General features: G+C 49.8%; 5 protein-coding genes, 1 long non-coding RNA gene and 1 pseudogene across 17 annotated transcripts; 2 read left to right on the forward strand and 5 right to left on the reverse strand.

Moving 5' to 3' along the window:
* Window positions 1–24,289: 24,289 nt before the first annotated feature.
* On the reverse strand, window positions 24,290–43,604 carry LOC143660554 (interleukin-1 receptor antagonist protein-like). 3 transcript variants are annotated; one of them, XM_077133685.1, is made up of 5 exons: window positions 43,575–43,604; window positions 27,576–27,633; window positions 26,105–26,193; window positions 25,632–25,744; window positions 24,290–25,041 (listed from the first exon to the last, which is right to left on the reverse strand). In XM_077133685.1, exons 2-5 carry the CDS (start codon window positions 27,593–27,595, stop codon window positions 24,826–24,828), a joined length of 438 nt encoding a protein of 145 aa, XP_076989800.1. In that variant the 5' UTR covers window positions 27,596–27,633; window positions 43,575–43,604; the 3' UTR covers window positions 24,290–24,825. The 3 variants fall into 3 exon arrangements, with proteins under 3 accessions (XP_076989800.1, XP_076989799.1, XP_076989798.1); XM_077133684.1 differs by lacking the exon at window positions 43,575–43,604 and adding an exon at window positions 32,590–32,745; XM_077133683.1 differs by lacking the exon at window positions 43,575–43,604 and adding an exon at window positions 27,774–28,448.
* On the reverse strand, window positions 37,838–42,897 carry LOC143661452 (phosphatidylinositol 4,5-bisphosphate 3-kinase catalytic subunit beta isoform pseudogene; annotated as a pseudogene).
* A 6,021-nt stretch (window positions 43,605–49,625) lies between the features above and the next one.
* On the reverse strand, window positions 49,626–52,041 carry IL1F10 (interleukin 1 family member 10). The gene is given in 6 exon segments (XM_077135062.1): window positions 49,626–50,280; window positions 50,283–50,304; window positions 50,393–50,454; window positions 50,457–50,519; window positions 50,714–50,799; window positions 51,939–52,041. Coding segments are annotated over 6 exon segments (453 nt in total). The 5' UTR covers window positions 51,971–52,041; the 3' UTR covers window positions 49,626–50,092.
* A 4,229-nt stretch (window positions 52,042–56,270) lies between these two features.
* On the reverse strand, window positions 56,271–67,778 carry LOC143660555 (interleukin-36 receptor antagonist protein-like). Of its 5 annotated transcripts, XR_013164123.1 has the most exons (5): window positions 67,211–67,521; window positions 66,529–66,614; window positions 66,151–66,278; window positions 65,754–66,048; window positions 56,271–56,420 (listed from the first exon to the last, which is right to left on the reverse strand). XR_013164123.1 is itself a non-coding variant. In XM_077133688.1 (4 exons), exons 2-4 carry the CDS (start codon window positions 66,611–66,613, stop codon window positions 65,824–65,826), a joined length of 438 nt encoding a protein of 145 aa, XP_076989803.1. In that variant the 5' UTR covers window position 66,614; window positions 67,542–67,778; the 3' UTR covers window positions 64,173–65,823. The 5 variants fall into 5 exon arrangements, 4 of the variants coding, with proteins under 4 accessions (XP_076989803.1, XP_076989802.1, XP_076989801.1 ...); XM_077133688.1 differs by lacking the exons at window positions 56,271–56,420; window positions 67,211–67,521 and adding an exon at window positions 67,542–67,778 and having other exon boundaries at window positions 64,173–66,048; XM_077133687.1 differs by lacking the exons at window positions 56,271–56,420; window positions 67,211–67,521 and adding an exon at window positions 67,532–67,775 and having other exon boundaries at window positions 64,173–66,048.
* Window positions 67,779–69,401: 1,623 nt separating this feature from the next.
* On the forward strand, window positions 69,402–79,414 carry LOC143661454 (interleukin-36 beta-like). Of its 6 annotated transcripts, XM_077135064.1 has the most exons (6): window positions 69,402–69,535; window positions 75,857–75,992; window positions 76,495–76,576; window positions 77,024–77,131; window positions 77,923–78,062; window positions 78,802–79,414. In XM_077135064.1, the coding sequence occupies exons 3-6, from the start codon at window positions 76,561–76,563 to the stop codon at window positions 79,012–79,014; spliced, it is 477 nt and encodes a 158-aa protein (XP_076991179.1). In that variant the 5' UTR covers window positions 69,402–69,535; window positions 75,857–75,992; window positions 76,495–76,560; the 3' UTR covers window positions 79,015–79,414. The 6 variants fall into 6 exon arrangements, with proteins under 6 accessions (XP_076991179.1, XP_076991181.1, XP_076991183.1 ...); XM_077135066.1 differs by lacking the exon at window positions 75,857–75,992 and having other exon boundaries at window positions 76,492–76,576; XM_077135065.1 differs by lacking the exon at window positions 69,402–69,535 and having other exon boundaries at window positions 75,789–75,992; window positions 76,492–76,576.
* Window positions 79,415–82,804: 3,390 nt separating this feature from the next.
* On the reverse strand, window positions 82,805–85,729 carry LOC143660556 (interleukin-36 gamma-like). The gene is made up of 4 exons (XM_077133690.1): window positions 85,440–85,729; window positions 84,995–85,102; window positions 84,437–84,576; window positions 82,805–83,435 (listed from the first exon to the last, which is right to left on the reverse strand). Exons 1-4 carry the CDS (start codon window positions 85,477–85,479, stop codon window positions 83,226–83,228), a joined length of 498 nt encoding a protein of 165 aa, XP_076989805.1. The 5' UTR covers window positions 85,480–85,729; the 3' UTR covers window positions 82,805–83,225.
* Window positions 85,730–115,038: 29,309 nt separating this feature from the next.
* On the forward strand, window positions 115,039–126,610 carry LOC143661456 (uncharacterized). Its single transcript, XR_013164609.1, has 4 exons — window positions 115,039–115,133; window positions 115,708–115,822; window positions 125,853–126,058; window positions 126,508–126,610. It is a non-coding gene; the product is annotated as an uncharacterized LOC143661456 (long non-coding RNA).
* Window positions 126,611–141,381: the final 14,771 nt, after the last annotated feature.

Below are 141,381 nucleotides of genomic sequence, written 5' to 3' on the forward strand. Positions count from 1 at the left end.
TGGGACAAGGCGGCTCCCGGCAGGGACAGGCTGGGGAGGAGAGCCACCCTTCTTCTTCCCTGCTTCGGCCGCTCTTCCTCCAGGGCTGCGTCCCAGGCCAGGCCACTGGGCCTCCAGGAAAGCAGGGCTGCTCCTTGACCACCCCTCCTCCCTGCTGCCCCATCCCATGCCCAGGGGATGGCTTCTGAGACGGCCCGGCCAAGAAGTGCCCAGCAAAGCGCAGTGCTCGAGAGCACCATGTCGGCTGGCTGGCCTCTCTCCGTCCGTCCAGGCCACCTGGGGGCTGCCTGGGACCCGCACCCACTCCCCCACTGCTGGAGGCTTGCAGCCCCTCTCTTGCCCTGAGTTTGTTGGGGTGTGTCCATTTGCCAGGGGTGCTTTCCCGCCACACCCGCCCTCGGCAGCCCTGAATGTGGCTCCTCCACCTCCCACAGAAATCCGCTCCCACCTCCCTCCTCATCCTCCTCCCTGAGCCACCCCTGCCCCTGAAAATACTTATAGCCCCCAACCCCCACCCCACGCCCCCTTCCCCAACTGCCAAATGCTGGCATTCGAGCCACCCTAGGCTGCTGTGTGAGGAGCCCGCCACGCTCCAGCTGAGCTCCAACAGCTCTGCAGCCCTTCCCCAGGTGTGCTGGGCGCAGCTCGGGCTCCCTCCCCACTGCCCTCCCCACTGCCAGACCCTCCTTGTCTCCTCCTCCACCCAACCCAACAAGAGTCCAGGAGCCAAGTATGCATGGCAGCTGAACAGAACATGGCACCTTAGGACATGGCATCAGGTTTAAAAGTAAGAAAATCAGAATATATAGCACAATAAAGTCATCAAGTCTAAAATACATGCACACATAAATTTGTCTATTTCTCTAAAATATGTACAGACCCAAGAATGCTAAAAACATGCCAATGTGTGTAGTGGGGGGGAGGGAGATGGCAGACGTGAAGGGTGGACAGTAGGCCCAGAGACGGGGGCCAGGAGAAATAAGGAGAACCTAGTAATTCAACAGAAAACAGGACCAAAATCAAATATATAGAGTTTCAGGAGGAGGGCGGAGCGGAGAGGTTGAGTTCAGCCCGCTCCGAGGAACAGCCAGAGAAGGGCAGAAGGGCGACTCCAGGGTGGGGGTGACCCGGCAGGGCCTTCCACACCTCATGGGGCCGCCCTGGTGGCAGGAGCTGAAGAGCTGAGATGCAGAGACCCGGAGACCGCGCGGCTGCAGCACTGCGCCCGCCCGTTTCCCGAAGAAGGCACGCAGCTCTCAGGGATGCACGGACGGGGGCGGGGCCGGGAAGTCAGCCAAGCCGCAACCCTTGAGCATGCTACCCTCCTGTGCGGCCTCCACCCACAGCTCCTCCCACCCCCAGCAAACTTGCCGAGTGCTGCCGCCCCCCAGCGCGCCCCCACCCACAGCCCCGGCTCCACACACACGCAGACTGGCCCAGCCGACCCACCTCTCCCGCATAAGCGCAATGTTGCCCCGCCCCTCCCGAGACCCCCCACCGGTACCCAGGCCCTGGACCCCTACCTTCCCTTCCCTGCCCCCTGCAGGCGGTCACCTGCGCATCCAGGCTGCAGCCTCTCACAATCATCACTGGGCCCTGTCCATCTCCAAACACAAAGCTCTAGTCTACTGAAGGAAAGCAATTTTCAAAGTAACCCTCTCAAGATATTTACATGCCGCAAAGATAATAGGAGATCGCAAGCATATCACACTGCAGAAGAGGCATAGCCCAGCCTAAGAGCCAAAGTAAAACACTTGAGGAGACACAGAGTCTGGAACAACTAAGCAAATTGTTCTTACAACTCTATTAAACAGAATAAGTGGGATGGCTAATTACATGAAGGACATCAAGAACACACCAGAAGAGCATAAAAATGAATTTGAAAAAATAAACAGAAAAACAGCAGATATCACAGAGATTAAAGATGCTTTAGACCAAATCAAAAATATACTTGAGACACACAACAGCAGATTTGAAGAGGCAGGAGAAAAGAATAAGCACACTCGAGACCAGGACAACTGAACTTGAACACACAAAAGACCAAATGGCAAAAATTTGGAAAAACGTGAATTGGATTTCAGGGCAATGATGGACAAAAAAAGCAAACAAATATAAGAATCATCGATGTCCCAAAAGGAGAAGAGAAGAGTAAAGAGTTAGGAAGAGTGGTTGAGGATATAATGGGGAAAACTTCCCAACCCTTATAAAAGATATAAATGTGCAAATCAAAGAAGCCCAACCAACTCTATAGGCCTTCCCCAAGACACATGCTAATCAGTCTGTCAGATGTTGAAGAGAAGCAGAAAATGTGAAAATGACAAAAGTAAAACTGTCTTTTACGAACATGGGAAATCACATAAGACTTAGGTCGGACTACTCAACTTGCATCATGAAGGCAAGAAGGCAATGATATAATATATTTAAAATCCTAAAAGAGAAAGACTTCCAGCCAAAAATTCTGTACCCAGCCAAATTTTCCTTCAAAACTGAGGGATAGTGTGGCCCATGGTGGCTCAGCAGGCAGAGTTCTCACTGGCCATGTTGGGTTCGATTCCTGGTGCCTGCCCATGTGAAAAAAAGATTAAAAAACTGAGGGAGAGATTAAAATTTTCATAGACAAACAAAAGCTGAAAGAATCTGTCAATCAGCCCTATAAGAAATATTAAAGGGAGCTCTACTGGTCAAAAAAAAAAAAAAGACAGGAGAAGAGGTCTAGAGAAAAGCACAGAATTGAAGAGTACCACTAAGGATAACTCAAAGGATAAAAAGGGAAAGAAGAAAGAATATATACATAAAATAAAATCCAAAGGATAAGATGGTGGATTCAAGGTGGATTCAAGGAATGCTTTTACAGTAATAACTTTGAATGTTGACAAACTAAACTTACCACTTAAAACATATGGATTGGCAGAATGGATTAAGAAATATAATCCAGCTATATGCTGCTTATATGAGACTCATCTTAGAAACAAGAATACAAATAGATTGAAAGTGAAAAGATGGAAAAAGATGTTCCATCCAAGCTGTAACCAAAAGAAAGCAAGAGTAGCTACGCTAATATCAGGCAAAATAGATCTTAAATACAAAGGCATTATAATACACAAAAAGAACATGATATATTGCTAAAAAGGACAATTAAGCAAGAATAAATAACAATCATAAATGTTTGTGCTCCCAATCAAGGAGCTCCAAAGTACATGAGACAAACATTGGCAAAACTGAAGGGAGCAACAGATGTTTCAACAATAATCATAGGAGACTTCAATACACCACTCTCCTCTATACGTAGAACAACCAGATAGAGGATCAGCAAAGAAATAGAGAACTTAAACAATTTGATAAATGAATTAGACCTAACAGACATTTATAGATCATTATACCCCAAAATACCAAGATATATATTCTTCTCTAGTGCTCATGGAACATTCTCCAAGATAAATCACATGCTGGGGCACAAAACAGACTTCTATATATTTTAAAACCCTGAAATTATTCAAAGCACTTTCTTTGATCACAATGCAATGAAGCCGGAAATCAATAACCACCAAAGAACTATATTAAATATATGGAAGCTAGATAACACATTCTTAAACAACCAGTGGGTGAAAAACGAAATTGCTAGAGAAATCTGTAGCTATCTGGAGACAAATGAAAATGAGAATACAACATATCAGAACTTAGGGGATGTGGCAAAGGCTGTGTTGAGAGGGAAATTTATGGTCCTAAATACCCACATTAAAAAAGAAGGAAGAGCAAAAATTCAGGACCTAACTGTTCACCTGAAGGAACTAGAGAAAGAACAGCAAACTAATCCCAAAGCAAAGGGGGGAAAAAAATAAAGATTAAAGAAAAGTTAAATACATGAGAGAACAAAAGAACAATAGAAAGAATCAGTAAAACTGAAAGTTGGTTCTTTGAGAAAATAAATGGACCACTAGCAAGGCTAACAAAGAAAGAAAGAGAGGATGCAAATAAACAAAATTAGAAATGAGAATGGGGTCATTACCACAGAACCTGAAGAAGTAAAAAAATTCATAACAGGATACGATGAACCACTATATGCCAACAAACTAGACAACTTATATGAAATGGACAAATTTCTGGAAACACACAAACACACTACACTGACTCAGGAAGAAATAGAAGATCTCAACAAACCAAACACAAGTAAAGAGATTCCATCAGTCATCAAAAATCTTCCTACAAAGAAAAGCCCAGGGCCAGATGGCTTCACAAGGGAATTTTATCAAACATTCCAAAAAGAACTAACACCAATCCTTGCTCAAGCTTTTCAAAAATTGAGGAAAAATGAGAGTTACCTAACTCATTTTATGAAACTAACATCACTTTCATACCAAAACTGGGTAAAGATGCTACAAGAAAGGAAAACTACAAGCCAATCTCCCTAATGAACACTGAGGCCAAAACTCTCAACGAAATACTAGCAAATCAAATCCAAAACACATTAAAAGAATTATACACCATGACCAAGTGGGGTGTATACCAGGAATGCAAGGATGGTTCAACACAAGAAAATCAATTAATGTAATACAGCACATTAACAAAACAAAAGGGAAAAATCACATGGTCATCTTGATCGATGATGAAAAAGCATCTGACAAAATTCAACATCCGTTTCTGATAAAAAAATTTCAAAGGTAGGAATCAAAGGTAACTTCCTCAACATGATAAAAGGCATATATGAAAAACCCATAGCCAGCATCTTACTCAATGGGAAGAAATGAAAGCTTTCCCCCTACGATTGGGAATAAGACAAGGATGCCCTGTGTCACCACTATTATTCAACATTTACAAGAAGTTCTAGCTAGAGCAATCAGGCAGAAAAAAGAAATAAAAGGCATCCAAATTGAAAAGGAAGAAGTAAAACTTCTTGTCACTTGTCATTTGCAGATGACATGATACTGTACTTGGAAAATCCTGAGAAATCTACAATAAAGTTACTTGAGCTAATAAACAAATTCAGCAAGGTGGCAGAATATAAAATTAATGTACAAAAATCAGTAATATTTCTATACACAAGCAAAGACCTAACTGAGGAGTCAATTAAAGAAAAAATTCCATTCAAAATAACAATTAAAAGAATCTAGTATAACTAGGGATGTAAAGGACTTGTACACACAAAACTACATAACATTGTGAAAAGAAATCAAAGATCTAAATAGGTGGAAAGATATTTTCTTCTCATGATTAAGAAAAGTAAATATAGTTAAAATGTCAATTCTACCCAAATTGACCTACCGATTCAAGTCAGCGCCAGTCAAAATTCCAACAACCTGCTTTGAAAACTTGGAAAAGCTAGTTAACAAATTCATCTGGAAGAGAAAGAAACCCTGAATATCTAAAAGAATCCAAAAAGAGAAGAACCAAGTGGGAGGATTAACACTTCCTGATTTGAAAACTTATTATAAAGCCACAGTGGTCAAAACAGCATGGTACTGGCACAAAGATAGAAGCATTGACCAATGGAGTCAAATTGAGAGTGCAGAAATAGACCACCAAATCTATGGTCAACTGATCTTCTACAAGGCCCCCGAATCCACTGAACTGGGACAAGAGTCTTTTCAATAAGCAGACATGGGAGAACTGGATATTAATGACCAAATGAATGAAAGAGGACCCTTAACTTACACCCTACACAAAAATTACCTCAAAATGGATCAAACAGCTAAACATAAGAACTAGCACCATAAAGTTTCTAGAAGAAAATGTAGGGAAACATCCTCAAGACCTAGTAATTGGAAGTAGCTTCCTAAACTTTATACCCAAAGCACAAGCAACTAAAGAAAAAATAGATAAATGGGAACGCCTCAAAATACTGTCAAAAAAGGTGAAGAGGCAGCCAACTCAATGGGAGAAAATATTTGGAAATCACATCAGATAAAGGTTTGATATCCTGTGTATATAAAGAAACCATATAACTCAACAACAAAAGAACACGCAACCCAATTTTAAAGTGCACTAAAGATATGAATAGACATTTTTCTGAAGAGCAAATACAGATGGCTAAAAAGCACATGAAGAAATGCTCATTTTCACTGGCAATAAGTAAAATACAGATCAAGATTACAATGAGATACCACCTCACACCTTTAAGAATGTTGCTATTAAACAAACAGGAAACTACAAATATTGGAGAGGATGTGGAAAAACTGGGACACATGCACTGCTCATGGGAATGTATAATGGTGCAACTACTATGGAAGGCACATTGGTGATTCCTCAGAAAACTAAATATCGAATTGCCCTCTGATCTAGCAATACCACTACTCAGCATATACCCAGAAGAGCTGAAAGCAGTGATACAAACAGAGATTTGCACACCAATGTTCACAGTGGCACTATTTATAATTGTCAATATATGAAAACATCCAAGCGCAATAAGAAAATGTGGTTTAAACATAAGATGGAATATTATGCTGCTGTAAGACAAAATGACGTCCTGAAGCACATGACAAGATGGATGAGCCTTGAGGACGTAATGCTGAGTGAAATAAGCTAGACACAAAAGGATATATACTGCATGATTCCACTTTTACCATAGTAAAGGTAAAATTGGGGACTTATACTACAGAATATAAGGGACTTGGGGGTACTTAGAAGCTAGAGCTGGGTGAACGGTTAGCTAATGAGGTTGAACTCCAATGTAAGGGGAGTGAAGGTGGTTCTCTAGTGGGGCTAGAAGTAATATAACCAAATTGAAGACGAGCAAGATTGAAAGCGGTTTTATAGACCTATGTGTCCCATGAGTAACACCACAAATAAAAATAAGTTCTCGTATGAACTACTGCAAAGGTGTGAGTCTTGTACAAAGAGTGTATAATTTCGGGTAAAGCGGGGGGAATGCTATGTCATGCCATGGGCTCTGGGTAACAGGAAAACATCAGCACTGCCACAGCACACCAGGGGGACATATGAGGGGATGGAAGAGTTCAAGGGAAGCTTGGGTTTTCTATTTGGAGAGGGTGTGTATAGCTACCTTTCTCTTGGGAACAATGAAATTATCTAAAATTGATGAACTGCTGACTCTGGACGTTATACGTAAGGCCCAGCAGACAGATGGAGGAAGGATGCACCAACTGAGAAGTAGGTTGGTGAACGATGGTGTATACATGTGATGGAACATTGTACGGCTACAAAACGGAACGAAGTTATGAGGCATGCAATGATGTGGAAGAACCTGTGGGACATTTGGTGAGGCAAAAATAGGCCAGAAACAAAAGAGCAAATACTGTACTCATTTAGCAAATACTTATAAGTAAAATAAGGGTCTAGATTGCAAGCTCTTAAAGCAGTCATATCTAGTTTGGAGTGGTAATTGTTATTTCTGGATTTTAAGAAGCAGTTTTATATATGTATAAACTGGTATTTACAGATGAGAACAAAGCCAATCAGGTCGAGATTAAGGTAATTCAGAACACAAGGATAAGGAAGACATTGCCTGTATTTTAGAATTTCACTACTATCTGAGACCAAAGGAAGAAAGGTTTATTTTGTCCAGAACCTAAATTTTCTGTAGCACATAATCTAACTCAACCTGTCTGGATAGCTCATTTTAACAATCCAAACACAGGGAGCCCAGAATAAGAATGAGGGCCTTTAATCCTGTAAAGTTTAATGTAATGCCTGGATACATCCTAGAGTATATTAAGCAGATAATCAAAAGCATTGGCAAAGTCCCTTCACGGATGGGAGAAAATATATGGAACTATTAAACTTTACCACTGGGGAATCCCGTGATTCTGTGCCAAACATGAGGGACACCCAAATCAATAGGCCAAGCCCTTGTTCTTGAGGCTTGTTCTTGTGAAGCTTATGTAGGTAGCAGAAAAGCTTAGCCTACCTATAGGTGTGCCAAAGAGTTACTTCTGGAGGACCTCAGAAGTCTGAGATCACATGCCCAGATGTGGCACATCTATGCCACAACACTGCAAGTGAAATCACTGCCCTCTCCCCTATGTGGGACATGGCATCCAGGGATGAAAGTCTTCCTGGCAATGTGGGAGAGAAAGCCCAGGGATGAGTTTGGCCCTGGCACCATGGGATCAATAATACCATTCTGGCCAAAAAAGGGAAAAGAAGTAAAAATAATGAAGTATCAGTGGCTGAGAGAGTTCAAATGGAGTCGAGAGGCTACTCTGGAGGTTGCTCTTATACAAGCTTCAGGTAGACCTTACTACCTATCATAACCTGCCAGCCCCCAACCAGGACCATTCCAGTCAATCCTAAAGAACACCTAGGGCAATATGTAAGATTCCACAAGGGTTCCATGCACTAGAGTAACTTTCCAGAAACCTACACCCTCCAGATGGGTCCCTGGACTAGGTAAGTCCTGAAGTGCAGAGGGGCCAGCCCTTCCAGAACATCAAGTAGTTCCATCTCCCTAGCCCTTTATCAACAGCCCCTTCCAATATGAAAAAATTAGAATGGGCATAGCCCAAATACCCTTAAAGAGAGGGAGAAAGATCAAAGGTGATTGTGGAGTGATATAGAGAAGGTCGGGTTTAACAAACGAATACGATTGTGAAACCATTATATTGATATTTCTTTTAGTCTCCAGTACCTTAGAGCAGCTAGAAACAAAAACCTAAAATTTTGGAATTGTAACCCATATCAAACTCAAATATGTTCTACAACTAATTATTGCAGTGTACTTTGAAATTTATTGCTTCTTTGCACATATATTATTTTTCACAATAAAAAATAAAGGTTTAAAAAATCAAATGTAAAGCCAAGATCAAGGACACGAAGAAAGAAGAAAGACAAGCAGTTAAGAGAAGACTTATGACATCATTCATTATAAAGAAATACCCCTTAAACTGCACCATGATGACATTTTTTATCTGTCAATCTGACAAGAATGAAAAGTGACTTGTCCACACTGCCCAGGTGGCTGTGGGGAAATGAGCACACCCCTAAGTATAAAGCCATGTTGTATCTTTGGAAAGTAGGCTGGCAACCTCAATAAAATCTAAAATACACATAACTTTTGAACCAGCAAGTCTACACCCGTGAACTTCTCCTGCTGAGAACGTCACAGAAGTGCACGAACGCACGCAGGCAGAGTTGTGCTCGAGCAGAATTCTGTCATCACAAACAAAATCTCCACGTGCGAGAAGGCAAGGGCACAATCGATAGGAGCCCCTCCAAGGGGCAGCCAGGAGGCAGACCTATCCTGAGGCAGAACCACTGCTAAATTCCCTTAATCAACCAACAACAAAAACCAAGGTACAGAGCTGAGTGTTATTGCTGCATTTGCCTAAGAAAAGAGGAAAGGAAAGGTGTGCACACCCTTGTGTGTGGCCAAGGAGGACAGTCTGCGGAAGTCTTCGCGGGACACAGCATGGGGGGCGTGCGGGAGTGGGGTTTCCCCGCGCCCCTGAGGCCTTGTAACGTTTTTGGTTTTTGTTTGCTTCCATGGGCAGCCTCTGGGGATTGAACCCGGTCTCCTGAGCCACCGTTGCACCACCCCTTGTAATGGTTTTTATCCGACAAGGATCCACTTTCAAAGCCTGTTTTACTGGGGAAGGGAGAGGGAGAAGCGGGGGTGTTTGTTTATCTTAAAACGTTTTAAAACAATTTTGACATGGGCACGCATGAGCTTGGAAACACTCTTTAGAAGGAAAGAAGTGGGCGGCGCCGGGCCCCTGTTGTCTCTGCCCGCATGACGGCTGCTGGCGGTCCCCGCGGCCCTGCACACGCCCCCGCCGCCGAGCGTTTAGCAGCTCTGCGTTTCCCCCGGCGCTGCCATCCTCGCCGTCAGCCCCCTGCATGCTGTGACAGGCCGCGGGACAGGGCGGAAGGCCAGCGAGCTGCATTTCCAGGTGCTGCTCCAGCGCGGGCTGCAGTGTCCAGACGGGAAGGGTGGCTCCGGGGCAGGGGCAGCGTCGGGCTGAGCGCGCAGCAGCCCCTGCGAGCCCGGCCTGGGATCCACTGGGCAGAACTGACCCCTGACCCGGCACCCCCTCCTCCGTCTCCATCTGCCGGGACCAGCTCTTGCAGGCATGGGCTGCGGGACTGCGGCTGATTTACCAAAGGGCCCACTGCCAGGACCAGCCGTGCTCGGAGGGGGCAGCCACAGAACCCAGGCTGGAAGTGAGAGGCGCTCTGACGCTGCTGCGGGAACCTGAGCCCGAGCCCTTCCCTAGGAGTGCGGGAAACCTGGGTGACCCCACACATCAGCCTCGGCCTGGCAGGCGCTCACCGGCCATGGAGCCCAGAGGTGCCCAGAGGTGCCCAGAGGTGCCCGGAGGTGCCCAGGGACAACGGCCACCGTGCCCCTCTGTCCCAGGCCTGCTAATGCTCCCCCCCCCCCACTACTTCAAGGAGGAGGAATATTTTTGGAGTTTCCTAAGCGGGTGTGCGGGTTTGAAAGGATGATGCACCCGGGAAAAGCCACGTCTTAATCCTGACCCGTCCTGTGAAGGCTGCGCTTCTTTTAACCCTGATTCCGTGTTGCAGGTTGGAAACTTGGTGAGATTATCTCCACCCAGATGTGGCTCCGCCCATTCCAGGTGGGTCTTGATCAGGTTACTGGAATCTTTTAAAAGAGGAAACATTTTGGAGAGGGTCTCTTTTTAGAGCTGCGGGAGAGCTTCGAGAACCAGAGTCCACCAGCCAGAAATACCCCCGGGGAGCTTCATGAAACGAAAGGCCTGGAGAGGAAGCGGGCAGACGTCCCCATGCTCGCCCTGTGCCTTTCCGGTTAAGACAGAAACTCTGAGCGTCATCGGCCTTTCTTGAGGAAAGGCAGCCTCGGGTGGGTGCCTTAATTTGGATGTTTATCTAGACTTGCTACCATTTAGACATTTTCACAGCTTTTGGAACTGGAATTTATCAAGACTTGCAACTTGGTAAATTCCCCTTTTAAAGCCGTTCGGCTTCCAGTATATCACATTCTGTCACCTAGCAAGCGGGGACAACGGCAACAGTTTTCCTTCCCCGCTGCCGGTTTCTGGGGCCTCTGCTGACCTGAAGGTCTCAGGGTCTGGTCGGCACATTGTTTCTGCGTGTGGCCCACGCATCTGTGGTGACTCTCCGGCGACGATGAGCTCCCTCTCCGGGCTCCCCTCACCTGGCTCACCTCCCCTACCAGCCCTGCTGAGCCAGCCCCTATGAGGGTTCCGCCTGCCTCCTTGCTGGCCCCAGCACAGCCACGCCCCTGCCCCGGGGCCTCTGTTCTCAGGAATGCCTGTCCTCTCCCCAGCAGGGCCTGTCCCCACCACCTTCTCGCTCTCAGATCACCTACGAACCTCACTGCTTTCTCGTCCTCAGGATTATCACCACCTGACATGGCGTTAGAGTTGCTGCATCCACTGCCCATCCCTTCCCACCTGCCTCGCTGATGCGTGCAGCCTCTGATCCCACAACTGTGCCTGAACAAGAAGACTTCGGTCAGCACGTGTGGATACAGGAGGGCGTGGGCCAGTGGGGGACACAGCAGATCTTCCAGGACGTAAGACCCCCAGGAAGAAGCCCCTCTCAGGACACCCCAAGCCCAAGGAAGGTCTCAGTACCAGAGGGAGCCTGGCTTGTGCCCCTACCTCACTGAGAAGGCTTGCCTGCAGAGGCCCCGCGGCTCTCACCGTGTCCAGTCACAGCCCCGGCCTCCGGTATTTTTTGTCTTATCGCACTTATCACTCTCTGACATGACCATCTGCTTACTTGATCATTTTCTCCCCCGACAACTTATATGTAAGCAAAGCAGTTGACCCCAATGTCTGCATGCCCAATTCCTAGTAAGCACTCAGTACGTTTGTCGAATGAATGAATGGCTCATTCTCGTACCCTCCTCATGGAGGGAACACTGTATCTGGAATAAAAGAAGGAATCGCTCAGCATCATGGACTGTCTCCACTCTCCTGAGGGCCTCTGTGACCTGCTTCTTATATAGATAAATATATAAGATACAGGTTTACACAGATACATAGAGAGGGGCACAGATGGTCACCTCTCTCCACACCATCAGCTCTGGGGCTGGGGCAATGGGCAGGGGCTGGGGCTGCCAGGCTGTGGCTTTGATACTTCCTGATCCAAACAGGGGTCATGGATGCTGGCATCCCCGGTTCCTTTGTCCCAGCAAAAGGACACATCAACTCAGCTCTCCGGCAGGAGGGACCCCAGACTCTCCCAAGCATTTCTGGGTACAGGCCAGAGACACCAAGAGAAGCCAAGGATTGGGGCAGACATCCGGGGGTGGGGGAAGAGCAGGGTCATCCCGGGCCCAAGGACCGCTGGGGCTGCTCCAGCCAGCAGGGTCCACAGGGCCCACAGAGCCCGGGAAACGTACGGGGGCCATGCCCTCAGTGCCCACGGCCCAACGGCTGCCACCCGGCGGGCTCAGACTCCAGATCTGCCCAGCCCTCCGCGCGCCCCAGGCCCAGGCAGCCTCTCCCAAGGTGGGCGCCGGGCGGGCCCTCGTGGCTTCCCGGGGCTCCCGCTGGTCTGCACCTCCCGAGGCCTCTTTCCAGCCTCCAGACCTCCTTCCCCGCAGCTTCCCGGGCCGGCCGGCCGCAGGTGCTCACCGGCTCAGCGCGGCTCACGCTCGAGGTCGAGGGAGGCGGCGCCCCCAGCGCAGCGCACCCCACAAGCCCTCCCGCATTTCCCGCCGCCCGGGCGCCCCATGGCCCTGCGCTCAGGTGCGGCGCGGGCAGCGAGGGCTGCGGACGGCGGCTGCGGGGCCGGGCGGTCCAACTCCGGGCGCGCGGGAGGGACCGGGGCTCCGAGGGCGGCGGCGGGGCCTGCGCAGCGCCGGGCGGGCGCGCGAAGCCGTCCGACAGGTCTGACCGCGGAGCGCTGGGCAGGGCGGCGGGGCAGGTCCCGGCGCCATGGGCACGCCCCTGCCTCGGGGCGGCCCGTGCGCTCTAGTCCCTCTGCTTTAGTTTTCCAGCCCCGAAACCGGAAGCTGCGCAGATATGTGGCAATAATTTGGAGTCCCTGCAAACCTACTCTTTATTTACTAGTGATTTCATGGGACAAGAAGAAATTGCATTATCCAGAATTTCAGCTGCTCTGTTGACTTACGGTGAACTTTAGCTAGCTGGTTTGAGTATTGTTGGCATAGAGGCAAATAATTGCATCTAGAAATGTCATTAGGTTCTAGCAAAAATATCTTCAAACAGGTCGTGTCGGCAAGAAGTGATGTATATCTTGTTCTAGTTTCCCACTTGATGGCACTATCCAGCTTCTATTTCAGTAAGTATGTAAGGTACCATGTGTAAAACTTTGTGGTAAGTGACTCCACATTTTCCAACATACCAGTGAGATCTTAGCCCTCTACAGAGCAGCGACCTGGGGAAGTCCAGCTTCTGCCCTGGAGCTGCCTAGAGCTGAGCTGACCAGGCCAGCTGCAAACAGCAACAGCACCCAGACGCATCACACAGCAATGAATGCGAGCGCTGTGCCAGGCAATTCTCTCCTTGTCTTAGCACACTTAGTTCTCACAACCACCCTTGCAAGTAGAAAGCCTTGTTCTCCCCTTTACATTTATGAGGAAACTAAAGCACAGAGAGGTTAAGTAACCTGACTGAAGAAGCACAGGTGGTTGGAACCCAGAAACCATGTTCCAAATGTTGCTTTGTCTTTCATAGGCTAGGCCAACAATCCTGCAATGAATTGATTAATCTGCTCACTCTACATGCATTTGTCGAGCACCTACTACATCCATGCTGGGCCCTGTGGGCCAGAAGAGTGAACCAAACACACCAAGACCTTACAGCTTAACAGAGGAGATAAGCAGTAATAGGAGCAGAACTGTAGGAAGAAACCCTGAGGGGGACCCGGGAAGGACAGAGCCCAATATCTGTGTAAACCCTCCTCACGTCCTCGTCCTCGGCTGAGTCCTGAGTGAACATCCAGAGGGCAAGATCCAAGCAATCCAAAGCAGCAGGGGCAATGGCCAGAGCCTCGGGGCCCCAGAGTTCTCAAGAGACTCCGGCCTCTTCCGTTGCAGCCTTGCATCCGCTGCAGGCGTAGCAGCCTCCACAGCATCCCTGCAGGCTGGCCAGTCTCCACTTTCCCACCACCACCAGGGATGGAGCTCCCTGCTTCTTCGTGCAACTCCTTCTTTGGTAGGAAATGTTGATTGTAGGGAAGTTGTTTAATTTGTTGGAATGTGGATCTGTCACTGTCCCAGCTTCCATGCAGGTGTCTCCTCCCTCCTGTGAGAACCTCTGGATATCTGCAGACAAGGAGCTGTCACCCACCCGCTCGTTCCTTTTGTTCTTCTCTAAAACAGGCATCTCAAATTGCCTCTCCATTCTGGCCACACATTTCCACACGTGCTTCAGTGGACGAAGTTGGCTGCTATCAGTGCCAGTTTATCCAGAAGCACTGAGGAACTGCCAGGTGGAGCACCAAGATTTTCATCTATGGTCACGTGGAACATTTTTTCTTTTAGTTTCATGGGGAGAGACTCTGAAGATGTTGCTTAGGCTTCAGTTTGGGGTCCATTCCCAACAAGCAGTCTTACAGCTGGCATCTGATATGATGTGTCCGGGGGTGGGGGGGCAGTATCTAATGACATTTTCTCATTGGCTCATTGGTTATGAGGTCATTTACAGTGAATCTTCATTACTTCCTTCCATGGCCACAGGAAATGGACCTACACTTTTCCAGAAAATTTTGCTTGCAAACCGTCTTACAACTCAGATTTTGATAAGGAAAATGAGTTGCTCCCACAGGACACCTTTTAGGGTCTTCCAGGGCCATATGCAGAGGCCTCGGCTCTACGGCAGGGCATTTGTCTCCTGCTCCAGGACAGTATCATGGCCCAATTTACTGCCTCTCTTGGGAAGGCATTGGTTCCTCCATGTGAAACTTCCAGGGCCACCGTTTCTCCATCCAGCCATGTTCTACCAGCATCTCATTCCCTCCAAACTTCTTAAGGGATCCTTCTCTTTCAATGTCAAAGTTACCACCATCCTACTTCATCTTGGGATAACTTATTATCCTTTTGGTTTTTGATAAAAAACAAATGAACAACAGCAAACATAGCTCCAGTGAAAAAGCTGAGCCGATACCTGAGCAGTTGGCCACAGCTAGGGAATCTGGACTGAAAGCCTGGCCATGGAGAGGGGTTTGGCACACAGCATGGCTTTCCACTGAAAACCGGAATGGCCATGCCTAAGGAGTAGTGACCACATCTTCAGATGAGTGGCATATCCTAGGTTTAGCAGGGAAACAGAGGTCCAGCCAAGTGAAGCCTAAAACCAAGCCACCACCAAACTAAGCTGATCCGCCAGTAATTTAACTTCCTGCTAGAACAAAACTTCACATTTTTCAAAGGAAGATAACAGAATTCAGAACATCTGCAATGTATCATCCACAATGCCTTCCATACAATAAAAATTATTAGACTTGAAAAGAAACAGAAAATTTGATCCATATGTGAGAGAAAATAATCTGTCAGTAAAATTAGACCCACAGACCACTCAGAAGCTAGAATCAAGGAAACAGGATTTAAACACAAAAACTATGATAAATATGTCAAAGAACCTAGTGCAAAAATATATATATATTTATATATATATGGGTATAATGGGTGAAGAGACTATTAATTTCAGCAGAAATATGATAACCATTAAAAAAAATAAAGAACCAAATATAAATAAATCATGCTCCACTGGGGGCACAGCTCTATCTTCATCACCATGAAAAGAGATGCATTAGGTCTTTCCCGACAGATGGGAAGATGGGAAGGTTTGCCAATAGCCCCTACATAATATCTGGGCCTTCTAATAAGGGGATTCCTTATTAGAATCTTATTAGATTCTGTAGGGCACCCCACTGTGTGTGCAGGCAGCAGCAGGTCTCGTCACATCACTCCAGGGACCCAGTGGCAGCATTACACACTCGATAAGTTGATTAGCTGCCTCCTACCTTCTGTGGGGTCCGTGAAACTGTGACAGCCTGTTCAGCTTGCAAGCAGAACCAATCGTGGTCCTTTTTATAGTAACTAGCTTAACAAAGATACAGAGAAAAATCTTAAAAGCAATCAGAGAAAAAATATATACATTGCATACAGCAAGGATGGCTCATTTCACATTGGAAACATTGTGGCTAGAAGACAATGGATCGCCATCTTTAAAGTGACAAAAGAAAGAAAGAAAATCAATCAAAGTTTAGATAGAAAGGCAAAATAAAGACATTTTCAAATAAACAAAATCTGAGAGCATTTATCCTCAGCACCCTACACCACAGGAAAAGTAAAGAAATTCTTTAGGATGAAGGGAACGGAACCACATAAAAATCAGAATCTACAGGAAGGAGTGCAGAGTTCCAGAAATGATATTATATGGGTAAATATTAAAGGCTTATTTAGGGTTTTTTTGTATTAAATTATTTAAATGTCAATTGACTAGGTAAAGCAAAAATAATGACATATTGGGGGCTATATAACATGCAGAAGCAAAGTTTATGGCAAGAAAAGCACATAGCGTGGGAAGAGAATATAAATGGAAATATATTGTTGTAAGGTTCCTACATCATATGTGAAGTTTCATAATAATAATTCACAGTAAAATCCAGTGAAGATAGAATATTAATTACTAAAAAATAATTCACCCAAAAGAGGTCAGGAAAGTAAGGAAAAAACTAAAGAGCAGAAGGTATACGTATATATAAAACAACATGGTAGAAAACTTACCAATAATTACACTGAACACTCCAATTAAAAGTCAAAGCTTGTCAAACTGGCTGTCTTCAGTTTAAAGATAAAACACAGTGAGGTTGAAAGTAAAAGGATGAGAAACAATTGACTATGTAATGTTAATTTGATACAAAATAGGTTTCAATAAAAAGTATCATTTAATAATGATAAAAGGATAAGTTTCTCAAGAAGACATAACAATCCTAAATATGTATGAACCAAACAGCAGAACTTCCAAATACACAAGCAAAGATTGACAGAACCAAAGTGAGAAACAGAAATACCACAACCATAGAACTGTACCACACAAAGTCGAATTATAATGTAAATCACAGACTGTAGTTAATGGTGTGATCATAATAATATTGTTTCATCAAAAGTAACAAAGATATGACACTAATCGCAAAATGTTACTTATAGAGCAAACTGTGGGGGGAGGGCATATGGGCTGTACTTTCTATACGATTTTTCTGTAAACCTACAACTTCCGTATTTACAAAAAAATGAGAAAGACATGGGCAAAGCATCTGAATAGCCATTTATCCAAGAAAGATTTACAAATGGCCAAGAAGCACATGAAAGGGTGCTCAGCATCATTAGCCATCAGAGAAATGCAAATCGAAACCACAGAGTGAAAGTACTTCCCACCTGCCAGGTTGGCTACAGTCAGCAAGACAGACAGTCATGAGTGTCGGGTCCGCGGGGGCCAGGAATCCTCACACACTGCAGGTGGGCATGTAAAATGGTGCAGCCACTTTGGAAAACAGTTCAGCAGCTCCTCAAAAGATTAAACAGAGCTTCCATAAAACACAACCAGCAATTCCTCTCCTTTCTATACACCCAAGAGAACTTAAAATATATGTCCACAAAAGAGCTTGTGTTTACGGCAGGTTTTTTCATAATAGTGCAAAAGTGGAAGCAACCCAAGTGTCCACCAACGGATGAGCAGATAAACTAAGTGTGGAATATCTGTACAGTGGAATATTACTCAGCTGTAAAAGCAAATGAGATACTGATACATGAATGAAGCTTATCCAACTTCCCCAAGTTGAATTCTTGATATTCTCACAAGCAATATGGACAACCAAAGCTATAGGCTGAGCCCCCAGTCTTGGGGTTTGTTCATATGAAACTTAACCCCACAAAGGATAGGTCAAGTCTACTTAAAATTTAGGCCTAAGAGTCACCCCCAAGAGAGCCTCTTTTGTTGCTCAGATGTGGTGGCCTCTCTCTCCAGCCAACACGACGAGCAGTCTCACCACCCTCCCCCTCTCTGCGTGGGACATGACTCCCAGGGGTGTGGACCTTCCTGGCAACGTGGGACAGAGATCCTGGAATGAGCTGAGACTCAGCATCAAGGGACTGAGAAAAACCCTAGAATGAGCTGAGAATTAACATCAAGGGATTGAGAGAACCTTCTCGACCAAAGGGGGAAGAGTGAAATGAGACTAAGTGTCAATGGCTGAGAGATTCCAAACAGAGTTGAGAGGTTATCCTGGAAGTTATTCTTACGCATTAAGTAGATATCACCTTGTTGTTCAAGATGTAATGGAGAGGCTGGAGGGAACTGCCTGAAAATGTAGAGCTGTGTTCCAGTAGCCATGTTTCTTGATGATGATTGAACAATGATACAGCTTTCACAATGAGACTCTGTGAATGTGAAAACCTTGTGTCTGATGCTCCTTTTATCTACTATATCAGCAGAAGAGTAGAACATGCGGAATAAAAATAAATAATAGGGGGAACAAATGTTAAAATAAATTTAGTTTGAAATGCTAGTGGTAAATGAAAGGGAGGGGTAAAGGGTATGGTATGTATAATCTTTTTTTTTCTCTGTTATTTCTTTTTCTGTTGTCTTTTTATTTCTTTTTCTAAATCGATGCAAATGTTCTAAAAATGATGAATATGCAACTATGTGATGATATTAAGAATTACCGATTGTATATGTAGAATGGAATGATATCTTAATGTTTTGTTTGTTGTTAATTTTTTTTAATTAATAAAAAAATGGTAAAAAAAAAAAAAAAACGTAATGCTGAGTCAAAAGTGACAGCAGGCTGGATGATTCCATTTATATAAAGTGCCCAGAGTAGGCAAATCATGAACAGAAAGTAGGTTCAGGGTCACCAGGTGCTGTGGAAGTAGGGATGGCTTTTCTAGAACACAGGGCTTCTTTCCAGGGTGGTGAAATATCCTCAGGTGTTTGTGATAACGGCTGCAAGGCACAGATTTCATACTTTAATGGCATATTGTGTGGTATATGCACGATTCTTCATTAAAGCTGCTACTCAACTAGTGAGGCTTGACCCTTATTTCACACCATGCATAAAAATTAACTAAAAATGAACCATCAACCAAAATATAAAAACCAAAAGCATAAAACACGAAGAAATCAGGAGAAAATCATTGCAATTTTGTGGGAGGTAAAGATTGCTTAGAGCACAAAAAGAATTGATCATTTGGACTTGATCAAAATTTTAAAATTCTGCTAATCAAAATACTCTGTTAAGAAAAAGAATAGTTAAACCATAATTTGAAACAAAATATTTGTAAAACATATATGTGCCAAATGAATCATACCTAGATATATAAAACTTTTACAAATCAATAATAAAACGGCAAACCACTCAATTAAATAAGCAAATGGCCAATTAGCACATAAAAATATGCTTAATATCCTTAGCACAAATCAAACCACAGTGAGATATTACTTTGCCCCCACAAGAATGGTTAAAATTGAAACGCGCTGATAATACCAGGTATTGGTGAGAAGTGGAGCTGCGCTGCCTCGTACTTGACTAGGGTATGAACAGGTTCTGCCCCTTGTGTGAAAGTGATGGTGCACTGACCTCTACCCAGATGCCCGGCTGGTCCTGGGTATTACTCAAGAGAACTGAAAACAGAAAGATTTGTACACAGCTGCTTTATTCATCATAGACAGAAACTGATACAGCCCCAAGGTCCATGGAGAATCAGGTGTGATTTACTCATCAACTGGAATATTAATCAGCAATAGAAAGAAACCAACCGCCTATTTCTCATAACATTCTGTACGAATCTCTAAAACATTATGTTGGGGAAAAAGTAAACAAGAAAAAAGACACGTACTGTCTAATTCCATTTACACGAAGCCCAGAACAGTGTATACAGCCTGTGGGGTAGAAATCCGAACAGTGGCCCCTTCTTCGAGGGGGAAATGATTAGAAAGCATTGCACAAAGTCATTTTCAGGGGTTATGAAGTTCTCTGCATCTGGGTGTGGTGGCTGAGGACTGCAGACATTTGTCAAACCTCCTAAGCGTAAACATTTAAAACTCTGTGTGCTGTCGTGTGTAAATCACACTGGAATAGCATGCCGTACACATCCTCCCACTCTGTAGCTTAGAATCTTTACAGGCTCCTGCCTGCTCAGAGCCCACCAGCTCCCACAGAGGCGAGGGGAGGTGGCGTCAGGGGGAGACCGGGGGGGGGAGGGGAGGGGGGGGGCGGTGGCAGGGGGCCTCTGACGCCTGTGTTGGGCCCAGCTGACATTGGGGGTGCAGGGTGGCGGCGACACTGCCCTGCCAACCTGTCTCACAGCACTGAAGTTCAGACCTGAGCATGGCGAAAACAGGGAATTTTAGGTTGTATATATATTACTGCAATAAAAATTTTTAAAAATCCATGGGAATGCACAGCAAAATACTGAGCCCTACTGTGCCCACAGACGAAGTGAATAGCAGCATTATAACATTGTTCCATCAATTGTAACAGACATGCCCCACGAGTGCTGCTGTTAATAAAAGTGTGGAGTAGGTGGGAACTCTGTTTCCTGCATGATTTCTCTGTGAAACTACAAACTTCTCTAAAACAACAACAAAATTTAAGGGCGTGTCATCCAATTGGAAAAACTAAAATCAAGCAGCAGACCCCGAGGGCTCCTAACCCTAACCCTAACTCGAGCTGACTGAGGTTCTTCCAGGCACCTTGGATGGCCCCTGGGGCAGGAGGGGGAGTGGGGGCAACAGGAGGGGCGAGAGGTGGGAGGGGCAGGAGGCCTGGGCCCTGTGTCCTGGAAGGCAGAAAAGGCAACCATCTGCTCCAGGCCAGGCCTCCCTCTTTCCTACCACAGCCACTACTGTCTGAAATTCCTTAGTTTACTTAGATTCAGTCCCTGAAATTCAAAACTTTGGAAATTCTTTGGGACTATGTGTTATCCCCTTTAAGTATTAACACCCTGGGAAGACTTTAGGATCACTGGTAGTGTTCTCTGCTCACTTTCCACTGAATGCTGGAATCAGTCCAGACTCAAGGGGGCTTTGGTAGTGAGAAGTGAGGTTCTGGGGCCCAGGAGACACCCCAGACCAAGGGCGGAAGGGGAAAAGGGGGGTGGTGCCGGAAAGCCCCAGCGTCCTGCCTCTCTGAAACGTCTCATTTTTGGAAGTCCCCCTCCATCAGCTTTGCTGGTGAAACTGAGACCAGCCTGTGTCCCCACCCTACCTGAGAAGCCACACATCTCCCTGACAAGGGTGCCAGGCCCCGTGTGGAGTTCAGGCATGGCTCTCTCAGGGGGCTGAAGCGGGTGCAGCTGCCTGGCCATGTGCTGGGCACTGTCAATCACCCAGATTAGGGCCAACCACGACAGTTGTTGAATGAGCGGTGGGAGAATGAGTGCACGCTTTCCTGGGAGGACGGAAGGAGCGTTCTGCTGGGGCGTCTTTAACAGGGCTTCACCAGGCTGAGAACCTGACCTGAGTGAGGGGGCTGGTTGTTTGCTCAGGCTCTCCCTGAGCCCCACAGAGATGACAGGCAGGCATTTAAGGGTCATCTCCCATAAGCACTGGCCCTGATGGACGCTTCTTGAATGACTTCTGCTGCTCACACTGGGTGCAGCTCCTTCGGAAAGCTGACTGTCCGTCCAGCTCAGCCTTCTTGGGTTTGAGGGCAAGAGCTCCAGGACACATTTCACCAAGAGAGAGCTGGGTTTAGAGGCAAGCATGTTGAGATTTGCCTAGCAGTGGGGGGATTTCACGGTAATATGAAGAGAAAATGTGAAATTATTTGGTTTCCCCAAGATTTGCAATGATTCTATCTCCATTTAACATCGACTACTATTTAGCATCTACAATTTATGCCAAGAAAAGTGAAACTGGAAACATTTCTTAACCAGTCTTATGATTGAGAAAGTAGGGAACCTTCAGCCTTAAACCCAAATTAACAGAGCACACCCCTCTCAGCAGCGGCAGTAGCCTCTCTCCGAGCTGGAGACCTCATCCTGCGCATCCAGGGCCGTCCACAGGTGCAGCGGGAGACGCAGTCAGGGCCCCAGCAGGACGGCCCGGCCTCCCTCAGGTCGGAGGCCCTGGCACTCAGCCACAGGACAGTCTGGTGACACTGCACCTCTAGTCCAGCGCCCTCCTTTCAAGTGGGACACCTGGGTCTGGAGAGGGTGAGGTGTGACCAAGACCCCCTGGACTGTGCAGCCTGGGGGTGCAGGAAGGGGGGAGTGACTAGCCCCCTGTCTGTGCAGCCTGGAGTGGTGAGGGGAGCCCTAGAAATCCCTTCCGAGTTCCTGATTCATCGCTTTACCAGTCTGCGGTGGCAGAGTGTGTGTGGTCGAGTGCGGGGGTCACAGGAAGTGTCTTCAGGGCTGCCGGCTCCCCTGTGCCCTTTCCTCTCCCCGACCAACCCCCACTCACTAACCTGCTGCCCCTGCCTGGCTTTCCCCGCCTGCGCCCCAAGACTGGGTTTCCCCCACTTTCTATGCTTCCTTCAACATTTTCCTGTCCCACCACCCGGCCGTGTGAATTCGCTGGCCGACCTAATAAACTAAACCCTGTTAATGGCTATGGACCCCCAGTTCATTTACCCCCAGGGCTCAGCCTCACCTGGCCGTTGGAAGTACTGGGAACACGTGACAGACAGGAACCCCCGTGGGGGGCCGTCGGGGAACAGCTGCGCGTCCCTGAGGACTTTACAGGACACCAGACCCAAGCGAAGAAGTGCCCCGGAGTCCCCGCAGCCGTCGCGGGGAGGGCGCCGCAGGTGGTCTCAGCGCCGAGTCCGGGGCTCCCACCCCGAGCCTGAGAGGACATGCGCCCGTGGAGAGGGCTTTGCTGAGGCGCCACGCGTCACGCGTGCCACCCGCGTCAGTGTGGGGCAGAAAGCTGCGGGCACCTGGAGGCAAGGAAGCCCGGGCTGGCAGCGTGCAGGAGAGGAGCCCGAGGAGGGCGGGGGTGACCCTGGGGCCGCTGCGGCCCCTGCCCGGAAGCCCCGGAGGTCCGTGCACGACGCTGCTCCCGTCACGCAGGACCGCGGACCCTCCCCCACCGCCTCCCGCGGGCCGGGGCCGCGACCTCATGGCCACGCGGGACCGAACCACGGACAAGCCTGAGGGGTCTTCTGCAACCTTTGCCTTCCGACCTGCGCATTTAGTTTATGCAACAGGACTTCGGCTCCTGCGGCCGAGCAGGGTTTGGGGACTGCGCCCCCCCAGTTCCCCTTTCGTGGGCCTTCTGTCGGGACACCTGTGGAATGGGACCGGAAATTGGGGTTCAGTTCCACCTCAGCCTCTGGCGGGATTGGCGGGTCCCAAAGGCGCCTGCGGGACCGACTCCGGCCGCTCGGCCTTGGCGCCAGGACTGGTGCCCGTTGGGCCCAGTGCGACCTCCAGCTCCCCGCCAGCCACAGTTTCACGCAGACAAGCTCCCCACAGCCCCTCCGCTGCTGCAGCCCTGAGCTGCGCGTCTTCCTGCCCGGCCTGGGAGTCGGCCACAGCCGGGGTCGCCTGTCTGGCATCGGGTGAGGAGCTCTGTGTCCCCAGGACCAAGGAACCCTTCTCTGACCCATGGGCTGAGCGAGAGGGGTTGATGCCAAACTGCAGTCCGAATCTACCCTCTCCTGGAGCAGATGACCCAGCTCGCGGCCACTTCCAGCTGGGGCCTGACTCCAGGCAGGAGAAAGGACAGACGGCCGTCCCGACGCGTAACTCTACAAGCTGCTGTCATGTGCCAGGCCCTCGTTCTGAGGCCTCTGCACATGCTTTCCCCCCGCCCCCGAAGGTCCCTTCACCCCGGGAAAGCCTCTTGCATTGACTCTGGCCCTGGAAGCGGGGGCCCCAGTGCCCGAACCACCCACGGGGCTCTGCTGTGCAGGTGCTGAGGCCGCGTGGGGACCTGAGACGCACCGCCCACAAGGCACCACCCTTCCATCCCCTGCTGGCTCCTCCTCTGGGGCTGTCCGGTTGCGTGAGGTCTTTGCTGGGGGCCACAGAGGCCAGAAGCAGGGGGCCGGTAGTGGGGACGCACAGGACGTGGCCTCGCCCGGACAGAGCAGCCCGGGGCCGCGTTCTCACGGCCCACTGCGCCCACCCACAGCCGCAATCAGCCGAGCGCGCCACGCGAGCCCTGCAGGGGCACGGGCAGAGGCTAAATGGGCCGAGAGCCCCTCGCCCTTCCCGGGGGGCCGGAGGGACCTGGGCAGCCAGGCTGGGCCTTGGTGTTGGGGAACGCCAAGAAGGGTGGGCCGGAGGACCGAGAGGCCATGCTGGGCCTGGGCAACGGGCCTGAGACCTACAGGAACTTGTCAGAAAGGAAAAGTGGTTCACTCCCTTAATATTTACCCATCACAAGTATAAGAGAGAAAAAAGGAAAACCGCTACACATTTTCACCATCATTTCACAAACACGAGAACATTTTAATTCCCCACACAGAGGACTTAATCTCCCCACAAAGAACTCTTCTTCCAACTGAGAAGCACTTAAGTTAAAATCACCACCACGTCCTTGCTGTCCATTTGCCACAGTCCCTGAGAAACGTCCTCTTGCACCAGCAGTGCCTTGTCACAAGGCGTGGGGGCCCCTGGTCAGGTGGAGGGTCAGGGAGGGGAGGTGTGTGGGCTGAAGCCCAGGGTCCGGGAGGGAGGGGAGGAGCAGTAGGGGGCTGCCAGGCAGGGCAGGTGGGGACAGTGGGGGGGCAGGTGGGGGCAGGTGGGTGGCAGAGAGTCGAACCCGCCTTGTGTGTCAGGACCACAGTGGGGTGGCATGGAGGCAGGGGGCTAAGGCAGCTGGAGACAGAGCCCCGTTTCTGGGCAGTTGTGCCCCCGCCGAGGGGGGCCACCCCAAGGAGCTGCCCCTCCACCCGACAGCCCGAGGCCCGCACAGGGCAGGGGCGAAGCGGGCGCTAGCGGTCCTGCTGGAAGTAGAACTTGATGATGGCAACAGGCTCTCCGGGCACGTTGGTGAGGCCGACGGGCTGGTCAGCCTCGGGCGCGGTGCACAGGAACCAGCCGGGGCAGGCGGCCGACTCGAAGCTGGTGGTGGAGCCGCTGTCAGAGCGGATGAAGGTGAAGCGCTGAGCCTGCTCTTTGTTCTTGGCCAGCTCAGCCATGTTGACCTCCTGGAAGCCGAGAGACTGATGAGAGCGGGGGCCGGCCACCAGCAGGAGACCAGACGTTCCAGGCTCCGGGGCTGTCCACCGGCTTTGGGAAACGTGGCCGCGGGCCTGGGCCCAGGGACCTCAGCAGCAGAGGCCCAGCCCAAGGCGGCAGGTGTCCCGACCAGCCGGAGCCTCGGGGGAGGGGGTGGGGAAGGTGGGCAGAGCCCCGGGCAGCCCTCCAGGGGTGGGCAGGCATCTCAGACAAGGGCGCCTGTCCGCTGCGGGGAAGGACACTCGCACCCGTATCCGCGTCCGCACCTGGCCAAGCAGCCCCCAGGCCAGGCAGCCTGTCCACATCGCGTGGGCCGCCATCAGCGGGCGCGTGGGGAGCAGGTTGCAGGCTGGCCGGCCGGAGCGCTCATGCCACGTAGGGTCCGGGACGAGCATCCCGTGGGCAGAGGCTGCTCGCGGCAGGACACAGGCAGGGGCCCCGGCTGACAGGGTGGGGGGGACCTCGCGGGGAGACCCCACCTGGACGCCCACCCCGGCCTCTGCTGAGCGCGGCTGCAGGAGGGACCCCGAGCCGGACTGAGGCGCCGACGCGGCCTTACCTCCAGCCGGAGCCTGGCCTGGCCCCCAGAGCGGACACAGGCCAGGCCCAGCCTGCCCCCGTGGATCCCCAGCAGCAGTGTGTGCGGTTCAGCCGGCACCACCGTGATCCTCTCTGGAAGGGCAGAGGCTGCTCAGGCGCACAGTGGCCACCGGCCCGCAAAGCGGGGGTGACCGAACCCCGCCGCCCCTCGGCACACTCCCATGGCAGCCTCCGCCCCCCGCTACGGCGCCCGTGGGGACAGTTACGAAGGGGTGCCCGGTGGGAGGCCCCACAGCCACACCCGGGCTCGGGCGGGAAGCCCCTCAGGCCTGCACGTAGCAGGAGTACCACGGGAAAGCTGACCCCTGGCCCCGGGCTCACCCCTGGGCCTGGTCTCGTGCCTGGGGGTAGGAGCCCCCTGAGCTTTCCAGCGGCCTGTCTGGGGTACAAGACCCAAGTAGGGTGGGGTTTGCAGGTGGGCACCCCACTCACCTTCCAGTTTAGCGTTGGCGCCCTGCAGGTACCCGGCCACCAGCTGGTTGTCCCTCATGTAGAAGGTCTTCTGGTTTACGTCCCAGATTCTGACAAGCAGAGGGACCCAGCCCGGTGTGGGGGCAGCCTCTGCCAGCCACTCCCCCCACTCCCACACACACAGAGCCCCCGGTCCTCGCCCAGACCCAACGGCATGGGACTTGAGGCAAGACCCACTCGGGCCAGCCTGTAAGGGGGGCTCAGTCCACCCTCCTGCCTCAGTTCTGTCCACACCCTAGCCCCCAGACCCCAGACCCCCGGCCCCCAGACCCCAGACCCCAGACCCTAGACCCCAGCCCCCAGCCCCCTGGCCCTGAGCCTCCCAACCCCCAGCCCCCAGCCCCACGACCCCAGAGCCAGTAGAACCTTCCCTCACAACTGTAATGCTCTGTCTGGGTCGTCCATTTAGAGCTGCTCACCCCGTGTCCCTGTTGAACACAGTGGGCTGCGTGTGGCTGAGGACCTGAGTGCTCTAACTTACTCTGGTTTCATTCATTTACACCAGGTTCTCGCAGCATTCGCTCTAGAGGCTTGGAAGGTGCTGGAGCGAGGGCACCTGTGCTGAGGACCCCGAGCTCCTGGCCTTAGGTAGTGACTACCGGCGGGGGGCAGGCCCGTCACGGACCCTCCCCACTGCTCCCGCCGGGCCTGGGGGATAAGCGCTGCACCCTCTGCAGTGGAGTATCTTCTCCCAAGAGCCGCTGTCTCCCAGCACAGAAGCAGGGGGAAAGGGGAAAGGACTTGGGCTGGGAAGCACACACATTTGCACACTCACTGAGGCCACTGTGCTTGGAAACGTGCATACACTCATGCTTACAGGAGTCTGACTGTCAGGGACACACACGCACACCTACAGACTCGCAGGGGGCTGCACACACTAACAGCGGCCCAGCTGTGCAGAGCACATACTCATGTTCACAGGGACCCGGCTGTCCTGGGAAGCACGTGCACACGCATACACTCTCTGAGGCCACTTGAGATGCGACTTAGCTCCCAGGTGCTGCAGGGCCAACGGCACCGGGCAGAGCAGGCGACCCAGGCAGCTCCCCCTGTTTTCACTGGTCATTTTTAAAATAGGGACGTGGCATCTGACCCACTTAAAGGTCACAACAGAGTCTCAAGCATGTCACAGTTCACAGAGGGTTGGTGCGGGACCCACTGTACATCGAACCTTCATGGCAGCCAGTAAGGCAGGAGGGCGGTCCGGCTGACCCACCGCCCGGGTGGGGAGGCCGAGGCTGGTGGAGGGCTCAGGGCTGCGGCCCTGCCTGCCTCACTTGTCGCGTCTCTGTCCACTACTCTGTTGGAGCACGCCCCCGGCATTTTTGTCCCTGCCTGAGTTCCCAGAGCCTCTGGGAAAGGAGGTCCGGTCTGTGGTTGAGCCGTCCGCATGGGGTCAGCTGCCCAGCCCCAGCTGGGGCCCCAGCCTCACCTGAACACTTGCACTTGCATCCTGCACGGCCTTTTCCCGGAGGGGCGGCAGACAGCCTCTGAGTGGAGCAGGAGAAGGAGGACAGAGATTAGATGGCCACGGCGGCACCTGCACATGTCCATCCTGCGGCCAGGCCAGGACAGGGGACACTGCCATTTCGGGCCCAAGTCGCTGCTTATAAAGAAAGTAGCCGCTCACCCTGTGTGCTCCTGCTGCTCAGAGAAACGGAAGTGCCCGCGCATTTCCAAACCCAGACACCCTCTGTTGTCATTGCCCAGCCCACTGACTGTCGCAACGGGGTGTTGTAATGGGCTCCCTCCCCTGCCCCCTGTGCAATTTCCCCAAAGTGAGATTTCTGTTTCCCCTCAGCAGGTTCCTGGGAGCGTGCGGAGACACAGCCGGACCCTGCTCATTTTCAAGGATCGATTTGCGTATAAATGACACCCTTTGGTGATGAGGTCTGGTGGAGAGAGTCCCCAGCCCACGTGACAGGCTCACGTCACTTTGTAGTCTTTGTGGGCCGGGCAGACTCCCCATAAGGGCCGGGCAGCGGCGGCGGCGACCGCTCAGCCCGAGGCAGGACACACCGTGAACACAGCCACATGCCAATAAAACTTTACTGACAAGCACAGGCGGTGGGCACAGCACACCCACCCGCTGTGCAGCCAAGGGCTCTCCCCGAGAGCGCTCTCAAAGCCCACGGAATCCCCGCCGTCCTGTGTCTTTAAACTCATGGTCCTGGAAAAATGGGGTGAACGTGGGTTCAAGCTCGGCCTCTGCCACGGCCATCGGCCGCCTGCACGGCCTTGAGTCAGTCACTCGCTTGTTAGGTCTCTGCTTCTCGCTTACAGAATGTTGGCGGCAACTCGCCTTCCGATGAAAGGGAGAGAGAGGAAGAGGGAGGAAGGAGGGAAGGGGAGAGACAGAGGGAAGGGGAGAGACAGAGGGAAGGACTGCCGAGGAGGGACAGAAGGAAAGACAGGGAGAATCTACTCCCTTTCCTCCAACATCTTGGGCAGCCACTGCATGGACAGGAAGTGTTGCAGATGGTTTCTGCCTGTGGGAATGGCCGTGAGAAGTGGAGGGTGTCTGTCGGTTTGGGGGGCTGCAGGGGGCCGCAGCAGTGGCCCCTGACCCGGCAAGTCCCTCCTTCCCCTCAGCCCCTCAGAGCTCCCCAAAGCACCCAACCTGGAGAGGAGGACGCAGCCCCATGGCCTCCAGCTGTGTGTCCGCCTGCAAAGCCCGAAGCCCGCATCTCCTGGAGAGGGGTGCCCTGGGCGCCACCTTCCCCAGGCCCATCTGGGTGCAGGGCGGGCACGTGGCGTGGGAGAGGGTGCAGGGCAGAGTGCGTAAGGTGACCCCTGTGGCTCCCACGTGGCCAGTCTCCTCCCTGGCGAGCCCCTTCGGCAGCAGAAGCGCATCAGGACCTGCCCGTGAGGACCTGTGCCCCCAGGCCCCCAGCCAGGTCAGCCCCAGTGCATGGGGCTCCCTCTCCTCAGCCAAAGGAGACCGAGGCCCAGGGTGCCCTGAGGAGCACTGGCTGCCCTCAGCCCCACACATGGGCACCCGTGGTGCCTTCCTGTGCGGTTTCTAGCATTTTCCACCGAGTCTTCTAAACCATTGAACAAACGAGCCACAGTCCTTTCAAGGCGCACCTGGTCAGCCCACCTGCCCAGGGCCTCCTGCGCGGCCTGCCCTTCCCGAGTCAGGCATGTCCCGGCTGTGGCCCTGCCACCCTGCGCTGCCCTCATATCCATGGGGCCGAGGAGCCCGGGGCTGGCCTTCACTCGCCCACAGGCTGCTCCCATCCACTCCTGGCTCATTCTGGCCCCGCCGGGTCTCAGCCCTCCACGCAGGCGGTGAGGGGCCCATTGGGTCCCCGCAGTGGGCAACGCGCTGGCCCCCAGCTCCTCACAGTCTGGGCCACTCTCTGCTGCCTTCACAACTTCAGAAATTCCCGTGTGCAGCTTTTCAGCTCTTCTCAGCAGGACCTAAGGTTGGCTGGACTGGTCTTATCACTGAGGATGATGGGCTGTGGGCTGAGAGCTGGAGCAGGAGCAGGGGGGCTCTGGCACGCCTTAGGCACTGGGACACCGGCGTGGGTCCTCAGGGATCCTGGTGGGATGGAGGACGTTGGTGAGACCCCCTGTGGGCGTTTCTCGAGGAAGGGGAAGCTTCCCTCTGCGGCACGCCCCGTCTCTGCTGGGCTTGCTCTCACCACGGGTGGCAAGTGGAGCCGGGGAGAAGCTGGGCGCTGCCTTACCCTCCACCTTCATCCCCAGCTCCCGTGCCCTCCTCCACGCCCAGCGGCCCTCCTAGAGCCTCCGTGTCCCATGCAGAGATCATCCTGCTCATCATCCACTCGCCAGGAAAAGCAGGGGGCTCGGTGCTCCCGCTGCCCCCGGACACGCAGGGTCCAGCCTGCACAGCTGGGCGGGCGGCACCTCAGGCGGGACGCGGGTCTCGGCTTTCACTTCTCCGGCCTCCGTGGAACACGTGATGCTGCCGCGTGCCACACTCTGCAGGGGGCGTTTCGTTACTTCCAAGGTAACGGAACAAAGATCTCTGACCACTCTTTTGGGAGATGGGTAACTACGTAAGTGCAACGAGGGAAAGGAGTTGCGTGACATGCAAAGGGCCACAGGAGCATCTGATTTCTTTTTCATTTCCCCCTCCCAAGCCCTGCCAACGGGCTGTGTTCATTGTAACGGATCCAGTGGGGAAGCTTCCTACCGCGGCAGGGGCTCGCCCAGACCCCCACATGCTGGCCCGAAGCCGGCCACCAGAGCGACCCCAGCCGTCTCCCAGCCAGGAAGAGGGGTCCCAAGACCACACACAAAGCCCACCGGGGCCAGTGACTGCTGTTTCCTGGGCTTCACAGTCTCTCGAGGTGGTTTTGGCTCTAGCGGCTTCAGGTTTGATCTGGAGCCTGTCCTCAGGCAGGTGTCTCCTCTCACCTCTGGCCAGGCAGATGGGGAGGGGGTTGGCGAGGTGCAGAGCTCAAGGCTGGTGTTCCCCTTGTAGGGGTCGCGATGTGCTCGTAACCACTGTCTTCAAGGTGGGGATGTTCTGATACCCGCTTTGGGGAGGAAGAAATCGAGGTGCAGAGTGATTAAATCACGCCCCAAGTCCCCTGCTGGTCAGTCTTGGGGCCAGCACTGGTCTCCTCTCCGGAGAGCCCCTTTGTGTGGCGCGGCTGGCGCCCCCTCCCCACCGCCCCACTTCCTCTGGGCTTCACCACATCAGACAGAGCAGCTATAAGTCCACAATATCTTGAAAATTTTCGGGTTTTGGTAGGAACAAAAGGGTGATTCTGAAAGTTTATGTAGGTGAAAGAGAAAGCTCTGCCTGCTTACGGGCTTTTGGAGGTCATTGTCTTGGTTTTTCTGGGGCTTTCTTGGTGATAACCCCCCATCCTGAGAAACCCCAGCCCCTGAAAAGCTGGGATGACTGGTCACCCCCTCTCATGGAGCCCTGGAAGTACCACCGCCGTCTGGTGGCTGATGCTGCAAACTGCAGGCACAGTTGAAAAGCAGCTCTTCAACCCCTGTCCCCTGCCCGTTGGGCCTGTTCTGAGGAGCGGAAACATGGCCCGTTGTTAGACAGATGGGGAGACTGATGGACAAGGCGCATGAGAGTCCTGAAACCTCACGACAATGGCAGATACAATAACCATCACTCTTCTGACCAAATTAAAGTTTAATTAAGCTGTTCATCTTTCATTTCTTCCAATTTGTCATGATGATACTGTCTACACTGAGCTGCTCAGGAATGGTTTCCGCACTTGGAAACGTCATGCTCTTCACCTCCTCCTTCATCCACGTCTTCACACACGTTTGCTGTAAGGGGGAGGCCGAGAGGAGGCCCAGCCTGGATCAGTCCCCACTCAGCCCCCACTGGGCACTGCCCGAGCCCCTCTCTGCTGGGCACTGCCAATGCCAGCTCCACCCTGTCCCAGGACAACGTGGTCTTCACCTCACTGACACGCACCTGTCTGCTGAATTCAACCCAATTCAGGTTCACATGCATTTATTTAGCACTGATGGTATACCAGTTTAAAATATTTTGGAAGGAGCCATTTCTCAGCACAATGCTTTCTTCTGGTGGTATCAGTGCCTAGTTGTGGGAGTGGCACCAACAAACCCTTCTTTACACACTTGCAAACTGAAGATGCTGGCTGACGCGCGAGCGCAGCCACCAGCGCACTGCCGGCCCCTCGGATGGCTGCCGTGGCTCCCACAGTCCCCTCGGCTCCCACGCAGTCTCCCGGCCCAGAGCCTGGAGCCCAGGGGCAGGCGTCGGCGTCAACCCCGTCGGGCCGTGGCGAGTTATTTATCAGCCTTACCCCAGTTTCCTCTTTTGAAAATGTGAATAATCGCAGCCCTTCCTCACGTGGCCTGGCCACGGCCGTGTCCTCCCGCCATGGCAGGCATGGTGCCTTGGGACCCCCTGTCCCTGGGCCGGAGGCAGCTCTGAGCCTCAGCCGGGCTCATCGGCTGAACAATCCTGCATCTGCTAACCCAACTTTAAACACTGTCCACGCTACCCCTAAACGGCAGAGTGTCCGGCTCCAGAAACAGCGGCCAGGCCCTGCATGCTGTGGGCCGCCGGCCCTGGCCGTGCATTCTCCCCCACCACCTATGGGCCTGTCCAGGGGCAAGAAACCATCTGTACCTCCCTTGAGTTGTTCTCTTCCTTGTCTTAGAGAACGATTCTCTAATTTCCCGTGTCTATCAACAGTGTAAAATGGCCAATAGAGGCCAAGCATGCCATGATTTTTGTCTTCGCAGCACGCTCCCTCCATCCTATGCCCCCTGGTCCAGAGGCCCCCGAGCCCCCCTGGAGGTCCCCAGTCCCTGAGCTGCCCCAACTCCCCAGCCCTGTGGCCGCTGTCGCCACGGCGTGGCCGGACCTGGGCTTTCCCCACACCTGCACTTCTGGTCTGACTTTCCGTGAACACAAGGACAGGCATTTTCCTCTTCCCCTTGCAGGGGAAGGTCCGCGGGGGGCTCACCTCGCGCCATGGGGGCCCGGGCCGGGGTGAGGACCCAGCACGCAGACGAGGTGCGCAGCCACCCTGCTCCGCTCACGGCTCTGGGGCTGCAGCAGGAGGCCCCGGCAGGGCAGGGCGGGGCAGGGCAGGGCAGGGCAGGGCGGCTTCCAGGGCGCTGAGTCAGGCCTGTGCAGGCCGGGGGAGGTGGAGGCCCCTCACCCCTCCGGTCCTTCGGCCCCGCCCCCGGTCAATCCCGGGGTGGGGAGGGGGGAGGAGACAGCCGGGGCGGGGACCGCTTCGCAGGCCAGGCGCTGGGAGGCACTAAAGCGTGGGGCGCTGCGAGGGGCTGAGGGCCGCTCCAGGGAAGGTGATGCCAAGTCCTTCGTGGTCAGGGGTACACGGGGGTACACGGGGAGACCCCACGCCCACGTTCACCTCACCCCAGCCCACCCCAGCCCTGGGTCCCCTCCCGCTTCAGGAACTTCCGATCCTCAGGGCTACCAGCTGGGGCGACAAAGTGCTCTGGGAATTGGGCCTCTGGGCAGGCCTTGCTCTGGCTGCCCTGGGAGGGGGTGGGGTGGGGGCCAGGGGCACCCCTGGGGCAGGAAGAGCTGCGGTGAGGGCTTCCCGATGGACACATTTCCTGCAGCCGCCGCCACTTCACCGTGAGGCCTCTGGCCGTGGCTGGGAATTTCTGAAGCAGGTTTTATAGAGAAATACCTATTTCCGGAAGTATCAGTGACTAGATTTCGTAAACCTGGGAACTTGGGCATGGGGCAGCCTGGGAACCCGGCTGCAGGCCACTGGTCAACTCAGTGGCACCTGCCATGCCAGCAAGACGCAGCATGCGGCAACTCAGGTGGGGGCCACTGAGGGCAGCCCAGGGCTTGGGAACCAGCAGCCACTGGGGTGGGGGCAGCCGCATCCCGCGGACAGGGCTGAGGAGCCCCAAGGGCCTGTGCCCGCGCCAGGAAGCCCCTATGCAGGCACACAGACAGACAGACAGAGGACGCCGCTCCACCAGAGAGACAGGGGTCAGGAGGGGCATGCGGTGGGAAGGGACGGACGGACAGCTATGGCAGGGCTGCCCCCTCCAGCCCTCCAGCTCGTCTGGGCCCATGGGCCCTGGCACACGGTATCGCAGGCCTCACCTGACCCAGCCGCTGCCGCGTGGACTCGCATGTGTGGCTTCTCGCTCAGGGCTCAAGGGACGGGACAGTCGCTCCTCGGATGCGCGGAGCTCCGGCCGGCCCCCAGCCTTCGGCTCCTGCCCTCTCCTTTCTCTTCCCTGCTCGGTGGACTCTGGCTGTGCCCCCAAGGCCTCCAGGCCAGGGGTCAGCCCTGCTGCAGCTGCCAGCGCTGAAGTCAAACGCATCTTTAAGGGACGCTCTTCGGGGGCGCGAGTCAGCCCACCGCAGGCTGTGGAGGGGTCCCTGGCTCCACACTCAGCATTACCCATCTCGGCGCTGGGCAGGGGTGCAGCTGGGGGCTCCAGACTTCCAGCAGCAGCGTGGCGGGTGGCCAGGGGCTTGCACGTCCCCCCAACATTGTCACAGCTCTGGCTGCTGCGTTTAGCAGAGGGGCTGGGCCCTGGGAACCCCCACCTGTGGGTCCCCTGAGAACAGACATGGGTGCTGGGTGACTGCCTGGGGAGACGAGCTGCAAGCCACTTTGCGCTCAGGGCCAAGATCATGCGATCGGCCTGTGGTCCACTCCAGGGGCCGTCACTGGGGTCGGAGGGTGGGGGCTGAGCTCAGGGCACTGTGCTGAGGGCCGGCCGGGCTTGCTGCAGCCTCTGCTGTGCTGGGACCCTGCCGTGAGCTGCTGGCTCTGCACAGACTTGCCCCCCCTTTGCCGGGTATCTGAGTACCTCGCAGCTCAGTCTCCCCAGGAAGCACCCAGCACCCTGTGTTTTCACGTGCCGGCACAAAGGGGGACACACGGCACACTTCTGGGGAGTTGCTTCCGGCAAGGAGACGGCTGAGCAGAGAGGGCGGCTGGTCTGGGGGTCCAGGCCTCGTCCCCTGTGGTTGGACGTGGGGGCAGACTTCCTGCCCAGGAAGGGCCTCGGGAAACAACCACAGCAGCCTCAACAGTGCAGCCACTGTGACTGCACTTTACAGCGGAGGCCCGAGGCCCGACTGGCTCTGAGCCCACTGACCGGAGCTGTCCTGCCTCACCGTGAGTAAGACGCGGGCTGTGGAGTCAGGAAGCCTTGTTTGGAAAGCTGCCCTCCCTGCTTACCTCCTGCGTGTCCCTGAGCCCTTAGTTTCCTGCGAGATTCCACTTTCCCAGCTGGGGACAAAGCTGCTGACAAGTCTCCGACTCCCCCACAGAACTGTAGCTACGATCGATTAAAAACAAGACCACACACGTGCTCTCTGTGACTTAAGCCCCTTGGACACGCCTCAGCCGAGAAAGCCAAGGTTCGAGGAGGAGGGACAGAGCCTTGGCTCAACACAGCTGTCCATCTCCTCACAGGCAAGACCCGGCATTGGTGGGGTGAGACGTCACAGGCTGGCCAGCATCTGGACCGTTTCCACCAGGGGTTCAAAGTGGGTTAGAGGGCGAAAGCCTCGTCCCTCATGGCAGCAGCTGCTCTTCGCCTTGGCCTTGGTTCTGAGGCCCTCTCTGGTTCTGAAATGTTGGAGTTCAAAGGGCCATGTGGTGAAGCCAGGACTCCAGTGCCCGGCACAGAGAGGCCTCTGGTGAGAAGGGGCCACTGAGGGAGGCGTTCCCAAAAGCCCCATGAGAGTGCATCCTCAAAGACTCCAGAGCCGGGCCTGGGGTCTGAGTGTTAGCACCACCCCACCAGTAGCAGATGACGTGAGTGTGCATACACATGTGTGAGTGTACATGTGTGTGCCTGCATGCGTGCTTGCATGTGTGTGCACATGTGTACACATGTATGCATGCACGTGTGCACCCATGTGTGTGTGTGTGTGTGTGCATTCCTGTGTGTGTACATGTGTGTGGGCATTTGGGGGTGCGTGTATCTGTGCGTGCATGTCTGTATGTGTGCTTCTTGTGTGTGTGCGCACACTTGTATGCATATGTGTGTGTGTGCGGGCAGGGTGCGTGTGCATGTGTGTGCGCATGCATGTCTGCATGTGTGCTTCTTGTGTGTGTGACACGTGTGCATGTGTGTGTATGTGGGGGGTGCACGTGCATACAGTTGTGTGCATGTGTGTGTGTGCATGTGCACAGGATGCATGACGTGGGGTCAAGCTTTATTCCCCTGCAGGAGGAGAAGCCCTAATGCCTTTGAAGGTCCGTGGTCCTTTGTTGAAGGGAAGTTCCATGGAGGCTGCCGGGACCGGTGAGGAGGAAGCCCGGCGAGGAGAGGCAGAGCACAGCCCTTCCACCTGCAGCCGGGGACACCAATGGCACCTCGGTAACACGGGCAAAGCTTTCGGCAGCGTGAGAAGGGTATGGCGAGCATGTGTTAGCGTGGAGCCACTGGCCGCTCTGGGAAGCGGTTCCTAGGAAGTTCCCTCCACATCTTCCACGTCCTGGGAACTCCCCACCGTCGAGTGTCTTTTCTTATTTGCAGGGCGCCCCAGTCCCCACCTGACAGTCCAGCCCTGGGAGCCGCCAGGGCACCAAGCACACCACGGACAACTGGACACCCAGAGCTCGAGGGTGCTCCGGCTGCAAGCACGCATGGCATGGTGGGGGCTGGCCCTGGGAGGCTCGGGCCCCGCCAGCCCCAGCCCATACCCCTGCTCTCGACTCCTTCCAGTTTGTATTCCTTTTGGCTAAAATGAAACTATACCCATAAGGATGGCACTGTCCTTAGTTCTGAGTTGTTCCAGCAGATCACTGACCTGAGCTGGGGGGGAGCCCCAAACGCATGGCTCTGGGACTTGCAGGCGGTGCCTCTACCTGTGGGCGTCCCTCTGAGCAGGACTGATGTGGCCTGGCAGTTGGCCGGAGAGGTGACCGGTGTCCCCGCCTGCCGCAACGCCTCAGAGACACCGTGTCTGCTGAGGGTTCGGGGTGCCTCAGGTTCTCTCCCCACAGCAGTCACTGCACTGACCCAGCTTCTGTCGTTAGTGCTGGATGGGACGCGGTCACCTTTTAGTTGTTGAGTGCCGTATGGCAGGGTCACATTTCATTATTTTTCCATGTGAGTGTCCCATTCTTGCGGCACCATTTGTTGAATTTTTGCTTGTTTGTGTTTTGGGGAAGTGCATGGGCCAGAAATCGAACCAGGGTCTTCCCTATGGCAGATGAGAATTCTACCACTGAGCCACCCTCGCACCCCCTCTTTCATCTTTTTACTTTCAATTTTTCTGTGTTTAATATTTTAAGCATGTCTCTTGTAAATAGCTTGTAGCATGGTTTTCTTTTGTTCTTTTTTTCTTGATCCTTGAGCTATATTTGGACTTGCTTCATTGTCTTAAATTTTAATGTCTTTTTTTTTTTTTTTAGCCCTTTTACAATGCCTTCTCTTTTTTTCCATCCTTCATGCTCTTTTTGGGGAGTGAAGGTGGAGAGAAGGTTGTTTTCTTATTTTGGCCCCCTGTCCCATGTTGGTTTAGAAGTGACTCACCCTGTTCGTTCTTTTAGAACAGAAAATTTGTTTTACTCTTGAAATTGTACCATGAATATTTGACTTATCAGGGTCTAAAGTTAAAAACTCTCAATCTCTTGCCACAAAGTGCATGGATCCTTGAACACTTTTCACTTCAATCCCCTCCCTCGCAACCGACATGTTTTGCTCAATAGTGTTTAGATCTGCCCTTTTTATAACATTTAGACTTTGTCGGTAGTTTCTATTGTTCAGAAAAGACAAGGTGTGTTTAGATTCCCCCATGCGTGCTCAGCTCTCGGTTTGCTCTTCCCCTAGACCTGCACGGCACGACAGTAGCTGCAGAGTGTCCACACCTAATAGTTGGACCTGTGGGATGCCACAGCAGCAAAGGAGAGTGACGGCCACAGGGGACGTTGGTGCTGCCAAGCTGCCGCCTCCCCATAGGAAGGGGATCTGTGGGTGGGACCACATCGTTCCGAGAGCCCTATAGAGTGAAGAGGCAGGAGCGGCAGCCAGGTGACGTGGAAGGGACAGCTAGGTGACGTGCAGGGACAGCCAGGTGATGTGGAGCAGCAGCCAGGTGAGTGGAGTGGCAACCAGGTGAGTGGAGGGGCAGCCAAGTGAGTGGAGGGACAGCCAAGTGAGTGAAGGGGCAGCCAGGTGAGTGGAGGGGCAGCCAGGTGACGTGAAGGGGCAACCAGGAGACATGGAATGGCAGACAGGTGAGCGGAATGGCAGCCAGGTGAGTGGAGGGGCAGCCAGGTGATGTGGAACAGCCCTGGTCCCTGCAGCTCTGCAGTGGAGGGAGGCGCCGAGCCCTGGAGGAGGAGGATAAGGGCTTCCCCAGCAGCCAAGGGCCCTCATCAAGCTTTGACCAGCAGAACCGCGAGGCAGCAAATCATGGTGCTTTGGGACACTAAAAACTAGAAAATAACTAACTTTCTTCCTGACCATTTCCTCCTGGGGACACCCTTTTGGTGATCCTTAATCAAGGTGTGCCCGTTGGAAGCTGTGGTGGACCCCATAAAAGCTGTGTCCTTTAATCCTCATCAGTATTACTGGGAGGGAGTTTTTTAATTACCTGTGGAGATGCGACCCACCTGATTGTGGGTGGTAACTTTTGATTATGTGATTTCCATGGAGACGCGTCTCCACCCATTCAAGGTGGGGTTGCTCACTGGAACCCTTTAAGAAGGAACCATTTTGGAAAGAGTTACGGAGCCTGCTCGGCCAGAGACCTTTGGAGATGAAGAAGAAAAACGCCCCCAGGGAGTTTCATAAAACAATGATGATTTCTCCTGGAGAAGAAGCTGGCAGACGTCACCATGTTCGCCATGTGCCTTTTCAGCTGAGAGAAACTCTGAAAGTCCTCAGCCTTCTGACCAAGGTATCTTTCCCTGGATGCCTTAGATTGGACATTCTATAGTCTTGCTTTAGCCTGGACATTTTCACAGCCTGAGAGTTATAAAGTTGCAATTTAATAAAGTCCCCTTTTTAAAAGCCGTTCCATTTCTGGTATATCACTTTCCGGCAACTGGCAAACTAGAGCAGTCTTCATTGTGCCCTCCTTGAGGAATAGTTAGCGCTTGTTTTCCCTCAGCCCTCACAGCCTCCTGTCAGTCTACTTGCAAAATAATCTCTTTAACTTTGGTATTTTACAGATTCACCACAATGTCCTTCTTCAGGTAACTGTGTTTCCTGGATCTGTGGATTCATGTATTTTATCAGTTCTGGAACATTCTTGGACGCTGTATTTGCAAATACCACTTTCTCTCCTTCTCTATTTCCACGTCCAGTCCTCACAGTGTTGTAACACAGCTGTCATTCGTTGAGTTGCCCTATTACATTTTTCTGCATTCTGTGTAATTTTTTGCACTTATCTTCCAATTCAATCATTTTTCCTTCAATTATATTCATGATGCTATCTAAACCCATCCACTGAGCTTTTTTTCCAAATTATATCATAATTTTTAATTTACACAATTTTAAAAGAGAAAAAACTTTCTTTTAAGCCTTGTTTGGAAAGTAAGAATAATCACCAGCCTCAAGACATGGATAAATTGGCTGTGATAACACTTGGTCACAGTACTGAAAAAAGTATTTACACCTTTCTGTAAAAGTACCAAATACATTAAAAAAAAGAAAAAGAAAACGTCTCTAGTAGCTCCTTGGCATGTGCAGTCTGTGGGAAATGACCATCCGCAAGGTTGAGTTCTGGTCAGGCATTCCCAAAGCAAAGGTTAGAGTCAGTAGAATGCCTGGTTCTTATTTTAATTCTGAGTTCCAGGATTTCATTCCCTTTATGACATCTCTGGGAGAATCGTCTTCAGTTTCGTGCAAGTGCAGAAGGAAAACACAACGAAACCAACGGACACATTCAGAGCAAAGGCTGCTCGTCAAGCTCTGTGTCCTCCCCAACCGTGTGGCCGTCCAGCTCTCCTGAGCGGTCCAGCTTCCCCTGGGCACACGACTGCTTGAATTGAGTGCTTCGTCTCCACTCTCCCCTACGGTGAGCGAGGCCTGGGGATATGGTATGTCCTTGACTGGCATAAGTTCAAGAAGCCCTGCAGGCAGCATCAGTACACACCGCATGGAGGAGATTCCCGCTGCCTCCCCATCAGATATGCAACCTTGCCACACCGCGGAAACCGCCAGACTTCTCGGTTCCTGTCTTTCTTTGTTGAATGACGTGAATGAAATCACAGGTAAGAAATCACTTGCTCCCTTTAAATGCCAAACTTAGACCTGAAGTTTCCCAGATAATGTCCAAAGTCAGGTGTGGAAGAGCTGGTCAGTCTTCTTGACCATGATGCTGCCACTATGTTTGTCCCCAATCCCAAGGACAGAAGAAGCTGCCCAGGACAGAGGCAGCATCTCAGTGGCTCGGTCATCCCCAGAATCACGCCCTGTCGGCCAGTTCTGAAAGGCGCCGTTATGGAAAGTGCTGCAGGCACCACGTGGCTACTGCCCAATTGACGACGGCCACTCGTGCCAGCGGGGCCCACAACGCTGAGAGGCCAGAGCCATCTCCTGCTGCGAACGCCGAAGGTGGCAGCCCGAGGTCCAGACCAGCTCTTCCCAGAGTAAATCCACCTAGTGCGGCATTTGGGTGCCAGTGTACCCTGTCATAAGTCACCTCCATTTTTAAAAATCACTCCAACTGAATCTTCACCAAACGTCTTATTGCTATAGACCAGCCACAAGGGCTTCATTTGGGAATCCGTGTATTTGCACTTTTCAACATACAGTTCGAGAAGATGACACAGCGGTTTAGAGGTGGCTGCGGGACAGGGAGGGCTTTCCGGGACAACGTCCGTTTCAAGCAGGTGTGCACGGCCCCCTTGGCTCTGGTCAGCTCCACTGCATTCAGTCTGATGAAACTATAGAAGGTTTTTAACTCATGGAGCACCTCAGCCTGCTTGGAAAGTATCCCATGTGGCTTCCACTCCCCAGCAGGCGCCTCAGGGGTGACGCCCGATTGTGCCGAGACAGCAGGGGTGGGCACTCCTGACCCAAGCTGCCGAAAAAGAAACTGCCCTGGCCTCTGATTAGCAGGGATTGAGAAAGGGCACAATCGAGAAACAGCTCACATTTCAAACCTCGCACCAGTTGTGAAAGATACCGAGAGAGTTCTTCAGCACTCATCTGCACAGGCAGCACCCAGCAGGCCCCTGAGAGCTGCAGTCCAGAACCTCCAGGGCTTCCGGCGGGGGGCAGGGGTGCTGTTCAGACCACAACTGACGACGCGCCTGAAGTTTCCACATCCTCAAGTTATTCCACTTGACAGATGTGGCAGTGACTGTGGAAACTTCTCTCTGCAAGTAAGACTCGTTTCATTCTCACACAGTTGAGCTAAGGGATCCCTGCCCAAGATTTCTTTCAGTACAACAAGAAACTTTCTTCCACCTCGCATAATCCGTTAGCACTGTCACTGCTTGCAATCTCAGCTGCCTTTTCAATCATCTTATTGAAGGGAGGGTAATAGTAAGGCTGTTTTTCAGTCTCTGGGAATTTAATATGCAAAGCTGTTGCATTTTCAGTATGTGATATGTCTGACACTTCCTGTTGGAATCAACATTTCTTCAAGTCTGTCAGGAAATGAAACCAGCTGTGCAATACTGTATCTCCAGCTCTCAGCTGTCCTTTAAAGTCAGAAATCACCGCATTTGCCCATGCTACAGGATAATGCACTTTTCCAGCCTTCCTGATGGTCTGATATTTACAAGGGTTAATAGTTTTACTGGACATTTTTGTTTTCACTTTATCCCAAACTGCATAAACTGCAATACATAATTGAGCCAGCCTTGGGAGGTCACAACTAGTAACATCCAATTCCAGCAGCTCAGGCCAGACGTGGTCACTGTTTCCTGACAGATGGGCTCTGACAACACTCTTACAAGGGAGCTCAGGGCTGTGAAGGAGGCCGGCCCTGACTTGAACTTTTAGTTTCATCTGTGTTAAGTTTCTTTCCCTTAACCAAGACAATTTGGAAGGGATGATTATTTTCCCCTTGAAAATAATTCGTGCTTTCTTTAGTGGTAAAGGAAGAGGAAGCTTAAATGAATTGAGGCTTGCTCTCCTGAAGCTAAGCCTACTTGTTATTGTACCTGAGTTACTTCCAACAAGTTCCCTTGTTGCCCAGATGTGCCCCCCACCCTCTCTCGGCCCAACTCTGCACGTGAAATCACTGCCCTCCCCTCTCTGTGGGGCATGACATCCAGGGGGAAAGTCTCCCTGGAGGTGTGGGAGAGGACTCCCAGGGATGAGCCTGGCCCTGGCACCATGGAATCAGCAATTCCATCCTGACCAAAAGCGGGGAAAGGAGTGTAACAGATAAGGTGTCAGTGGCCGAGAGAGTTCAATAGGGTCGAAAGGCTATTCCAGAGGCTACTCTTACGCAAGCTTCAGCTAGATATCGCTCATTACCACAGTTTGCCAACCCCCAACCAAAGCCATTCCTGTTAACCCTAAAAAACACCGAGGGTTCTAGTTGAGATGCTGCAAAAGTCTGCTTTCTAGAGACCTACATCCTCCAGGCCCTTCCTAGGCCAGACAAGCCCTGAACCCAGAGAGGCAGCCTCTCCAGAACACCGACTTGTTCCAATCCCAATCCCACATTGTCGAGAGCCCTTTCCAACATGAAGAGGTTAGAAAGGGCACAGCCTAAATACCGGGAAAAGGATCAAAGGAGAAGGTGGAGTTATACAGAGAAGATAGCGTTTGACGAATGAGTATGACTGCTTCATTGTAGTGATTTTTCTTTTAGGCTCCAGTGTCTTGGAGCAGCTAGTAGGAAAAACATGAAATTGTGGAAATGTAATCTATACCAAACTCTGAAATCTGTTCTATAAGTACTTGTTACAACATACTTTGAAGTTTATTGCTTTTTTGTATATATGTTTTAATTTGAAATTTTTAAAAAAATGGTTTTAAAAACCTGCATGCCTTAACCCAACAGAGGCTTACCTCTCTCTCCTGCGAAGTCCAGGGACAGGGGCGGCTCTCCAGCACGCTCTGCCCCCCACGTGGGACTCAGGGACAAAGCTGCTTCTTGCAATCCCACACACAGACCCTTCCTTCCCCGCTCTCCCGGCCCTCGTGTTCTCTCCACCCTTCAGTGGAGGCACAGAGCCCGGGTCACCTGTGGGAGTGCTTGGACTTGCGTGAGTCCTGCTGTCCCTTCTCCCCAAAAGGAGGGCCTGGTCTGCAGTCTCCAGGGCCATCCCTAGAAGTGTCACAGACCCAAGACCCACCCTGGGGGCTGTGATTCAAACTGGCCTGGGAGGGGACCCGTCACTGGAGTGGGTGGGTTGCACTGAGACATGGGGGGACTTGGCCACACTCAGGGGCCGTGGGGCGGGGGCTGTGGAGGGAGCCTGCCCAGGGGTCACTTCCTGCTGCCCCTTCAGTGGGAGGCCTGAGTTCAATCACCGGGTGGGAATCACACCCCCAGGCCAGCAGCCCTGGGCCCACCGTGCCCTGCACCCACACCGCCCCCCGCGCTGGCCCTGGGCCCACCATGCCCCTCACCCACACGGCCCCCCCGCAATGGCCCTGGGCCCACTGTGCCCCTCACCCACACGGCCCCCCACGCTGGCCCTGGGCCCACTGTGCCCCTCACCCACACGGCCCCCCGCAATGGCCCTGGGCCCACCGTGCCCCTCACCCACACAGCCCCCCCCCCGCAATGGCCCTGGGCCCACCGTGCCCTGCACCCACACCGCCCCCCACGCTGGCCCTGGGCCCACCGTGCCCTGCACCCACACGTCCCCCCGCGCTGGCCCTGGGCCCTCCTTCCCCCCCAGGTCTTCCCGCATGCTCAGAACCAAGCCTCGCTGCGCCCCCGGCTCCTCACCCACTCTGCCCTGCGAGGGTATGTGGGGAAGTGACGCCTCACGAAGCGCTGCTCCCCACGAGGACGATTTTCCATGACCTTCTATGACTAACAAACCTGAGAGAGGACACGTACAGCCACAGCTGCGGCCAGGCTCTGCAGGGGCGAGCTCTGATCTGATTCTCTACTTCCTGTTTTAGTTATTCCCCCTTTTGTCATGGAAATACACAGAGCATTATGTCACTTGTTGGGATCCAACTTCTCTGAGATGACTCACAAATTATTACAGGACATTCCACTTTCAACCACGGGGCACCTCTGAGAGCTGGAGGCGGAGAGGGAAGGGGGAAGCTCAGCCGTACGCGAGGCCCTCGGCCACCCGAGGTCGCCCAGCTCTGAGGCTCAACCCCCCCGGTTTTATCAGCCAGTGTGGGGTGGAGCCCGGGGGTCTTCATTTTAAACAAACATCTCAGTTGTGTCTGATGAGGGTGGGCACGAGAACTCGGGAGCCCACAGCCTAGCTGCTGTGGCACCAAGGGCATGTGCCGGGGAGCGGTGGCCCAGGGCACCGCCAGCGTGTTGGTGACGTCTGCGTGGCTCCTCTCAGGGGGTCTGGGGTCCAGCCACTCAACCCGACGCAGCGTGGGGCTGGAGGCGGGAAGGGATGAGAAGGCAGAGGCCAGGCAGCGGGCGTCACACAGCGACCTAGCGTGGAGGCGCGAGGGCCCCTCTGTGACCGCGCCATGGGGGTCTCCTCTTCAGACCCGGCGTGGGCCACCCTTCCTGCGCCTCCTTCATGCTCAGGGGACTGCCAGCGCCCCCCACAGCCTCCTGGGGGTGCTGCACGCACTTCCCCTGGGCATCCTCCTGGCATCCCGGGGAGCCCCAAACCACTGCGCAGATGCAACGCTTGACCCGGGGGCTCGCCCGTCCTAGGAGCCCTGGGAGCACAGAGGTGATCATGCAACGGGTGAGCCAAGGGCTCACGGGGGAGCATCTCACCGCCTGGCCGCCGGGTCCCTGTGGCAGGGCAGGGGTGAGGGGCGGGGGGCGCAGCAGGGCGGGGGTGCATGCCAGCGGGGGTGGTAGCAGCAGGGCAGGGGGTTCCCCTTCTTTTTGCTGGCAGGACCCTCCCCTCTAGAGGTGGGATCTCCTGCTCCACCCTGGCACCGCAGACCCGGGGCCGAACCTCAGGGGGACCTGCAGCTCTGCCCACGCCCGTCTGAATGGCCGTCGGGCAGCAGCGCAGGGCGGCCGCCCCACCTGCTAGTGAGTGCAGGGCAGCTGGGGAGAAGCCAGCCCCGGGGAGACAGGTGAGGCCCTGGGCAGCCTCTGGCCCCACTGACCCCCAGATTCACAGAGCAAGCCGGTCCAAGCAGCAGCCAACCCGCAGACAGAAGGGAGAGCATGGCTGCTGTCAGGGGCACTGGGTTGGGGCTGGTTCGTAGGTAACCGAGACCTCGTGAAAGTGCTTCCCACATGGCCTGGGAGCCCCAAGCGCCACTCCCAGCGGCCCCATCCTCTTTGGGACTAGACCCTTTCTCTGCCATTCCCACTTCTCCCACTGCCTGACAAACATGGGTGCATGTCCTGGTGCCATTCTCCACACCTGGTCATTTTGGAGTTCCGCGTCAGCTCCCTGGGTCTGGTGCCCTCAGCGCGGGATTATCCAGGTGCTGTGACTGATTCTTTATTCATTTGCAAATGTTACTGAAAGCGTGCCACATGCACGAACAGTCTGGTTTACTAGTGATATGTAAACAAAACACAAAAACTTTCGCTTTGAAGAATTTGGAGTCTAGTGGAGGGAAAAGAAAATAGCGCAATAAATAAGACTAGTAACACATCATGTTGGAATGGGATGGCATTAAAGGTTAGGGTTAGGGTTAGGGTTAGGGTTGGGATTAGGGCACTGAGGGGTGACGGGAGTGCTCAGGTGCCATGTCGGGGAGGATTCGTGCTGCAGTTTACATGGGACGTCCAGGTTCTCGCTGAACACAGGCTTACGAAAGGGAGGAAGTGAGCCGTGTTGATGGTTGGGAAAAGGGCCTTTTAGACATAGGGCTCATGCAAAGGCCCTGGGGTGGCCCAGCCCCTGCAGGTTTGTGTTTGGAGAACAATGAGGAGGCCAGAGTGAGAGTGAATGGGGGGTGGGGGATCAGTTTGTAAAAGAGGTCAGAGGTAACCCTTCCCATCCTCCTTGAGCGCTCAGTGGACAGGTGTGCTGGGCCCTGCTGCAACGTGTACACCTGGCCGATAGCTTGACCGTTCCCTCTGCAGGGACAGGCCCACGGGACAGCGCCGCCTTTCCCGTCCTGGGCCCCGGGTTCAGGTGGGACACTCAGTGTCCCCCCCACCATGGCCAGAGTGCCACAGAAGGCCCGAGGGGCCTGGAGGAGTCGTGCGGGCAGGAGGGCTTCTGCGGCTTCTCTGGCACCAGGAACTCTGGTCTTACCTGGAGCACAGGGACGAAGCTCTTTGGCCTCTTCACCCACACACAAAGCGTGGAATGTGCATCGGCACCTCGGTTTCCTGGGGGGTTGGGGGCTGGAAGCAACCAGAGGGCCCCTTCAGTGCATGGGCAGGCCGGCTCGAGCCCACGTCACCCCTACCACACCTTCCCGACCCGGGCTTGTGGGCGCAGCGCTCCAACCTCTCCTTCACACGCTGCTGACAAGGCCCCCGGCCATCACCGCCTGACCCGTCCAAACCCTGTTTCCAAGTAGGGTCACAAAGGTTAGCGCACCTTTGGGGGGCCTGACCTACTCCCCAGGGTGGGCTGAGTCCTAGAGCAGGGCTGCGTTCCCTTGTCAACAGGAGCAAGGAAACTAGTCAGAGGAAGGAGAGGCAGAGTTCACAGAGCTGGAGAAGTGGGCCCGGCTCGGGCGGAGGGGCGGAGGGGTACATACCTGTGTGGGGAGAGGTCGGGTGCGGGGAGAGGCGGGGGTGGGGAGAGGTCGGGTGCGGGGAGAGGTCGGGGCGTGGGGAGAGGTCGGGGCGTGGGGGTACATACCTGTGTGGGGAGAGGTCGGGTGCGGGGAGAGGTCGGGGCGTGGGGAGAGGTCGGGGCGTGGGGGTACATACCTGTGTGGGGAGAGGTCGGGTGCGGGGAGAGGTCGGGGCGTGGGGAGAGGCGGGGGTGGGGAGAGGTCAGGGTGTGGGGGTACATACCTGTGTGGGGAGAGGTCGGGTGCGGGGAGAGGTCGGGGCGTGGGGAGAGGTCGGGGCGTGGGGAGAGGTCGGGGCGTGGGGGTACATACCTGTGTGGGGAGAGGTCGGGTGCGGGGAGAGGTCGGGGCGTGGGGAGAGGTCGGGGCGGGGGGGTACATACCTGTGTGGGGAGAGGTCGGGTGCGGGGAGAGGTCGGGGCGTGGGGAGAGGTCGGGGCGTGGGGGTACATACCTGTGTGGGGAGAGGTCGGGTGCGGGGAGAGGTCGGGGCGTGGGGAGAGGTCGGGGCGTGGGGGTACATACCTGTGTGGGGAGAGGTCGGGTGCGGGGAGAGGTCGGGGCGTGGGGAGAGGTCGGGGCGTGGGGAGAGGCGGGGGTGGGGAGAGGTCAGGGTGTGGGGAGAGGTCAGGCCGTGGGGAGAGGCGGGGGGTGGGGACAGGCGGAGCTGGGGAGAGGTCCACGCATGGGGACAGGTGGCGCGTGGAGCAGGCTCCGGGACTGTCCGGGCAGGACAGCCTGAGCCGATCTGGCTCTCTGGCGCCACCTGCAGCGGGGCGGGCGCGCCGCAGCCTCTCGGCCTCAAGAGGGCCAGGCGACCCCGCCCTGTTGACCTGGAGTTAGCGCACTTTGTGCACTTTATGGAATTTGCTTTGGCGTTGGACATACTTTCGGGGTAGACTCACTAGCAGGCCCTTTTCAGTTACACAAATGCATAACCCCATGGGAAAAGTCAAGTGATAAACACATTGTAAGAATTTAGAGTTTACTCTAAATTACAAACTGCTCTAAAGGAGAGTTTGTAAAGCGCGAAGGTGCCATGCCAAGCAAGTGGCTCTGTTTCTCCCCAAGGGACAGCATATGCACAAGAAAGTGGTCACACAAGAAAAATGTGATTGTTTAAGCAAAGACAATAAGGAACGAAGCCTTTAAATAGGTGCTTTGCTAATTGACAAAATGTATTTACTCCCCACAAAAGTCATGAGCCCTGTTTTCAGGGAAATCAAGACTCAGGTTCAAAGAATGTCTGAACGTCCTAGCAGCTGTGCAGACCCGAGAGTCTTGTTATCGCAGATCACTCATCTCCCAGACCGCGGGGGCATCGTGGGCTCAAGTGCGCCTGGCTCTGCCTCACGCCTCAGCAGGCCCCCTGCCCCAGGCCTGGCCAGCTCACGGGATGGAAGCGCGTCACATGATCTGAAGGCCAGTTCTTTGGGCCAAGATGGTAACTTTTCTATTTTCATTACATCCACTTTGTTACGTTCATTTATGAAATGGCTATTTATGTTAGCAGAATGATGGCCAAGAAATTCTGGTTTCCATTACATTTATCTTTGTCTTTACCTTTTCCTTTGTAAGTCTGGGTTTAATGCTCCCACACCTGCTATGCCCCCTGGAGTCTGGGATCCGGGTTTGAAGCAGTCTTTCCTGGGTCTGGGCAGCTGGACGGATGCAAGATGATAATTTGGGCAAAACGGGAAGGGTCAGCATGTTCTGAGTCCTAGCTGGAGAGACTTAGACCCTGTTGGGATAAGGCAAAGCCCCACATAAACCCACCTGCCTGTGTCTGGAGCTTCTTGTGGGCACACAGAGCACACGTGTGTGCACATCTGGGCACTGGGAAGCTCACATGCACTCAGTACACAGTCCACCACACTCAGAGCTTCCCACAGGCCTGGGTGCTGGCCCCTCTGCCTGCCCACCCCCCTCCACCTGACCCCCGAGGCTTCTGACCCTTTCCTGCTCCTCCCAGATCTCTTTACCACACTGAGCTTCTCCTGCCCATTTACTGGTGTGCCTCGGGCGTGGACAGGACCTGAGGTCCCCTTCCTGGGTATTCACACGATCACAGCTGTGGGGCTGGCTGGGTGTGGAGTGAGGCTTGTGTGGTTACTGAGAAGAGGCCGGTACAAACCTTGGGGTACTCCTCATAGCCCTGAGACCTGGACAGCCCAGAATTACTTCTATCGGAGTCTCCTTTAAGTCTAAGGCCCCTGTGTAGCCAAGCATCTTCCGGCCATTCCTGGGAGTTGGTCAAGCACGGCAAATACTTCTGGGTGTGCAGGCCCGTGCCCTGAGCTGTCCAGGGGAAGGGCTCTGTCGTCACACTGCTGCGTCCTCTTGGCTTCCTGTGCACTAGCAGAGCTGGCATAGAGTAGAAGCTCAAGGTGTGTTCACTTTAACAGACAGCCCACAGGGGTAGGCCCGCCACACCTGGGTGGCGTGTGGACGCGGCACACGGGAGCAGAGCAGGGCCGGGCCGGAGCTCTGCTGCCCACAGCAGGGCTGCAAGACCCAGTGCCCCCTGGGCTGAAGTCAGACTCAGGCCTAAAGTCCATCCGAGTCCTTCTTGGAATACTCGGGGACTCATCTGGGCCTCCTGGATTCACAACCAGGCCCCACCCAAGTTCCACCTTAATTTTCGCAACTCCTCAGCCACAAGCCAGGGTGCTGACTCACCCAGTCACCCAGTCAAGCAGCAGCGTCCTCCTGGCGCCTTCCCAAGGGTCCCTCACCCCACAGAGCACGTCCCACCTGCTCTGCTGGAAAGCCCTTACTTTTCTTTGAGCCTGAGCAGCCGAGGGGTGGGCCGCGCGGGGCAGTCCTCTCCACCCTTGTGTTGCGAGGCCCTGCCCTGCGCCTCGGGCACGCGATTCCGCTGCCTGCCCAGCGCCACGGGCGCGCGACCCCGCTGCCTGCCCAGCGCCACGGGCGACTAATCCCGCTGCCTGACCTGAGCCTCAGGTGCGCGATCCCGCTGCCTGCCCATAGCCCATGCGCGACCCGGCTGCCTGCCTTGCGCCTCGGGTGCGCGACCCCGCTGCCTGCCCTGCGCCTCGGGCGCGCGGATCCGCTCTGCCCTGTGCGCAGCCAGGACGTGCCCTCCAGAAGCGCCTCACAGCCTCGGGTCCCGCTCGTGGAGGCCCCCGCAGGCGGCTGTCCCTGCGCCGCCGCTCCGTGCTCCCCCCACGTCAGACTGGCAAACAGCGAACGTCCAGACCGTCAATTACGTGGCTGAGTCACCGGGAAGTGCCTGATAGGTCACCAGACTTGACCTAGAACCGAAATCGCGGGCAGTGCCAGGCGTTGCCGGTGGATGGGCCGCGTCCTGGATGTCTCGAGAGCCGGGGCTGACCTTCAGGACAGCGTCCCCTGCAAAGGCCCTCCCTGCTGGAAGCACAGCACACATAGCGGCTTTGACAAGGCCAATTTATTCTCCTGCCTCTCGCAGGCCAGCGCCGGCCACCGTTACCTGGTCGGCCTGGGCAGGCCGCTGCACTCCTGAGCTGCGTGTCGGGGCACATGCAGTTCCCGGCCCCTCTCCCTGCCACAGCTGCAGCCTCGCGCCGCCCAGTCTGTCCTCCACCCCTCACCTCCCCCCGCGCTGCCCATCCCAGGGGAGGAGCCAGGATAGCTGGGGACCCGGTGGCCACGTGCGCCTGGAGCGGAAGGCCTTGGCCAGGCAGAGCTGCACCACAGCCTGGCCTACCGCGTCTGCTCCAAGTGGAACTCGGTGAGCGCCGCGGGGCTGGCCTCCTTGGCGAGCCGCACTGGCCTGTGGGGTGAGGCCGGACTGCAGAAGAACCAGCTGGGCCGGGCGGCTGCCTCCAGCCGGAAGGCGGAGCCAGAGCTGGCCTGAAGAAAGGTGAAGCATGTGGCCTACTGGCCATCCCGTACAGGTCCTCAATGCTCACATCCTGCGGGGGAGGCAGTCAGCAGTGGCCAGGGAGGGAGCTGCCCTCTGCAGGCGGACGCCCAGGATGCCCGGGGTGCGGGGAGCCTCACCTCTAGCTGCAGGGCGGGCCCCTGCTCCATGTCCACGCATGCCAGGCAGCGGCATCCCCCTGGACCCCGAGGAGGACGGGAAACTTGGCATGGTCCAGGGCTCTGCTGGGGAGCACGCAGACCTTCTCTGCAGAGGCACAGGAGGGGCCAGCAGCTGGGGCCGATCAGAGCTCCAGGTGAGCAGGGACCCGCAAGGGCTCCTGTCAGGCCCAGGCTCCCGAAGGGGCTGTGGGGTGGGCCGTGGCCCCCTGTCCTCACCTGGAGAGGCCCTTGGCTGCCCCCCTCCCCATGCACATCCAGCCGCCCAGGGCCGGGGCTCACCTGCGCAGCCGGGGTTGGCGCTGGGCTCCCCCGCCAGCAGCTGGCCATCCCTCACATACAGCGCCTTCTGTTCGGCATCCTTGACTCTGGAATGAGGGTGGTGCTAAGCCCTCAGGCCTGAAGCCCCCACCCTGCCCCAAGTCGCCGGACTGAGCCCTAGGGAGGCCTCCCTCCTCCAGACGAGAAGTGGGGTGCTGCCCCTCCCCCAGGCAGGGCAGAGGGCCCTGGGGCGTGGGGCAGCTGACGCCTTCTGTCTGGGGGTCTCCCAGCCCTCCGAGCCTCTCCACCCTCTCTGAGCAACTTCCCCAGGTCTCTGGGAGTCTCGACCAGGCTCTCTGGGCCTGCCTCAATTTTTCATGGCTACTTATACTCATCAGTAAGGGAATTTATTGAATGTATAGTGGAATCTGGCTTGCTTTTCAGGTACCATAACGACCTTTTATAGGAAAAATGCACACAGGAAAACACTGCTGTATTCCGTGCCAGTGCAGCACCCAGGTGCAGGGGGCGGGGCAGGGCTAAGCCCCGGAGCCAGGCGGGAGGCCCCGGGAGGAGACTCAAGTCACGCGGACACACTTCCCCAGCAGGGTGCAGGCCTGGCAGTGTGTCACCTGCCCGCACGGGACGCCCCCCAGGAAGTGCTCCCCCTCACGAACCGATTCCAGCACTTTTGGCTGGAGACCATGTGTCCACCTGCACAGAAAAATGCAAGGCCGACGGGCCTACCCCGTCAAAGCTGACCACCAGGTGGCCGGGGAAAGCCGGCAGCTCTCCTTCTGGAGACCAGACCCCCCCAACGCCGACATCTGCTCTGTCCCGTGCGCCCCAGGCACACGCAGCTTGCCTCCCAGCCAAGCTGTAACCTCCCGGAGACCCCGGAGCCCGTCTTGTCTCATTTTCACTTTTCACCAAATCACAACTTTGTAGAATGCAGTGAGAAGACAGGGCTCAAAAGTGGGAGGCACAAGCCAGAGCAGCCGGGGGGGGCACAGAGGCAGCCCCACCCTACCCCTTCTCCCAGACTCTGCCCTGGTGCACTCCGAAGCGAGCCTCCAGGCCTGGCAGGGGACTTGGAAAGGCTGTCTCCACAGACTTTCCAGCAGGGGAGACGGGGCAAGGCCTGGCTGCAGGTGCTCAGGAAGGAAAGCCATCCTCCCGTGGGGATGATTTAACTTATCTGCGGGCTCCAGACTTCACGCAGGCCCTGACACGCGGCGGGACTTACATGTAGTATCTTGCCATGGGGAGCGAACACATCCTGCAGGCAGGGGTGACTGGTCCTTGCCGAGGGGCAGCGGGGCTGGCTGCAGGAGAGGGAGGGCGGGTGAGCTCTCGGGCCCCCCGTCCCAGTCGCAGGGCGGGAGGTCCACCGGGCCACGTGGGGCAAGGCGCAGGCGGCAGCCAGCAGGCCCCCAGGCCACCAGCCCCAGGCCGCTCTGCCTCTCCCTCACTGGGGGCCGGTGGGGAGCGCGTCCAGTGGGCAGCTGTGTGCCCAGGTGCCAGCTCTGGGAACACCGAGAACAGGTTCCCCCAAACAGCGTGGCCAGGGCGCACCCCAGCCTGCCCAGCTCCTCCAACCCAGGCAAGGGTGACAGGAAGGCAGCCCAATGCCAAGGGTACTCCCGCTTCCCGCTGAGGGCAGCTGCCGAGGAGAGGCCATCCAACTCCCCGACCCCGTTCCGTCCAGATGGGCAGCAGGACTGGCTTGAGGCCTAAGGACTTGGGTTTTTGAGGTTGAAGCATCAAAACTGAAGACAGTGTCGCCACATAACCATACAGCATCCCTCAGCCCCTTCTTGTCACATCGCCCATCCCTGAGCCTGAGGCTGAAGTCCCCACACTTCAGAAAGGCCGGTCTTGCGCCCAGAGCAGACAGAGGGAGTTAGAGGACAGCCCAGACAAGGACATGCCAGGGTGGCGAGGGGTGAGGTTGGCCACGTAGATGTACTTCTCATGGAGCACTGGAGAGAAAAGGAAAAAACACTGAGGAGGAAAAGGAAGGAGGGAACGAGGCACTTCTCAGAGGGGAGGACAGTGGCCCTGAGGGACGTCTGGAAGCCAGGCAGGAGGGGCAGGCGGCCCCTGGCCTGCGGGCAGGACTTCCGGCCCTGCCGCCCTAGTAGAGCCAGGCCTGGGAGCGCTGCACTGCGCCTGCGCCTCGGCCGGTGACCCCGTCCGCCAGCCTGGAGGCGCGAGGGTAAAGGGGAGGACGACGGGCACTGGCGAGCGTGCGGGTCGGTGTGCGTCTGGTGGGCGTGAGTGACGCACCCTGAAAGCCTGAAGCACTGGGTAAACCCTGATCCTGCGATTTTATGTGTTGTCCTTATTCTGAGGAACACCCACCAGCTGCCCAAATGTTTAGTTAGCTATAAAGCTCTTCACTGCATCATGTTTACAAGAGGGCAGTTAGAAATCATCTAAATGTTCCATGATAGGAAATTGGTTAAAATTATGAAAATTCAGTAAATAAATGATATTGCAGAACATTTTATGAACTAAATCTTTCCAAGTAGATTAAGTGAGAGAAGCAGGCAATAAGTTCTGTATTCATCCTTATTCCATTTAACCCCATCCATACGCTGATGGAACAAAGAAACAGAAATAACATGTGCAGCCTTTGAAAAACATTGTCACAGCAGCTGTTTGTAGCCGGCGGGGTTACAAGTGACCTTATTTCATTTTAACATCTGTGAAAAATTTCTTATGATGACCATGTTCTTTGTAAGGTAAAGGAAGTTTTAATTCCTTAAAGTGTCAGTTTCACTGCCTGCGCGGGGGCAGCTGGGCAAGCCGGAGCCGCTCTCACAGTGCAGCCAGGACTTCCCGCTGCTCCCCTGGGGCTGATGGGCCGCTGTCCCGGCCAGGGCAGAGCCCCAGGCTGTCCTAAAGCATTCCGGGCCCTGGCGCGGTCCATGGGGAGCCCGGGGTCCTGGTGTGGGACCCCCTCCCCTGTTGGGACCCTCCCTCGGCCGCCTCCCCTGCGCACCACCCCCCCCCCCCCCCAGGCCTCGGGGACCAGCTCCGACACCCTGGCCCCGGTTCTGGGGCTCACGCCTCTGCTCACACCCTTGGGAGCCGCTGCGCTGTCCCCGGCTGCTGTGAGCATCGCGGTCCCTGTCGCCACTGCCCAGCCCTGAGTTACCTGTACAACCTTAGCTGGCACTAAACCATGTCCCGCCCACATGCCTCCTCTCTTGGCTTGTCCCTGGCTTATCACACTTGTCCTGCCTCAAAAGCCACCCAGATCGTTGGCACTGAGGCCCCTGGACACGGCATCATATCCAGTTCCAGCAAATTAATTATCTTAAGGTAACATCTCAGGGACATGGTGTTTTGTCCCAACCTCCATCCTCAGTTCCAGCACCTTTAAAGTCATGGGATTAGATTTCATAGCTATTAAGTTTCTTTATAGTCAAAATGTCTTTGCCTCCATGACTCAGAGTTCAATGAAGCTTCCCCTTATTCTGCAGCCCTACTTTATAACATTTTGCTGCGGTGTTTATCGCTCTACATAAAGACGTTTGCTTCCTTGTAGGAGCTGCGGAGAATTTGTGCAGCGGCTGGCAGCTGGCGGGCATCCCCCCACGGACACGCACCGAGACTAACCAGGTGAGAGACAGACAGGAGGCTCGGGTGACAAACCGCGTCTCGTCCCTGTGCGTCCCATCACCGGCTGGGATCCACGGAATGAGAGGTGCACGAGACCAACACTTTTCAGAACTTCTTAGTTTCACAATGAGATTTCACAGACACGAAACACCACACGGGAAAGGAGACCTGCTTCAGCTGAAGCCAAGGATGGCAGTGCCCGGAAGCTGCCCACCTGTATTTTCCTTGTCCACTGAAGCAGGCATAACTAAGGCGCCCCAAGCTCCACCAAGAAACCCAGCTGCAAGGGAGATTGACCTTAGATCTCCTCTGGCACTGGGCAAACACCATTTGCCCTGGACTGGTAAGCACAAGCACCTAGAGTTAGCAGAACACCCAGACTGCTAATCAGCATTACTCAACTCAGACCCTCCAACCCTCCCTCCATCCTCCATCCATCCTCTATCCATCCATCCTCCTGACATCTTCCATCCATCCACTGGGCGACCACTGGCCTAGATGACTTCTCCTGGAACTAATTTCTAAAAATGGTGTTTATAAATGTTTTTACATCTTTATTTGACTAAACTTACACCTTTTCTTCAAATCCCTTCATTGACCCCTAGATTATTTACTGTGCCACCATGTTCCACAGAGGAGGTACCTGACTTTCTAGAGAGCTTGCTGGGAGGACAGAAAAGGAGTTATCATTTCAGAAACATTGACAGAGGGAGAAGAGTGAGAATGACAGAGCGAGCACCCCCTGCCTTCACTAACCTGCAGCGCCCGGTGCCTGGAGCCTCCGACTGGCCTCGCCGGGCGCCCGCCTGTGTTTATAGCACAGGTCAGGATGAGGCCGGCCTGCGGCAGCCTCTGTCATTGGCTCCAGGATGGGGAAGAAGAGCCCAGGAGTTCACAATGTCTTCAGCGTGGTCCGGATGATGAAGAGGTGGGAACATTAATGGGTATTTGCTGAAGGACAGGTAGCTATCCATAAAGCCAGGCAGGGGCCAGGGCTGGTTCGCTGTCCTGTGGCTACTGTAATTGACACTCTTATTGGTGTTTTGAGCAGCCACATAAACAGTGAGGGGGCCAGGTGTCTCCAGGTCACCTCTCTGGTCTGCCAAGAAACTTTCAGGCATTTCCTAGGTTTGCAGAAATGGAGGAGACAAGTGTGTGTCTCAGGAGCCTGAAGTTAGAATAGCTTCTGACCCCTGGAGCCAAGTTGCAGCCAGAGAGGAGGGGTGAGAGTGGGGCTGGAGAGCCTGGTGAGTGTGGTCCTGTTTGCAAAGATGAGCAGGGTGTCTCTGCTTTTGAGGCAGAACTTCTAAAGAAACCCAGCTGCAAGGGAGATTGACCTTAGATCTCCTCTGGCACTGGGCAAGCACCATTTGCCCTGGACTGGTAAGCACAAGCACCTAGACCTAGTTAGCAGAACACCCAGACTGCTAATCGGCATTACTCAACTCAGACCCTCCAACCCTCCCTCCATCCTCCATCCATCCTCTATCCATCCATCCTCCTTACATCTTCCGTCCATCCAACCAACCCTCTACCCCTCCCTCCATTCACCATCATCCATCCCTCCATCCTTCAACCCCCCACCCTTTCATCCATTCCAGCCAGCCAGCCATTCATCCCTCCATCCTCCATCCATTCTTCCATCCCCCATCCATCCCTCCATCCTCCATCCACCATCCATCCCTCCACCCATCCCTCCTTCCTCCATCCACCCCTCCATCCATTCCTCCTTCCTCCATCCATCCCTCCATCCATCCCTCCTTCCTCCATCCATTCCTCCATCTCTCCATCCTCCCTCCATCCCTCCATCCTTCATCCAGCCCTCCATCCTCCATCCATCTCTCCATCCTTCCTCCATCCTCCCTCCAGCTCTCCATCCTCCCTCCATCCCTCTATCCTTCATCCATTCCTCCATCCTCCATCCATCCCTCCATCCTCCATCCATTCACCCATCCATCCATTCATAAGAGGCAGAAAAGTTGAGGGTAGCATTCTCCAGGGCTGACTGCTTGTTGTAATTTCCCCTCTCAAGGCATGTGCAAAGCCCTCTGAAGGGCTCCATGAGCAGGTAGGAGGGACCAGTCCAAGATGCAGATACCTGCAGAGTGAGAGATAAGAAAAGATGGTACCAGAGATCAGAGCCAATTTCTGCTTTTTAAGGTCGTTGATCATTTTTCATCTCTCACCCAGCTGTGGGAAGGGCCAAAGCCTGGGGTGTTATACCAGACACTTAGGGTTTACTGAGCATTTGCATTGCTGTGGCAGACAGACAACACCTGGTCCTCCTATAAATAGTTTTATAGTCCAGCTGGGGAACGAGTCATAAACACATGAAAAGATAATTAAGAAGATCAGACTATCTGAGCCTTGGGACAAGGACATATTAGAGAAAATAAATGGTACAGAAGCTCCTTGGGTAAAAAATTCTAGGATTCAAAGGGGCCTTAGACAGCACGATCATTTCCCCCGACCTGCGGAAGCCTGTGTGTGGTGTCCCCGAGCAAAGGCCCATCAGGCTCTGCTTCCACACCGCTGGATCCAGGGGCTTCATGACCTCCCTAGGTCGCAGGGCTTACGGTCTTGTGGTTAAGTATTGGTTGCACAGGAAAAGCATATCTTTGTAATCTCTACCCGCGGGTCCTAGTTGTGCTTCTAGAGTCCCGGAGCATGTAAATTCTCGGCAGACCTTCAGGGGCTCCGAGGGGGCTTCCAGTGTGTAGCTTCTTCGGGATAAAGGCCCTCCGCATCTCAGCCTCCTCTCCTGTGAGCTTGGCTCGGCAGCCTCTCTGCTACTCAGGACACACCACTGACCCTCTGTTGTGTCTACAGCTGCACAACACCTGTGTGTCACGGGCACTGCCCCTTGGCAAACCGAGGCCCAGCCTGGCTCTACTGTCAGTGCAGAAATCTAAAACCACTGGGTCTTTTTCACACGAACAGTTATGTTGCCAAGGTCCCCTCCTACCGCATTCTCCATCCCTCCTCTTTCTACTGACTGTCATCAGCTCATCCCTGATGAAGCCTTTTGAATCCCACCACCCCATGGATGGGAAGGAAACCAGAGAAAGCTTCAATCATGAGGTGGAATCGGAGCTCCTCCCTGAAGGGTGGGCCCGTTCAGATGGGTGGAGGAGAAAGAGAGAATATTCTGGGTGAAGAAATTGTTTCCACATTCTTTTCTCACTGGGTTCCAGTTATTGACTATACCTGGTGCTTGGAAACAAAATGCTGCCACCAGGGACTGCAGACTCTAAGTCAACTTACTCTGACACGAGAGTGGACAGAGCAGATGACCACGCAGCTCAACTCAGCAAACACTCCCCCTCGGAGGTGGCACCCTGACGGGGTCTCCCAAGATGAGCAATTTCTCCAGACAGAGAGGCTGGGCAAAGGGCCAAAGCAGAGGGAACAGCCTGAGACCAAGTCCAGGCTTCAGACAGACAATGGCCGGGTCTGCGGAAGCACAGCCTGGGGCCCGAGCCTGTGCAGTGGACTTGAGAGACCCCGACCTGAGCTGCGCTGCCCGCTGCCCAGGTACCGCCAAGGCAAGATCTAAACCCCACGGGAGGGAGGACCCTCAACAAACTTCACATGACTGGCTCTGAAGGAGAATATTTGGAAGTAAGAGGGCAGTTGACCACTCTCAGAAGGAAAACAAACGTTGGAGAAAAATGTAATAAAAATAGATGACTTTTTCACCCTTTCCCTGCATTGAGTACCTATTACTGCAACACCTGAAAAGGTAGCAGCTCCTGGCCTCCTGTGGCTTCTGAGTTTGGGGCTCTGGGGTGTGGGCTTGGGGTCCTCCGTGCTGCTGAGGAGTCAGGGCGTGTGGACGTCTGGGCCCAGCTCCCAGGGCTGCCGTGGCTCCTCGGTCCCCGGAAAAGCCTTGCGCCACGCAGCCCCTGCGTCCCTCTCCCGCGTGAGAGGGCCCCACGCGGCTGCTCTCCACTCAGGGCAGCCTCACGCCCACGCTGCTTGCTTTTACTACTGCGTGAGAAATCCATCCTCACTGTAGAAAAGTTAGAAAACACAGATCCATGAAAAGGAAAATCACTTCTAATACCTTCTAACACACCACCTGACGCTGCCAATGGTGGAATGCACACTTCCGGGAGTTCTTTTATGCAGGAGACATGGATAGGTGGTTTTGATTTTTAAATTTTTTTTATTGTAATATATATATATTTAAATATATAAAGCAAAGAAAGAAAAAAGCAATAACTTTCAAAGCACACTTCAAAAGTAGTCAGAAAACAGGTCCCAGAGTTTGTCATGGGCAACCCCTCCACCATTTCTAGTTTTTCCTTCTAGCTGCTCCCAAATACCAGACCGGAAAGAATATTTTAAAAGTGATTCAGCAGCCACACTCATTTGTTAAATCTCAATTTCTCTGCTATACCTCCTCCTTTAATTTTTCTCCCAGTCTGTAGGTATCTTTGGGCAATGCCTGTTCTGACTTTTTCATGTTGAGAAGGGTTGTCCCCACTAAAGGAGAGGGGGATGTGATTGATAGTCCTGGAGAGGCTGGTCCCTCTGGGTTTCAGGATTTATCTGACCTAAGAACCCTCCAGGAATTATAGGTTCCAGGAAGGCAAACCTGGTGCCTGAAACCTTTATAGAGTCTTAGAGCCCCAGGTGTTCTGAAAAGTCACCAGGAGTGATGCTGGTTGGGGTTTAGCAAACCCTGGCAATTAGCACTGTGTAACTGAAGCTGGCATAAGAGCAGCCTCAGAACAGCCTTTCGACGCTATTTGTTCTCTCTTGGCCACCGATACCTTATTTTATTACAGTTTTTTCCCCCCTTTTGGTCAGGCAGGCATTGTCGATCCCAGGGTGCCAAGACTAGACTCATCCCTGGGAACCATGCCCCACATTGCCAAGGAGACTGTCACCCCTGGGTGTCATGTCCCACGTAGGGAAGGGCAGCGACTGTCCTTGCAGAGTTGAGCTTAGAGAGAGGCCACATCTGAGCAACAAAGAGGCTTCCTGGAAGCAACCCTTACTCCTCATTGTGGATAGACTCAGCTTCTCCGCTATAGAAACAAGTTTCATAAGGGCAAGCTTCAAAATCCAGGGCTTGGCCTATTTTCTTGAGCGCCCAAGTGGTTGAGAAGGTCCTGGGATTTCCCAGATGGGAGCATTCCATACATATATTTGTTTTCCCTTCAGACCCTCAAGGGACTCTACCAGTACTTTTTTTTTAATTGTTAACTTTTTATTGTATAGTATAACATATACACAAAGCAAAGAAATAGAAAAGCGATAGTTTTCAAAGCACTCTTCAACAAGTGGTTACTGTCTGGGCTACAATACGCTCCTCTCAGATTTTTTCTTCTAGCTGCTCCAGAATATAGGTTAGAGGGCTTAAAGTTTTTTTTATCATCACAATCAACTTTTTTTCCTTCTTTTCTTGTGAAAAATATATATACAAAAAAGCTATAAATTTCAAAGCACACCAGCACAATTAGCGTAGAATATATTTCAGACATTGACATGGGTTACAATTCATAATCTTAGGTTTTTACTTCTAGCTCCTCTAAAATACTGGAGACTAAAAGGGGTATCAGTGTAATGATTCACCATTCATAATCATTCGTTAAATTCTGTCTTCTCTAACTCCACCATCACCTCTGATCTTTCCATACCTCTCTTTAGGGGTGTTTGGGCTATGGCAATTCTAAACGTTTCATATTGGAAGGGTCTGTCACTAATGTGGGGTAGGTAGATGGAACTATCTGATGTTCTGGAGAGGCTGGGCTAGGTTTCAGGACCTATCTGGACCAGGGACTCATCTGGAGGGTGTAGGTTTCTGGAAAATTACTCTAGTGCCTGGAACCCTTGTGGAATCTTATATATTGCCCTAGGTGTTCTTTAGGATTGACTGGAATGGTCCTGGTTGGGGGTTGGCAGGTTATGGTAGGTAGCAAGGTCTACCTGAAGCTTGTGTAAGAGCAACCTCCACAGTAGCCTCTCGACTCTATCTGAACTCTCTCTGCCACTGATACTTTATTAATTACAGTTCTTTTTCCCCTTTTGGTCAGGATGGAATTGTTGATCCCACGGTGCCAGGTCTGGATTCATCCCTGGAAGTCATCTCCCACATCGCCAGGGAGACTTTCACCCCTGGATGTCATGTACCATATAGCAGGGAGGGCAAGGATTTCACTTGCGGAGTTGGGCTTAGAGAGACTGAGGCCACATCTGAGCAATAACAGAGGTCCTCCAGAAAGAACTCTTAGGCATGCCCATAGGTAGTCTAAGCTTCTCTGCTACCTACATAAGCTTCATGAGAGTAAGCCTCATGATAGAGGGCTTGGCCTATTGATTTGGGTGTCCCTAAGGTTTGACACAGTATCAGGGGTTTCCCTGGTGGTAAAGTTTAATAGTTCCATACTTTTTCTCCTGTCCCTCAGGGGACTTTGCCAATACTTTTTGATTATCTGCTTAATATAATCTAGGATGTTTCCAGGCATTACAATAACCTATGCAGAATTAAAGGACCTCTTTCTTATTCTGGGCTCCCTTTGTTTCAGTTGTTCAAATGAGCTAAACAGATAGGTTGAATTAGATTACGCACTACAGAAAATTTCAGTTTCAGACCAAATAAACCTTTCTTCCATTGGTCTCTAAGAATATGTGTGGTTCTAAAATATGGACACTGTCTTCCTTACCCCTATGTACTGAATTACTTTAACCCCAACCTGATCAGCTTCATTCTTATCTCTAAATATCAGGTTATAGATATAAAACAGCTTCTCCAAATCCAGAAATAATAATCACCACCCCAGACTTAATGTGTCTGCTTTAAAAGCTTATAATCTAGGCCCCTGTTTTCTTATAAGCATTTTCTAAAGGTGACCATACCATTCTTGTTTTGTTTCTGGCTTATTTTGTCTCACCAAATGTCCCACATGTTCATTCACATCGTTGCATGCCTCACGACTTTGTTCCTTTTTGTAGCAGCACAACCTTCGTTCATAAGTATACACCATCGTTTGCCAATCTACTTCTCCATCAGTGCATCCTTCAGCCACCTGCATTCATCAGGCATCATGTAGAAGGCCCAAAGACCACAGTCCATCAACATTCTCAATTTTAGATAATTTCATTGTCCCCAAGAGAAAGAGAACCAATAAACACACCCTTGACAAATAGGAAATCCAAACCTTCTCTTAACTCTTGTCCTGCCCTCCGTTATTTACCTCTGTCGCTGTGGTAAGGCTGATGTCTACCAGTACTTTTTAATTATCAGCCCCCCATAGGCTGGGATGGATCTGGTATTACATTAAGTTGTACAGAATTACAAGGCCTTGTCCTGTGGACTCCAGGAGTTTGGGCTGTTTAAATGAGCTATCCAGACAGGTTGATTTCGACTTTGTGTTACAGGAGATTTAGGGTCTAGACATAATAAACTGCTCTGCTTTGACCTCATACAGCAGCTGAAGCTCTAAGTACCAGCACTGCACCTTTCACCCAGCATTCTCACCTCCAGTAGAGCCAGCCAGATTACCTTTGTGCTGCCCTCATCGAGGCCTGATCTCTTTCTTAGTTTCTTTAACTGTTATTGCATTAGCCATGCAAGCTTTCAGGGCTGCAGGACTCTTTTGCTGGGTCTCAGATGTTACAGTTATTCTAGGTTCCAGGGAAACACCGGCTGACACATATTTAGCTCAGTGTATCAGCATCCAGAAATACATCCACAGCTTCACACCAAATGTGGTTGCTGCAAGTGGCTCCCATTTTCTCCTAGGTATTTTCTGAGAGAGACCTTAGCATGTTTGTTCTTTTATTTCTGGCTTATTTTGCACAACACATTGTCCCCAAGGTTTATGCAATTTGTTCTGTGCCTCTTGACATCCCTCCTTCTTGTAGCTGCACACTGGTCCATCACATAAATGTAGCAGTGTTCACCAGTCTGCTTCTCGGTCACTGTACCCTTCGGCTCCCTCCAGGGGCTGGGCATCACGGATAATGTCCAACTAAACTGACCATGTCTCATGGTGTCCTCGCTTGGTTGCACCATCAGCAGCACTCTCAATTTTAGACAGTTTTTATTGGTCCATAATGACAAGGAACTGGCAGACACAGCGTCACCAACTATCAAATCAAAACGACCCCATATCATCTCTCCCTCCCTGCTTCCCCGAGTTAGTGCCCCTGTGCTATGGCACTGTTGGTGTCTTCCTGTCAACGCTTGGCCATAGCATGCATTTTTAGATTTCCCCCCATGCCCTCTACTATTGACTCTTGTCCACTATCAAACCATTGAAATAGTTCATGACAGAACTTATTTATGCTCGCATTTAATCACTGGGATGCATGGCACTATACATTCCCGTTTCAATCATATTCACCTTCCATATGGCAGTGCTACTTACAACCTCACTAATTAGCTCCGATCACTTCTATCCATTCCTTTGCATTTAGGTTCAACCTCATTGGGCAGTCCTTCCCCCATCTCTAGCTTCTGTGTACCTCTAGGTCTGCTGCATTTACAGTGTAAACTCTGAGATTATCTTTACCAGTCATAATAGAGAAATCATGCAGTACTTGTCCTTTTGTGACTGACTTATTTCACTCGGCGTTATGTCCTCATGTTTATCTATGCTGTTACGTTTCAGGATGTCATCTCATCTAACTGCTGCATAATATTCCATCATATGTATATACCACATTTTGCTAATCCATTCATCTGTTGATGGACACTTGGACTGTTTCTCGCTTTTGGCAATTGTGAACCATGAACATTGGTGTGCAAATATCTGTTTCATCACTGTTTTCAACTCTTCTGGGTATACACCAAACAGTGCTATTGCTGGGTCATAGGGCAGCTCGATATTTAGTTTCCTACAGAACCACAAACATTCTTCCCTAGTGGTTGCACCATTGTACATTCCCACCAGCAGTGCATAAGTGTCCCAGTTTTTCTGCATCTTCCCCAACAATTATAGCTCCCTGATTGCTTAATAGCAGCCATTCTTATAGGTGTGAGGTGGCATCTCATTGTAGTCTTGATCTGCATTTCCCTTATAGCCAGTGAAAATGAGCATCTCTTCATGTGCTTTTTTTTTTTTTTTTTTTTTAACATGGGCAGGCTCCTGGAATCGAACCCAGGTCCTCTGGCGTGGCAGGCAAGCATTCTTGCCTGATGAGCCACTGTGGCCCACCCTCTTCATGTGCTTTTGAGCCATCTGTATTTGCTCTTCAGAAAAATGCTTATTCATATTTTTAGCCCATTTCATAATTGGGTTGTTTGTTCTTTCGTTGTTGAGTTACATGATTTCTTTATATACATAGGATATGAAATATTTTTCTGATACATGATTTCCAAATACTTTCGCCTATTGGGTTGGCTACCTCTTCACCTTTTTGGCAAAGTCCTTTGAGGCCCAGAGGCTCTTGATCTTAAGGAGTTCCCATTTATTTTTCTTTTCACTACTTGTCCTTTGGGTGCAAAGTTTAAGAAGTTACTTCCTATTACTAGGTCTTGAATATGTTTCTGTGCATTTTGTTTTATTTTATGGTACTGGCTCTTTATTTTAGGTCCTTAACCCATTTTGAATTAGTTTTTGTATAGGGTGTAAGATAGGGGTCCTCTTTCATTCCTCTAGCTACTGAAATCCAGTTCTCCCTGCCCAGTCATTAAAAAGACTGTTTTGCCCCAGTTCAGTGGATGTGGGGGCCTTATTGAAGACCAATTAACCACAGATTTGGTGGTCTCTCTCTGCCATCTTGATTTGATACCACTGATCAATACTTCTATATTAGTGCCAGTGCCATGCTGTTCTGAACACTGTGGCTTTATAATAAGCTTTAAAGTCAGGAAGTGATGGACCTTCCATGTCACTTTTCTTTTTTTAGGATGTCTTTATTTAGGGTAGATGTTTTGGTTTTTCTTTTAACTAAAACGGAATTAAAAGATACATTCCTTTATAACCTGCTCTTCACATTTAATGTGCCATAAGCATCCTTCAATGTGAATAAAACCCAAGACCTTAGGTTTTAACTGTATTTCAGGTTTCAGAAAAGTATGACATGCCCTGCTTATTTTCAGTCTCCTGAGATTGAACAGTTCCCTCTGACATCCCTGCACCCCAGGGTCCCCTCTAACACCCCCCACCTCAGGGTTGCCTCTAATACTCCTCTGCCCCAGGGTCGCTCTGACACCCCCACCTCACGGTCCCCTCTGACACCCCCCACCCCAGAGTCCCTTACACCCCCCTCCCCAAGGTCCCCTCTGACACCCACCCACCCCAGGGTCCATCTGACAACCCCACCTCAGGGTCCCTCTGATACTCCACCACCCTAGGGTCCCTCTGACCCCTAAGGTCCATCTGCCACCCCCACCCAGGTCCCCTCTGACACCCCCCCACCTCAGGGTCCCCCTGATAGCCCAACACCCTAGGGTCCCTCTGACCCCCAGGGTCCCTCTGCCTCCCCCACCCACATCCCCTCTGACACCGCCCCCACCCAACCCAGAGCTAGAGGACAAAGACTGGCATCCCCTCTGCAGAAATGAAAGAGCATGAGATGGAGCAGAACTAGGAGGAAGGAATGGATTCTGTGCTGCAGGTGAAAGGATGGAATGGAGCACACCAAGGCAAGATGGCTTAGAGGAGCAGCCAGCTGGGCGGGTGGAGGAGCTGGCAGTGCCCTGAAGTGCCCCAAGTCCACCAGGTACAGAAAGTGCATTCAGAAGCAGGTCCAGGGGACGTGGGGGCAATAGGACCGCGCTCGCCTGCTGGGGGCTGCCATGGCCTGATGCACAAGGGAGGGAGGCCGGGAGGTGGCCTGGGGGAAGGTGGACACTCTAGTCCCCAAGGAGCTGAGGGCGGGGAAAGCGACCGCCAACCCGAAGGGGTCTCCAGGGCGGCTGCTCACAGGCCAGGGGCTTTATCCCTCCATCTCCTCTCCGCCAAAACCAGTAGGGAAGAGAAGAGAAAGGGGGCCAGGGATGAGGGGTCAGGAGCAGCCTGCTTCCCCTCATCCAAGCCCCAGAGCAACAAGTTTGTTCAGACGGGAGGGGGTGAAAGTATATTGTTTTAAATGAAATACAAAGCTATAGTGTTAAAATGTGCACTACTGAGCCTTAGAGAACTGAAGTGGGACAATGCAATGAGAGGAAGTGACTTGATACGACTGGGAGCGGGTGGGGGGGGCACTACTACTGCAGCTGTGGCAAAAAACAAAGCTATGCATAGACCCTCGGAGGGAAAAAGGAAAGAGGAAGGGGTGGGGGCTGTGCCAAGGCCCGAGCTCTTCCTGCTCAGAGGGGGGCCTCTGCGGTCAGGCTTGTGGGGTCCGCGGCCACTGCCCTCATCGACCCCCAGAAATCCTTTGGTAAACCCCAGTTTATCGCATGTGCTTTCCCAAGAGGCCGTCCAGCAAGGGAAAGCAGGGCCTGACCCCAAATCTCAGAGGAATTTACCCAGACTGGGCACCAGGAGGGGCAGGAGGGGGTCTCCAGGGCACCCCCACCCCACCCCCCGCGTCGCCCACTAGTCACACTGCTCCAAGTAGAAGTCGGTGATGGGGGCGTCCCAGCCACCGTGCTCGGGCGACCGGGACAGTCTGACGGGCTGGTCGGCCTCGGGCGCCGTGGACAGGAACCAGCCGGGGCAGGCGGCCGACTCGAAGCTGGACGTAAAGCCCGAGGCCCTGCGGTAGAAGGTGAAGCGCGCGGGCTCCCGGGCGCCGTGGTACAGCTCCATGATGTGCACGGGCTGCGGGAGAGGGCGCCAGGGCTGCCGTCACCACTCGCCGGGAGCCCGAGGTCCGCTCCGCCCGCCGCCCGCCTCCCGCCTCCCGCCTCCCGCCGGACTCACCTCCAGGCTCAGGGCGGGCTCCTGGCCCGGCCCGCAGGACAGGCACCGACTGCCGCCCTGGACGCCCAGAATGACTGGGGAGAGCTGGGCGTCCAGCGAGCGATTCGGCACCACGCTGATCTCCTCGCCTGGGGACAGGGGCCTGGCTGAGACCCCGCCGGAAGAAGGGGCGCCTCCCGCGTTCCTGCGTGTCCCCCCGCCGCACGCCCCGGGGCCGCCGCCTTCCCCGCGCCTTCCGTCGAGGAACCTGGGTTTGCGGTCCCTTCTACCCGCGGGGGCTCTCGGTGGGCGGAGCAGGGGAGAGGGCCCGCCCCATCCTCGCGCCCAGCCTTCGCGCCGTCCTCGCCCCCGCCCGCGCTGCACCCCCGCGGCACCCACCTTTGATGACCTTGCCTGTGAGCGGGCCCCCGGCTAGAAGCTGGTTGTCACGCACGTAGAGCACCTTGAGGGCCGCGTCCTTCATTCTGAAACCGGGGTGCGGGTCACACCCGTGGCGGGCAACCCCCACCCGGCCTCCCTGCGACGCGCGGGGCTGGGCGTCAGGGCCGGGTCCCCGCGGGCTCCGCCACCACCACCCCCAGTCTGGGCCGGCCGCGGCTGAGCCGCCAGCGCTGCGCCCGGGAAAATCAGAATCTTCAGTTACTACTGAAACCTCAAGACGTGGACTCGCTCCCAAGTGAGAAATTTCCTCCAATTTAGAATCCCTTCGTTTTACTTCTCGCGTTCCCCACCCATGACCCAACTGGTTTCCCTTCGTCCCGGGAGGGGCGGGGGCCTGCCTGGGGCTACGCGGGAGCCCCGCGGCCCAAGTGTGATTAAACGAGTGCCCCCTTCACAAAGGCCCCGCTCACCAGGGCGCCCTGTGGGTCTTGCACGGGACTTCCCACGGCACGGGACCAGGGTGCCGGCTCCTGGGGCCCCTTGGAGGGCGGGGGCGGGGCCCGGGGCTCGGGGACCAGCGGGGGTCCAGGCTCGCGGGCGGGGTCCGGGGCTGCGCGGGGATAGGCGGGGACAGTCCCCGGGCGGGCTGCGGGCGGCGCGGCCCGGGCTCGGCACTCACCGGAAGCACAGGGCCCCGCTCAGCACCATCGCGAGCGCCCCGCGGACCCCTCGACGCCGGGAACCTCGGGCGTCGGACGCTGGGTCTGCGGAGCCCCCGGGATAGGGCGCCGCGGCCCTTTAAACTGTGCCCCGGGAGGGGCCCCCACGTGCCCAGGGCCTCCCGGGAACACCCCCAGGTCCGGGAGGGGAGGAGGAGGAGGAGGAGGGGCGCTCCTGAGCCAGCGCCCCGCAGCCACGTGCTCCCCCGCACCCCCGGGGCTTCCGGAACGGCCCCCGCCCTCCGTCCTCCTTCCCGCCCGGGATGGCGAGCCTTAATTACACAGAGAAACCTGAAGATCCGGGTTAGCTAAGGGGGAAGCCCGGGAGGGAGCCGACAACCGCGCGCCCTCCTTGCGCGCTTCCTGCGGCTACTTCCCACGCGCTCGCGCCGCAGCAGCTGCTTTTCCGTCTGCGCCTTCCCTGCAGAGCCACAGCGAGAGGTTTCCATGGCAACGCGAATAGTGACGTCGGACTCTGAATCTCGAAACGCTCTGAGAGTACAGGTGCGCTCGGTTCACCTCCACCAGTCAGCCGTCACCTGTCCTGTATGGTCTTTTCTGCTGTTGGAAACCGTATTGTGACAAACACCTTTGTACACGTGTCTGATTATTTCCTTAGGAAATAAAATCTAGCCCAGGTTATCTATGACCGACCTTTTTCTCAAACACTGAATTGATGAAATAACACTTTATTGTGAAACAATTTATGCAATTTTAATATCTGCATGCACTTTGTTTAATAGATCCTAAGTAATTATAAGGGTCAGTATGTAACAGAGCATTTAATTATGTCTTGAATACCATGGAAAGCTATTTATGGTTAAATAGAAATTTTAAAGAAATTGTATTCAGACATAAGAGCTAAAACATTCTTAAAGTGTTCAAAAATAAATAAAATAAAAGATTTATTTATTCAAAGGATCTAAAATAATCCATCACTCACATGATGCCACAAATGTGATAAACACCTTTCATCAAAATAAAATCAATGTTGATGCTGCCTTACACAAAACTGTTAAATTGTCTAAAAACTGACCAAATAGAAATGACAATGAAACAGTTGCCAAAAAAACCAAGAGCAAAACCAAAACCACTCAAAAAAAAGTTGCCTTATAGGCAAAGTAGGTTTTTGTAAAGCAGTTTATTGAGATATATTCACATACCATGCCACCCATCCGAAGTGTGCAGTCAATGCTTTTAGTTTGATCACAGAGTCGTGCAGTCACCTCTCGGTCCCTCTGCCCTTCCCCAGCCCCACACGCCCATTAATTCATTTCCGTCTCTGTATGGAATCATACAATGTGTAGTACCATATTCTGGTTTGTTTCACTTAGAATAAGGTTTGTTGTTTTATTTTTAATTTGGGAAGTTATAGATTTACAGAAAAGTCATGTAAAACGTACAACATCCCCAAATACCTTCCTGTTTAGACATTTATTGTAGTGCCTTTGCTAGAATTGATGAAAGAATATTAAAATATTACTGTGTCTCAGTGGCTGAGAGATTTCAAACAGAGTCAAGAGGTTACCCTGGAGGTTATTCTTATGCATTGTGTAGATAGCCCTTTTTTTTTTTAGTTTATGATGTAATGGAGTGGCTGGAGGGAAGCACCTGAAACTGCTGAGCTGTGTTCCAGTAACCTTGAGTCTTGAAGATGATTGTATAACGACACAGCTTTTACAATTTGACCATGTGATTGTGGAAAAAAATTACTGTTAACTATCATAGTTTACATTTGGTGTATTTTCCCATAGACCACCCTACTATTGACACCTTGTAATAATGTCATACATCTATTATACTTCACAAAAGAACATACTTGTATTTGTGCTATTAACCACAGTTCACCATCAAAACAGGTTTCACTGTCGTACAGTCCCGTGTTTGATCTTCTAACTTTCCTTCTAGTGACATACAGGACCCAAAACCTTCCCTTTCAACCTCATTCACAAATATAATTCAGCGCTGCTGATTACACTCACAGTAATGTGCAGCCATCACCACCACCCATTTCCAAACACTCACAGACAACCTAAACAGAAATTTTGCACAAATTAAACATAAGCTCCCCATTCTCTGCCTCCATTCTATCCCCCAGGTAACCTGTATTCTAGATTCTAACTCTACAAGTTTGCTTAGTATAATCAGTTCATTATCAGTGAGATCATGCACTATCTGCCCTATTGTCCGGCTTATTTCACTCAACATAATGTCCTCAAGGTCCATCCACGTCCCGTGCTTCAGGACTTGGCTCTTGCTTACTGCTGAGTAATATTCTATCCTACGTATGTACCACATTTTGTTTATCCATTCATCTGTGGATGTACACTTGGTTGTTTCCATCTTTCGGCAGTTGTGAGTAGTGCCCCTATGAAGTTCGGTGTGCAAATTTATTCCTTGATTTCAGTTCCTCTGGGATTGCCAGGTCACATGGCAGTTTTGTGCCCAGCTTCCAGAACTGCCAAACTCTCCTCTACAGCAGCTGCACCATTTTACACTCCCACTCGCAATGAATGAGTGTTCCTATTTATTTACCCATATCCTCTCCAACACCTGTAGTTTTCTGGGATTGTTAAAATAGTGGCCATTCTAGTAGGTATGCAATTATAACTCATTGTGGTTTCGATTTGCATTTCTCTAATAGCTAGTGATATTGAGCAACTTTTCATGTGCTTTTTAGCCATTTGTATTTCTTCTTTGAAAAAATGTTTATATAAGTATTTTGCCCATTTTTATTGGGCTATTTATCTTTTGTATTTCTTCATATATTCTAGATATTAAACCCTTATAGGATATGTGGTTTCCAAATATTTTCTCCCATTCAGTACTTTGCATTTTCACTTCCTTAACAAAGTCCTGTGAAGCACAAATGTTTTAAACTTTGAGGAGCTCCCATTTATTTATTTGTTCCTTTGTTACTTGTGCTTTGGGTGCATAGTCTCAGAAACCATTGTCTGTCACGAGATCTTAAAGATGCTTCCCTACATTTTCTTATAGGAGTTTTGTGGTCCTGGTTCTTATATTTAGGTCTTTGACCCATATTGAAATCATTTTTTTTTTTTGTATAAGGTGTGAGATAGGAGTCCTTTTTCATTCTTTTGGAAATGAATATATATAATGGTTCTCCTAGCACCAGTAGTTAAAGAGACTGTTCTATACCAATTGAGTGGATTTTGCAGTCTTATCAAATATCAGTTGGTCATAGATGTGAGGGTCTATTTCTGAATTCTCAATTTGATCCCACTGGTTAATATATCTATCCTTATGCCACTGCCATGCTGTTTTGACCATCATAGCTTTGTAATATGTTTCAAAGACAGGAAGTGTGAATCCTCCAACTTTGTTCTTCTTTTTCAAGATGTTTTAGGCTAGTCATGGCCCCTTGCCCTTCCAAATAAATTTGATAATAATTTTTTCCATTTCTGAAAAGTAGGCTTTTGGAATTGGGATTGGGATTGCATTAAATCTGTCAACCATCTTCAATAGAATTGACATCTTAATGCTCTTCAGTCTTCCAATCCATCAACACAGGCTGTCCTTCCATTTATTTCACTCTTCTTTGATTTTAGCAATGTTTTGTGGCTTTCTGAATGAATACAGGTCCTTTACATCCTTTTGTTAGATTTATTCCTAGATATTTGATTCTTTTAATTGCTATTGTAAATGGAATTTTTTCTTGATTTCCTCCTCAGATGTCTCATTATTAGTGCATAGAAACACTATTGATTTTTGCACATTGATCTTGTACGCTGCCTCTGATGAACTCACTTATTAGCACTAGTACCTTTTTTTTTTAATTACATGTACAGTGCAAAGCATAAACCTGATTTACAGAGAATTAGCACTAGTACCTTTATTGTCGATTTTTGGGACTTTGGGATCATGTCACCTACTATTAGTGAAAGTTTTGCTTCTTCCTTCCTGATTTGGGTGGGCCTTTTATTTCTTTTTCTTGCCTGATTGCTCTAGCTAGCACTTCTGGCACAATGTTGAATAACAGTGACAATGGGCATCTTTGTTTTGTCCCCAGTTTCAGAGGGAAAGCTTTCAGTCTCTCGCTATGGGGTATGATGTTGGCTGTGGGATTTTTGTTTGTTTTTTGCATGGGCAGGCACCAGGAAATGAATGCAGTCTCCGGCATGGCAGGTGAGAACTCTGCCTGCGGAGCCACCGGGGCCCAGCTGCGGGTTTTTAATATATGCCGTTTATCAAGTTGAGGAAGTTTCCTTCTATTTCTGCTTTCTAAGTGCTTTTGTCAAGAAGGGTGCTGGATTTTGTCAAATGTCTTTTCTGTGTCCATTGAGATGATTATATAGTTTCTTCCCATTGATTTGTTAATGTGGTATATCACATCAATGGATTTTCTCATGTTGAACCATCCTTGCATACTTGGAATAAAACCGACTTTTCCATGACGTGTAATTCTTTTAATATTTGGATTTGATTTGCAAGTATTAAGATTTTTGCAGTGATAGTCATTAGAGAAATTAGTCTGTAATTTTCTTTTCTTGTAGTATCCGTATCTGGCTTTTGGATTAAGGTGATGTTGGCGTCATAGAATGAGTTTGGTAGTGTTCCTTCCTCTTCCAGTTTTAGGAAGCATTTGAGCAGGAATGGTGTTCGTTCTTCTTGGAATGCTTAGTCATAGGAAAATGCAAATTAAATCACAGTGTGCTCTCTCTGCCCGCCAAATAGGACGGGCCATGCTTTAAAACCAGCTGTACCAAGCCTTGGTTCCTGGCCGGGGGCATGTGAAATGGAAACACCAGCCACGTGGCCCAGCCATTCCCCTCGTGAGTATTTACTCAAGAGAAAGGAAAGCAGCTGTTCATACAAAGGTTCACTCGCAAATACTTTCAGCAGCTTCATTTGTAATAGCCTAAAACTGGAAACCAGCCGTAGTCTGCAGCAGGTGAAGGGTTCACACACCATGCTGCAGCCACAGAACCGGAGCCCCCACAGCGTGCCACCGACGGGACCCTAACCTAACCCTAACCCAACGGGATGGCTGCCCGCCCCACGGCCACGTGTCCCACCTCCAGGACCAGAGAAAACAGACTTACACGGTGCAATGTCCCATTGTAGAGAACTGTAAAAAATCAAAACTAGCCTTTAATAAAGAAGGAAAAAAAGTCAATTGTGATGATAAAAAAAAAATTTAAGTCCTCTAGCTTCCTATTTTCCAGAGCAGCTAGAAAAAAAATATGAAAGGATCATATGGTAGCCCATGACAAACTCTGGGATCTGTCCTGTAATGACCTGTTGAAGAGTGCTTTGAAAACTATTGCTTTTTTATTTCTTTGCTTTGTATATATTTTATACAATACAATAAAAAAAAGCTTCAAAAAAATTAGCCTTTAATGACACAGAGCAGATCGGTAGTTCCCTGGTGAAAGGCTGTAGAAGGGACTGGGGACCTTTGGGGTATCGGATCTGGCTGTTGTCTTGACGTTGGGCGCGCCTGGTCTCATCCCACTGCACTTTCCTCGTGGACGGTCTGTGGTATGTCGGTTACTCCTCAGTAAAGTGGATTTTAAAAGCCTTGAAAGTAGGATTGGGGGGCATTCAGGCCTTTTATTTGTGTCTGAGTGTTAGGAAGCCCTGGACCTGTGGGGGATGCCCGCCTGGGTAGAGGACACAGCAGCCCAGGGCCAACGAGCAAAACTTCGCACAGCCCCCAAGACACTCTAGTGCCGATTGTGTCTGCATCAGATAAGCTTTCCTGTGTCTTTAGGATAAAGCCTGCCCTCCTTCCCCCACCCCACCCCCCGTGTTGCCCTGCCATCAGTCTCGCCACCCAGCCCTGGGCCTCTCCCGGCCGGTCCGATGAGCCAACCCACTCCCTTTACAGGGTTGGGTGACTTCTCACCGCTGAGCTGGCGGGTTCTCAGCACATCCTGCTTGCCAGTCCTGCGGTGGAGACATGGCAGTACCAGCTGCACGCTTCTTAATGGTGTCATTCGATGAGCAGAAGGTTTATTTTGAGAAACGTGCACCTATCGTTTATTTTCTCTTATGGATATTGCCTTCCGGGACCTGTCTAAGAAAACTTTGCCAGTTTTTCTTGAAAAAAAATTATGGCCTTCGTTGTACACTCACGACCCATCTGGAATTAATTTTTGTGTATTGTGTGCAGTAGGGTTTGCAATTCATTTCTCCACGTAGGTATCCAATTGTTTTGTCCCCATGTGTTCTGGGATCATACCCTACCGAAGAGACCAACCGCACGAGGTTAGCCTTGCCATCTTCACACTCCTTCTCTGCCCCTCATCAGCCTGGAAGGAGACTCAGCGGTGCCCCCAGCACTGTGCAACCTGTGGGAAACACAAAGTGGCGCAAGCAGAGGGCACGGCTGGGGTTGGGGTGTGCCGCGAGAAGCTACCTTCCTGAAGGGAACGGAACCTTCTAGAGAAAGTCACGGCTCAGAGGTCTGCTGAAAGGGGGGATGCCCAGAACCATCCCAGATGTCCTAGTACGAAGCCCCTCCGACGTTCAGTGACAGGGAAGTGCCACCGGGACGGAGGCTGCCCAGAGGACACTGGTCAGTTGGGCAGAGCCCCGAGTGCAGGTGATGGGCAGCTCTGTGGGGCGGGGGCCTGGGGTACAGTCAGGGGCTCTGTTCTCTGAGGGCCTCCATCCAGCTCCATCCAGAAGCAAGAAGACCTCAACTGGTCGGAAGGGTCCAGGCATCTCCTGGTACAAAGTGTTGACATCGTCTCTCCTTTGGGGATGACTCAGCCTAATTTCAGGCTTTGTAAAGTTCAAGGAGCGATTTCTGAAGACGCCCCTTTACTTGGGGAGGGCCAGTGTCCGTCTGAGACCCCACAACCCTGCTGCCCCCAGTTCTCTGGGCGGGAAGCACTCAGCGGATCTCCCATGGCTGCCTGGACTGCTGCGGCTGGGACCAGAGCCAACTGGGGGAGAAACGCACAGTTCCCCACAGAAATTTAACTGAACCGACTGTCCACTCTTTTAGTTGATATGACTTGTATCAAAGAGGCGCATAACACTTAGTACAAGTTTTTTTATAAGGATTTGCTTCAAAAACATAATATTCGATGCTGCTTAAGGCCAAATGTGTAAAAGGCACGTCCCATGTTCGAATATATATAAATATAGAGACAGCCGTGGGCTCTAGAAGAGCCCCCCCCCCCATTCCGGTCAATGATCTGGAGAAGCTGCGGACACAGAGAAGCGGGGCCAGCAGGGTCTTCTGACGGGGACGGGGCCACACCCTGAGTGAAGGTCAGGGAGACGCTGAGGCAGCAGGGGCTGGACATGTGGCCGTGCAGCGGCCACAGCAGGACAGGGACACAGCTCCCCGCGGGTCCGCGGGATGGGCCGGTGGAGGCAGAGGCCAGCAGCCGTTTCTGTGGCCGTGACTCTGGCTTGGTGGCACTCCCCTTGCTGACAAAACGTAGGACGTGCCAAGTTCCCGCAACCAGGTGGGGTGGCTCTTCCTGCGGCTGAGTCACAGGGGCGCCTCGGGTCCGCAGCTCCAGGAACCCAGGGTGAGGCTCCCGGGAAGGCCCAGAGCTTCCCCATCCGGGGCACAAAGGCCTCCGGAAGTGCCTCTCCTGGGTCTGGGCTCGAGCACCCCAGGAACGCCTCCTCCCGGGGACGCCCCTGTGCAGCACGTCCCGTCACCCCACCAGGGTGGGGGCGGAGGTCCCACTGGCCATGAGGCCTGGGTGAGGGCCGCTGCGCTCAGCTGCATGCACAGGGGTTGGTTTTCTCCCAGAACGGGAACAGGCAAAGTGCCCCGGTTCCTACTTTTTGAATCGACTGTTTTGGGTTCCTTGATACCTTCCGTGCACCCTTCAGCAGCGGCCACTCCTCTGCACTCCAGGCTGGAGAGCAGCCGCTGCCCTTGTCCTTCAGGAATGTGCCACAGCCCTCTAAGCCCTGGCGGGGGGGAGTCCCCTGTGCTGTTCAGGCCTCCCCAGAGCTGCCCCCACTGCGTCCACCATCCAGCAGGCAGTGCTGGGCCGGCACCTGGCGTGTGGGCAGGGCGGCTGCTGAGAAGCCGAGGGTCTCCCATGGTGGAGACCTAAGGTTGAGGAAGAAATGAGCGCGGGGCTTGCGCAGACAGGGCGGCCAGGAAGCCCCACGGGAGCAAGCGGACAGGCGAGGGCCCACCCGAGGGGGCGCACCCGAGGGGGCCAGGCTGGCCGGGGCAGTGCGCTGGCCAGACACAGAACCGGCAGGTGGGGCGGGGACCCAGGCAGGCCACGGGGCTACCCCAGGGAACTGGCGGGCGTGGGAAGCGGATTTGGCACAGAATTAAGAGCATTTCCCAACATTCAGGGCTGACCAACAACGCTGGTGTCAAAGCTCGGGGCCGAGTCACCTACTGGAAGTTGGGAAGCCCTGAGGAGCCCACAGCGCGCTCTGTCGGCCCTGGGGGCGGTGAGGGGTGGGGACCACGAAGGGCGGTGGCCGCTCTGCAGTCAGTCTCTACAGCCACAGAGGAGTCCTGGACGCGCCTGCGGGAGCCGGAGCGCGGGGCGGGGCGAGGGGCGGGCCGAGCGTCAGCCCTGCCTGGAGCCGGGTCACGGCTATCCCCTGCGGTGCCGGCGCATTGCGGGAACCACTTTCCTCCTCAGTGGGCACACCCCGCCTCGGAGCCTCGCCTCCTTCCTCGTTCATAAATGGCCCAGAAGCCCTGGCCGGTCCGGAGCCTCCTCCTGGCCCAGGGACAGAGCCCATCGGGATTCAGGTGACCGGGTGCTGCTGTCGCAGGTGCGTCTCTCCGTGGTTGCCATCCAGGCGCCAGAGGTGCTGGGGTGGCTGCCCCCGCCGGGCCCTTGCGGAGCTGGCCAGGACGCTGCCATCTGTGCGCTGAGCAGAGGCACAGAGGCCGCGGTCCCTGAGGGATCAGCTGACCGATGTGCCTGGGGGGGCCTTGAGGACGCCCTGGGGGGTCTGTGGGAATGCGGGGGTCGGAGGGGCATGGGGGCTGCAGGCATTTGGAGACCAGTTGAAGATGGGGTCTGTGGCAACTGGCCGCTGCGTGCTGGGTGAGTGGGGAAAGGTGCACGCCTGGCCGGGGCAGAGCCGGCACCCCGAGAGCGGCCACTCGGCACTTCCTGGCTGCCGAGCTCTTCCCGACCAGAGTCCCAAACACGTTTCCAAGCCCAGGCCTCAGGGCAACAGTCACAAAATACTTTTATAGTAAACTTCTGGTGGGCGAGGGGAGAAATGGCTAATCTGCTTTCCTTCTCTCCTCCCCTCACGTTAGCAGCTGCTGACAACACCCTCCCAGCACCTCACCTTCCTTGCCCTCTTCCTGCAAAGGCGTGGAGGCAGCATGCCGACCATTCAGTGTACGTGCTCAGCTACCACCCCACGCCCTCATCAGAAGCCACAGAATCCAAAGGCCCTACTGTTTGCACAGCTGTAAACGTATTTGCTCTTACTAAAAAACTGAGATCGTTGAGCTGTTTTCTTATTACCCCTATTTGAATTGCCTTCTTATTTCATAAACAGACTGAAGAAGAATTAATGTAACTCTCCAGTAAGGCTATTTAATCAGCAAAAAGAAGTCCCTGATGCCCCTAGAAAAAACAGCTCTAAAGAACCGGTCAGGCCGTGAGCGCCTTTCAGTCTGTTCAGTCTTCAGCCTACAGACCAGCCCCGGTCTTGTTCATCCCCCTTTGTCCTTGCAGCCACCCGTTCAGCCCAGTCTGCCCTTCCCAGACCCACAACCTGCACCTAGAATCCTGCGGTTGAAATACCCTCACATGTGCCCTGCCCGTTCTTGTCACCTGCAGCGCAGCAGTTCCCCAGAGTCTTCGGTATCCGCGACCCTCTGCAGATGGCGTGGGTCTTGAAGGGGTCCTCCTTAGTCACAGCCCCTCTCAGCGCCAACGTCCAGCCCGGTGAGTGGCACCCACCCTGCTATGGCCCAGGGCAGGGGCAGGTCTCTCCAACTCACGGGACCATCCCAGCGTGCGCCCACGGGGGCCCAAGATGGCTCCCCCAAAAGTGAAAACCCGGACCCAGAAACTACGCTGCCCTGAGTGGACACCCAGTAAATGGTTGTGGGAAGGCTGAACTCCCTGCCTCTCGGCCCCGAAGCAGAAATAGAACCCCAGCATCCTGGCACTCGTCCGCTAAATTAGTTGGGAATTGACTCAGCTGATAGTGACAAAAACCTACAAAACTGGGAACTAAATAAGACAAAACTTTCTTTCTCACATAAGAGAATCCCAAGTAGGGACCCTCAGCTTGTACTATGTCTTCACGACGTCCCAGAGGCCCAGGCCCCTAGTATTTTGCCTCCTGAACCTCGAGTTCACCCTGCATGCCACCTAAGTGTTTGAAGTGGGCTATCAGATGAGACGGGGTACAAGAAAAAGGCTTTCCCATCAAGTCAGCTACTTTAAGGTACCTTAGAATTCTCAAAACACACCCATGTTTAACTGCACAGACCATTGGGATATTCAGTGTTTATTCTGGGGAGGAATGTGCCCAGGTAGCTATTGGAGTTCTGATTTTAAAGGAGAATGAGGACATGGGTTTAAGGTGGTGAGAAAAGTTCTCTGCCACGTGGTGGATGGGTGCAGATGAGCGGGGATCAGGCGCGCTCCCTTCCCCATGGCTGGCGGGGGAGCTCGCCTTCCTGCTTTTAGAGTGTGACACCTGTTTCCCTTTTCCCTTGTGCTTCCAGTCAGTCTTGGCATAGTATCATGCAGACACACAGAATTACAAGATAAAGGAAAAGGTAATCTGGTTTACCTGGGAATACAGGGCACACGTCTTTCTCTGTGCTGTGCAGAAATACAAGGCAAGCCTGCTTTGCAGATTAAGGTGAGTGGTTGTGCAACTAACAAGAAAGGTGCCATGCAATGGACTTATTACTTCATTTAGTATATTGTTGAATAAATAATACTTTTGTATTCTTGGATTGAAACCAGACCTGGCTGATGCCCAAATCCATATATACCGTCTTTGAAATGGAAATGATGCTTGTTTTAATTTCAGTGTTCTCTGAAAGCCAGAGAACACACCCATGGGCATGTGTCAGAAAAGACAGGAACAGTCGCTTTTCCGTTCTCAGCCTAGAGTAACTGTCTTCTGGAAATCCTGTGCAATGATATAATTCTTCCACTTAAACAAAATCTGCTCAGGGCAGCAGAGACCTGTGGATTGGGAGATGAGTAACCTGGACTTTTCAGGTTCCATGCTTATGGTCCGTGTTCACATGCAGGATTGGTATTTATGATGCTATAGCCCATGTGCTTGTGATGGCACCTACTGGATACAGTGGTTCTAAGGAGGCGGTCCTGAATCTGCAGCAGATTACACACCAAGCGTGCCCACGAGAGGGAGCACTGGACTCCCGTTGGCCCTTAGGGAAGACCGTGGAGTCTGCAGGAATAGAAGCCTCTGGGCCTTGGGACCCTGGGGTGGGGCCAGGCCATTGGGAAGCTATCCACTGGTCTCCTGTGTTCACCTTGGCCTCTGCCCCTCTCCTTGGGGAGCAGGAGGCACCCATGGCTGAGCTTTCCCAGCCTTCCTCTGTAGTAAGTCTCTTTCCTGTGCCTAGGAGAACGAGATCATGGACCTCTACAACCAGAACACAGCACAGAAGCCCTTCCTCTTCTTCCACCACGAGGAGGGCCCCAGCTCCTCCTTCGAGTCCGTCTCCTACCCTGGCTGGTTCATAGCCACCGCCTCCAAAGAAGGCCATCCCATCGTCCTCACACAAGAGAGGGGCAAGGCTGACAACACGGACTTCTACTTACACCCTGAAGATTAAATCACCCGGAAGGGTGACTGCTTCCAGGACAGACATGATGTGGTCACAGAAACTTGTCTGGGACTCAGTGGTCTTCTTGACCCATGACGCAAGGATGAGCTCTTGGGCAGCTCAGCCATCCACAGCCACCCCCAACTTAGTCCCCTAGACACCCACTCTGCACTGACCCATTTGCACGTCATCCCGGGGGAAGCCCGAGAGGCAGTTCTTATTCTAACTTGATGGTGTCCACTCAACTCTTCAGTTCAATTCATCCAGCCCCAAATGCTTCAGGGACACAACCATCAATTCCTGTTCCTTCTGCCAACACATGGCCTAGAGACGTGGACTCCAAACCTTTTTGTCTAAACAACCTACCAATAAAAAAAATTGAGTGCGTTTTCTCAATTTATGAATATTATTTAATTGTATGCATGTCTATTGTAAACATTATGATATATACCCCAAAAGATAAAAGATGAGATAATGCTGAAATAATCATGATGGTTTCCTAATATTTTTAATATTTTTAAAATATTTCATAATACTTTAATATTGTGTCTTGAGACACAACATACTTTGATTGTTAACCATATTTCAAAGAATCTTTAAAAATTTGAATTTTTTTTCACCAACTTCTCAAAACTGAATATGGTATCCTTGTTTTTGTTGTAATAAGTAGAGTGAAAGTGAAAGTGTCAGTTGTACCATTTTCCTGTTTTTTGAAGTTTCTCTGGTGTTTCATAATGTGCTAAATGTACAGTTTCTTTATGGGGTTGACTTTAAGCCAGTGGTCCATTTTGCAAGGGTTAGTTTAGCTGAGCTCACCCCGTAACCTGCAAACCAACTTGACCCATCCCTTGGCGATGACGTGCTGCCATGCTCAGAGACCAGCCACGACCCAGGAGCCTTGCCCTCCACACAAGGCAAGCACCGTAGCACAGTGCTTCCACGGCCACCTGCGCTAAGGAAGCTCAAGTCTCTCAAGCAGCCAAGATCTGTCCCAACACTGATCACTGAGAAGTACCTGCCATGGCTTCCCCACACTGATGGGCTCTGAAAGGGACACGCCATACCCCACACCCCACACCTCGCTGGCCATCTTCAATCCAGCTGCAGCATGGAGACCTGGCCATGGACCTGCCGTGGGCCTGCCGTGGGCCCACTGTGGACCTACTGTGGACCTGGGAGAAGGTGCTAAAGTGTCGAGATTTGGTAGTTAAATAAACAGGGTGGGAGCTGCTGAGTGGTCATCATCCATGCTTCATGGAAGTTGGGTGGCAGAAAAGTAGCTAAAAGATAGAAGTAGTTGTCTTGTGGAAATAAGACTGCGACGGGACAATGTTGGATTTTATTGTTTGTTTTTCTTTATTAGAGAAGTTGTGGGTTTACAGAACAATCACGTGTGAATACAATGCCCACACACCACTTTGATGGTTTAAAACTGTAGATGCAGAAAAAATCACTTTCTTTTAATCCATTCCTGTGGGTGTAGACCCGTTGTGGGCGGGGAACTTTGATTGAGTTGTTTCTGTTGAGATGTGACCCACCTCATTTAAGGTGGGTCTTAATCTCATACTGGAGCCCTTTACGAGGATGAAACACATAGAGACACTCAAGGAAAAGGCCCCAAAGAAGCAGAGAGAGCAAGAGTTGCTGAGAGAGAGGCGGCCAGGCACAGAAGGCTATGACACCCAGGGACAGGCGCCAGCAGAGCTGACCACGGGCCTGGCTGTGTGACATAGCAGTCCAGGTTCGCTGGAAGCTGGTTCCCAGAGGCAGGTATCATCCTGCTGACCCTTAATTCAGGCATTTTTCAGGCCTCGGAATTGTAAAGTAGTAAGTTAATTAATCCCCATTGTAAAAGCCAACCCATTTCTGGTATCTCGCATTTCATCACCTTTAGCAAACTGAAACCACCACCCTACGATTAATGTCTTGCACTGGGTGGAACATTTGTGACGACTGACGGAAGCACATGTAAATAATTGCACTATTAATTATCTTAGGCGTCGCTGTGTTGGGCAGTTCCATGAAAATTTAAAAAATATTTATTCTAGTAACAACCTAAAGTTTCCCCCTTTTAACCACTTTCAAACATATAATTCAGTCTGTTAATTAGGTCCGCATGCTGCCACCATCTCCTCCATCCATTGCCTAAACATTTCTGTCATCCCAAATGGGCACCCTGCACATTTTAACTCCCTATTCTCTACCCCGACCCAGTCCGCCTGGTAACTTATACTCTAAATTCTGACGCTATGAAGTTTATTATGCAAATTATTTCATATCAGTGAGAGCGTACAATATGTGTCCTTTTGCATCTGGCTTATTTCATTCACCATGATGTTTCCAGGTTCACCCATGTTGCCACCCGTATCAGAAATCATTCCGTTTTACAGCTGAGTGATATCCCATTATACGTGTGTACCATATTTTATTTATCCATCCATTGGTCGATGGGCGCTTGGGCTGTTTCCATCTTTTGGCACAATGAATAACGCGCAAATAACAAATATCTGTTTGAGTCCCTGCTTCCAATTATTTTGGCAATATACCTAGTAGCAGAATTGCCAGGTCAGGTAGTAATTCTATACTTAACTTCCTGAGGAGCCGCAAAGCTTGTCTTCTACAGCAGCTGCCCCATTTTACATTCCCACCAGTAATGAGTGGGTGTTCCTATTTCTCCACATCCTCTCCAGTGCTTGCTATTTTCGTTTTTATGGCAGCCATTCTGATGGGTGTGAAATGGTTTCTCATTGTGGCTTTGATTTGCATTGCCCTGATGACTAATTAGACAACTTGTTTCTACCCTAAGTATATATTATTTTGATAATAATCTTTAAAAAATTTTGGCCGAATGGCCAGTCCACCCCCAAAACTAGCCCTGTGGCCTCAGAGCTCGAATGTGGCGGCTGAGTGGAGATGGAGGGGACTGCTGCACACATACCCGGAGTGTGGGGGGGCAAAGAGGCTGCCAGCTCCCACCACCGACCCACCGCCTGCCACCGCTTCTTAGCAGTGCGTATCCAGCAGCTTGATTGGCTTAGATTCCCTCCTTTATAGTTATTTTAATTAAAATGCAGCGCTAAGGGCCATGGTAGCTCAGCAGGCAGAGTTCTCGCCTGCCATGCCAAAGGCCTGGGTTCGATTCCCGGTATCTGCCCGTGCAAAAAAAAATGCAGTGCTAAATTTATATTCAATTGAAAAAGGAAACCTAAAAGAATCAAAGACTGTGCATTAAATCGGTATTTGTGGGTGCTCTTAGTAGAGTATATGATCTGATTGTCCTAAAGTAGAAAGTAAATTTTAAGTTGCTAGTGCTGTTTTATAGAACACACTTAAGCAAACAGGCATTTATTGCATCGAAGTCAAAACAGAAAAATCTAATATATGCAAAACCAGATCTGAGCTACATCTTTCTACAGTTACACCCAAACCAGTTCCTTCAGCTCATCAGAATACATCATGTGAGCACAGAAGGGTAAGCAAGCCTCTCTGCCCCCAAAAATGCAACTCAGAGTGGTTCCTGAAGGGAAACTGTGAGTGGTGGGAGTGTGTAAAAGGAAGAGACCAGAGGAAGCAGACAGAAAGCAGTGCTGCGAGACTATAAAGAGCTTGCAGGGCAGTGCCCATTCCCATACCCCTGCCCGGGGCCACCATCAGCTACCCTCATTCAATTACTGCTGCTAACTTCAGTTTACTGTTTCCTTTTGTTCCATTTCACATTTGCTTTCACTTTCGTATTGCATAAACATATGAAGGTTATATGTGACTTTAGGTGTATACGTGAAAAAGGAGACAAACATAATTTAACACAAGAATTATTTTCCTTTAAAAGTTCTTGATAAATTACACACGTTGGGGCACAGAGCAGAAATAAAGACGATGGGACGTAGGAGACAAGACAGGGCAAGAACAAAACTCAGCTCACGCCCGTCCCACGCGCTCGGGGGAGCCCTGAGGAGCTGGAGAAGGCCCTGAAGTCACCATTCAGAGGCATGAAGGGCTGGGCAGCTAGCGGGAGAGGAGAGCCGAGCACCACCGCATCCGTCTTGTTTCTGTTTCTCGGTTAACATGGAGGCATCGCGCCTTCTTCATCCATAACATGAGAAGATGTCGGTGGCTCCGCTCACCTCTCGGCACTGATGTGAAAACAACGCTGAGGCAATACAGATGACAGCACACTGGAACAAGAAAATTTAGGACCAAGTCCTTCAGCCACACTGAGTTCAGGACTCTATCTCAAACTCGAAGGCGGTGTTGTTCGGGCCCCCCTGCTGTGCGGTGAGCCGGAGGGGCTGGCCTCTCCCCGAGGACGCGATGAACCAGCCAGGAAAGGCCACGGACTCGAAGGTGGAGGCCTGGCCGGGCCGCAGGTGGTAGAAGAGGAAGGGCTTCACGGGCTCTGTGCGGTTGTACAGATCCAGGATTTTCTGCTCCTGAGAGGGAGTGTGAGAACCGGGAAGAGAAGCAGACCCTGAGTTGTTCGAGGTCACTCGCATGCTCGTATACGCACAGCCCTCACATGCTCCGGCAGTCAGGACCTAAAGCCACGTTTCGCTCTGGAGGTGGCAGGCTCCAGCTAGAGGCTGCCAAGTGCTGTGCCAGACCCAACCCACAGCATCCCTGCCAACCTGACGGACACCCAGGGTTCTATCTGACACCCACAAGGGCTTCTGGATTACTTTTCAGAAACCTACAACCTTCCGATGGCTCTTAGGCCAGGTGAGCCCCGAAACCCAGAGGGGCCAGCCTCTCCAGAACAACCAGTCCTCCATCCCATGCTGTCAACCCCTTTCAACATGGAAAAGTTAGAGTGGGCAATAACAGGAGGAGTTATAACAGAGAAGTTAGGATTTAACAAGTGAGTATGACTGCTGAACGTTATATTAATATTTCTTTGTAATCTCCAGTGCATTGCAGCAGCTAGAAGAAAAACAGCCTGAAAGAACCCACACTAAACCTTGAAATATGTTCTATAACTAGTTGTTAAAATGTACTTTGAAATTCATTGCTTTTTGTATAGCAAAAGAGAAGTGATTTAGCAGACAGGACGAGCTGGAAATGCGACCACGAGCGGGGGCAGGGGTGGGAGGCAATGCCAAAGAATCGCTAAGGGCGGAAAGTAGGAACAAAGCTGAAACTGCAACGAGATGAGTGGGAATTACAAAAAAGAGACATAAGGGGGAGTGAAAGAGAATATATTTGAGGAAACAACGGTTGAGAAATCCCCTAGAGAATAGAAAGAGGAGCCCTGGACTGGGGAAGGCGGACAGAGGAGAGCAGAGCCTGCTGGTGCCCAGAGCACAAGGGGAGCTCGGGGTGATGCGCGGAGGCACGTGAGCGGATCCCTTTTCTAATTCTAATGTAAGATTTTCTACCAAATAAGCTTCTTGTAAAATAAACTGGCATTTGTCACATTGTTTTTCTTGGGCCTCACCTTCAGCTGCAGTGTGCGCTGCCCTCCAGTGTCCTCACAGGCCAGGCACATCTCGGGGTTCTCTATTCCCAAATAAATGGGAACCCCTCTGCCTTGCTCCAGAGCCTCTGGATACCTGCAGGGGAGAACCACGACCCTCGCTGCCCAGCGAGGACAGGGGAATCAGCGTCCCCAGAAGCAGGAGACCCTCTGATTTACCAGGAAAGTCGCCTCCAGCTGAGGCTGAGCGAGAGTTTCAGACTGGGGCCCCCTGCCCTGGCCCCGCTGGGCGACCAGCCATGGTTTCTGTCTACTCATTTGAGTGGCGCCAGTCGCCGTCCAGCGCGTGGGGTAAACATGAAGCACTCAGTGGCCGCACGGCCCAGGCGGCCCCTCGCCTCTGGACAGCTCAGCCCGTCCTCGGTCCTGCCTCCCAGGAGCCACCACTGCCTGGCCGGCCACCCTTTCACACCCGGAAATCACCGTCAGGACAGTGTCCAGCTCAGCCAACAGCTGTCCACACCCCCACCCCGGGAGTCCCCAGGCCCCGCACCGAGGGCAGCAGCGGGCCACACTCACCGGGGGCCGTGTTGTCGCTCCTCGGGACGGCCACAAGGGTCAGGCCCTGGACGGTCCACACCTGCTGACTCCGGTCCGAGACCCTCCCGGTGTCGGGTCTCACCACCACTGTTGGTGGAAAGGTGAAGAGAAGGTCCAGGACACCCAGCTGCTTCCCGAGGCCCCGCCCAGAGCCCGGAGGGCTGCCCATGAGAGGATGCACCTCTGGAGAAGGGCCCCCACCTTCCCAAAGCTCAGAGTCCACAAGGGCAGTGCCCAGGGAGAGGCTGGACAGGGGACCCAGCCCATGGGGGAGACTGGATGGGGGACCCAGCCCGTGGGGAGGTTGCACGGGGGATCAACCCATGGGGGACGCTGGACGGGGGACCCACCCCATGGGGAGGTTGGATGGGGAACCCAGCTTGTGGGGAGGCAGCACCCAGGCCCCAGGGCCCCCCAGTGTCACCTTCTTGGTGGTGCCTTTGGGGAACAGGGGCCCCCTTCATGGTGGGGCCTCAGCACCTGCGGGCCAGGGATGGAGAGCTAGGCCTCAGAGACACTTCCAGGGCCTGTCGGCCAGGTCCCAGAGCCCAGGCAGGGGTGGGCCTCCCCTGCAGGGACAGCAGCCCTCAGGACCTGCAGCTGGGCACGGTTTTTGACCGAAGTCCCCGAGCCCCTGATGCCAACTCCCGGCCTCCCTGGCTGTCCCCACGGGCTCCGCCTGGCTGCAGGGAGGGCGGCTCTGCCAGCACCCACCCCCGGGGCGTGTCCAGGAGCCTCGTGAGAGGACAGCCATTTATCTGGAGGGTTGAGGGGAGGTTCCTAGTTCGCTGTGGGGTGTGACAACCTAAGACCTGGAAAAGCCGGTTCCTCCTGCCCAAGGCCCCAGAGGCGATCACGATCACGGCATCAGGACAGGATATGGGCTGGGCAGGCGTCCCTCCTGGGGCCCCCGCCCTGCCTTTCTCCTGCTCGTCCCTCCCAAGTCTCCGTTCCAGGATTAACTGAGGCTCGCCTGGTCCCTGCGGTCCCCAGACCCCGACCTGCCCATGAACTAAAGAGGCAGAACAGACTTCTCTGCGCCCCAGCCCCAGGCCAGAGAGGCGGGCTGCGTGGCCGGCACTCAGTGGGCTGTAGCGGCTGTTTTTTCGTTGCTTTTGTTGTGCCTCCCCCGGGGACTGGAGGGAACTCTCAGGACACGCTGAGGTTCCGCGACCCCCGCACTCGCCCACCCAGCTGGGAAAAGGAGAGAGAACTCCCTGCGCACCTTCGGGAGATGCCCTTGGCCTCAGAGGTCTCCAAGTCCAACCCCTCCCATCCTTCCGGGCTCTGCCCTTTCCTGGGGGGCCCCAGCATCCCACTTCTGCTTTCCAGCTTATCTGCTGCCCAGAAGAGTGTGGTGATGAAGTTGGGGTCATCTCCCTTGCCCCTTCTGCAAGCTGCCGGCCCCTCCCCTAGGATGGGGCGTACACCCCTCTCTTGGGGGGTCCAGCACAAAACCACGCCCGAAGGCCCCGCCCCCGGCATGGGGAGAGAACCACAGCAGGAGCTGCGCACGGGGCCTGAGCACAGGGGCCTGGCTGCAGGTGCGGCAGCAACAGGAGCTGTGCCATATCCCAGAGGGCGGTGACTGCAGGTGGGGACAGAGGGGGACAGAGGAGCTGTGCAGCTTGGAAAAGGGCGCCAATGGGACTCGCGCTGTGGCGAGAGTGCAGACACGGGGTCAGCCCGGAGAGGCTTGGGGGCCAGGGACGCCAGGGGCTGGGTCTGCACCGCTGGTGGCTCAAAGTGCCCAGGCCAGCTGACCTTTGCTCTCCTCTGGCACTTGCCCTCTTCAGCTTCAGCCTCTCGTTCCACCAGCTCCTGCCCCTGCCCTGTCCCCAGCAGCCGGAGTTTGACACTTCCCCGCGTTCACAGCACTTACATCCATCCAAGGTCTTCAGTTTAAAAAGAAATTAGGGGGATTGCATGGTGCTGGATGGGGAGAAAACTGCAGCACTGTGGCTGATAATCAAAAGGCAGAGAGAACACCTCGAGAAGTGGAGCGGGACTTTTACCCGGGAGTGGGAGGGATGGACAGCAGGACTGCACGCAGCCTGGGTGCACTTGAGAAGACTGCCCATGTCGGCGCTGGTTATGAGGGGCAGAGAGCGTGGCTGTGCTCTGAAAGCACATCCAGACCACGTTTAGCTTTGCTGGGTTCTTTCCGTTAATGTCTGATACCAAAGAACAATGGAAATTGTGCCAATCAGTATAGCGTTAATTAAATCCAAGTAAGTATTCCATTCCTAGGGAAGTGGCTTTAAGAGAACCCTTCGCCCTGGATGAAATGTCCTGTCCACGCCAGTTCCGCAGTCCGCTGGCCACACCCACGGGGCAGGCAGGACAGCAGAGCCCAAAGGCCCCCTTAGGGTCTCTGAGCCTGTTCATGAAAACCGAACCGTCACAAGACCCCACCCTGCGGCCAGGCTGACCGTGCCTGAGCTGACCACAGGGGGCCAGCTCCTAGCCCGGAGGCCCTCACAGGACGCGCTGCACCTTGAGAAACCAGCGGCCACACGGTGCACAGAACCCTGAGCAGCTTGGGGCCGTCTGTGGCCTGCAGACAGAGGCAAAGCCAGGATGTCCCAGCCCCTCAGGTGCAGCCTTGCCGAGCATGACGGGGAGACAGCGCTGGACAGCTGGACACTCGGCCTTTGTCCTCCCAAAGTCTGAGTTGTTAGGTGAGACCCGCCGCACCTTGATGCTGCCCTCCCTGAAACCCTGGCTTCACGGGGCAGGGGAGGACAGGATGTGCCATTTAGTAGCATCCTCTACCTTGTATGAAAAAGAAAAAGGACGATAATTACCCACCAAATCGGCAGAAATAAAGAGAAGTTTTAAAAGAGTTAAAACACGAGACCACACGGGACCATCAGAAAGGCTATTTCATTAAATCTAAAGCAGCCATTGATGAAATTGTGCACATTTGTGCAACAACAAAACAGAGCAGTTAAAAGCCTAAACTGAGCAGCCTTAAAGGAGGAGTAAGCTGAGATGACCAAAGTTTGAAATGACTGGGCAGAGAGAACCCTTAGCCTTTGCCCAATGACCCCCATCACACAAAATACAAAAGCCATGAAAGAAAAGATGATAAATTGAACGCCATCAAAAATTTTAAATTTGGACAAAACATTCCATGAAAGAAAGTTAAAAGATCAGCTACCCAGGAGAAAACATTTGCAACATATCTGACAAGCAAATAATTAATATCCAAAACTTTTATAGACTTTCTATTAATCAACAAAAATGCAAACAACCCTATAGAGAAATGAGCAGTACATGTAAAAAGCATTTCACTGAGAAAGAAACACAAATGTGTGATAAATACAAAAATTGTAATTAACCACACTTGTAATTAGAAACTGCAAGCCAAAGCCTTCCACCCAGTAGGTTCGGGGCAGGCTGCGTCTCAGCGCCAGCAGTTAACCCTGCAAATGCTGAGCCCCAGGCCCAGCAGCGCACCTACGAGATCTATCAGTCCTGTTACTGTCCACTTTAAAACTGGAAAAACCCAATTCAGAGTGACTAAACCATAAGAACATTTACTGGGTCACTCGACTGGAGGACAAAAGCAGCACAGGGGGCTGTGAGCTGACAGGCGGGGCCGGGCTGGCAGCAGGGCTGCTCGGCTTCGATCCGCAGAAGACGGGAAGGTCTCCCCAGGCCTGGCAGGTGTCCCCATGTCTGGCTGAGCCAGCCGGCCCTAAGCGGGCAGACGCGCAAGGGGCTCGCTCCAGACATGAAGCAGGGGGCCACCCCAGGCATGGGGCAGGCCCTGCAGCGGGGGTCCCACCGGCCCGGGGCTGAAGGGCGGGAGGGGCAGTGGCCAGCAGAGCCCAGACACAGAGGGTGCTGTGCCATCATCGAGACAAATGGCCGGTGGTGGCCCCAGGGGAACCCGCCATCTGTTGCCTTTATAGGGACCCTGCAGCAAGAGTCCTGGTGAGGACCCCTGTTCTCAGCTTGCCCCTGCGCTCTGGCCCCTGCCCTGTCGCCAACTGCCCCCACCACCAATGGCACCCTGTGACCCTCTTAATTCCATCTGGGGCCCCTCCCACCGCCAGTTCTGGGGTCCCCAGCGGCTTTCCCACCCTGCCCACCTGCGCCGCCTGCACGGCCTTGGCCGCAGGTGACACTCCCTTGGTCAGCGCCAGTCTCCCCGGCGCCCCTCCTTGCCACCTCGTGCTTCCGTCAGCGTCGGGGGAGCTGGCATGGGGCCCCACGGAGCACGCGTGGCCGGGGACGGCAGGCGGAGCTGCGGGAGAGGTGGCCGCTCTCACGCGCCTGCCCCGAGGGGGCCCTGCACGACGTGGCGCCCAGCTGCCGGGACCACGGCCTCCCTCGGCACGCGCCCCCACGGGCTCAGCGCCCCATGTACCATGCGCCCCTGGCGCGGCAAGCAGAGGCCCCGGCCGGTCCTCTGGGCACCTCACGCCCTGTCGCCTGCGCCTCCCGCCAGGAGATTTGACACGTGATCCAGGTGACTTACTTCGTCGGCGCCCACCGGCCTGTGGAGAGGGCGCGCAGCCGCTGCAGGGTGCCCGGCGCTGCAGGACACACGTGATCCTCTCACCCCCGCGCCCAGCCCCAGCTCTCCCCACCTGGCTTCACATGGAAAATGAAGCTACTCAGAGGCCCAGCCTTCCAGAGCACCGGCTAGCTCCATCCCTACCCCACTTCAGCAGGCCCTTCCATCGGGAAAAAAGTTAGAGTAGCCCTAAAGACTGCAGGAAGGTCAAAGGTGACCCAGAGAAGGTCGGGAGTGTGAATGCTGAATCATTATATGGATATTTCTTTTAGTCTCCAGTACCTTAGAGCAGCTAGAAGGCAAAACCTGAATTGTCGAATTGCAACCCATATCAAACTCTGAAATCTGCTCTACAACTAATTTTGTGCTGTGCTTTGAAACGTATTGCTTTTTGTATATATGGTATTTTTCACACACACAAAAAAAGGAAAGGAAAGAGGAAGAGGAGTATAATAGAGAAGACAGGATTTAACAAATGAGTGTGACGGTTTGGTCAATATACTGATATTTCTTTTGGTCTCCAGTGTCTTGGAGAAGCTAGAAAAATAAATGAAAAATCATGGAATTGTAACCCATGTCAAACTTTAAAATCTGTGATCTAACTACTTGTTAAAATGTACTTGGAAATTCATTGCTTTTGTGGATATATGTTATTTTTCTCACACACACACACACACACACACACACACAAACATCAAAAACTAATACAATCCAGGGGTGAAAGTCTCCCTGGAGACGTGGGAGAGGACTCCCAGAGATGAATCCAGACCTGGCACCGTGGGATCAACAATTCCATCCCGACCAACAGGGGGAAAAGAACTGTAATTAATAAAGTATCAGTGGCAGAGAGAGTTCAAATAGAGTCAAGAGGCTACTTTGGAGCTTGCTCTTACACAAGCTTCAGGTAGACCTTGCTACCTACCATAACCTGCCAATCCCCAACCAGGACCATTCCAGCCAATCCTAAAGAACACTTAAGACAATATGTAAGATTCCACAAGGATTCCAGGCACCAGGGTAACTTTCCAGAAACCCACACCCTCCAGATGGGTCCCTGGAAACAGGTAAGTCTGAAACCTAGCCCAGCCTCTCCAGAACATCAGATAATTCCATCTCCCTACCCTGTATTAGTGACAGACCCTTTTAATATGAAAAATTTTAAGTGGCGATAGCCCAAACACCTCTAAAAAGAGATGTGGAAAGATCAGAGATAATGGTGGAGTTATACAGAGAAGATAGGATTTAACAAATGAATATGAATGCTGAATCATTAAATTGATATCTGTTTTAGTCTCCAGTATCTTAGAACAGCTAGAAGTAAAAACTTAAAATTATGGAATTGTAACCCATACTGAACTCTGAAATATATTCTACAACTAATTATAGTGCTGTGCTTTGAAACTTATAGCTTTTTTAAATTTATATGTTATTTTTCACAAATAAAAGAAGGAAAAAAGCCAGTTGTAATAACAAAAAAATTATTCCTTCTAGCCTCTATATTCTGGAGCAGCTAGAAGAAGAAATCTGAGAGGATCGTATGGTAGCCCATGACAAGCTCTGGGATTGGTCCTGTACCTGCTTGTTGAAGAGTGCTTTGAAAACTACTGCTTTTTTATTTCTTTGCTTTGTGTATATGTTATACTATACAACAAAAAAAAAAATGAAAAAAAACTAATATGGTGCACTGGGGCAAACTGGAGGGGATTTAAGGACATCTGCATAAGCTTCATGAAAGATGCATTACCTTTCTATATTAGACAATATTGTAAAAGTAAAATACAAAATGTTATGAAAAGTATTAAACATCGAAATTGTGTAAATTGTCCAAGCAAGAACATTTCAAAATGTTTGATGAGAAACTTGAGCTTGCTTCTACTTACTGTAATTTTTACAATGACTAAACTCTCTTAAGCATCTTCTGCTTTTTGATGCTTTTTGTTTATTTTTACTTTTATCTTTGGTTTCTTTATTCTGCCATCCACCCCTTTGTTGCCTCTTTGTCTCCCTGTCTCGTCTTAGAGGCATTGCATTTGTTTTCTTGTCAATTTTCATAGACACTGTCATTTCATGGTTTTATTATTAATATTTTAGTCCAAGGCAAAACGTTTGGACTAGAAAAATTTATCTGGTCAATGGCAACGCTTTGGGGAAGGTTGGATGCATGTCCTATGTACGATGATAAGTTGTTATGCTCATTCTCCTCACTTTTCCTTCACTCACTTGTAGAATGAGCTGGGTACTTGTTCTTAGTAAATGAGTTGGGTTCTTGAGCCAGCTCTATCCGTGGAGGGCTGCAGTGGTTCAGGCCCCCCGGGAGCGTCTCCGAGCAGCGCTGCCCCTCCACTGCTGGGTCTGGGGCCTCCGCTATGGGCCATGTGTAAGGAAAAGACACGTTTTTGGAGCTTGTCCTGTTCAACTGATGTTGCCATTGCGTGACCTTGGTAAGAAGCAGTGGGAACGTGTCCTCCAGCTGGGAGGACCACTATCTTCCTGGAACCTTGGTAAGAAGCAGTGAGAACGTGCCCTCCAGCTGGGAGGACCACTATCCTCCTGGAAGGAGATGCACCTTGATAACGATATCTAGGTCCGAGGAAGCTCCTCTCCGTCCCTAGTCAGTTCCCAGAAGACCCAACTGGGCCCCGTCACATGAGCTAATTGGAATTCAGCCATTATTGTGTGAAGATATCATAAAAACCGCATGCCAGCAGTTAGAGAGGGAGAGGAGAAACTTAGAGAAGAAGGAGAGAGAAGAATCTTATGAGGGAGGGAGAGTGCCTCATCAGAATCTTATGCTCTGCTGTGGATCTTCCTAAGGAGACTCAAAGCTGTCCCCAAGATGGCTGTGGATTCTCACTAATGAGCCTCGGAATCCCACTTCTGAAGTTCTCCAGCACTTCTCTCCAGGTGTTGGTGCCATCTTAACTGATGATGTAACTGTGCTTTATTTTTAAAGACTCTTTCAATTACTATCTTTTCATTACTCTCTTCATTACTTTCCTAATAAAATCTGTTTTTATAGCACTGAAGTCTGCGTTGTCCACGAATCCGAACCTATAGGTTAAGCGACCACAAATATCACACTGCCTTTTGTGCAGCACCATGCCACCCTGCTCCCACTGCATTTGTAACACACCGAATCAAAGCAGTGACTGCATTTCAGGGTGGTCCATTCAAGGAAAAAATACTTTTGTTGACTCTTCTAAGGTGGACCTTCTTTCTGTCCTCCATGCTTCTTCTCTTCACTTCCTCTTGTGCTCACATCTTGGTTTAACTTTATGGTGTGTCAGCAGAATCAAAGCTCCCCAAATTCCGAGTCCCCGGAGCCCCCAGCTTTAACCGCCATTCTCCTGTATGCCTTGTGATGTGTCTTGTCCAGTCACACTAAAGCCCACGGTGGTGCCGCATTAGTATTTTATCTGTGCTCTTCTCCAAGGCACCGAAACTGTTTAAATCTTATTTATCCAGCTCTAAACTGTGAAGTTGTTGGGATTTCTGGTTCACACCTCACCTGACATTCAGGTGTATCTGCCCGAAACTTAGGGTGCTTCACTTGAAGCTTATTTTCAGGAAAAAAGTCAGTCTAAAGAAGAAGAGACACGGCTTGGGGAGCCTAACTCGGCGGCAGCAGCCAAGCCTCTGAGGTGGGGAAGTGACTCGGGGACTTCCGCTGTGGCCACTGAGGCTCGCCCGGGCCTGCCCCTGTGGGCTGGCGTCAGAGCCCTTCGGTGGCAAATGGGGTGGCGGCTTAGTAGGAAAGGAGCCCTTTATCCAGTGCTGTGCTTGACACTGGGGCACTGCAAGATGACAGAAAGAACAGAGATTTAAAATCAGTCAAAGAGGACTATGAAAAAATACAAAATGTGAACGCCTGACTTCCGGAGAAGATGGTGGCTTAGTAAGACGCACGGATCTTAGTTCCTCCTCCAGAACAGCTACTAGGGGAGTAGAAACAATACAGAACAGCTCCTGGAGCCACGACAGAGATAAAAAAGACAGCGTACCCCATCCTGGAACAGCTGACTGGCTGAGAGAACCCGCTCCGGTGAGATCGCCAAGGGGCGCGGGCTTCCCCAGGTGGGGCGGCAAGCGGCCGGAGTCCCTCCCTTCCACCTTCCCGGGCCAGCTGGCAGAATTGGGCAGGCGGTCCCCTCAAGCTGCAGCGGCTGGCGCCCCCACCACGCGCGGCCCCCCGGACCAACTGAGAGAATTGGATCGGAAATCCCCAGGTTGCGGAGAACAGTGACCGGGGGGGTCCCTTCCAAACACGTGACTCCCCGGTATGGCTGGGAACGGTGCACTCTCCCAGGTCTTGGTGGCTGGCGCCCTCCCACCACGCTTGGCGCCCCGGGCCAACTAGGAAATTCGGACGGGCGCTCTCACGGGCTGCGGTGGCCGGCGACCCTCCCCGCGTTCAGACCCCCGGGCTGGCTGGCACTCTTCCAAGCCACTTCGGCTGGCGAACCTCCCCCATGGCGAGAGTTTTCCAAAGTTAAAGGACCCACAACACCTTTTACTGGTGGGACCCATAGACAAACGTGTGCCATGAGAGCCACCTACTGGGCAGGATAAGAAAAACAGAATCCAGAGATTTCACAGAAAAATCTTTCACCCTGTTGGGTCCAACACCCAGGGAAATCTGACTAAATGCCCAGAGGCCAGCAGAAGATAACAGATCACGCTCAGAAAATTGAACATATGGCCCACTCAAAGAAACAAACCAATAGTTCAAATGAGATACAGGAGCTGAGACAACTAATGCTGAATATACTAACAGAAATGGAAAACCTCTTCAAAAACGAAATCAATAAATTGAGGGAGGACATGAAGAAGACATGGGATGAACAAAAAGAAGAAATAGAAAAACTGAAAAAACAAATCACAGAACTTATGGAAGTGAAGGATAAAGTAGAAAAGATGGAAAAAACAACGGATACTTACAATGATAGATTTAAAGAGACAGAAGATAGAATTAGTGATTTGGAGGATGGAACATCTGAATTCCAAAAAGAAACAGAAACTATCAGGAAAAGAATGGAAAATTTTGAACAGGGTATCAGGGAACTCAAGGACAATATGAACCGCACAAATATATGTGTTGCGGGTATCCCAGAAGGAGAAGAGAAAGGAAAAGGAGGAGAAAAACTAATGGAAGAAATTATCACTGAAAATTTTCCAACTCTTATGAAAGACCTAAAATTACAGATCCAAGAAGTGCAGTGCACCCCAAAGAGATTAGACCCAAACAGGCATTCTCCAAGACACTTACTAGTTAGAATATCAGAGGTCAAAGAGAAAGAGAGGATCTTGAAAGCAGCAAGAGAAAAACAATCCATCACATAGAAGGGAAACCCAATAAGACTATGTGTAGATTTCTCAGCAGAAACCATGGAAGCTAGAAGACAGTGGGATGATATATTTAAATTACTAAAAGGGGAAAAACTGCCAACCAAGACTCCTATATCCAGAAAAATTGTCCTTCAAAAATGAGGGAGAAATTAAAACATTCTCAGACAAAAAGTCACTGAGAGAATTTGTGACCAAGAGACCAGCTCTGCAAGAAATACTAAAGGGAGCACTAGAGTCAGATACAAAAAGACAGAAGAGAGAGGTATGGAGAAGAGTGTAGAAAGAAGGAAAGTCAGATATGATATATATAATACAAAAGGCAAAATGGTAGAGGAAAATATTATCCAAACAGTAATAACACTAAATGTTAATGGACTGAATTTCCCAATCAAAAGACATAGACTGGCAGAATGGATTAAAACACAGGATCCTTCTATATGCTGTCTACAGGAAACACATCTTAGACCCAAAGATAAACATAGGTTGAAAGTGAAAGGTTGGGAAAAGATATTTCATGCAAATAACAACCAGAAAAGAGCAGGAGTGGCTATACTAATATCCAACAAATTAGACTTCAAATGTAAAACAGTTAAAAGAGACAAAGAAGGACACTATCTACTAATAAAAGGAACAATTAAACAAGAAGACATAACAATCATAAATATTTATGCACCGAACCAGAATGCCCCAAAATACGTGAGGAATACACTGCAAACACTGAAAAGAGAAATAGACACATATACCATAATAGTTGGAGACTTCAATTCACCACTCTCATCAATGGACAGAACATCTAGACAGAGGATCAATAAAAAAATAGAGAATCTGAATATTACTATAAATAAGCTAGACTTAACAGACATTTATAGGACATTACATCCCACAACAGCAGTATACACTTTTTTCTCAAGTGCTCATGGATCATTCTCAAAGATAGACCATATGCTGGGTCACAAAGCAAGTCTTAACAAATTTAAAAAGATTGAAATCATACACAACACTTTCTCGGATCATAAAGGAATGAAGTTGGAAATCAATAATAGGCGGAGTGCCAGAAAATTCACAAATACGTGGAGGCTCAACAACACACTCTTAAACAGCGAGTGGGTCAAAGAAGAAATTGCAAGAGAAATTAGTAAATACCTCGAGGCGAATGAAAATGAAAACACAACATGTCAAAACCTATGGGACGCAGCAAAGGCAGTGCTAAGAGGGAAATTTATTGCCCTAAATGCCTATATCAGAAAAGAAGAAAAGGCAAAAATGCAGGAATTAACTGTCCACTTGGAAGAACTGGAGAAAGAACAGCAAACTAATCCCAAAGAAAGCAAAAGGAAAGAAATAACAAAGATTAGAGCAGAAATAAATGAAATTGAAAACATGAAAACAATAGAGAAAATCAATAAGACCAGAAGTTGGTTCTATGAGAAAATCAATAAGATTGATGGGCCCTTAGCAAGATTGACAAAAAGAAGAAGAGAGAGGACACAAATAAATAAGATCAGAAATGGAAGAGGAGACATAACCACTGACCTCACAGAAATAAAGGAGGTAATAACAGGATACTATGAACAACTTTACGCTAATAAATACAACAATTTAGATGAAACGGACGGGTTCCTGGAAAGACATGAACAACCAACTTTGACTCAAGAAGAAATAGATGACCTCAACAAACCAATCGCAAGTAAAGAAATTGAATCAGTCATTCAAAAGCTTCCTAAAAAGAAAAGTCCAAGACCAGACGGCTTCACATGTGAATTCTATCAAACATTCCAGAAAGAATTAGTACCAACTCTCCTCAAACTCTTCAAAAAAATCAAAGTGGAGGGAAAACTACATAATTCATTCTATGAAGCCAACATCACCCTCATACCAAAACCAGGCAAAGATATTACAAAAAAAGAAAACTACAGACCAATCTCTCTAATGAATATAGATGCAAAAATCCTCAATAAAATTCTAGCAAATCGTATCCAACAACACATTAAAAGAATTATACATCATGACCAAGTAGGATTCATCCCAGGTATGCAAGGATGGTTCAACATAAGAAAATCAATTAATGTAATACACCACATCAACAATTCAAAGCAGAAAAATCACATGATCATCTCAATTGATGCGGAGAAGGCATTTGACAAGATTCAACATCCTTTCCTGTTGAAAACACTTCAAAAGATAGGAATACAAGGGAACTTCTTTAAAATGATAGAGGCAATATATGAAAAACCCACAGCTAATATCATCTTCAATGGGGAAAAATTGAAAACTTTCCTCCTAAGATCAGAAACAAGACAAGGATGTCCATTATCACCACTATTATTCAACATTGTGTTGGAGGTTCTAGCCAGAGCAACTAGACAAGAAAAAGAAATACAAGGCATCAAAATTGGAAAGGAAGAAGTAAAACTATCACTGTTTGCAGACGATATGATACTATACATCGAAAACCCGGAAAAATCCACAACAAAACTACTAGAGCTAATAAATGAGTACAGCAAAGTAGCAGGTTACAAGATCAACATTCAAAAATCTGTAGCATTTCTATACACTAGTAATGAACAAGCGGAGGGGGAAATCAAGAAACGAATCCCATTTACAATTGCAACTAAAAGAATAAAATATCTAGGAATAAATTTAACTAAAGAGACAAAAAACCTATACAAAGAAAACTACAAAAAACTGCTAAAAGAAATCACAGAAGACCTAAATAGACAGAAGGGCATACCGTATTCATGGATTGGAAGACTAAATATAGTTAAGATGTCAATCCTACCTAAATTAATTTACAGATTCAATGCAATACCAATCAAAATCCCAACAACTTATTTTTCAGAAATAGAAAAGCCAATAAGCAAATTTATCTGGAAGGGCAGGGTGCCCCGAATTGCTAAAAACATCTTGAGAAAAAAAAAACGAAGCTGGAGGTCTCGCGCTGCCAGACTTTAAGGCATATTATGAAGCCACAGTGGTCAAAACAGCATGGTATTGGCATAAAGATAGATATATCAACCAATGGAATCGAATAGAGTCCTCAGATATAGACCCTCTCATCTATGGACATTTGATCTTTGATAAGGCAGTCAAGCCAACTCAACTGGGACAGAACAGTCTCTTCAATAAATGGTGCCTAGAGAACTGGATATCCATATGCAAAAGAATGAAAGAAGACCCATATCTCACACCCTATACAAAAGTTAACTCAAAATGGATCAAAGATCTAAACATTAGGTCTAAGACCATAAAACAGTTAGAGGAAAATGTTGGGAGATATCTTATGAAACTTACAATTGGAGGCAGTTTTATGGACCTTAAACCTAAAGCAAGAGCAGTGAAGAAGGAAATAAATAAATGGGAGCTCCTCAAAATTACACACTTTTGTGCATCAAAGAACTTCATCAAGAAAGTAGAAAGACAGCCTACACAATGGGAGACAATATTTGGAAATGACATATCAGATAAAGGTCTAGTATCCAGAATTTATAAAGAGATTGTTCAACTCAACAACAACAAAAAGACAGCCAACCCAATTACAAAATGGGAAAAAGACTTGAACAGACACCTCTCAGAAGAGGAAATACAAATGGCCAAAAGGCACATGAAGAGATGCTCAATGTCCCTGGCCATTAGAGAAATGCAAATCAAAACCACAATGAGATATCATCTCACACCCACCAGAATGGTCATTATCAACAACACAGAAAATGACAAGTGCTGGAGAGGATGCAGAGAAAGAGGCACACTTATCCACTGTTGGTGGGAATGTCACAGGGTGCAACCACTGTGGAAGGCAGTTTGGCGGTTCCTCAAAAAGCTGAATACAGAATTGCCATACGACCCAGTAATACCACTGCCAGGTATCTACTCTGAGGACATAAGGGCAAAGACACAAACGGACATTTGCACACCAATGTTTATAGCAGCGTTATTTACAATTGCAAAGAGATGGAAACAGCCAAAATCTCCATCAACAGAAGAGTGGCTAAACAAACTGTGGTATATACATACGACGGAATATTATGCAGCTTTAAGACAAGATAAACTTATGAAGCATGTAATAACATGGATGGACCTAGAGAACATTATGCTGAGTAACTCTAGCCAAAAACTAAAGGACAAATACTGTATGGTCCCACTGATGTGAACCGACATTCGAGAATAAACTTGGAATATGTCATTGATAACAGAGTCCAGCAGGAGTTAGAAATAGGGTTAGATAATGGGTAATTGGAGCTGAAGGGATACAGACTGTGCAACAGGACTAGATACAAAAACTCAAAAATGGACAGCAGAATAATACCTAATTGTAAAGTAATCATGTTAAAACACTGAATGAAGCTGCATCTGAGCTATAGGTTTTTTTTTTTACTATTATTATTACTTTTATTTTTTTCTCTATATTAACATTCTATATCTTTTTCTGTTGTGTTGCTAGTTCTTCTAAACTGATGCAAATGTACTAAGAAACGATGATCATGCATCTATGTGATGAAGTTAAGAATTATTGATTGCATATGTAGAATGGTATGATTTCTAAATGTTGGGTTAATTTCTTTTTTTCCGTTAATTAATAAAAAAAAATGTGAACGCTTAGATGAAATGAGTAGTTCACAGAAAATATAATTCCAAAATGTCACAAAAGGAAACAGAAGATTTGACTAGACCAATTAATATCAAAGAAACTGAAATGTCACTCTAGAACCTTCTTTTCCCAAAAGCCCTAGACTCAGATAATTTAAGAGTTAAATCCTACCAAGCTTTCAAGGAACACTTATTCCTATCTTGTACAAATTATTCCAGAAACTTTAATAAAAAAACAGAAGTTGCCTAACTCACTTTCTGAGAATAGTGTAATCTTGATTCCATGACAAGATGATGATAATAATAATAATAGAATTAAAAGGAATTATGATCCTGTTTCATTTGTGGATGACAATGAAAAAATATAAATAAAGTAATAGCTCTCCAAATCTAACTGCATATTAAAAAATGCATTATGGTTATTTAAAGAATGCAAGGAAGGTTCAACATTAGAAATCTATCTCTTTCTTCACTAAATTAAAAAACTATAAAGTTAGAGTAGTAAACATATAGAAAGCATTTACTATTCAACACCGTCCTGATTTTTAAAAATTCTTACAAAATTAGAACTAGTAGGAAGGCCCTTCCCTTAACCCAGTAAAGGCAGATATCTCAAATCTACATCAAAGAAGGACTAATAGAGAATTTTTTTTTCATGGGCAGGCACTGGGAATCGAACCCAAGTTTCCAGCATGGCAGGTGAGAATGCTGCCACTGAGTCATCGTGGCCCACACTAATAGAGAAATTTTAAAATAATTATTTTTTAAGATCAGTAACCAGGTGAAAGTGCCCACTGCTGCTTACAATTGTAGTGGAGTTTCCAGACAATACTTCAGAATAAGACGAATTGAGAGATGTAAACACAGGAAACAAAGATATAAAATTGTCATTATTTGTACATGGTATGATCATAGACTCAGAAAGACAGATAAAATTTATTAGAACTAATACAAGTTTAGCGAGTTTATTAAATACAACGTAATTTATAAAATCAACATTTCTCTGTGGTAATAACTGACTTGAATATATGACAAAAATACTATTCACAATAACAATAAATATTGCAAATATGTAGGAATTAACAGCCAAAAGCATGCAAGACCTATATGGAAAAATTTTTTTTAATCTAATAAAGAATATGGAAGAGAAAGGGAATAAATGAGAGATGCTGGACTCTTCTAAATTGGATGGCAATATCAAAGCATGGTCAAATTGTCCCAAACTTAGTTTATAAATTCAGTGCAATCCCAATAAAAATTCCAGTTGGATTTTTTTTTAGAAACTTAATAACCCTATTCTAAAGGTCTACAAATACTTGAGTCAATTTTGAAAAGAAAAGTAAGTAGACTATATAATTAAATCAATTCATTGAAGGGGGACTTAGCTTTTAGGCCTTCAGAATGTCATTTTTTTCCAATTTCTTTTTCAAATCATTGCCCAAAATGTTTTTGTGTCTGTATCTTGTAAATATTATGTAAATTAAATTGTTGAATAATCTAAATTTGTTTATCACATTTTTAATTTATCAAATATTTTATGTGATTTGTTTTAAAATACCCTTAAGGTATTTCAAACTTAAGTTTTTAGGAATTAATTCTCCAAAACCATAAAACCTTTGTATACTTTAAACAGATTCATTCTTTTATGGATATTTCTTTTCTGGCCAACATAATTAATACATTGATTAAAGCTACAAAGCCTCAGCTGCACAAGACAAACATTGCTTTTCCCAAATAAAACAAAAGAAACAAACAAGAAACTAAACATTTAAATTAACAATTAGGCAATATGTTAAAGATGATCTCAATTTAGATTTGTCTGACCCAATGATTTTTCTTTTCTTTTTGCATGGAAAAATTATCAATAGAAGCAATAGTGCTAAGGCAAATACTCTAGGATTTTGACATAATAACATTTATTTTACTTTATTTTTTAAATATTTTTATTTTGGAGTAACTGTAGAAAAGATGAAAAAGTAATGCAGAGAGTTCATAGATATGATCATCCCGAGGCTTCTAATGTGAAAAACGTACACAACCGTGGTTAATTCCTGAATCTATTAAATTAATGGTGGTAAAATACTGGCATATGGAGTGAGGACAGGCAGAACTCACTCACCCCACACAGCCAGAGAACAGGCAGAAACAGTCCAAAGCAGGGGTTCCAGGGAAGGACCCCACAGCATGCGGGGCCGAGAGAGGACAACGGGGGGCCAGGCCAGGGAGGAACAGCACGTCAACCCTCTCGGTCCTGCAGCCTTGGTTTTCCACGGGGAGACCGGGAGCCAGCAGACCCGTTAGATCCACAGACAAATGCCGTGGGTCCCAGCGCCCACGGCCCACCCCTGACGCCTGAGCAGTCCTGACCTAACAGTTGGCGGGAGAGGGCGGCCCTCTGGGGCCCACAGCCTTGCGCTGGACCTTGCCCAGTCTGGACGCTGCCCCACCAGCAGCTGTGGTCCCAGAGGTGGCGTTGTGGGGACTAGTTTGACTGGAAGACTGCAGCCTGGCAAGCGGCTTTGCTTCGGAAAAGGGGCTGCAACCCCTGCCTAAGACCCCAGCCCCAACTGGGCTGGGAAATACTGACAAAGCAAGTGCCAAAGGAGACCTTCAATGTAAACCCAAGCAACACCAGAATCTTAGATAAGAGAGTGAAATCAACTTTCAAAATAATCTTATCAAGATGATCAGATGCCCAGAATCCAGAAAAAAAGCACAAGGCACATCAAAAAACAAGAAAATATGACCAAGCCAAATGATCAGATTAAAAAGTCAGAGGAGACATAGAATTTGGAACAACTAATCAAAGATTTTCAAACAAATCTCCTAAATAACTTCAACGAGATGCTTAAAGAGATAAAGGACATCATTCCAAGACATATATTAATCAGACTGTCAAATTCCAAAGAGAAGGAGAGAATCCTGAAAGCAGCAAGAGAAAACGATTTACCATGTACAAGGGAAGCCACACAAAGCTAAGTACTCACTACTCATCAGGCACCATAGAGGCAAGAAGGCAGTAGTACAACATATTTAAGAGTCTGAAGGAGAAAAAATGCCATCCAAGAATTCTTTATCCAGTAAAGCTGTCCTTCAAAAGTGATGGAGAGTTTAAAATATCCATAGATAAACAAAAACTGAGAGAATTTGTTAACAAGAAACACGCCCTGCAAGAAATACTGAAGAGAGCTCTACTGGCTGGAAAAAAAAAAAGAGACAGGAGAGAGATGCTTGAAGGAAAGTATAGAAATGCCGATTATCAGTAAGGGTAACTAAAAAGATAAAAAGAGAGAGAAATAATAACTCTGATAAATAAAAGCTAACAGACAAAATGGTCAAAGTAAGGATTGCTTTTACAGTAATAACATTGAATGTTAATGGTTTAAACTCCCCAAACAAGAGACACAATTAAAAAAAAAACACAAATTAGCTGATTGGCTAAAAAAAAAAAAGATCCATCTACATGCTGTTTACAAAAGATTCATTTTAGTTCCTAAGAGAAGATAGGTTGAAAGTGAAAAGATGGAAAAATATTTTTCATGCAAGCACTGAAAAAAAAAGCTAGGGTAGCTTACACTAATAGCAGACAAAATAACTTTAAATGCAAAAAAGTTGTAAAGAGACAAAGAAGGACACTACATATTAATAAAAGGGGCAATTCCCCAAGAAGAAACCATCACAAATATTTATGCACCTAATCAAGATGCTCCAAAATACAAGAAGCAAACACTGGCAAACTGAAGGCAGTGATAGAAAACGCTACAATAATAGTAGGAGACTTCAATACACCACTCTCTCGAATAGATAGAGCATCTAGACAGAGGATCAATAAGGAAACAGAGAAACTAAATAATATTATAAATGAAATACATCTAACAGATGTATACTGATCATTGCACCCCAAAACAGCAGGGTATACATACTTCTCAAGTACTTATAGAAGATTCTGGAGGCTTTTCTGCAGTGACCTGAACTCAGACATTTGGGGGACACTTTTGGAGAGTTAGTCCTAACCTCCAGTTCTGTGGAATTGAACTCATTATTAAATAAGAACTTCAAAGATCCTGTTAAGATTAATTGGGATGGGCCTTAGTACAACATGACTGGGCTCCTTATAAGCAAAGGATATTTAGATACAGTGGTAGGAGAGAGGAGACGGGAAGAGACAGATCAGCACATGATGGAAGGAGATTGGTGTATGGGTTTTCGGCAGCCATCACCACAATGTTACAGAGTTTGGAGAAAGTATGGCCTGCTGACAACTTTATTTTGGATGTCTAGACTCCATAACTGTGAGACAATAAATTCATGTTGTTTAAGGAAAAAAAGAAGAAGAAGAAGGTTCTATGATGGGCACAAATCAGGTCTTAATAAATTTAAAAAAACTGAAATTATGGAAAGCACTTTCGCTGATGGCAATGGAATGACACTGGAAATCAATAACCACTGGAGACCTGAAAATTTCACAACTATATGGAGGTTAAACAACACACTCATAAACAATCAGTGAGTCGAAGAAAAAATTGCAAGAAAAATCAATAAATGTCTTGAGAGAAATGAAATGAAAATGAGAATATAACATCAAAACTTATGGATGCAATAAAGGCAGTCCTGAGGAAGAAATCTGTAGACCTAAATGTCTACATTAAAAAGGAGGAAAGAGCTAAAATCAAAGATCTAACTGAACAATTGGAGAAACTAGACAAAGAACAGCAAACTAATCCCAAATCAAGAAGAAGGGAAGAAATAACAAAAATTAAAGGGAAATAAATGGGATAGTGAACAACAACAAAACGATAGAAAGAATCAATTAAACCAAAATCGTTCTTTAAAATCAACAAACCTGGGTGGGCCATGGCAGCTCAGCAGACAGAGTTCTCGCCTGTCATACTGGGGACCCAGGTTCGATTCCCAGTACCTGCCCATGCAAAAAAAAAAAAGATCAACAAACCCTTAGCTAGACTGAACAGTAAAAAAGAGAGAAGATGCAAATAAATAAAATCAGAAATGAGATGGTGATCATTAACAAAGACCCCAAAGAAATTTTAAAAACCTTAACAGGATACTATGAACAACTGTAAGCTCATGAACTACACAACTTAGATGAAGTGGACAATTTCATAGAAACACAGAAACAACCTATACTGACTTGAGGAGAAATGAAGACTTCAGCAAACCAATCACAAGTAAAGAGATTGATTCAGTCATCAAAAACCTCCCTCCAAAAAAGTCCAGGACCAGATGTCTTCACAGGGGTATTTTACCAAACATTCCAAGAAGAGTTAACACCATTCCTGCTCAAACTCGTCTAAAAGGTTGAGGAAGTGAGAACACTACCTAACTCATTCTGTGAAGGCAAGATCACCTAATACCAAAGCTTAGAGAGAAGGCAGAGCAAGATGGTGGTGTAGGGATGTTTGGAATTTAGTTAGTCCTCTAGAGCAGCTAGTAAAGAGCCAGGAACTGTCTGGGACAACTGTTGGGAAGACCTGCATGATGGGGCATACATCATACAACAGTCTGAAACAGATGGAAGAGCTGATATCACAGTGCAGAACTGTAAGTAAAGGCCCCAAACTGCACACACAGGCTGGTGCCCCTCCCCACTGGCAGGGCAGGCTGTGTTGGAACTACTTCCCCATGGGAAAAAGAAGCAATCTCTACTAGGAGCAAGGAAGGTAGCTCAACAAAGCTCCAACTGTAGTTTTAATTAACAAATTTGAGCTGCTGAATATAAGCTCCAAACACAGATTAAACCCAGACAAGCAAGAAAAGAACCTACGGGGCTGATGGAAAAAGTTCAAAACAGAGGCTTTTGGAGTTGGCCAAGCTCAGAATACTAGAAAAGGGCTGTGACCCAAGAAAAGAGGCACATAGAGCCAGGAACCAACTCCAGCTCTTGACTGGCGAAACTTGGGGGCAGGGAACTGACTCTGAAAAGGATTTCATTTTTTTAAACAAAAATTATTCTAAGTAGCTCATTAGAGAAAGTCCCAGGCATTTTCAATTATCAGCCCAGTAAAGGCAGAGATAAGACTGGTCTGAGATACAAAGTAACAAGTCAAATGAAGCTGATAATTCCCTAAAGGGTGTATCTTCCCCAAGAAAATGAAGGATAAGACTCAGCTCGAGTGGTGACCTCCATTCAGAGAATTCAGACCCCAGGGGCTGGGAATCAGAAACAGCTTGAGCTTGTCTTCCACCCAAGCCTCTGTCTCAACCATGCCCCTGGTAGACTCAGAATTGAAGGTCCCACACCATTTTACACAGGGGGGAAGCTGTGGGCAAAGAAGTGCCACCTGCTGGGCAGGACAGGAATAGCACAGAGTCTAGATGCTCCATGGGAAACATTGACACCCTACTAAGTCTCATCCTCAGAGAAACCTGATACTGATTACACCCTCCTCCAAAACTAGGTCTCCCTTGTTTTGGAATACGTGATTGAGATTGATCATATCTGGGGAGAGACTTCCCAAAAAAAGTTCCATATAGGCAGGCATGAACCAGAAAAACAAGAGTCAGGAAATCCTGATCGGTTAAGCAGAAGCTGTGCTAGAGGTCTATAACAAGCGGTCTATAACAAGAGGTCTATAACAAGCGGTCTATAACAAGCGGTCTATAACAAGCGGTCTATAACAAGAGGTCTATAACAAGCGGTCTATAACAAGCGGTCTATAACAAGCGGTCTATAACAAGAGGTCTATAACAAGCGGTCTATAACAAGAGGTCTATAACAAGCGGTCTATAACAAGCGGTCTATAACAAGAGGTCTATAACAAGCGGTCTATAACAAGCGGTCTATAACAAGCGGTCTATAACAAGAGGTCTATAACAAGCGGTCTATAACAAGCGGTCTATAACAAGCGGTCTATAACAAGAGGTCTATAACAAGCGGTCTATAACAAGAGGTCTATAACAAGCGGTCTATAACAAGCGGTCTATAACAAGAGGTCTATAACAAGCGGTCTATAACAAGCGGTCTATAACAAGCGGTCTATAACAAGCGGTCTATAACAAGCGGTCTATAACAAGAGGTCTATAACAAGCGGTCTATAACAAGCGGTCTATAACAAGAGGTCTATAACAAGCGGTCTATAACAAGCGGTCTATAACAAGAGGTCTATAACAAGCGGTCTATAACAAGCGGTCTATAACAAGAGGTCTATAACAAGCGGTCTATAACAAGAGGTCTATAACAAGCGGTCTATAACAAGCGGTCTATAACAAGAGGTCTATAACAAGCGGTCTATAACAAGCGGTCTATAACAAGAGGTCTATAACAAGCAATCTATAACAAGAGGTCTATAACAAGCGGTCTATAACAAGCGGTCTATAACAAGAGGTCTATAACAAGCGGTCTATAACAAGAGGTCTATAACAAGCGGTCTATAACAAGCGGTCTATAACAAGAGGTCTATAACAAGCGGTCTGTAACAAGCGGTCTATAACAAGCGGTCTATAACAAGCGGTCTATAACAAGAGGTCTGTAACAAGCGGTCTATAACAAGTGGTCTATAACAAGTAGGAATGAAAGCCAGCGAGCATATATAGAACAGAGCCAACCAAGAAGAAAACTCTATAACTAAAAAGAATAACTAATCAAGGAAATCAAGTGCTTAGACACCAGCAAAAAAATATGAGTCATACTAAATAAAATAAAGATATGGCCCAGTCAAAGTAACAAACTAACACTTCAAACAAGATACAGGAGTTGAAACAACTAATTAAAGATGTTCAAACAAACATGCCAAATCAAATCAAATATCAAATCAATGAGTTGAGGGAAGATATGACAAAAAAGATGGACATAAAGAAGATATTGGACAAACTCAAAGAAGAACTCAAAACTTGAAAAAACAAATAGCAGAAGTTATGAGAATGGAGGCACAATAAAAGAGATGAAAAAACACAATGGAGACTTACAGCAGCAGATTTAAAGAGGCAGAAGAAGGATTAGTGAACTAAAGTACAGGACATATGACATCCTACACAAAAAAAGAGCAGATAAGGAAAAAAATGGGAAAATATGAACAGGTTCTCAGGGAATCAAATGACAACATGAAGCACATGAATATATGTGTTATGGGTGTACCAGAAGGAGAAGAGAAGGGAAATGGGGCAGAAAGAATAATGGAGGCAATAATCACTGAAAATTTGACAACTCTTATGAAAAGCATAAAATTACAGCTCCAAGAAGCACAGTGTACCCAAATCAGAATAAATCTTTTTAGGACTATTCCAAGACACTTACTAATCAGATTGTCAAATGACAAAAACAAGAGAATTCTGAAAGCAGCAAGAGAAGAATGATACATCGCATATAAGGAAAGCTCAATAAGACTATATGTGGATTTTTCAGCAGACACCATGGAGGAAAGAAGGCAGTGGTACAATATATTTAAAATACTAAAACAGAAATTATTTTCCAACCAAGAATTCTACATCTGGAAAAACTGTTCTTCAAAAATGAGGGAAAGTTTAAAATATTTTCATACAAGCAGACACTAAGAAAGTTTATGACTGAGACATGCTCTACAAGAAATACTAAAGGGAACACTACAAGAATACTAAAGGAAGATAGGAAGAGACAGGAGAGAGAAGTTTGGAGAAGAGTGTAGAAATGAACACTACCAGTAAGGGTACAGAATAAAGTCATGAGTCATGCAACAATGTGGAAGAAATTTGAAGACATTATGTTCAGTGAAATTAGCCAGAAGCAAAAGAACAAATTCTGTACAGTCTCATTAATGTGAGCTAACATTAATGAGCGAATTTTGAGAGTTAAAGTTGAGAACACAGGTTGTCAGGATATAGAAAGAGGGTAGAGAGGTTGGACATTTGATCCTGAAAGAGTACAGGATGTTCAACAGGATTGATTGTAAAGATCCAGAAATGGACAGCACAATACTATCTATTGGTAGCACAATATTGTAAGTGTACTGAGCAAAGCTGACTGTGAGTATGGTTGAAAGAGGAACGCTAGAGTGACACCAGAAGGAAAAATAGAAGATAAAGACTGGGACTGTATAACTTAGTGAAACCTAGAGTGGACAACAATGGTAACTAAATGTATAAATATAAGAAAGTTTTTACATGAGGGAGACCAAATGAATGTCAACATTGCAAGATGTTGAAAATTAGATGGTATATGGAAAAAATACAATCAATGCAAGCTAGAGTCTATAGTTAACAGTAATATTATAATATGTTTCCACTAATTGTAGCAAAGGCATATACCAAAGTTAAATGTTAATGAGAGGAGGATATAAGGCAGAGGTATGGGACTCCTGGTGTTGGTGTTGGTGTTTCTCCTTTTTATATTATTTTATTTTTTTATTCTTCTTTTTTTTTTCTTTGCAGAAGAAATGGAAATGTCCTCATATGTATTGTGGTGCTGAATGCATAACTATGTGATTATGCTGAGAGCCAGTGATTGTTTACTTAGGATGGATTGCATGGTGTGTGAACAAAAGTGCTGTAAAAATGAAGAGAAAGACACAAGTGCTGGAGAAAATGTGAGAGAGATGCACCTAATCACTGTTGGTGGAGAAGTAGAATGGTGCAGCAGTTCTGGAGGGCAGTGTGGTAGCTCCACGGGAGGCTAAGTATGGAGCTGCCATATGATTCTGCAATCCCATTGTTAGGTATATGCTTGGAAGAACTGAAAGCAGAGACACAACTGGACATTTACACAGTGGTGTTTATGGCAGCAGTGTTCACGATTTGCAATGGATGGATGTGGCCTAAGATATATCAACTGGGAATGGAAGGGGGAAGTGTGGTGTGTACCTACAATGGAATATTGAGCGGCTGCAGAAAGAATGAAGTTGTGGAGCGATCAACTAAGTAAATGAACTTTGAAGACAGTATGCTGAGTGAAATAAGCCAGAAACAAAAAGCCAAATTTTGTAAGGCTTCAGAAATATGTACTAACTATAATGTGCAAACTGTGATCATTGAACCCAGAATCATGAAGGAAATATCTGAAACTATTGAACTGTATTCTGGTAGCTTTGATTGTTGGTGGTGAGTGAATAATTACATGGCTTTTATGGTGTGCCATGTGTATTTGTCAGGGTTCTCTAGAGAAACAAAAGCAACAGGAGACATCTGTAATTGTGAGATATATAAAGGTGCTACCCTGGAACTTCGGGTCTCTGGGTGACACCTGAGACTCAGCGATAGAGTTCTGCAGCTATGAGAGTCAGCATTACCCCATACAGCGACTGTTAGAGAAGTTGAAAAAGGGATGAGACTTCAATTAGAGATATGAATGAAGTTGATCTAGTTAGGAATAAGGTAAATCAGACTAAAGACTCTAGGGTGATACTGACAGTGTTTTAAAATTTCAACTTCTCTGGGAGACCAAAAGAAGAGATGTTTATATGGTACAATATTTATTCTTTCTGTAGCACACTAGCTAATTTAACCTGTATGGTGAGTTTATTCAAAAAACATAATTACATGGAACCTTGAAAAGGAAATGAGATCTTGTTATTATGTACAGGTTAATGTAATACCCAGATGCATCCCAGAGTATGGGAGAAGCTAAGCCCACTTATAATTATGCCTAAGAGTTACCCCCAGAAAACTACTTTGATTGTTCAGATGTGGCCTCTCTCTCTCTCTCTAAGCCATCTCTGCAATTAAACTCAATGCCCTTCCCCCTACAAGGGATGTGATTCTCAGGGGGTTAACTCTCCATGTCAATGTGCGACATGACTCCCAGGGAACAGTCTGGCCCTGGCATCATGGGATTGAGAAAGCCTTCTTGACCAAAAAGGAGAAAAGAAATGAAACAAAATAAAGTTTCAGTGGCTAAGAGATTTCAAATAGAGTCAAGAGGACATTTTGGAGATGATTTTTATGCATTATATAGATATTTATTTTTAGTTTCTAGTGTATCAGAAGAGCTAGAAGGAAATATCTGAAACTATTGAACTGTATTCTGGTAGCTTTGATTGTTGGTGGTGAGTGAATAATTACATGGCTTTTATGGTGTGCCATGTGTATTTGTCAGGGTTCTCTAGAGAAACAAAAGCAACAGGAGACATCTGTAATTGTGAGATATATAAAGGTGTCTCATGCAACCATAGGGAGGCAGGGGTCCAAATTCCAAAGGGCAGGCCACAAGGTTGACAACTCCAATGAAGGTCCTTGATGAACTTCTCAGGAGAAGATTGCTGGTTGAAGAAGAAATGAAAATTTTCTCTTCTCCCTTCAAAGTCTTCTTTGATTAGATTAAAATCTTCTCTCATTGTGGAAAACACACCCTAAATTGATTGTAGATGTAATCAGCCACAGATATAAACTGACTGATGATTTAATAAGCCAGCTTTCTGATATATTAACCAGCCACAAAATATCCTTGCCGTAATGGTTAGGCCAGTGTTTGCCTAACCAGACAACCAGGTACCGTCACCTGGCCAAGTTGACACCAGAAACTATAACCATCACAGTCCACCATTGTCAACTTGGCAGCTCTACACATCACATTAAACCACACTTAATCTCTAAATAGAACACAATAACAGTCATATGTTTCACCTAACAATACTCAACTGTCCTGCATACAACTGTAAATGCACTAAATCTCTCCAGAATAGGGTGAAAATCCTTAGGTAACATTCACTCTTAAACTTGATACACTATAACTTAATACTATAATGTGAGCAATACAACTTATGTCATATGATAAGAAAACAAAATATTTGTTTTTTGTGCAAATACAGGAAAGAAATAGTCATACATCACAGCTCTTATTTCTGTAACTGGTCACGTGACCAGAGCTCATATTTATCACTACCTTCTTCCACTACCCATTCCATGTTCCCTTTACCCTCAGCAGGCACCTCAGCTGCCGTGGTTCTTTGCCTGGTGGGGGCCCACAAACCTTCATTCCTGAGGTTTGTGGGCCATTTGGTAGACCTGTCTGGATTGGGTTGTTGCAGTTTTCCATTGACTTTAATCACAGGCATGGTACTGCTAAGAGACACCTAGGGGATCTCCTGTATTCCAGGAAAACTCTTCTTTAGCTCCATTGTGTAGTTGCAGTCCTATTTCCCTTTGGTTGTCAGGATCAGTAGCCCCAGACAGAACAGTAATCCCCTTTCATGCCTGTTTATTCAATGGCATGAGAAGTCCAAAGTTGCCAGGTGGCAGTCTTAACTTCCAGTTCAATGGAATCGCTGTTATGTCTCCTGGTAGGAACACTCTTCCTTTTGGAATTAAGACCTTGTGGTTGTTTGAAGGTATTGTCCTTTAATAGAAGAAAAGCCATGTCCTTTAATCCTCATTCAATACTGCTGGGTGGAATCTTTTTATTGTTTCCATGGAGATGTAACTCACTCGATTGTGAGTGGTAACCTTTGAGGAGATGGTTTCCATGGAGCTGTGTCTCCATCTATTCAAGATGGGATTGCTTACTGGAGGCCTTTAAGAGGGAACCAATTAGGAAAAAAACTACTGTGCTAATGGTGCCAAAAGAACCCACACAGCCAGAGACTATAGGAGATGAAGAAGTAAAATGTCTCCCAGGGAGCTTTATAAAACAGGAAGCCAGGAGAGAAAGCTAGTACATGACGCCATGTTCTTCATGCCCTTCCAGCTGAGAGAGAAACCCTGAACTTCATCAGCCTTCTTGAACCAAGGTATCTTTCCCTGGATGCCTTTGATTGGACATTTCTATAGACTTACCTTAATTAGGACATTTTCTTGGCCTTAGAACTGTGAACTAGCAACTTATTAAATTCCCCTTTTAAAAAGCCATTCTGTTCTTGGTATATTGCATTCTGGCAGCTAGCAAACCAAAACACAAAGCATGTGTCTATTCCAGTTATAACAAATCACTGCCCCTTCCATAATGGAAGTGGTCTAATATAATTAACCTCCACCAGGTAGCAGGATGATCACCTCAGGAAATGGTACCATGTCGGGGGCTGAGTGTGGGTCTCTGTTGCTGGCAGATTGGGCACTCAGCAGTGGACATAGCCAGGTCAGCCTTGGTGAGTGGAAGTCCATGTTGCTGAGCCCATGCATAACCTCCATCCCTACCACCATGACCACTTTGTTCATGAGCCCACTGGGCAGTGGCTGAGGAAAGAGGCTGACTTGTAGCCACAGGTTGGGTCATCTTATCCACTTATTAAAACTTTCCACTGAATCTGTATAAATGGAACCACTGTCAGTCTGGACAAAAATGGACACAAAAAGGGAAAGATTGGAGGAATACTAATTTCAGAGGCAGAACCCTTGAGGCTAATGTCTGGACCCAGACACCTCAGGCCAGCAGAGAGGACCCATCCATCCACGTGGAGAGGGTGAGTTTGCCCTGGAAGCAGAGGGTGGACCTTCCGCTTCACTGTTCAGGGAGAGTTGTGCCACCTCAGGCTTCGGAGAGGGTGGAGCACATAAACCAGAAACTGAGGGGAGCCTGGCCACCACCCCATTGTTCTGGAGGGGTTGAGTATGTGCCCCGGAGATGGCAGAGAGACCGCGTGCCGCCCCAAGGCTCAGAGCGGGTGGAGATAAGAGAAAAGCTGGTCTGTTCAATGACCCCCAAGGTTGTAAACTCCACACCAGCATTTGGAGAAAGGCGGGCACTCTTATAGAAGCAGCTATTTCTTTTAATCTTGACTCAATACTGTAGCTTGGAAAGGGTGGAATTGCCATGTTCTAAAGCCCCAAAGATAAATGACTCTCAGACTTTGAAATCTAATGGAGTTTGCCCTGCAGGTTTTAGGAGCTGTTTGGGCCCAGTGACCCTGGTGTTCCTTCCATATCTCCCCATGGAAATGGAAACATGTATCCTATGACGTTCCTCCTTTGTATGTTGGCAGCAGATAACTATGTACCCCAGAAGAGCCATGTTTTAATCCTGATCCAATCTTGTAGGAGCAGCTCTTTCTTTTGATCCTGATTCAATACTGTAGGTTGGAAACTTTGGATTATATTTTCTCTAGGAAGATGTGACTCACCCCATTGTGAGTATTAACTTTGATTAGATGGAGACGTGACTACCTATTCCAGGTGGGTCTTGATTAGTTTACTGGAGTCCTGTAAAAGAGGAAACATTTTGGAGAGCACCAGAAATGACAGAAACAAGAGAAACACCAGTGGCCTCGGAGCTGACAGAAACTGCACAGCAGAACAGACACAGATGTGGACACGGGGAGAACTGACACACAGATGTTTGAAGATGCTCAGAGCCCAGCAGACGTTGCCATGGGATGTTAAGTAAACCAGAGCCTGGAGAGGCATCTGCCAGCCACGTGACTGCCCAGCTGACAGAGGTGCTCCTGACCCATGCATCTTCTTTGAATTAAGGTAACCTCTGGTTAGTGCCTTAATTTGGGCATTTTCATTGCCTTTGAACTATAAGCTTGTAACCTATTAAATTCCCCTTTTTAAAAGCAAAAACTCCCCTGCTGAAGTCACCTTCTGGTGTGCATTCACATGGGACACGAATATCTTCATATTCTTTGCCCACTCAGAAAGGTCTATCCACATACTTTTTCCCAGACCTCTTTGTCACCAATTTTCTAATCATGCACCTTCCAAGTCCCTGACCTTCCAGCCAAACCATTAGCAACAGCCCATGAGTCAGTTTACAAACTCACCTCTGGCCAGTTTTCCTTCTAAGCAAAATGAACAACCAGGTGCACTGCTCGAAGTTCTGCCCACTGGGAGGATTTCCCCTCACCACTGTCCTTCAAGGACACCCTAGAAAGGGGTTGTAATGCTGCAGCTGTCCACTTTCGGGTGGTACCTGCATATCGTGCTGAGCCATCTGTAAACCAGGCCCGAGCTTTCTCTTCCTCAGTCAGTTCATTGTAAGGAACTCCCCAAGAAGCCATAGCTCTGGTCTGGGAAAGAGAAGGTAATGTGGCAGGAGTGGAGACCATGAACATTTGGGCCACTTTCTCATGTAATTTACTTGTGCCTTCAGAACCTGCTCTGGCCCTATTTCATATATACCATTTCCATTTTACAATAGAGTGCTGCTGTGCACACCCAACTTTATGGCTTGGTGGGTCAAACAACACCCAGCTCACGATAGGCAACTCAGGTCTCATGGTAACTTGGTGGCCCATGGTTAAGTGTTCAGTCTTTACTAAAGCCCAGTGGCAGGCCAAAAGCAGTTTCTCAGAAGGAGAGTAGTTATCTGCAGCAGATGGTAAGACTTTGCTCCAAAATCCTAATAAACTTCTAGACGTAATAAACCTCCCTGTCTAGACGTAATAACCCTCCCTGTCTTTGGCCTCACACAGTAGGTGAAGGTCTAGAGTGCACACTGCACTGTTTACCCTGTATTGTAACTTACCTCAGACCCAACCAGATTGACCTTGTTCTACATTTTGTTCTAAAAAAGAGAGGCTTGGTCTCTTTCTCGGTTTCTTTAGCGATTATTGTATGTAGCTATGGGAACTTTCAGGGTTGCAGCACTCCATTGCCGGGTCTTAGGTTTTCTAAGTATAGGTTCATGTATTCTGCAAATAATGAAAGTTGTATTTCTTCCTCTCCTATTTGGATGCCTTTTATGTCTTTCTCCTGTCTAAGCGCTCCAGCTGGGACTTGTGCACAATGCTGAATAAAAGTGATGACAATGGACACCCTTGTCTCATTCCTAATCTTAGAGGGAATGCTTTCAGCTTCTCACCAGTAAGTATGATGCTGGCTGTGGGTTTTTGATAAATGCTCTTTATGATACTGAAAAAGTTTCCATTGATCCCTACCTTTCCAAGGGTTTTTGTTAGGAAAGGATACTGGATTTTGTTGAATGCTTTTTCAGCAGCAATTGATATGATCATGTGATTTTGCTGTATTACGCCAATTGATTTTCTTGTGTTGAACCACTTTTGCATTCCTGGCATAAATCCTGTGCCAGTTTGAAAGGATTATGTGCCCTAGAAAAACCATGCTTTATTCCTGATCCAATCGTCTGGAAACTTTTAATCCCTATTCAAAATTATTATAAAATTGTATTATAGGGCAGGCCATGGTGGCTTAGCAGGTAGAGTTCTCACCTGCCATGCCGGAGACCCAGGTTCGATTACCGGTGCCTGCAAAAAAAAAAAAAAAAATTGTACCATAAAAAATTTACTTTGGAATCCCTTGATTATATTATATCCACGGAGATGTGACTCACCCAATTGTGGGTATTAATCTTTGATTAGAATATGTGACTCCACCCACTCCAGGTAGGTCTTGATTAATTTACTGAATTCTTTAACAGAGGAAGCACTTTGGAGAAAAACAAGAAGTCTGGAGAAAAAGGCTAGCCAACGTTCGCCATGTGCCTTGCCAGTTGAGAGAGAAACCCTGAACATCATCAGCCTTCTTGAACCAAGGTATCTTTCCCTGGATGCCTTAGATAGGATATTTCTATAGCCTTGCTTTAAAAATGGACATTTTCATGGTCTTAGAACTGTAAACTGGCAACTTAATAAATTCCACCTCCCCTCTTTTTTTTTTTTGCATGAGCAGGCAGCAGAAATCGAACCCAGGTCTCCAGCATGGCAGGCAAAAATTCTGCCACTGAGCCACCATCACACTGCCCAATAAATTCTCCCTTTTAAAAACCATTCCAGTGGTTCAGTGGTAGAATGCGCACCTTCCATGCAGGAGACCCGGGTTCAATTCCTGGGACATGCACTCAAAAAGAAACCATTCCATTTCTGATATGTCACATTCTGGCAGCTAGCAAATGATAACCAAGCTCATCCATTTTATTGATTTTCTCCAAGAATCAACTTTTGGTTTTGTTGATTCTTTCTATTGCTTTATTGTTCTCTGGTTTGTTTATTTCTGCTTTGATCTTTGTTATTTCTCTTCTTTCATTTGCTTTTGGGTTAACTTGCTGTCTTTTCCTTAAATTCTTCAGGTAAGCGGTTAAGTCCTCAATTTTTGCTCATTTGTGGTTTTTTTTTTTACATGGGCAGGCACCAGGAATCGAACCTGGGTCCTCTGGCATAGCAGGCAAGCATTCTTGCCTGCTGAGTCACTGTGGCCTACCCCATTTGTGTTTTTTAATATAGGCATTTAGGGCAATAAATTTCTCTCTCAGCATTGCCTTTGCTTCATCCATGTTTTGATATGCTGCATTCTCATTATCATTTGTCTCCAGATATTTACCTATTTCTCTAGCAATTTCTTCTTTAACCCACTGATTATTTGAAAGTTTATGAGTGCTGAATCATTACATTGATATTTCTTTTAGTCTCCAGTACCTTAGAGTAGCTAGAAATAAAAGCCTAAAACTGTGGAATTGTAACCCATGCCAAACCCTGAAATGTGTCTACAACTAACTGTTGTGATGTACTTTGAAATGTATTGCTTTTTGTATATATATGTTATTTTCACAAAGAGGGGGGAAAAAAGGAAGAGTATAATAGAGGAGATAAGATTGAACAAATCAGTATGACTGCTGAATCAAAAAATTGATATTCCGTTTGGTCTAGTGTCTCGGAGCAGCTAGAAGAAAAAAATGAAAAATCGTGGAACTGTAACCCATGGCCAAACTTTAAAATCTGTTCTATAACTGCTTGCTAAAATGTACTTGGAAATGTATTGCTTTTTGTATATATATATTATTTTTCAGGATTAAAAAAAGGTTACAAAAAGTGGGGGAAGAAGGGGGTGCAAGGATAGTTCAGTGGTAGAACTCTCACCTGCGGGGGGAGACCCAGGTCCAATTTCCGGTCCATGCAATTCCCAAAAACAGATAAACAAGCAAAACAACAACAAAAAAAAACTTCAACAAATGCTGCTGCAATAATGGGATACTCACATGGAAAAAATAATGAAATGTGACCCCGCCATACAGCGTAGAAAAAATAATAAGGGAAGAAGAAAAAAGGATGTTAGGGGAGAAAAATAAAACAAAGGGAGACAGGAGGCGGCAGCCTGCACTTACCCGCCCTGCCCAGCAGGTGGTGCTCCTGAGGCCCCTCCCGAGGCCCCTGCCATGGCCGCTGTGGCTGGACGAGGGCAAGCCGGCCCGGCTAGATGGACCAGGGCAGGGGCTCAGCCGACCCGCCCCCGGCCGACCTGCTCCCAGGCCCGCCCCACGGCGGACGATCGCTCGGCCTTCGGGGTCCCCAGGGGATCCCACCACAACCCGGGGAAGGTGCTGGGCACTGGACCGAGGGCAGTCAGCCCCCTCCTACCGCCGTCCCCTCACGGTGGCCCCCGCGGGGCCTCAGTCCCGACCCCCGAGCCCCCCTCGGAGCAGGGGTCACCCATTCCACTCCTCTCCGCTGTCTTCCCCGGGGACAGGTGTATTTTTATGTAGAAAACAGACTTGCAAGCAGTCGCGGTAGTGGTGGAGAGAAGAAAAGACATTGGATGCTTGCCGAGCACAGGTATTGTTCGGAGGTTGTGTCACTACCTGGTACTTTTGGGAGCAACTGTAGAAGAGCAGCCGTGACAAAGGTTGGTGTCCGGCAGGCACGTCCAGCACGCATATCCTGCCATCCTTCCAGGGCTTCCCTTCAGAGAGGTTTGCCTTTGAATTCGAGTGGGTTAGGGATTAAATTATGGCTTCCTGGCAAAGACTCTGCCTTGTCACCAACAGGAAAGGGGAAGCGAAAGTCTCTCCAAGTGGGGTCGTTCCGGAGGCCCCTCATCCTGCTTCCAAGCCTACCTGAGTACCAGCCCATGGAGTGTTAAAAACATGCACATTCCCATTAAGTAGCTGCACAGACTAGACCTCTGAAACATTCCTTTCTTCTTGTACAGAGAAAAGGCAAACAGGCTTCAGCTCTTGGCGGAAGAGTTTTCAGAACTCAAGTGAAAGTTTGGGCTTCGTATAGAAAAAGTAAACTACTTATAAAGAGAAAGAAGCACTAATAAAAAGAAACCCTTTAAATAGAAGAAAGAAGAACACTCTTCAGATACATACATGAAGACTCTTTTATTATTAAATTTTATTATTTTTATTATTATGTTTAAAATAATATTTAAATGATGCTGGGTCCTGGATGATCCCCAGGAGTCCTGTCCCACGTAGCAAGGAGGGCAGTGAGCTCGCTTCCGAGTTGGCTTAGAAAGAGAAGCAAAAACAGAGGTTCTCTGGGGGTGACTCCAGGCATAATTATCAGTAAGCTTAGTTTCTCCTTTGCAGGATTAAGTTCCATAGGGGCGAACCCCAAAACTGAAGCTCAGCCTATTGAATTGGTTGTCCCCACTGCGTGCAAGAATATCAGGAATTCCCCAGATGGGGACGTTGAATTTTCCTCATTTCTCCCCAGTCCCTTTAGGGGACTTTGCAAAACTTTTTTGTTCTCTGCCCAAATTACTCTGGGATATATCATGGCATCACACTAACTTGACAGCCCAACAAGCTCTCACGCCCCAGTCAAGGCTCCGTACATGAAGACTTTCCCCTGCTGTGAAGAAGGCAGATGGCCGGTGTGTGCATTTCTCTGTTATTCTCTGCTCTTTCGTCTGGCCTGGCCCTGAGGCCCAAACGTTGATTAGAAAGAACCACCCGACTGTTTTGGCACCTTTTACACCAGTGCCCAGTCACACCCGCTGGGCTCGTGGAAAGGGTGTCGCTGGAGTGCGTTAAAGCTCATCTGAGCTCACTGCTGACTTTTTAGTCCCCAGATGAGGGTCAGTGTATTTTAGAATATTCAAATTGAGGCATTTGGCCATGTTATCTCCTGTTTTTCAATTAAAGAAACTAGGCCTGGGATGCTTTCACAAATATCTGTGCAGTGAAAAGTTGGTTTTACCATCAAATATGAATAAAATTCTCTATATGTTTTCATTGTATTTTGGTTATCAGTAATTAAAATGTTTTTCTCTCCCCCCTCCAGCCCTTATTTATTTTATTTTATTTGTTTATTTATTTTGCTTTATCAATGGGGTTTTATTAGGTTACAAATGTGCAGTTCTGCCCCATATTTTTAATCTGCCAGCTGTTCTACGCCACAGGCCCTCCCTCGGCCTCCCACCTAGCGGCTGTGTCCCAAATCCGGCCTAGATAAAAGTGGTTCTTCCATCTTATGGAAATAAGAATACTTCAATCCTTTTTCCAGTTGTGTTAGGAGGGTTTTTTGGAAAATAATCTAAATGAAGGCTATTTTCTTCAAAGAAATGTGCAAACTCAGAGACAGGGCCGCAGAGACAGGGCCGTGGTCCAGAGCTGCCCATTAAAATGGCCAGCAGGAGGAGGGGCAGGAGGACGTTGCACAACAGGTTGGAAAATACTTTCCGGGGTCTCCGGGAGGGCCTGACTGTGCTCCCCACTTTCCAGTACCTTCCAGCTCTCTGCCAAGGTGGCCTCCCGCCCTGCCAGCTGCCTCTGACGCGCCTGCCAAGCGACTGCTCAGCAGGGGGGTCGGCACGCAATGGCCGAGCCGGGAGCTGCTGGCCACAGGGACAGGCCGGGCTCGGGGCTCCGGGAGACAGAAAGCAGAAGCGAATGCCAGGGCCCGAGAGCCCCCAAGAGCCCTGGGTCCGCGGCCCCGAGAGGCAAAGGGGCACGGTGTGGGCCTTTTGGAGCTGGCCACAGGCCACGGAGCGCACAGCAGCCCCCGGGCGTTCTCCAGCCAGGGCAGGTGGAGGGCTGAAGGCCCTGCAAGGCCAAGCCCAGGCCCGGGGCAAGGGACAAGGCCGTCCTTCTGTCCGGCCAGGTGTGGGGGCGGACAGAGGGGCTGCGGTGGGGGTGGCAGGGCCGTGCGGACCTCCAGGCGGGAGCGAGCTAAAGGGGACACTCAGGGCCGAGCCTGGGCTGGGCAGGCACCCGAGGCGTGTGGACCCCCTCCGTCTGGACCCTGGACCAGAGCAAGTGACCGGCCCCACGACAGAGACTAAGGAAGCAGGACAGCGATGGCTGCAGAGTGCTGACCACGAGCTGTGCACAGACTTCCCCACAGAGCCCTTCACGGGCACCTAAGGCCTGGACTTCACTTTGGGGTCAGGAGGTCAAAGTGAAAACAAATAAGGAAATTAATAGACGGGCGGGTCGGAGCCATGGTCCCTGTGCCCACGTTCCCCTTGGATGCCCCCGTGGCCGCACCCCCCCAGATGTTCCCCGTACCCATGCCACCCCTGAGCCCCTGTGCCCACGTCCCCACTGGTCCCCACCCACCCCACGGCCGCATCCCCCCTGGACCACCCCACGGCCGCGTCCCCCCTGGTCCTCACCCACCCCACGGCCGCGTCCCCCCTGGACCACCCCGTGGCCGCGTCCCCCCTGGACCACCCCGTGGCCGCGTCCCCCCTGGACCACCCCGTGGCCACGTCCCCCCTGGACCACCCCACGTCCGCATCCCCCCTGGACCACCCCACGGCCGCGTCCCCCCTGGTCCTCACCCACCCCACGGCCGCATCCCCCCTGGACCACCCCGTGGCCACGTCCCCCCTGGACCACCCCGTGGCCGCGTCCCCCCGGTCCCCCCCAGCGCCAGGCACATGGGGGCCGCAGCTGCTCCCTGCTGTAAATTGTGGGCCTCCCCCACCTTGTTGTGCACCCCCCACTCTGGCAACCCCTCTGAGGGTTGGCAGAACAAACCCAAGCACAGAAAAGATCAACACAAACATTTTCTTGAGAACAGGGCAGAAAAGAAACTTTGAAAAAGCCTGGGGATGACACTTTACAGAGAAGAGGCTGGATTTGCAGGTGGTGGGTTCCACTTTTTCCCTCTAGGTGTCTGTGTGTCCAAAGTTTCTTAATGAGACTTAAATTGCTTTTAAAATAAGGGGGGAGGGTGGGAAGCAAGCATTGCATTTAAGAGAAGATAATTCCATGAACTCAGGGAGGGAGACTAAGGTTGTATCATCAGACACTTGACTTCGGTGAGATCCATGTTTTCAGAGGATGCAGTAACGAGAGCAACAAAACACATTGTTGTTGCAAAATCACAAAAACCCATTTCAGTCACCCCTTGGCTTCCCAGGCCAGGGTCACACCCGAAAACACAAGTTTCAGTTGACTGTGTTCAGCAAATTAGAACTACGAGGCGAGAAAAGACGCACGAAGCCCCTCGTGGTTCGCTGAGAGCCGGCGACCCCGGCCGTGTGCCCCGGGCAGGCACCTTGGCCACCGCAGCTCTTAAGGGACCTTTGGGTGGCACGTCCCCACCTGTGAGGCGTTTCCTCGCGTTCACCCATCGGGGGCGTCCTGTGGGGCCGAATCTGACAGGGACTTGGATCCAGACCACAAAGGGCAAACGTGGAGCTCTTTTGACTCAGCGGTAGGAACCAAATGTTAGAGGGCGAAGACCTGGTCAGACCTTTCGCAGGAAAGCTGCCCAACCATGTTAGGAGGAAAAAGCAAATTCAAACCGCAGTGCGACGCTGCCACACACTCATGGACGTGTTGAAAATTAAAGGAAGTGTCAAGTGTCAGCGAAGCCGTGGGAGGACCGGTGGCACGCTGGGCATGGGGTGTCACCTGCCGCAGCCCGGGAGCCGTGTAGCCGCTGCCCTCTGCAGCCAGACCCACGCGGGCCTGGGACCCACAGTCCCACTCCAGCTCCCTAACCGAGAGACGTGAAAACGGAGCCCACACAAGCACCCCAACCTGCGCGTTCCTAGCAGCTTCATTCATAGCTGTTAGAGACTAGAAGCAAAGCCAGGGCATCCCCAGCAGGGTGCGGGAAGTGGGGGGCAGCCTCATGGCGGGCAGTGACTCAGCCGCAGGCAAGACCTGGCCAGGGACAAGCCCTGCGTGGATGAGTCTCAGACACGCGGCACAGAAGCCAGTCAGGGGGCCATGCCCGAGAGCTCCCTTTCTAGGGACTCCTGGGGACTCCAAGCCGCGGCGGCAGAGGCAGCTGTGGTTGGGGCGGCGAGGAGGGGAACCATGCCCCCGCAGGAGCGAGGGACGGAGCTGCTCTGTTGTGGGTAAGCTGGTCCATGGAGCTGACTTTAGAAGGAAACAGTGTGTCGTAACTGTGACTCTGTTTAGGCAACTATCTGTACACACACACACAACCAAGTCATGTGCCTGGGTGCACACCTACGTGCAAAGGAAGAGGTCCAGCCAGCACTATTCTCGTACAAACCCTGGTTGTTCAAATATTGTGGAAAGCAGCTCAGAGGAAGGAAAAGATGGAGCTGCAGCAGCATTCCAGGAAGCCCGTGGGAAAGGAGGACTCCAGCCAAGCTCTCCAGCTGCCCATGGGGGTCCCCAGGACCCAGCAGGCAGGCCCCAGGAGGAGACGGGCAGCAGGACGGCCATGGGGAGCTGCGGCCACGCATTGAGGGGCATTCGACGCTTTGGGTCCCAGCAGTGAAGTCAGCAGCTGTCTGGGTCTGACCTCGGAAGCGGGAATAGAGAGCAGGCCCTCTGCCCCTCGCCTCTCCCCCATGACTCACCCCCATGCCCACCAGGTTGGTTCTTGGAGTGTTTCAGAATGCTAGAATCCAGACCCCCAAATTCTGCATTTTATCCCCAAAATATGAAGCATGCAAAGGTCCTGTAAGCCATCTTTTAACAAGCAGAGACTGGGCGCATCCAAAGGGACCTTTGGCTCTGGAGGGCATGGCAGGGATGGGCACTGTTTGTGATGAATCAGCATGCAGCTGAAACTCGAAAGTGCTCAATTTCCCTCAAACAGCTCTTTTTGGTCTTGGCTTATTTTTTTCTTTTCTGTTTCTTTCTTGGCTTTAGTTTTGCCAATGTCTATAACCAACCCTCACCTGCTGACATGCCACCAAAGATGCAATGTGGGCATGGGCCAGGGTGGGTGGCCAGGCCAGAGGCCAGTGTGAAAAGCCCCAGGCCGTGCCCATTGAACAATGGAGAGGCTGCACTAAAACTCACACCTAAGGACACTTCCCGCTTCTCTCCAGCCTGAGTCTTGAATGCGAACACTGTCCGCGAAGCAGCCGCTGCCAGCCTGGGCCTGGCTGGCTTTGCCCACTCACCGTTCCTGAGTCCTGAGCTCAGGTGGCGTCTCAGCTATCTCCAGGCCACCAGATCGGCAGGCGGGAGTGCGGGTGGGGGAAAGAGAGACCCCAACCCGTTGGGAATGTGAGCACGTTCCAGGAGCCAGGAGCTGGGGAACTGCAAGGGTGCCAGGCAGACTTGGAGTGCAAGGGGTGCACGCAGCGTCCAGGAGTGCATGGGGCGTCGGGGGGTGCACGGACTGTCTGGAGGTACATGGAGCGTCAGGGGGTGCACGGAGCATCCAGAGGCTGCACGGAGCATCAGGGGGTGCACGGATCGTTGGGAGGTGCACGGAGCATCGGGGGGGTGCACAGAGCGTCCAGGGGGTGCATGGTGCGTCAGGGGGTGCACAGAGCATCGGGGGGTGCACGGAGTGTCCAGGGGGTGCACAGAGCATCGGGGGGTGCACGGAGTGTCCAGGGGGTGCACAGAGCATCAGGGGGTGCATGGAGTGTCCAGGGGGTGTACGGAGCATCTGGGAGTGCATGAAGCGTCAGGGGGTGCACGGAGCGTCCAGGGAGTGCACAGAGCGTTGGAGGGTGCACGGAGCATCTGGGGGTGCACGGAGTGTCGGAGGGTGTGCATGGAGCATTGGGGGGTACACGGAGCGTCCAGGGGGTGCACGGAGCATCGGGGGAGTACATGGAGCATCAGGGGGTACACAGAGCGTCCAGGGGGTGCACGGAGCGTCGGGGGGTGCACGGAGCATCCAAGGGGTGCATGGAGCTTCGGGGGGGGTTGCATGGAGCGTCAGGGGGTGCATGGAGCATCATGGGGTGCATGGAGCATTGGGGGGGTGCACGGAGTATCCAGGGGGTACATGGAGCATCGGGGGGTGCACGGAGCATTGGGGGGTGCACGGAGTATCCAGGGGGTGCACAGAGCATCCAGGGGTGCACGGAGCATCTGGGGGTACACGGAGCATCCGGGGGTGCTGGTCCCACAGCCCAGCCCTGAGAGAGGCCCATGGGCCTGGAGGCTGCTGGGCACGTAGGAGGCACAGGGTCAAGGCCACAGCCAGGCCAGCTGCCCACAGCGAGGAACAAGGGACATGGAGTGACAGGCCTGAAACAACCATGAAATTAGTGAACTGTTGGAGTGGACGTGTGAGAGGCCAGGCTACGCTTTCTGCCCCAACACGAAATGAGGGACTAGGTTAAGACTTAGAAACACCTTCACTGACTGTGGAGCTGCCAGAAGTGGTCACCAGGGGCTTGGGTGGAGCATGGGGGCCCAAGGGGCCCGGGAGCCCAGCCTTCAGCCAGGTGCAGCTCACATACCACTCCCAATTGCACAGCCAGAGCCTGCCCTCTGCCCTCAGATCCCACCTGTTCCATGACCACAATTTCTGACTTACGTGAGCACTTCCCCGGACCATCACCCCGCCTTCCCTGGGCCATCACCCCGCCTTCCCAGGCCATCACCCCGCCTTCCCTGGGCCATCACCCTGCCTTCCCAGGCCATCACCCCGCCTTCCCTGGGCCATCACCCCGCCTTCCCAGGCCATCACCCCGCCTTCCCTGGGCCATCACCCTGCCTTCCCAGGCCATCACCCCGCCTTCCCTGGGCCATCACCCCGCCTTCCCCGGACCATCACCCCGCCTTCCCTGGGCCATCACCCTGCCTTCCCAGGCCATCACCCCGCCTTCCCTGGGCCATCACCCCGCCTTCCCAGGCCATCACCCCGCCTTCCCTGGGCCATCACCCCGCCTTCCCTGGGCCATCACCCCGCCTTCCCAGGCCATCACCCCGCCTTCCCAGGCCATCACCCCGCCTTCCCTGGGCCATCACCCTGCCTTCCCAGGCCATCACCCCGCCTTCCCCGGACCATCACCCCGCCTTCCCTGGGCCATCACCCTGCCTTCCCTGGGCCATCACCCCGCCTTCCCAGGCCATCACCCCACCTTCCTCGGGCCCTGCACCCCACCTTCCCCAGCCCTGCACCCCACCTTCCCCAGCCCTGCACCCCACCTTCCCCGGGCCCTGCACCCCACCTTCCCTGGGCCTGCACACGCCTCCACCACAGCATCGTGACCCTCTCTCACAATGAGGAATTTTGATCTGTCTTTCCCCAAAACTGAGCTGCTTGAGCCCAGACACCAGCCCCTGCTCCCTGTCCCAGTGCCTGCCGGGAGTCGGGTCAGCAAAGTTCAGCCCTGCTCGGTGGGGTCCAGGGACCCAGCTCTCCTGGGTCATCCGATGTCCATGTCAACCAGACTGGCACAAATCAGCACCCACTCGGACGCCTGCGGCCCCTTCCTCCTCTCCACGCCGAGCTGCCGTGAGGCCACAGGTGGATGTCGGGCGCATCCAACGCGGAATTGGCTCTAATGACCACTCAGGCTTGGGTGAGTGGCCCAGTACTCTCCTCATCAGACAATCCAACTTTTTAAAACAGTCCAGACTATCCTGTAACAAAACTAGTAGCTTTAAAAGAGTCCAGCCTTCAGAAGCAAGTCAATTCTTCTCAATTACAGATTCTTCAGCCAACCGTCCACCTATATGTGGGAAAGTTTCCTTCTTGAAAAATGTAAACTGAGGTTGGACACACTTGTTTACGCCCCCCTCCCCTGATGGAGCTGTGATTTCCAAAAGGGCCAAACCAGACCTCGGATCACCACAGCTCGTCACTCTCATTTTGGGGGACAAACTGAGTTCATGTCCCATGAGAGAGGACAGAAAGGTAAGCATGTTTCTATACATAGATGTTATCTTTTTAGTGTCACAATCTAGGAGGGGCCTTAAAAAACAAATGACCAAGTTTAATTATTGCCAGATATAATAGCTTCAAAATAACTCTCTAAGCACAAAGCCATCATTTGTGAGGCTATCCTGGCGCTCAGTCAGCCTGCAGGTAATTCAGACGGCCGCGGATGATGAATATTAATTAGAGAAATGCAAAACAGAATTCTTCCAAAGCTGGGTGGGAACAGTTCTCCGAGTCTTGGCTCCATTATCAAGGGTCTGCGTCCATAAAATTCCTGTCCCTGTGCCCTGCGTGGGGGTGGCCCTAACGTGGTCACCGCGTGGTCAGGGGGGACTAGGGCGATTTCAGGACAAGGCTCCACCCCAGCGTGGCGGGCGCTCGCACGTGCTCCTGAAGGCGGCAAGTGTTGTTTTCCACTTTCCCAGGTCTTTTCCTGCACCCAAGGAGAGGCTTCCCGCGCCCCGCCCAGCCCTGGCCACCCTGGAGGGAAGGAGGCAGTGGACCAGCGTGGGTCGGCCCGAAGATGCCCATTTGGGAACAATTCAGCGGAAGTCGGTAACCATTACCAAGCACTTCAGCTCTAAATCTGTCCACTAAACTGTATCTTTCAACAACTAGATTTGTTTTTCTTTTTTTCTTTTGCATGGGCAGGCAGTGGGAATCAAACCCGGGTCTCCAGCATGGCAGGCGAGAGCTCTGCCACTGTGCCACCATGGCCGCCCTCAAAAGCTATATTTTCATCTTAGGAGATCTATTTGGTTCTATTTTAAATCTGCCTGGTTTAATTTTAATCCTTCTTTTATTTCTTTAACTGCTCCTGCGTGGTTATGTCCAGCACCTCCCTCAGTGTGTGGCCTTAGGCAAGTGACCTGCCATGTCTGTGCCTCAGTTTCCCATCTGCGAAGTGGGGCCCTTGGTCTCCTGCCCCCTGTGGGGCTGTGGCTACCTGAGTGCTAAGTGAGAACCGAAGTCCATCGGGAGCCCAGGCAGAGAGAAGTTGACCGCAGGTTGTCCCGCATCAGAGGAGCCAGAGAAGGAGGGCGCGGGGGTTCGGGGGCACCTGGGCTCAGACCGCGGCCAGGGCCTCACTGGTGTCTCAGTTCTGCTGGCTGCTGGGGTGGCCTGCGGTGAGCTCATGGTGACGCGGCTTCACATGGGGGGGACTCTCATCTGTGGGAAATGGGGGGGGCTCATCTGCAGAGGGGGCTCGTGGTGCCTGTGCCAGGGGGCAGGGTGATGCCCCTTCGGGTCCCGGGCTGAGGCTCCACTGGGGGCAGGCGGGGTGGGCTGGGGGGCGGGGGAGGCTCCCCCTTTCTTTGCTGAGAGGCTGGAGCTTATTTTGAGGCTGTTTAAGATCTGTGCGTTTTAAGGCAGGAGGACCCCACAGCGTCGCTTCTCAGCCAACTACCAAATGCCAAAATGAGCGTGTCACCCCACAGCCTCGGGGGCTGTTCGCCGAGGGAGCCACGGAGCCACGGAGCAGCTAAGTTTTAGGAATCAAACTGGTCATGCGTCAGCGTGTTCACCTGTCGGACAGGAATGCGACAATCTTGGTCCAGAAAGTTGTGTCCGTGGCAGCACACCTTCAGATTTTCCAGAAAGCCCAAATCTCTACTGTTTAGTCTCACAGCTCTCATGTGTGTTGCCCATTTGTCCAAGCACCTACTCTGGTTTGATCTTGTCCAAATATAGTCACCACATACGGTCCTGGCCTTCGCCATGTTTCCTACACTGCCGTGTGGCTCATTAACCAACCCCTTATGATTGTAATTTATTCCCTGACAGGTTAATAGGAAGGAGGAACAGCCGAGCAGGCCCAGCCCGAGGCCCGGGGGGCATGGGCACACCCAGGCCCTGTGTGTTTTGGAAACCTGGCACCGTCTGCAGAGTTGCTCTCCTACGCGGTAGGGTCGCTGGGGCCGGGCGCTCAGACCCAGGGGCCCCAGCGTTTGCAGTTGTTGGCGGGGATGGGGGGACGGCGCTGCTGAGACATCACACAGAATGCACAGGGAAGGACCGTGCTGGTGTTTGGGGGGGGGGCACAGCGAGGGCCAGGGGGGTGTCTGCAGGGCCCGTGGGGGTCAGTGGGGCCTGCGGGAGGGACATTTGGGGGGAACAGCTTGAGTTACGTTCAGAAGGATTCAGGTGCAGATTCAGCCGGGAGCTTGTCCCAAGCCACCTCCAGACCAGCAGAGACCCCCAGGCCCCTCCCTGGGCCATCCTGGTCCCCACCTTGACCGTGTGATAGCCCAGGAACCAGGTGCCTGGTAAAACCCCACTGGGCCCTCTAGAAGGTGCTTCCAGAAGCTGCCCACACTCCGCTCGGGAACAGCTCTTTAGGGTCCTCCCACCGCGCCACACTCCCTGTTCCAGAAAACACGTCTTGCCTGTCCCGAGGGCCCTGCCACGCCAAGCCCCCCTTAAGCTCCCACAGCCCACCTCCCTGGCCCACCTGCCCAGATTCCCCTCCCAGGTACCAGTCACTGCTCCAGAAGTGGAGAGACAGAGAGGAGAGTGTGAGTGAATGTGTGTGAGGGTGTGCATGTGTGAGTGTGTGTATGTACATGTGGGGTGTGTGAATGTATATGTGCATGTGAGTGTGTGTGTGTGAGTGTGTGTGAGAGTGTGAGTGAGCTGTGCATGTGTGAGTGTATGTGTGTGCATGAATGTATGCATGCATGTGTGTGTGTTGTAAGTGCATTTGTGTATCTGTGAATGTGTGTGCATGTGTGAGTGTGTGCATGTGTGTGAGAGTGTGTGTGTGTGAGTTGAGTGTGTGAAGGGAGACAGAGAAGATCAGAACCCTTGCCACTTGGGCTGGGATCTGGGAGGATAGCAGCATCCACTGGGACCCATGGACAGGCCATGGCCCCTGCCCTGCTCCACCTGCCCCCTCAGGTTTCTCACTCTCTCTTCTCTGCCGCCCTGGCATTGCTGACCTCCTGCTTGGGGCAGGGCAGGCCTCACCACCTGCCCCCAGTGCCTCACCTCCGCCCACTCCTGTGCTCTTCCTCTCCCCATTGCACCTGTCCGCTCTCTGCCCATTGCACCTGTCCGCTCTCCTCCATTGCACCTGTCCACTCTCTTCCCATTGCACCTGTCTGCTCTCCCCCCATTGCACATGTCCGCTCTCTCCCCATTGCACCTGTCCACTCTCTTCCCATTGCACCTGTCCACTCTCCCCCTATTGCACCTGTCCACATTGCACCTGTCTGCTCTCCCCCCATTGCCCCTGTCCATTCTCTCCCCATTGCACCTGTCTGCTCTCCCCCCATTGCCCCTGTCCACTCTCTGCCCATTGCACCTGTCTGCTCTCTCCCCATTGCACCTGTCCACTCTCTTCCCATTGCACCTGTCCACTCTCCCCCTATTGCACCTGTCCACATTGCACCTGTCTGCTCTCCCCCCATTGCCCCTGTCCATCCTCTCCCCATTGCACCTGTCTGCTCTCCCCCCATTGCCCCTGTCCACTCTCTGCCCATTGCACCTGTCTGCTCTCTCCCCATTGTCCCTGTCCATTCTCTCCCCATTGCACCTGTCTGCTCTCCCCCCATTGCCCCTGTCCACTCTCTGCCCATTGCACCTGTCTGCTCTCTCCCCATTGCACCTGTCCACTTTCAAGGCCTGGCTCAAATGCCACTGCCTCCTTCAGAAACAGAGAAGCCAGCAGATCAAGCGTGCACTGCTTCACCCCAGGAACACGCTCACCCCATGGCCCTCACAGAGAGCTGGGAGCTGGAACTGCTATTCCCGTTTTGTAGGACACGGGCTCAGCCACTGCACGGTTGCACAGCTGGTCAAAGCTGAAATTCAGGCCCAAATCTACTGACCATGAGATCCGTTCCCTTGACCACCATATTGTTTCATGTTCCCCAAAGCCAGTGGCCCTCAGCTCTGGCTGCACTCTGGGTCCCAGGTCCAGGTGAGCCCCAGGGCAGTCACAGAGATCTCCCAGTGTGGAGCTCAGGCCATGGTCTCTTGGTGTCCCCTGATGATTCCACTGTGGGCCCGAGACTGAAAACCATGCACAGTCCATCTCCTCCATCCCTCTGCAAAGATGCCACTGCTCCCTCTGAACTCCGTAGCTCTCTGTCCCTGCCGCCAGGCGGTCACAGGAGCGCGGCGCTCGTTCACCAGCACAGGAGGCAGCCCATTAACCAGGCTGAAGACAGAAAGGAAAAGAGAATGACTGTATAACTTATAGAAACAGAAATAGGAGAATATCTTTGAGACTTTGAGCAGGGAAGAATTTCTTAGACAACACCAGAAACATAAACTATAAGTGGAAATTGATAAATGCAACCTCATTAAAATTTTACACTTTTTCATTAAAAGATGTCACCAAAATGTGAAAAGACAAGCCACAACTTGGGACACAATATTTGCAATATATGCATGTCACAAAGGATAAGTATTCATATTGTACAAAGAACCTACAAATAAATAAGAAAAAGGTATAGGCATTTCACAGACAAGTAAAATAAATGGCTAATATCATAACTAACAAACATTTGAAAAGATTTTTATGCCATTAAAAATTAAAGAAATGGAAATTAAAACCACAATAAGATGCCAACCCATTCTAACAACTATTAAACAGGAAGGACATGTCTGAATCAAGTATTTCAAGACTCCGGAGTCCAGGAGACAGCAGGAGGAAAAGACTAGTAAATTACAGCAAATGCCAGTACAGTGTTCTTTTTACCTGCAGTCAGGGCGCCTCTCCCCAACTTTCCTGCTGGCAGCAGCAGGGTCTGGCCTCTGGCATAGCTCAAGGTGCCAGAGGAGAATATAAAATCCACGTCACCGAGGTGCGGGTAGGGTGAAGGAGGAGCCCGCTGCCCCTGAACTGGCCGTTGCCCCAGCCCCTCAGACAGAGGTGGGGCAGGAGCCCAGAGCTCAGAGGGCAGGCGGAGGCAGCATCTGTGGGCAGGGTCGGTGGAGAAGACCACCTCGGGAGGCCCGAAGGAAGTGCTAGTGCCCTTCAGAGCCCCTCCATCACCCTCTCCCTGGGCTGCTGAGAGCTGGACACGGCCCACTTTCTGAGTCTCTGGGCTCGTTCCAGCTGGGGGAGACAGGGGAAACTCCTCTCTGAGGTGCCCCCAATCCCAGAATTTGTCCTCCAGGCAAAAGCAACTTGAGACAATGAAAGCAGTACAAGAAGTGCCTGGGGCAAAAACTCTAACCCTGAGGTGGAAGAACCTAGTGAGGGAGAAGACTGGTTTCTGGGGAAGTAAGAGGAACTCAGCAGGAGACCTGCTAAGACCACCAAGTCACAAAGGCCAGGACCAGACATGGGGTTAGCAAAAGTACGGAGGACACGCCCTTTGCTTTTGCCATCGGGTGGCCTTCCTGAGAAGAGGGTTGCACGCTGGAGAAGAGACCAGCCAGGCAAAGCCAATGCACAAAGATGGCAAAGGTGTTCTTTGCTTAGATTTCCTTGGTTTGCTCACTTGCAGCACTCAGGAAGGCCTCTATCATATCACCAGCTGGTTACAAACTCAAGAAGGAGATATCTCAGGAAATAAATCCAGAGTTTACATTTTAAGACATTAAAATGTACTTGCAAAACAAAGGATTACAAGATAAACAAGGAAACAGGAAATATGGCCACCCCCAAGGGAACAAGATAAAAATACAGAAAACATCAGTGAAGAAGACCAGACTGTGGACATACCGGACAGAGACCTTCTAAGAAGGGATCTGCACTACGCTCCAAGAGAAAAGGGAAATACAAAGGAAGGACTACAGCATAGCAGGACAACAATGAATGAGGAAAATGAGAAACTCAATAAAGAGATAGAAATTATAAAAGGAAACTAAACAAAACTGCTGGACATGAAGAACACAATAACTGAAATGAAACATGAAGCAGATTTCAACCGCAAATTTGATGTGGCAGAAGAAAGAATCAGCAAACATGGAAACAAGCCAACTGGAATGAGTCAGGCTGAGAAGCAGAGAAGAAAGAATTATAAAAAGCAAAAATAGCCTGAGATACCTCTGGAACTCCATCAAACATACCAAGATAGACATTAACGGAGTAACGGAAAGAGGCAGAAGGAAAATTCAAAGAAATCATGACAGAAAATGCCCCAAACTTAGTAAAGGTGTGAGGATGAACATCCAAGAAGCCCAGAGAGCAACAACAGAGAGCCAGGACGGACATGAGGGACCACCCATCACACACAGTCTCACGATTGAAGGCAAAGGACATGGAGAGAGCTCTGAAAGCTGCAAGAGAAAAGCAAAGTGCCATGTACAAAGCGGTCCCAATCAGAACAAGCTCCAATTTCTCATCAGGAATTGTGCAGGCAAGAAGGTAGCAGGTTGAAATATTAAAAGTACTGAAAGAAAACAATTGCCAAGCAAGAATTTTATAACCAGTAAGATTTTCTTTCAAAAATGAGGGTGAGGGACTTCCGGAGAAGATGGCGGCTTAGTAAGACGCGCGGGTCTTAGTTCCTCCTCCAGAACAGCTACTAGGGAAGTAGAAACGACACAGAACAGCTCCCGGAGCCAATATAGAGACCAAGAAGACAGCGTACCCCATTCTGGAACAGCTGACTGGCTGGGAGAACCCGCTCCGGTGAGATCGCCAAGGGGCGTGGGCTTCCCCGGGCCGGGGCGGCAGGCGGCCAGAGTCCCTCCCTCCCTCCTTCCTGGGCCGGCTGGGAGAATTGGACAGGCGGTCTCCTCAAGCTGCGGCATCTGGTGCCCCCACCCCCACGCATGGCCCCCCGGATTAGCTGGGAGAATTGGATCAGAGATCCCCAAGCCGCGGAGAACAGCGACCAGGGTCCCTTCCAAACACGTGGCTTCCCGGGCCGACTGGGAACAGTGGATAGGCACTCCCCCAAGCCATGGTGGCTGGCGCCCCTCTGCCACACTTGGTGCCCCGGGCTGGCTGGGAAATTTGGACAGGTGCTCCCCCAAGCCACGGAGGCCAGCGATCCTCCCCACGCGTGGATCCCCAGGCCGGCTGGGAGATACAGATAGGCACTCTTCCAAGCCACTTCGGCTGGCGACCCCTCCCCACAGCGAGAGTTTTCCAAAGTTAAAGGAGCCACAGCATCTTTTACTGGTGGGACCCGCAGACAGATGAGCGCCACGAGCGCCACCTACTGGGCAGGATAAGAAAAACAGAGCCCAGAGATTTCACAGAAAAATCTTTCAACCTGCTGGGTCTCACACCCAGGGAAATCTGATTAAATGCCCAGATGCCAGCAGAAGATAACGGATCACGCTCAGAAAATTGAAGATATGGCCCAGTCAAAGGAACAAACCAATAGTTCAAATGAGATACAGGAGCTGAGACAACTAATGCTGAATATACGAACAGAAATGGAAAACCTCTTCAAAAACGAAATCGATAAATTGAGGGAGGACATGAAAAAGACATGGGATGAACAAAAAGAAGAAATAGAAAAACTGAAAAAACAAATCACAGAACTTATGGGAGTGAAGGACAAAGTAGAAAAGCTGGAAAAACAATGGATACCTACAATGGTAGATTTAAAGAGACAGAAGATAGAATTAGTGAACTGGAGGATGGAACATCTGAAATCCAAAAAGAAACAGAAACTATAGGGAAAAGAATGGAAAAATTTGAACAGGGGATCAGGGAACTCAAGGACAATATGAACCGCACAAATATACGTGTTGTGGGTGTCCCAGAAGGAGAAGAGAAGGGAAAAGGAGGAGAAAAACTAATGAAAGAAATTATCACTGAAAATTTCCCAACTCTTATGAAAGACCTAAAATTACAGATTCAAGAAGTGCAGCACACCCCAAAGAGAATAGACCCAAATAGGCGTTCTCCAAGACACTTACTAGTTAGAATGTCAGAGGTCAAAGAGAAAGAGAGGATCTTGAAAGCAGCAAGAAAAAAAAATCCATCACATACAAGGGAAACCCAATAAGACTATGTGTAAATTTCTCAGCAGAAACCATGGAAGCTAGAAGACAGTGGGATGATATATTTAAATTACTAAAAGAGAAAAACTGCCAACCAAGACTTCTATATCCAGCAAAATTGTCCTTCAAAAATGAGGGAGAGGGCGGGCCGCGGTGGCTCAGCGGGCAAGAGTGCTTGCCTGCCGTGCCGGAGGACCCCGGTTCGATTCCCGGCCCCAGCCCATGTAAAAAACAAACAAACAAACAAAATATAATAAAAAAAACAAGAAAATGTTTAAAAATGTTTCCCTTTCTTCCTTCCTTCCTTCCTTCTCTGTCTTTCCTTCCCTTCCTCCCTCTCTCTTTAAAAAAAAAAAAAAATGAGGGAGAAATTAAAACATTCTCAGACAAAAAGTCACTGAGAGAATTTGTGACCAAGAGACCAGCTCTGCAAGAAATACTAAAGGGAACACTAGAGTCAGATACGAAAAGACAGAAGAGAGAGGTATGGAGAAGAGTGTAGAAAGAAGGAAAATCAGATATGATATATATAATACAAAAGCCAAAATGGTAGAGGAAAATATTATCCAAACAGTAATAACACTAAAAGTTAATGGACTGAATTTCCCAATCAAAAGACATAGACTGGCAGAATGGATTACGACCCAGCAATACCACTGCTAGGTATCTACTCAAAGGACTTAAGGGCAAGACACAGATGGACATTTGCACACCAGTGTTTATAGCAGCATTGTTTACAGTTGCAAAGAGATGGAGACGGCCAAAGTGTCCGTCGACAGACGAGTGGCTAAGCGAACTGTGGTGTGTACCTACGATGGAATATTATGCAGCTTTAAGACAGACTAAACTTATGAAGCATGTAATAACATGGATGGACCTAGAGAACATTATGTTGAGTGAGTCTAGCCAAAAACTAAAGGACAAATACTGTATGGTCCCACTGATGTGAACCGACATTCGAGAATCAACTTGGAATATATCATTGGTAACAGAGACCAGCAGGAGTTAGAAACAGGGTAAGATAATGGGTAATTGAAGCTGAAGGGATACAGACTGTGCAACAGGACTAGATACAAAAACTCAAAAATGGACAGCACAATAATACCTAATTGTAATGTAACTGTTAAAACACTGAATGAAGCTGCACCTGAACTATAGTTTTTTGTTTATTTGTTTGTATCTTTTGTTTTTGTTTTTTTCTTTTTCCTTTTTTATATATATGTATTTTTTATTATTATTATTATTTTAATTTTTTTCTCTATATTGACATTCTATATCTTTTTCTGCTGTTTCGTTAGTTCTTTTCCTAAATCGATGCAAATATACTAGGAAATGATGATCATGCATCTATGTGATGATACTAAGAATTACTGAGTGCATATGTAGAATGGAATGATTTCTAAATGTTGTGTTAATTTCTTTTCTTTTTTTTTAATTAATAAAAAAAATACAAATTCATGGGCACTTCTAGCTCACTGTGCCTGAGAGGTATAATACAAAAGGCAAAATGGTAGAGGAAAATATTATCCAAACAGTAATAACACTAAATGTTAATGGACTGAATTCCCCAATCGAAAGACATAGACTGGCAGAATGGATTAAAAAACAGGATCCTTCTATATGCTGTCTACAGGAAACACATCTTAGACCCAAAGATAAACATAGGTTGAAAGTGAAAGGTTGGGAAAAGATATTTCATGCAAATAACAACCAGAAAAGAGCAGGAGTAGCTATACTAATATCCAACAAATTAGACTTCAAATGTAAAACAGTTAAAAGAGACAAAGAAGGACACTATCTATTAATAAAAGGAACAATTAAACAAGAAGACATAACAATCATAAATATTTATGCACCGAACCAGAATGCCCCAAAATATGTGAGGAATACACTGCAAACACTGAAAAGGGAAATAGACACATATACCATAATAGTTGGAGACTTCACTTCACCACTCTTATCAATGGAAAGAACATCTAGACAGAGGATCAATAAAGAAATAGAGAATCTGAATATTACTATAAATGAGCTAGACTTAACAGACATTTATAGGACATTACATCCCACAACAGCAGGATACACCTTTTTCTCAAGTGCTCATGGATCATTCTCAAAGATAGACCATATGCTGGGTCACAAAGCAAGTCTTAACAAATTTAAAAAGACTGAAATCATACACAACACTTTCTTGGATCATAAAGGAATGAAGTTGGAAATCAATAATAGGCAGAGTGCCAGAAAATTCAAAAATACGTGGAGGTTCAACAACACACTCTCAAACAGCGAGTGGGTCAAAGAAGAAATTGCAAGAGAAATTAGTAAATACCTCGAGGCAAATGAAAATGAAAACACAACATATCAAAACCTATGGGACACAGCAAAGGCAGTGCTAAGAGGGAAATTTATTGCCCTAAATGCCTATATCAGAAAAGAAGAAAAGGCAAAAATTCGGGAATTAACTGTCCACTTGGAAGAACTGGAGAAAGAACAGCAAACTAACCCCAAAGCAAGCAAAAGGAAAGAAATAACAAAGATCAGAGCAGAAATAAATGAAATTGAAAACATGAAAACAATAGAGAAAATCAATAAGACCAGAAGTTGGTTCTATAAGAAAATCAATAAGATTGATGGGCCCTTAGCAAGATTGACAAAAAGAAGAAGAGAGAGGATGCAAATAAATAAGATCAGAAATGGAAGAGGAGACATAACCACTGACCTCACAGAAATAAAGGAGGTAATAACAGGGTACTATGAACAACTTTACGCTAATAAATACAACAATTTAGATGAAATGGACGGGTTCCTGGAAAGACATGAACAACCAACTTTGACTCAAGAAGACATAGATGACCTCAACAAACCAATCACAAGTAAAGAAATTGAATCAGTCATTCAAAAACTTCCTAAAAAGAAAAGTCCAGGGCCAGACGGCTTCACATGTGAATTCTATCAAACATTCCAGAAAGAATTAGTACCAACTCTCCTCAAACTCTTCAAAAAAATCAAAGTGGAGGGAAAACTACATAATTCATTCTATGAAGCCAACATCACCCTCATACCAAAACCAGGCAAAGATATTACAAAAAAAGAAAACTACAGACCAATCTCTCTAATGAATATAGATGCAAAAATCCTCAATAAAATTCTAGCAAATCGAATCCAGCAACACATTAAAAGAATTATACATCATGACCAAGTAGGATTCATCCCAGGTATGCAAGGATGGTTCAACATAAGAAAATCAATTAATGTAATACACCATATCAACAAATCAAAGCAGAAAAATCATATGATCATCTCAATTGATGCGGAGAAGGCATTTGACAAGATTCAACATCCTTTCCTGTTGAAAACACTTCAAAAGATAGGAATACAAGGGAACTTCCTTAAAATCATAGAGGGAATATATGAAAAACCCACAGCTAATATCATCCTCAATGGGGAAAAATTGAAAACTTTCCCCCTAAGATCAGGAACAAGACAAGGATGTCCATTATCACCACTATCATTCAACATCATGTTGGAGGTTCTAGCCAGAGCAATTAGACAAGAAAAAGAAATACAAGGCATCAAAATTGGAAAGGAAGAAGTAAAACTATCACTGTTTGCAGACGATATGATACTATACGTCAAAAACCCGGAAAAATCCACAACAAAACTACTAGAGCTAATAAATGAGTACAGCAAAGTAGCAGGTTACAAGATCAACATTCAAAAATCTGTAGCATTTCTATACACTAGTAATGAACAAGCTGAGGGGGAAATCAAGAAATGAATCCCATTTACAATTGCAACTAAAAGAATAAAATACCTAGGAATAAATTTAACTAAAGAGACAAAAAAGCTATACAAAGAAAACTACAAAAAACTGTTAAAAAAAAAATCACAGAAGACCTAAATAGATGGAAGGGCATACCGTGTTCATGGATTGGAAGACTAAATATAGTTAAGATGTCAATCCTACCTAAATTAATTTACAGATTCAATGCAATACCACTCAAAATCCCAACAACTTATTTTTCAGAAATAGAAAAACCAATAAGCAAATTTATCTGGAAGGGCAGGGTGCTCCGAATTGCTAAAAACATCTTGTGGGAAAAAAACGAAGCTGGAGGTCTCGCGCTGCCAGACTTTTAGGCATATTATGAAGCCACAGTGGTCAAAACAGCATGGTATTGGCATAAAGATAGATATATCGACCAATGGAATCGAATAGAGTGCTTAGATATAGACCCTCTCATCAATGGACATTTGATCTTTGATAAGGCAGTCAAGCCAACTCACCTGGGACAGAACAGTCTCTTCAATAAATGGTGCCTAGAGAACTGGATATCCATATGCAAAAGAATGAAAGAAGACCCGTATCTCACACCCTATACAAAAGTTAACTCAAAATGGATCAAAGATCTAAACATTAGGTCTAAGACCATAAAACGGTTAGAGGAAAATGTTGGCAGATATCTTATGAAACTTACAATTGGAGGCGGTTTTATGGACCTTAAACCTAAAGCAAGAGCACTGAAGAAGGAAATAAATAAATGGGAGCTCCTCAAAATTACACACTTTTGTGCATCAAAGAACTTCATCAAGAAAGTAGAAAGACAGCCTACACAATGGGAGACAATATTTGGAAACGACATATCAGATAAAGGTCTAGTATCCAGAATTTATAAAGAGATTGTTCAACTCAACAACAACAAAAAGACAGCCAACCCAATTACAAAATGGGAAAAAGACTTGAACAGACACCTCTCAGAAGAGGAAATACAAATGGCCAAAAGGCACATGAAGAGATGCTCAATGTCCCTGGCCATTAGAGAAATGCAAATCAAAACCACAACGAGATATCATCTCACACCCACCAGAATGGCCATTATTAACAAAACAGAAAATGACAAGTGCTGGAGAGGATGCGGAGAAAGAGGCACACTTATCCACTGTTGGTGGGAATGTCAAATGGTGCAACCACTGTGGAAGGCAGTTTGGCGGTTCCTCAAAAAGCTGAATATAGAATTGCCATATGACCCAGCAATACCATTGCTAGGTATCTACTCAAAGGACTTAAGGGCAGGGCGGGCCGCGGTGGCTCAGCGGGCAAAGTGCTTGCCTGCTATGCCGGAGGACCTCGGTTCGATTCCCGGCCCCAGCCCATGTAACGAAAAACGGAAAAACAAAATACAATAAAAAAACAAGAAAATGTTTAAAGATGTTTCCCTTTCTTCCTTCCTTCCTTCCTTCTATCCTTCCTTCCTTCTCTCTGTCTTTCCTAAAAAAAAAAAAAAAAAAAAAGGACTTAAGGGCAAAGACACAAACAGACATTTGCACACCAATGTTTATAGCCACGTTATTTACGATTGCAAAGAAATGGAAACAGCCAAAATGTCCATCAACAGACGAGTGGCTAAACAAACTGTGGTATATACATATGATGGAGTATTATGCACCTGTAAGACAGAATAAACTTATGAAGCATGTAATAACATGGATGGACCTAGAGAACATTATACTGAGTGAGTCTAGCCAAAAACTAAAGGACAAATACTGAATGGTCCCACTGATGTGAACTGACATTCGAGAATAAACTTGGAATATGTCATTGGTAACAGAGACCAGAAGGAGTTAGAAACAGGGTAAGATAATGGGTAATTGGAGCTGAAGGGATACAGACTGTGCAACAGGACTAGATACAAAAACTCAAAAATGGACAGCACAATAATACCTAATTGTAAAGTAATCATGTTAAAACACTGAATGAAGCTGCATCTGAGCTATAGGTTTTTTTTTTTTTGTTTGTCTGTTTGTTTGTTTGTGTCTTTTTTTCTTTTTCCTTTTCTTTTTTTTACTATTATTATTTTTATTTTTTCTCTATATTAACATTCTATATCTTTTTCTGTTGTTTTGCTAGTTCTTTTCCTAAATCGATGCACATGTACTAAGAAATGATGATCATGCATCTATGTGATGATGTTAAGAATTACTGATTGCATATGTAGAATGGAATGATTTCTAAATGTTGTGTTAATTTCTTTTTTTTCTTTAATTAATAAAAAAAAAAAGACTTGGAAAAAAAAAGAAAGGATGCCCCTGGGCCTAAATAAACTGGCTGAAAAGGAGATGTGGCAGCTGTCTAGTCCTGGGGTCGACAAACTCAACCCCACCACCTGTTGGTGTAAATAAAGTTTTATTTTATCCACTGCAGTGCAGAGTTGAGGAGCAGCAATGGAGAGTTTCCTGCCTGGGTCACTCTCTCTGGGCCTGGGCAGACACCCTACGTGGGTCCCTGGTCTGGTCATTCCCAGCCAGGAGAGGTGGCACTCAGCCACAAAGAAACCATGGGCATTACACTGCCCGATGCTGGAAATACAGCCAAACTGATGAGAAGAGTGTGGACGGCACTGCTACATGTGAAAGCAATAGAAGAAATCACAGAGGCGACTGGTTCACAGATTCCAACTATATTTAAATGCTTTAATTTTTTTAAATTCAACATTAAAGGGTGTTATTAAGTGAAAACATTGCAAAAAAAATACAAAGGGGACAACATGCTCAATATATAAAGAACTCTCAAAAATCCACAGGAATGGATTTAAAAAAAACCACGAACCATAACACAATGGAACAAATATGAAAGGAATGGACACACACTGCCAGCTCACCAACAAGAAAATACACAAAGCTAATAAAATAAATCAAATTTTATAAAATAAATAAATAAATGAGAGTGAGGTTAAGGCATTTTCAGATAAGCAAAAGCTAGAGGAGTTCATCATACTTCACATACCTAACAATCAAAGCTAAAGGGATCCTTCAGACAGGAAAGAGAGGATCCTGGGCAGCCACTCAGGTAAACAGATAGAGACCTCTGGTAAAGGCGAGCCTGTGAGTAATTACAAATGCCAGTACTGCTATATTCTTTTAGTATATGATTCCGATTCTTACTCCCTACAGGGGCTAAAATGCATTCACAGTATGTGATGATAAATTTATGGTCTTGGACATACAGTGTGCAAAGATATAATGTGAAAAAGTACAAAAAAGGTGGGGTTCAGAGTGGTACAAGAACAGTGTATGTGTATGCTCAGCTTGGATCAACTCAAATGTGATTGTTATAGATTTTGGTCGTAATTTTAACACCATGGTAATCACAAGGAAAGTATATGAAAAATATATCTGGAAAAAATGAGAAGGCACTCAATATGGTACAATATTAAAAAGTCTAATAATTCTGAAGGTAGGCATGGATAGAATAATTGAAGGGCAATTAAGGCATAAGGCTGACAAAGACCAAGTAGCAAAATGGCAGAAGGAAGTTGTGCTGGTTTGAAGCTATTGTGGACCCCAGAAAAGCCATGTCCTATAATCCTCATTCAATATTGCTGGGT

Source organism: Tamandua tetradactyla, chromosome 17 (assembly GCF_023851605.1).
Source record: "Tamandua tetradactyla isolate mTamTet1 chromosome 17, mTamTet1.pri, whole genome shotgun sequence".
Lineage (NCBI taxonomy): Eukaryota > Metazoa > Chordata > Mammalia > Pilosa > Myrmecophagidae > Tamandua > Tamandua tetradactyla.

Coding starts and splice junctions, on each gene's coding strand:
- LOC143660554 (XM_077133683.1), bottom strand. CDS start 27,846: ATGACAACAGAGGGTGTCTGGGTTTGGAAATGCGCGGGCACTTCCGTT. Junction 27,634..27,773: donor GAGCAGCAGGAGCACACAGG/GTGAGCGGCTAC, acceptor TGCTCCACTCAG/AGGCTGTCTGCCGCCCCTCC. Junction 26,194..27,575: donor ATGCAAGTGCAAGTGTTCAG/GTGAGGCTGGGG, acceptor TCTGCTTGTCAG/AATCTGGGACGTAAACCAGA.
- LOC143660555 (XM_077133686.1), bottom strand. CDS start 67,239: ATGGTGCTGAGCGGGGCCCTGTGCTTCCG. Junction 66,279..66,528: donor CACAGGCAAGGTCATCAAAG/GTGGGTGCCGCG, acceptor CCCTGTCCCCAG/GCGAGGAGATCAGCGTGGTG. Junction 66,049..66,150: donor AGCCCGCCCTGAGCCTGGAG/GTGAGTCCGGCG, acceptor CCTCTCCCGCAG/CCCGTGCACATCATGGAGCT.
- LOC143661454 (XM_077135064.1), top strand. Junction 77,132..77,922: donor CAGCGCCAACGTCCAGCCCG/GTGAGTGGCACC, acceptor TTGTGCTTCCAG/TCAGTCTTGGCATAGTATCA. Junction 78,063..78,801: donor AGCCTGCTTTGCAGATTAAG/GTGAGTGGTTGT, acceptor TCCTGTGCCTAG/GAGAACGAGATCATGGACCT.
- LOC143660556 (XM_077133690.1), bottom strand. CDS start 85,479: ATGAAGGGGGCCCCTGTTCCCCAAAGGCACCACCAAGAAG. Junction 85,103..85,439: donor CCAAAGGCACCACCAAGAAG/GTGACACTGGGG, acceptor TTCCACCAACAG/TGGTGGTGAGACCCGACACC. Junction 84,577..84,994: donor GAGCGACAACACGGCCCCCG/GTGAGTGTGGCC, acceptor CTCGCTGGGCAG/CGAGGGTCGTGGTTCTCCCC.